This window comes from Triturus cristatus, chromosome 9, assembly GCF_964204655.1.
Source record: "Triturus cristatus chromosome 9, aTriCri1.1, whole genome shotgun sequence".
In the NCBI taxonomy this organism is placed as follows: domain Eukaryota; kingdom Metazoa; phylum Chordata; class Amphibia; order Caudata; family Salamandridae; genus Triturus; species Triturus cristatus.
In genome coordinates, this window is record NC_140592.1 from 676,596,142 (window position 1) to 676,732,489 (window position 136,348).

At 45.1% G+C, this 136,348-nt stretch overlaps 1 protein-coding gene across 5 annotated transcripts; it reads right to left on the bottom strand.

Moving 5' to 3' along the window:
* Nucleotides 1-17,833: 17,833 nt before the first annotated feature.
* CDC42EP2 (CDC42 effector protein 2) lies at nt 17,834-117,831 on the bottom strand. 5 transcript variants are annotated; one of them, XM_085625749.1, is made up of 2 exons: nt 117,707-117,831; nt 17,834-19,404 (listed from the first exon to the last, which is right to left on the bottom strand). In XM_085625749.1, the coding sequence occupies exon 2, from the start codon at nt 18,967-18,969 to the stop codon at nt 18,205-18,207; it is 765 nt and encodes a 254-aa protein (XP_085481875.1). In that variant the 5' UTR covers nt 18,970-19,404; nt 117,707-117,831; the 3' UTR covers nt 17,834-18,204. The 5 variants fall into 5 exon arrangements, with proteins under 5 accessions (XP_085481875.1, XP_085481879.1, XP_085481876.1 ...); XM_085625753.1 differs by lacking the exon at nt 117,707-117,831 and adding an exon at nt 106,504-106,595; XM_085625750.1 differs by lacking the exon at nt 117,707-117,831 and adding an exon at nt 80,942-81,080.
* Between the last annotated feature and the right edge of the window lie 18,517 nt (nt 117,832-136,348).

The following is a 136,348-nucleotide window of genomic DNA, read 5'->3' on the forward strand; positions in this document are numbered from 1 at the left end:
CTTTTACCAGATTGTTCTACATATTCCATGTTACATGTGCAATGATTGTAGATAACCCTTTTCATTCTATTTTTCTCAAACCCCATAAGGCTGGTACAGAGAAAAATGTTGCATACAGCTAACCTGCTCAGTGAGGGCATCATTATGATGCCAAACTGTCTGACCGCCGGCCGTTATTGCAATGGTCGAGAGATTGCCCGATGAGCATGCAGCGCTCTGACCGCTTTATTTGAATATGACCACCAGGCTGGCAGTTGGAAAGTCAGCAGTCCCACTACGGCGGACGGCGGCATGGCTCAACCATTTACAAGGGATGTAGCAGATGCCGCGGCGGCGCAGCACCTTCTTCACGTTCGTGCACCGTGTGCCATGCACCATGTTATGCGTGGCACACGGTGCATGGAGGTGAAGGGGGCACTACATCTTTCCCCAGGGCCACTTTTCAGTGGCCCACTATGGATGGGTGCCCTGTTTGGGGCACCCATATACCTTTCCGACAACCTTTCCATGGTGGGATTCCTGCCATGAAAAGGCTGTCGGTAAGGGATATTGTACTCCCTATGATGGTGCCTGCCTTGGCATGGTCGCCAAGCTAAGACGCTGTTCCGACCGCTGCCTGTCGCGATCTCTGATCTTGGGGGAGGTGCCGGTCTTGTGTCAGACAGCTGTGGGTTCGACCGCCAGCATCTTAATGTGGCGGTCAAACTGAAGGGATGTCGGTGGTCGGACCACCACTGGCAGCCTGTCGATGATCCGACCGCTCAACATCCTAATCAAACCCTAAGTCTTGTTGCTATAAGAATTAGAGGAGTAAAGGAAGGTGGTGTGAGAGGAGAGATCCACCAGGAAGGTATGTATTGCTGTCATCCCTATTTGTGCGTAAGGATGAGATGGTGATGTTTTACTTATTGTAGTGGAGGACGGGACTTGCAGGCATGTCCTATATTAGAGTCCTCCATGATGCCATCTATTTGCTCCACTGTGTTGGACTGTATTAGAGACTTCTAGGAAGTTCATTATACATGACCGATCACTTCACAAGTTAACTGGTTGTTGTTGTTATTAGGCGACAGTGTTTTGCTGGACTGAGTGTTTTATGATAATTTAAGTTCTGTAATAGTTTCCTAGCAGCTATGGTAACAGTCAATCATGCTAGAGAGACTTTATCAGGACTGAAAAGAAAGTATGTTACTAGCTGGACTATACTGCTTACTATCAGTTTTGGTAGACTGTTGTCACGAGGACTTATAATTAAACCTTATTACCATAAGATATCTGGCTAGTAGTTGATTGTGCTCTTTGGTAGCTTTGGAACACCTACGCAGACATCACTGTTCTAGTTGCAGATGTAATTTTATTTGATGTCAAATGTTCTGTGTCATCAATCATCTTAGAAATAGCTGTGTTTTCAATTACTAAAAGAATTTAAGATTTACTTGAGTTTTATATAGCGCTGGCTAAACCCGGAGGTATCAGAGCGCTTTACATGAGGAGAGTTACATAGGTTACAAGTTACACATTGTTACAGAAGGAACGTCAATTACAAGTTACATCTGTTGGTTCAAGGCGTGTAGAGGGGAAGGGGGTAATGTAAAAGGGCGACAGGGAGGGAGATTAAGCAGAGAATTGGCACAAGGAAAAACAGAGCAAGTAGATGGAGAGAGATTCAAGGGAAAGAGGAAAGGAATGGGGGAGGCAAGCAAAGAATGAAGGAGGAAAGGGGTGGTGGGGTAGAAGACACAGCGAGGAGACGAGGAAGTAACTGTGTCTGATGTCCGGCTGGGTGGGAGATGGCTCCCCTCGGTAAAGGGATCAATCCCGGTCTTCCATTTAGTGTGATTCCCTTGACGTGGTGGACTATCTGAGAGGGGTCGCTGAGACTCCAGGGCATAGATGCTGGATCCCTTCCCCAACAAGGGGAGAGGGGTGCTTTGATCACAGGCACACTCAGAAGACTGAAGGAGGGAAGAGGTTGGGGGAGGGGGTAGAAGACCCCGCGTGAGTAAAGTGTCCGACGTCCGGCAGGGTAGGAGATGGTTTAGAGTGGTAAGGGGATCAATCCCAGACCTCCACTATGTGAGACTCCCTTGTCACTGTGACTCTCTCAGAAGGGTCTCTGAGACTCCAGGGCAAAAATGCTGGATCCATCCCCAACAAGGGGAGTAGGATTTATTTGGACAAGGGCATACTAGAGGGGGCCATAATAGGGAGTCGGGCTGGTAGGGTTGCACAGGTTACAAATTACACATTATCACAGAAGGCAAGTCAATTACGAGTTACATCCATTTGTTCAAGGCATGTAGAAGGGTATGGGGATAGTGTAAAAGGGCAACGGGGAGGGAGATTGAGCGGAGCATAGGCACGAGGGTAAAAAAAGCAGGGAGGGGGAAAGAGATTCGGGGGAGAGAGGGAAGGAATAGGGGAGGCAAGCAAAGAATGAAGGAGGGAAGAGGTGGGTGGCTAGACCCAGAGGTATCAGAGTGATTTACATAAGGATCCACACGATAACAATATTACATCAGTTACAAGTTGCATCAGTTACAAGAAAACATTTCAAGAGCGTCAGAAGACGAAATAAATGGAGCTTAGAAGGATAAGGGTGTGGGGTAAAGGTATAGGAGAGAGAAAGGATGGAGATAGGATGGGTGGAGAGACGAAGGAGTGTCTGCTCAAAGTTCGGTTGGGTAGGTGACGGCCGAGGGGGAAGTCCACAGCCCATCTCCTCTATAGTTATCAGGTAATTCCACCGGGCATCAGTCAAGAGGCTAGGTCTCAAAGAGAAAACACTAGGAGAACAGAGAGGAGGGATAAATGGAGCATAAAGGAGAAAGTGGTTGGAGCAAAGGGGGAGGAGAGAGAGTACAACGGAGAGACGAAGTAAGGTCTGCCCAATGTCCGGCTGGGTAGGTCACGGCCGAAGGGGTATTGAAGATGATATTGGAGATCTACAATTTTGCACTGTGAATGAAGTTCCATCGATAGAGATTTTCTTGTAAGGAGGCAAGATGAGTCGGGTTTCCAATCTTGAATTGGCTCACCTATCCTGGAACACAGTTGGAGTATCACTTGTAATTTTGGTGGGCCTTACCCCTATGAGGCTCTGGGGATGATTCAGAGTATCTTGAAAGAATGTCTATTGGCAGCCAGTGTAGTTCCTGCAGCTCTGACATCATGCGCTTCCTGGGGCCGAGGTTAGTGTATAGTAGTCTCACTGGGGTGTTTTGAATTCTTTGCCATTTACGTAGAAGAAAGCAGTGGGCAACTAGAGATAAGCCATTAGTGTAGCCCACCCTCAAAATGACAAGTGTGAGAATGGTCTGTAGTTTTAGCTGGTTTTTCAAGTGGGGGACGATGCATCTTGACATCTGCATTCTGTATAAGTGCTCCTTGTGTATTCATTAACAAGTGAGGTTAGGGTCCATGCACAGTCCAAGGGCTTCTGCTTCCCTAGATGTTGCCGGTGGAGCTTCTATTTTTTTGGCCCATATGGTAGTGCGCTGGAGGTCATTGTATTGTCCACAAGCAGTGATCTCAGTTTTGTAGAACTTGAACTTAAGATGGTAGATCATGCCTTAGTTGGTGGCACGGAGGCACTCATCAGGTACAGATTTGCTAATGTCCATTGGGTGCTTTAGTTTTAGGATGACTTATTTGTCTGCATCACTGTAATATGAGATTAAAAGTAGTGACTAGGTCGGGTAAGAGGGAGTGGAGAGAAGTAAAGATTGAACAGGAGTAGAGAAATGATTGAGCCTTGTGAGACACCACAGGTGAGGTGGCAGAGGTAAATTTACATGTATGCCCACCTCTTCACGGCTCCTTCAGAGTGTCTGAGGGTGTACAGTGGCAAAAGTACCTGCTAGGTTTAAAAGTTGTAATGATGCCTTTCTTTTTGTGTCCATGGTTAGTTCTAGATCATCCTAGAGGGCTATTAAATGCTGTCTCTGTTCCTGACTGGCCTGAACCTGGAATGTTGTTCCAGAAGTAGATTACTTTATTCAACAAAAGTGGATAGTGGTGAGAAAACCACTCTATTACGTTTCCCAGAAAAAGACCACTGAAAAGCGGTCTGTAGTTAGCTTGGTTTGATGGGTCAAGGTTTTTTTTTTTTTTAGAACTGATCTGATGTAGTTGGTCTGGTCTGAAAAGTGTCCAATTTAGGGAATTCTTCAAAATATTTCTGACCATGGGCCTAGCACATGTATTTAGTAGAATGCTTTTAGATATTTTAGCTGGGGCGTTTTTTGCTGGAGATCCAGTTTCATTAGATTGCTAAATGCAGTTTTGGATAAATGAAGGATAGAAGATGCTGGTTGTACTCAACTATAGTCCAGTTGCTGCTGACCCTTGCATGTTACATGTTTGTAGTATTGTTTCTGAATTAATTTTCCAGTTTCTTTATTTTTTAGAAGAGCTGATCGAAAATTGCATCGCAGAAACCTTATGAGTGTAGTATGACAAAGAAGGTGCATTCTAGGTTGCGTCTTTCTTCTCAAATCCTGAATAATTCTTTTGAGGGCCATTTTGTGTTGGCTATACACATTAAGTAATAACATCTCTTTGTAGATTAAAGTACTGGATTGTACGCCCTCTTTGTGGGGGCACAGGAGGCTTTTATCGATCGTGTTTGACTTTCCTCATTTACGCTGTAGCATTCCAAGCTCTATCTTCAATTCCTTCATCTTTTTAATGATTCGTGAGGTCAAAAACAACTACCAGTCCGTCACTCGTCATCCTGCTGCAGTTACGGCACATGATTCCATATTCAGGTTGACAAGGTGTCTTCGCTAAGGAGCCACTGATGGTTTTATAGAAGCAGAGGCAGGTTTTGGCATGGGTAGGTGGATGATTTGCATCTACAAAACATGCTTGTTAGTTGGAAGATGGTGGGTGAGAGGGTGGTTCTGGGTGATTGGAAATGTTGTGGGGGTTGAGATTGGCCAGGGCAGTGTGCATTGGAAGGACAAGATTTGTGAGGAAGGCAGAAGGGTCACGAGGAGGATGTTCTGATAATGTGGCCATGTGTGCTTGCTTTATGATCCTCAAGACGCTCAAAGACATCAGAAGTATGCGTCTAAGTGTCTAATAAGCCCTGACATCTTATGGTAGGCCTGCTTTTCTGCACAGCATGGCCAAAACAACAAAACATTTATCCCTCGAAAAGGCCTTAGCGATGTTATGTAATGACAGATGATCCTTTTTTTAATACAAAGGTGCAATTTTTACCGGTTTACATTTTTTAATACTTTAAATTGCATTTTGATTATTTTGTATACGAATATTTACGTATATGCTCCCTCCACTAGCCTCTTCACTTAGACTTCAGAAATGGACATTACAATTATGCAAGACCCTATTTCTGGACTTCTTGAAAGCTCACTTAGGACACCCGCTTTTAATCAGACTGGTGGAGTAACATTCACGTGACAATAAGGGTGCTCAATGCGAGGAACAATCCATCTTAGACAGACTGTGTTTCCTTTCATTTGAAAGTAAAAAGCACATTTTCTAGGCTCCTCTTAAAGCTGCCTCTGGGCTGAGATCATCTGCAAGAAGGAGATTCAACTTCTAATGTTTAGAATTTTGAAAATATTTTTTTATAAATGTATTCAGTGCATGTTCACCAAAGCATCTTGGCACTAGGAACAGCCAAATAAGCAAAAAAGACAGAAGACAACACATTAAAGACCATGAGACCAGAAAGACATCAAAACATCTAACAAAGACATAGAGGGGATGTGTCCCTGCCTAAGTTTGAGCAGATAGATAAGAGTGTACTGTCTTCTTAAATGGAGTGAAATTTTGGATTGTCCAGTTATCCAGTGGCAGCTCTTTCCAGACTCTGGGACCCTGTGATTGAAAGAACCTTCCTCCAGCATGGGCTTTTTTTTTTTTTTTTTACTGACCGGAACATGCGTGGAGGGTCCTCACTGGACAGTATAAGTTACCAGCTGGGATAGAAAAAAAAAGGTTACATTTTATACCACACCCTATAGACAGGATAAGCTGTATTTAAGACAGCTGGACACCAGGGCCCGTTTTATGTAATGGGTGCATTGTCACTGCCTATGCCACGGTGCACTCCATTGCAATCAATAAGCTGTCCCAAGGGCAGCAGTGAACTCGTGCTTGTCCTGGGTTCAGCGCATTAGTGAAAGATGGATGGAAGCAGGGTCATTATAGTAGTCACTGTCTTTTTAGGTCCCGCCTGACCCAACGCATGCACTGGTCTGGCGAGACTTATTGAGAGGGCTCCAAAAAGTGCTACCAGGCCAGCCTAGAGCTACAGTACATGTGTACTTTCACTTTCACGGCCGCTGTGATGTTTGATCGCGATCACTTTCGCGGCCGCACGGCCGCTTGGCATAGCCAATACGTCTCGCTTTTGGGACCTTATAAGTATTTAGTTATGCAACTGTTGCATGGCTAAACACTTATAAGGTCCCAAAGGCGAGACCTATTGGCTATGCCAATGCTTGTTTGTGCATGCAGTACCCACCTGCACTTCAAAGGCAAACAGACATCCCCTAGCAAGCGGGTGCAGGAAGTTACTGCACCGCTCCTGCAAGGTGATTTCTGGAGGGGGGCGGGGGTCCATAGGAACCGCTTTCCCGCCTCCAGAGGCCTGCTCTCAGGGGACACACTGATAGTGCGTCACTATATGATGGGCGTGGGTGCAGTGGCAAAGAAGAGCATAAAGTGTGCAACATAAAGTGCGCCAGCTCAGGGAGATATCAGTACTGCATCACATCTTCATAGATATAGCGCTATTCTGCGCTCATCCCATCCATGTAACGCAAGTAAAGTTGCAGCGTTGCATTGCATACTTTATCTGTAAATTAGGGCCCAGATTTTCAAAGCTTTTATGTCTGGTTTGTGTTAATTTTTTACTGAGACTCAAAGCAAAATCCTGTATGGAATTTACGAACCAACGCAAATGGTGATTTGCGTTGGTTTGCAGCAAACAGTAAGGCAACGCAGCACAGTGTGCTGCTTTGCGTTACTTTTTGCGATGAAAGCATTCCATGGGTGGTGTGTGGGCTTTCCCTTGCATCTACCAAAGCATTTTGACACAAATCCACATATACAAAGACTTTTAGGCATGGTTTCCCCCAAAATCCTGCAAGTCCCTAAGGCTGGCTTTAACAAGGAGGAATACCTTAATTTCTCCTCCTTATTTTCTCTTTGCATGTGTGCTGCATTCCGCAGCAGACATACATAGAGGAAATAGCCTTGCAGCAGTCTTGGTGCAGGAAGGGACACCTTCCTGCACAAAAACTGTGCAATCCACAATGGAGACACCCTTGCACTATGGCACAAGGGAGCCTGAATTGGCACATGGTTGCACAAAGTGGCCCAGCGCAGGGAGAGACCAGAACTGCACCATTTCAATATAGATATGACCCAGTACTGCTCTCCTGTTCCTACCATGCAGCAGCTTTGCTTGCTGCTCTGCATTCCATGAACACTTAGCAAATCTGGGCCTGGGCCTTTGTTTTTTATGTTTAATTGATTCAAAACAAGAGGTTGTATAGATATTTTATTGAAATGTAGTTAAGTGTGAACTGTGACCTGGAAGAGCAATTTCAAGTATTAGGCTCTGTCATGAGCGCAGTGTTTTTTTGTTTTTTTTGCAGAGTTTTATATAGCGCGAACTTGACCCGAATCCAAACAGGTATCAGAGCGCTTTACATAGCACCAGTTACGTTACAGTCAGACTGACTGTTACAGTTGTAGTTGGCCATTATTCCACAGTTTTGACCTGTAATGACCTGAAATTTCGTAGGAAAGTAAAGATGTGCTTCATTCCTAAACTCTATTTTAGGTGGAAAAGTTAGACAAGTGACAGAGGTTTTGCATACAATTCCGCCCTGGCCCCGGTCCCCAGATGTCACATTAGTAGCGGCATTCCCAGGACGGCCGCCTCAACTGGGAAGAGGAGTTGGTCTAACGGCTAGGGCGCTCGACCTCGGAACCTGGGTTCGAGTCTCGGTAATGACGCTGAACATCCTGTGATTCTGGGCAAATCACTTAATCTCCCCGCGCCTAACAAAAAATGAATGTGAGTCCTCATGTAACGTAACTGGTGCTATGTAAAGCGCTCTGATACCCGATTGGATTTGGGTCAAGTTTGCGCTGTCATAAGCAAACCTTGTTCCATGCATAGCCCATTTAAAGCTCATTTCAAGTCAGAAAAGTTAGAGGAACTCTGCATAAGGGATTATAATAATCCCCACATTTGTAAAGCGCGAACAATTACCCGTAAGGGTCTCTGGGGGCCGTCGGGAAGATTAAACAAGCTATTGCCCAGAGTCACATGGTGCTGGGCTAATCTGCCACCAGCGCTGGGGATCCCCAGATTCCAGAGGCAGTCGCGGTGCCACACCTCTTCCCTTAATGAGCTCCTCAATGCAAAAGACTGATTTGATTTCCCCCCCCAGTAATTAATCTAATAAATCCAAATTGATAATGATAGGAAGCCCCAGTGGCCAAAAGGGGGTGCATGGGCTCCAGCGCTTCCATTCACATCGAAGCATCCAAAATTGACAATGACTTACTGTGTCATAAACGTAATACAGAAATCTTTGCTAGGACTCGGATTTTCGACAGCTAATCAAGGATGCGACTACCACAGATCTTCATCTACCGAACGGGTGGGCAATCATAGACAGCACATTGACAACTATGAGTCCAGTGGCCATGATGCACGCTGACACACTGGATTCACAAATATCGATATTACAATCTCTGACAAATAATGTTTAAAAAAAAAAGTATCTACTAGACTATTTAAATTATCTCATAATGAAAGCTCAGCTGCAGGTGGACAAGCCCCCTGATCTTTGCTACTGCTCTTTACTCCTAGAAAAACATCTCAGCCCCCCTAGGAATCATGTTGGATTTACTTACAGAGGACAAAGCAAGCAATAAGAACAATAAATCAAGAGCTATTTCATGAAGTCTTCCCATATTGACGCAGTACCACTCGCCATACATCAAGATTCTGTGCCGCAATTGGCTTATGAGGAAAAGGAGGCGGGCTTGGCTCTAGATGATGTTGTCCCAATTAGTCCGTGTGAAGTTAGTTTAGTACACACTGCTATTCTAAAATCTTCCAACCTCGCACAATTGGATTCCTCTCCAATTAAGCTCTCAAAGAAGAACAGAAAACGTTTGAAAAAAGAACATAAAGTACAGGCAAAACTCTATCCCATATCTCAAAACTCCTCACAGGAATCCAAGGAAAAAACTGTAATCCCATGAGGTATCGAGACAACATCCTATCCAGTGATCCTCAGCTGTCTTTGGAAGCCTGTCAAACCCCTTCTCGCATTAGTCCAACAAGTGCAATAGTAATCACTGGAAAGACCACTGTGGTCAGCTCCTGTGCCCCTAGTGCCCTAAAATAAAGGATGACCACTAGGCTCAGACTATGGATATCTTGATTTAGCCAACTGAACGAGCTACAAAAGCTGAATCCAACATCAAGATTGTTCCCTCAGCTACTCATACCCAACAAAGTCCTCAGGAGAGAGACAGCATCTCCCCGTTGGTTGGCTCCTATGCCACTAGTGCCCTAAAAGAAACAAAGAGCACAGGGGTCCCGACGGAGGTAATTTTAGCTCAACCAACTGAACTTGTTACAAAAGTAGAAGCTAACATCAACACTATATCCCTAGCCTCCCATATACATGATGAGGAGATTTTTTTCCCAATAAAGTACTACGGAGAGAGACAATATGCCCCTGGCCGTCTATCACAGCCTTCCATCCTATTTAGGGTGTGGGGCTCAAAACATCCAAAATCAAGGTCTCTTGGAAAACTACTCACTGGTAATAGCTATATGACCTCACTCAACGATTACAGATTTGAAGAACATTCCTAACAGGCTGGAAACCCGCACTGGGATGGTTGGACAGGTCAGACATTTTCCCCTGGAATCCCACTGCCGACACATATATACCTTTGTACGCAACAATCGCTGCTGCTCCTACAAATTCAGCAGGATTGAACCCAAGGTCAGGCATCCCTTTGGCAGACCATCCAAAAGCCTTGCCTGAGTCAGAATTGGACCAACTGAATGCCAAGAGTATGGAGAAGATTCTCATATTCCACTCAGAATATATCTCGCGTGGCCAGGAAGACATTCTGAATAGGAGCAATCTACTTAAATTGCTGTCAGCCCTACCTGAGTTAGGGTCGCTCGAATGTAAAGATCTGACCTATATTATGTTGCACAGTGGCAAAAAAAGACAGTTTAAATGAAGCCGCAAAAGTATGATTCATAGACAAGAAGATAGTCAGGGGGTGGAGTCCCACTCAAAGATTTTGGCAGAATGGGGAATAACTATATGTAAACCTTTGAAACCAAAATATCCTTGGTTGCTGGCAAGAAACCAATTTCATTACCAGCGAGACTCTGTACTCTACGGTTCCAAAGGATCTCAATATCTTCGATCTGTAGTAGAGACGATCAGAATTTCAATGGAACAAGCTAGCTGCCTAAAGAGTCTGTTGGGTGACGAAGAGCTCCCGCTGAAGTCCATCTAAGCTAAGAGAGACTCCAAGAAACACTAATCTCCATGGCTCCAATACACAAACGTTTAATCCCGATCTCCAAATGTGTTTGTGGAATATGCGTGGTTTAAATTCCCTCCTGAATGACAACAACGCAATGGATGAAATCTGCAGAAAGGATATCATTTGCTATGGCAGCTGACGACCATGGTCTAGCAGGATCATAATTATTTTTTTTCACCGGCTGAACCATCCACTAAAGGGGGACGTCCATCAGGAGGCGTTTCAATTCTAGTCCATAAAGACCTGTAGACGGAAGTATGAGTTCTTGCTAGTGAGACTGGGGCCTTCATTTTTGTGATGTTAACAGTAACATCTGCACACGGAAGAAAGATGCCAGCACTTATCATTGGATACATCTACATAAATTCTAAACAGCTAAAAAAGAAAATAGCTCCTAGAGACATTTTAAAATAATTAAAGGTCTAAGACAACAGAATCTTGCAGAAATGTGGGTCCTAGCTGGCGACTTTAATATGTTCCTTCTCGTAATTCTAACACAACCCCCTTTGCAAAAGGAAGAGTATAATGTGTGAGGCATCCTGGTGATCGTTCTGGGACCCTTAAAGAAGGAGAAGGCTGGGCAGAAATTGTTCTCCTCTTTGAATGCCTAGGACTTTAAAACACTAAATGGAAGCGGGACTAAGGATCAACTATCCTCTTGCACATATACAAGCGCATTTGCTTCTCTAATAGATTATATCTGGATCTCTACCCATCACTTCACGTGGGCAAGTAACTTCCAAATTCTCTACCCTCATTTGCAAATTAGCCGGATTCACTTAAAAAGCTACCTGACAGATTCACTAGCAAGGCCCAACAAGCATTGGCATAGCCAATAGGTCTCGCCTATTGGGACCTTATAGGTGTTTAGCCATGCAACAGTTGCATAACTAAATACTTATAAGGTCCCAAAAGCGAGACCTATTGGCTATGTCAAGCGGCCGTGCGGCCGCGAAAGTGAAAGTAATCGCGGTAAAGCGGGCGCGCGCACCCGCACACATGCACTGTAGCTCTAGGCTGGCCTGGTAGCACTTTTTGGAGCCCTCTCAATAAGTCTCGCCAGACCAACGCATGCGCTGGGTCAGGCGAGACCTAAAAAGAAGTAAGCAATAAGACCCACATGGGATCATGCAACTATGCGCTGAGAGCCCGTAAACGAGAATTAAACAAACTGCGGAGGTCAGCAATTAAAAGCAGCAACACTTCCTCACAATTCTCTGAAATCCAGAAGGCTAGGAAGGCCTATGGATCCAAAGTCTGGGAAATCTCTCGGGCCAATGTAGAATTGCCATGGAATGAACTACGTGAGGCCTTGAAAACTGAAAATCTTGAAACATTTTGGAACCTCGTCAAGACAAGATCAAGCTGAAATACTCAAAAACAATTGCCTGCGGTGTTGCCCGCCAAGTGGTCGGACTATATTTTCAACCTGTATAACACTGGCAAAAAAGATTGAGGTCTGGACGATTCATCAGAAGAATTAGTCGTCCATAGCAACAAAATCTGCTGCACTGGGGTAAATTATTGTCGTGGCAATCAAATGTGTACTGGCCGCTTTCTGAGCTGCTGGAGCCCCGGGACCGAATGGCTTGCCTGTGAGAAAATTTAAATCTGCCATATAGGCATCCCTGCTTAACCCAGTCTTTAAAAACTGCGTATGGGGAAAATGTATTGCAAGACAGCAGGAGATGTGCTATACTCACTCCAATTCATAAAAAAGGCACATGTGATAATCCATCTAACTTACAACTCATTTCCCTACTTGATGTGGGAGGAAAAGGCTTTGCAAAGATTTGAATAAAGAGTTAGAGGAATGGTTCAACACTAAGGCCCTAATACCCATCAGTCAATTGGGCTTTAGGCGCCGGCATGGCACAGAGGATAATCTGATCATCTTCTCTTCTTTAATCAAATCTGCTAACATCAAAAAGGCCCTCCACTCTATGTCGCATCGATCGATTTTAAAACCACCATTGACAAAGTGGACAGAGGGAGACTTTGGCAGAAGTTGTGTAACTGAGTTATCGCGGAAAATCTTTTAAGAGCCATTAGAAGTCTATAGACGGGAACCTGGGTAAAGGTATTAGTTACATTTAATAGAGTCACAACCCATTAAATTTAGACTACCTTAGGAGTAAAACAAGGTTGTATCCTTGCTCCACTGTTGTTCAATCTTTACTTGGCGGACATAAACAAAGCTGACGTATGCATGGGCTTTTCCACCCAAATTTGCCGGCTCCAACATACAGTGCCTTGGGTGCACTGATGGTACTTTACTATTCGATCACACCGCAGTAGGGCTACATCGATCTCTGGTGGCCCTCACCCTGTATTGTGCTGAAATTATATACTAGAAGTTAATTATGCTGAAAAAAATATCATGGCTTGTGGAGTCAGAAACAAACGTGCTGTCAAATTCAGTTTCTTGGTGAACAAGGTGGTTCTGGAACAAGTGACGAGCCTTAAATATCTCAGCATCTACTTTAACCAGCGTAGTTCCCATGTAACACATCTATCCAGTCTATCTGCTCTGTCAATAACAATGAGCTTTAAAAAAAACTGGCCTACAAGATGAGCAGTCCTGATTTAACGTAATCAACGTCAAATTCATGCCAACGCTCACTTATGGCTCAGTGATTTTTAAAGATCACATCTCTTCTTGGCTGGACAAAGCGCAAACAAGATGTTTTAGACGTCTATTCAATCTTCCGGACGCTGCACCATCTTCACAGATACAACTGGAATATGGTCTGTATAAACAATCTAATATGTTGAAGGCCCGGTTTTTGGGATACTACATGAAGCTAATAGCTGCACCCCAGGGTCACTGAAAGAAATCATAGGGCGAGATATCCATGACAAAAAATGAATATGGGAACCCTACCTGAGGGAGGCAATGGAAGGTCCTGATGCGCTGCATATCCTTAAACACAATTTAACCCTGAAGCGTACTGCAACATTGTTGGTTAAAACGGCGAAGATAGAATCTGGAACAGAGGACAAACAAAAGCTGTCCTCGAAAAGCTCACACCAGTGTATGAGAGACTCAGTATTGAGATCCAGGCGGGAAAAGATCAGTTTAGCCAGCCCCGTGAAGTTGGCCATTAAAAATGATCTCTTGGGACTGAGATGTAGTTTAATTACCCTAAAAGGCCACAAATGTGGCCGTTTAACCAGATCAGCGGAACACAACTGTCACATATTAATTGCAAGAAGGAAAGTCTGACCCACGTGATATGCACATTCCCAGCCCTAAAGAATTTAAGATCCTATTGGTTGAAATCGTTGTCATGCAAACTCAGCATAAGAAAACGCAACACGGCCATTGCCGAGTGCCCGAGTGATGTGGATGTGCAGCTTTCAGTAAGATGTGTGGAATTCCTTAAAGAAGCAGTGCAGCTACTGAATCTACCACGCGGAGAGCCATTAAGCTGGGGAACTTTTAGACCCTTCTTTATTACCTTGAAGTTTAACACAACTCTGACAAGTAGGTGAGGCCGTGATGGGTCTACCTGTGGTTCATGCAGACCCATTCTAGTTGACCTCTTTTTGGTCTCCGGTTCTTCACTTCTAAAAATTGACACTCAGAGCATAGCTAAAATGGACTTTCCCATGATGCTGCAGCAGGACTTTATTTCATTTACATCAAACTTTATCTTCAGTTTCAATACAAGGCGGCAGTGAGGCTCGCTATATTTTATTGCATCGGTCACTTTTCTAGGTTCAGTTGGCTTAGGGTGGCTTTGGATTGCCAATCCTGAATATAAAAAATATCTGACCAGTAGAGCACAGCCACAATGAACTTTGCCAAGCTGGTTGCAGTGGTAATGTACTCAATAGAAGGTCAAAATTGCACTTTAGTTACCAGATGCGCCGCAAAGATGCCTGCCGCTTCTTACAACATGACACACTTTACCAACAACAATCATTTCATTGATCATTTCTCTTCTACAGAAGCCATGAGCATACAAGTCATTTGCTGGCCAAAAATGACTTTCTTTGGCCCTGGAAGTCGAGTAAACCTCTTGTGTAGGGATTTAGTTGCGGTCTCCACTTCGATTCACTGGATTTCCCAAATGCATGATGGTTACCTCTGAGGATAGCACTGAATCTGTTAGAGCTCCAGAAGATGTTTTTAACCTTTTTTATCTCCCTGGCCCATTGTAGGTCATTCCACCTGACTTTCATTGACCTCAACACAGCACTCATCCCCTATCAACCCTGGACTTGAAGGGTGCCCTAACCACTTTGTTCTATAACATTGAACCCTGCACTTTGGAGGATTATGCTTGTAATTGAGTTCATTACGTTGCTGTATTATTGGCTGGTTGATCATGCTGTTATAGGATGCTAAATGTAGGAACTGAATAAGTTAGATTATGTTTTTGCACTGTTTTATTGTTTTTAAGAAGAATGTTGTTTTTATATTGTGATGTTTTAAATAACTTGAAACAACATTTTTTTTAAATCTATCATCTCACAGGTCACGGTTCACACTAAATTACATATCTACGTCAGTAGATAATAATCAGTATGTGACAGTTTTGACCTGTAATCCCATGAAATTTCATAAGAATCTAAAGATGAGTTTTCCTACTAAACTCTATTTCAGGTGGAAAAGTTAGCCTTTGGGGACAAGTCTCCCTGGTCTCGCGAATGGCCTTAAACGTTCGGTCCTCCTCCTATGCAAGCCAATTAACCATGCAATCTTGGAGTCATCTTCAAACACCAACTGACTTTTTGCACTATATACGAGCAAGCAAACTTCCAACTAAATGTTTTTTCCTTATCAAAACTATCCACAAATTACTCCCTCTACTTCCGTTCATTTGCAGAAGGACCATCATCCACCCACATACTTCTTCGCCTAGACTACTGTTATGCCATTTTCAGTGGCCCTCTGGAAAATGATTTAACAAAACTCCAACATAATTAAAACGTGGCAGGCATGCTTGTCCTTTGGCTTAAGCATCGTGACAGGATATCCCTTGATCTTAAATCCGTACGCTGGTCATCTAGTCACAAAATATGTATTTTCAGGCACTTTGTATGAGCCATAAAGCTATCTATACATCCACTCCCATTTACGTGGCTTTTCTGTTTCCGAGATACACTCGTGCTAGGAACCTACGATCCAGCACGGCGAACTTCCTTCAGAATCCACGGATTTGAAAAGCCAAAGTAGAAGATTTTCAATACTAACATCTAGCGCATGGAAGAATCTATCCACTAAACTATGCAATAATCCATACCAAGATACCTTCTCTAAACAGCTATAAACACTAGGTTTCAACTAGGCAGCTTACTGAAGGATACTAGTAGAGCACCAGGGCACCCTACTCCCGGGTAAACGTCCACATATAAAAAAGAAATAGGTTAGAATAGAATATTTGGCATCGGAAATGGGTTAAACTGCAGTTCATTTTCTAAAACGCCAAGAGACCTGGTAGGGTGAATGGTGTGCTTTGTAAATAGCCTAATACCACTATACTAATATTAATAATATCAGAACGAAGAAGTAACTGACAAGTTACCGGTATAATCCCTTGATTCTCCTCAATTAAGACCAAAATGTGTGATCCAAGGGAGAATATTTACTGGCATAATGTGGACTGAATATAAATTTCATTATGTTAAATATGCTGGATTCTGGGACCAACAGGGTCACTTCACTGTGTATTTCACTGTGCAGGCTATTATTTCAATCTATCTTTTTTCATCAAGGTTTTTACCTAAAATATATGACCCAGATGGCTCCCCCTCATTTTTTATGTCTCGCCTGACCCAGCGCATGTGCTGGCCTGGCGAGACATTTAGTAGGTGGGTTTCGAAAGTGCTACCCACATTTTTGGGCTGGCTACATGCGTCAGTGCACGATGGCATGCACGCGCACAGCTGCTCCCCGCATTCCCCCCTCCCTTCTCGCCCAGCCATCTGCCTTTCCTGCGCCAGCCTTCAGTACCATGCACCCTCCCCCCGCTGCTTTAGCGCGTCATCGCGATCGCTTTCAGAGTGATCGCAATCGCGATGACTTTCGCCTGGCCTCTCCCCTCTGCAGCGTCGGTGTGTATATTATTGGCTTCTTGTGATTGCACATACAAAATCACTGTTTGTCGTAAAAATCCAGGTGCGTTTTTAACACAATTCTGGACAGCATCTTCTGAAATACTCAGCAAAGCACGGCGAGAGAAATTGCATGAGCCGTTATGAGATGTTGGTTTGCTTTCACGGTGTGTTGTTCCCCTGTCTCTCTCACTCTATCACCCTCTCTGTCTTTCTCTCAACCCATCTGTCTTCCGTGCTTCTGTTTTTCTCTGGGCCCCTTTATTTCCCTGAGCCTGTTTCCCTCCCCGATACCAAATCTGAAATAGCACCCAAGGCCGATTACCAAAGTAGGATTGAATCCATTTGGTAAATTGCTTTTAGAACATGAGTGACCAATAATTAAAACTACATTTCTATGGATTCCATTGAAACATATCCATAAAAGGCACCCTCATAGCCTGTTCAAGGGTCTGTAATGTAACTACATTTAAAAAGACAAGCATTGGCATAGCCAATAGGTCTTGCCTTTGGGACCTTATAAGTGTTTAGCCATGCAACAGTTGATGTTGTTGCACCAAGGATATTGTGCTGCATAACTAAATACTTATAAGGTCTCAAAAGCGAGACCTATTGGCTATGCCAATGCTTGTTCTATCCAGTTGCATGTATGTCACCTGCAATGCCTGTTGTGTGCTGTGGAGGTTCATTATTTTTTCCAGTATTCATTTTTTGAAAACTACCAAAGAATTAAAATAAAAGGCAGCTGACCTGTTACACCCATTGTGGTAGTTCTACGGCATCAACATGTACACCTCCAAGCCTCACTATGCATCGACCGAGTTGGTTCATTACGGAACAGCACTTTTGGTGATATACCCTCTGGTTGGGGGGAATGTAGTAACACAACACACCAAGGTAACTGGGCAATTAAATAAGAAGATGTTCAGTGAAGGTCATAAAAGAGGAAACTGTAGGCATAAACAACTAACCGGTAATAAGGCAGGCTTAGGCGACACTCCCTTTGAGGCAAAATATGCAATGCGAATAAGACTCCTGAAGAGAGGGATTTTTATTCTCTGTGGAAGTTGGCGGTCAAAGGCTCCATTGAGTTTGGTCTCATTCAGGTTTCTTTTATTTCAAAAAGTCAGGTGTCCCTGGCATGGATGGATCCTCATCCCTTTCCAGCCAATCCCCAAAATAATCAGACTTTCTTGTATCTCCAAACCTGCTTTTATTGACTCTAATGGACTGGCTGAGATAGATTCTTGTACACAAAGGGGCAAAAAAAACGTTTTATGAAACCAACAAAAACATCAAAATGATGGTAGAAAAATGACTGTATATGTTTTTCTTAAACACCCTTATGAACCTGGTTGTTCCATTCTTGCCCCATGAACATACTAAACAAGAAGGAAGAATTTCCACTGCAAAGGCATTTTATATGAGACATTGGGGAAAATTAGAATTTGTTGTGTCCAAAGTAGCTTTCTAAATCATACTAGGCACTGTATTTTACCCTGAAAACATTTCGGCACAGTTGCGGATTTTTGATGTCTCTCAGACTGCAGCATTCAACATCTACGTGAAGATTTCCCGCCTGCTAGGCTCATGCAAAGGTGCAGGGAGGGCATTAGCATGATGTTTGTCCATTACTTGGAGCACATCATCCATAATGGAAGGCCCAAGGTCGACATGTAGGGAAAGCATTGACCCCGCATGAGACAGGAAGTTCTCTTCGCCTGCCGCCTCTGCTGAGAACCCGTTGCGAGGAGCAGGCCCTGGTTTGAGCCCTGAAGATGAGCTCGGAGACCTCTGCTCAGTTCTACTGTTATTTGAAGGCGATGGAAGCCCTCCTGTGGTCTTGTGGTGTGCGGTGTTGTCTTTATGGTCTTGAATGCAGGCAGAGGGTGATTGAACTCTGTCCTCCAAATGAAGCCGCGGGGGTTTCGGAGGTGGGACCTGGGTGGAAGGAAGCATGACAGCCTGCGGGCCTTCAATGACAGGCAAAGAGATGGCGTTTTTCAGGAGAGGGGACGAGTTTTCCGCCAGCCTCTGCTCATGGCCAGCCACCGTAGCAGTCCGTGAAAACTCAAATGGCAACTCATACTGACTGCTTCTCTGCGCCCCACGGTTCCCCTGCGTCCGTGGCAGCAAATGAAACTTTCCTTGCAGGAAGGAGATGTCGCCGAACATGTCGTTCTCTCCCCCACTTCCAATATGGATGGTGTGCCGGAAGTCCCCCAGAGGAGGGCTGATCATGTCAGAGGACAGGATGTCCCGCAGCTTTTCTTTCTTGCCTTTGCGGCTCCCCCGCTTGAGGTAGATTGGAGCTTTGGTTGACATTGCCGTATTTAGAAACCTAATTTACTTTTATTTCTCTACGTCAGCATTCACTCCTCAGAATTATTTCAAGCAGATGTATCAAATTTATACTTAATTTCACTCTTCTGGCTGAGTCATTAAACAAAACAAATGTCAACGTTTTGCACAGTGTCAGGGCGAACAGTCTGTTTCTGATCTTTCTAACAAATAAGAATCAAGCTTTCCTGGAATTAACTCCACAGACTTTTTCCGAGGAGTACAGTCCTGTAGTTTGCAAAACTGGATGGAAACAAACGAGCTGGGAAAGATGCTTTTGGCAGTGTGGGACCACATCGAAGTACAAAGCTTCAGAACCACATATCTTCCCTGTCTTCTTGTAGCTCTTGCAGATGAAACTGCTTCCCAGGGAATAGATTATGGTTTGATGGTATTTCCGCTTCCTGGGCGTGTTCCAGTCTAGAAATAAACGAATAAGAGAGTCAGCAATGGCTTCCTTTTCTGGCACTGTCTTCAGGGACATCACTGGGAACAGTTAGGATACATACTGAGATTGGATTCACATAGCATTAATTATTACCACTACACCAACAAAATGAATTTAATAATATCAAAACATTTAGTAGTGTCCACCTGTGCATTTTAAATACTTTTTGACTCCTGCAACTCCATTTTGGGACAATTCGTCCATCCCCTGGCTTCACTGTGCATCGTAAGGTGTCCACCTCACTCGTGTCATTATGGATAAAGAGGCTTATTTCCGAGCCCCTTGCAACACTTTTGCGCCACCGTTGCGTCAGTTGTCGTGATGCAGCGGCAGCGTAAATATTGTGCCATGTTGCGCTATATTTACAAAGTGACACATCTAGGGAGATGTGTCACTTTGTAAACCCCTGCGCCACATTATACCTGCATCAGGTATGCAGGGTGGGCGTTCCCCAGTAAGAAAGCCTTGTAGAAGTGGCACAGTGAAATCTATTAGATTTCACTATGACACTTCTAAGATGCCACTGCATCTAAACCTTACACTTGCCTCATAGCAGGCGTAAGGTTGACGCAGTGCAATAGAAATAGGCCTCCCCATGCATTGTTGGAGTTGCATCATGCTTACGACACAACTCCAGCAATGCGTGAGTTTTGCACTGACAGATACGTCAGGATTTCTGACGCATCTGCCAATCTTTGCGACATGGAGCGCCGAACAGTAAATATGCCACATCCATGGTTTCGCAAGGAGGGCCCAGTGAAAAGTGTTGCATTGCTATTTTACTGCAGCGATGCAACACTTTTCATAAATGAGCCCCAAGGTTTCTAGTCTTGGGCTTTCTTATGGCCGCCAAATGCATTCTGGAGTTGTAGTCCTACTTTGCTTTCACTGAGTTTATTATATTAACACATGTGATACCGATGATTTATGGATTTAAAGTCCAGGACTGAAAACAATATCTGTGGTGACATGGGGCAAGATAGGAACCTAATCCTTGGTGATCCAATCTTTAAAACCCAGAACACAGCACACACTGTTCACTTGCTCCCACCCCCAAACAATCACTCACATATACCCACCCTCTCTGAGTGACCCTCCGTATTTAGTCTTCATATCCAACTTGCCCTCTCTTACTGTACTACTGCCTTAAATGTTTCAACCTCTGGTCACCCAGCTTACCTTATTAACCCCTGTCCCTTCCCTCCTACCACCTACTAGTTTACATGATAAACTGTAAAACAGCCTGACTGCCTTTCTACTAATCCTCCATTTAAAAAAAGCATTGGCAAAGCGTACTGTACAATGTGCAGCGTCAGGAGACAAAGCTAAATGTTTTTTCACAATGCTGTGTAATATTGGTAAAAAAAATAGAAAAAAGTCACAATGGTGCGCCCAGTCGTGTCACTCTGCTGGTTTGTGCATGCATTATAATACTGGTGCATGCCACTGGAATGATGCAGGTGCTATTTTCTTTGTTTTTTCTTTATCAATCGAAAAATGCGGACACCACTTGAACCTGGAAATAAATAAATTAATATTGCTTTCCCTGAGAGTACACATTTTTCTAAAAAAAAGGATTGCAAGGGTGGGGGGAGCAGGTGGAGGTGGGAGGAAACCATGCACAAGGGAGAGACCAACACGGGGAGGGAGGCCAACGTGGGGAAGAAGCATGTGTTTGAATGGGAGGGTGAGGGAGAAGACTGATAAGGGGGTGGGGGAGAAGCACTTGATAGAGCAAGCAGCACACAGATTGACTGCAACATGGGATGGGGGTAGAATCACACAAGGGTAAGAACAACGCTGAGCCCTGGAGGTGGGGAGAAGTACATGGAACGAGGAACAGAGAGCACAGTGGGCATTTGAAGGAACACAGGTGTAAAAGAGCTGGAAAACACATGCACTCTCATGGAATGCTCCTATAAAAAGACAAAAGTAGTTTCCTAAAAGTGAGAAATGGAAAGACAAATGTCAGCCAAATCAAGAGGATATTCCCCACTGGAGGGACAAACAAAAATCAAGATTGATAAGACAAGCCACTGAATAAGAAGCAGGGAAATGAGAGTTACTGTAAAGCCAACCAATGGCAAGCAATGGGCAGGTTTTAAGCTTACTGTAGGTTTTTGGAAAGCACATAATAGGTATTATTCAACAAGGCAGCAATGCTATCTTGAAGGCTCAACCTAAAAACAGAGGCACACACACAGTAGTAGGGGAGATGACTTTGACATCTCGGTCATCACACCGCGATGCCATTACAACGCGGGCATTACAACAACCATGTTGTTACCGCGCAAAGCCATTACTACGCAAGACATTACATCGACTTGCAGTAGATGGCGCGCTAACATTAGGAATAGTATTGTTTACTATTCCAACACCTTCCCTACTGTTACCTAGGCTGGAGTTGGAATAGTAAATTATACATTTCTAATGTCAGCGCGCCATCTACTGCAAATCGATGTAATGACTTGCGTAGGAATGGCATTGCATGGTAACAACGCGGTCGTTGTAACGGCCGCGTTGTATTGACACACGTTGTGATGACTCACATTGTAACGAGTCATATTGAGTAGGTGTGCAGGTCCATCAAGGAAATGTAGTTGCCTCACCACGCAAGAGCCCAAGTCCAGCCTTCTTCTTCAATTCACTACCTATAGTAGCACTACAGACCATACTTAGACCCTGGACATACCCTGGGACTATTACGATTCCTACATTTAGTTTAAACAAAATATATTTCACTCTGCGGAGACTTACCAATTTATCATATTTTTAATTTCGTCTACTGCCCATGGGACATGTCTAGCTAGCCTCTGGTTTTCAAACAAATTCACAAATATATACATACATATAAAGGGTTTTGGTCACACCTCTCCATCTATTGGTCCGTTAAAGTGGTACTGTATCTGAATATTGAGCTACAAAAATATCATAGCTAAAATATTGACAGGGTAAGTATATAAAGAGGAGTATGGGTATACTATTGTAAATTAAACATATATGTAAGTTAAAGATATATACCTTCAAAGTAAGTAAATATGGAGTTGAGAACAGTAAATCTATATTCACACAGATGTGTGTGTGTAGCCTTGTTGATATTTTGGTTGTAGATATTTTTTCTACAATGATTCTGCTACCACCATGCTATTCTTGAACTCGATATTCTGACATACAACTGTTTAAGTGTCATCAACTGTTTGCATCCTCCCACCACAGCATGTGAAAAAGGGTCAGACCACTTCACTGTCCATGACAGCATTTTTTATTTTTACTTGTAAACAAATGCTCATCAGCCTGAAAAGTAGTCCACTTCAGTGCCAACACTAGTAAGACAAGCTCTGCTTTCATTTCATGATTTATTATTTTTGTGCCGGTCATTCTTTTGATAACGTGCATGCCACCGCCAGACAATGAAACTTTAAAAAAAATCATTACTTTTAAACATGTTATGTTTATTGCGTATGTTTGCAGAAAAAAAATCAATTAAAAAAACCTTACTTGTTTGCCAAGATCAACCCTAGTAGCTTTGTCAATGTTTAATAATTCTTTTTAAAAAGGAGTAAGAGAAAAAAATGGAAGCAGGCAGGCCAAAATCAAATTTGTTAAGCAAAGATCCCCAAGTGTTATAATAAATAGGTGTTACTAGTTCTCAGTTATTGAATGGTACTCAATTTTCCGCCTTCGGAAGGATGGAAGGCAGAGTTGACTATACATGTATTTAAACAAGTGACTTGCGAACACTGATGTCAACGGTTCTCATTTAGCACACCAGACAAATTGCTGGCTTTACCATTTCTTCTGTCTTTGTGAGTTAAAAGATGCTTTTTGAAACACATTTTTTGTTTCATTTAACACCTTCTTTTGTCTCGGTTGTCAAAGAAAGTGGCAATGGCCTTGACTTTTGCCTTTAGTTTGCTTCTTCGGTCTTCATGCTCCCTCTTTCTGTTAAATCTCTTTTCACATGGTGACAATAAGCCAAGAAAAGTGGAACAAGATCGCTCCTTAGTTTGTCTTCCTAACAATCACACTGTGGTCAAGTACATTATTTGTCAGGAAATCCCAAAAAAAGAGGATGAAGGATAAGAACAGCAAAGTACTAACTGGATACACAGAGTCGAGAAATATACTCAGAAGCCCCCAATACAATAGGCAGAATTTCACCCAAAGTAATAACTCTGAGTAGAATTCTGCAACCCACAATTCTGAGTGTATGGAACCTCCAGAACAGATGAGCAAGTTACTTAACTTCTGTATCGCTCTACTGGTGGATACTACATCTAACTGCTGATTCCACATTTGTAGAATATCCTTACGTGCAAGTCTGGATATGGAAAAAATTTCAGCAAAGCCCCTGTACGCGGGTAGGTGGCGTCATACAGTTGTGTCAACCAGGCTCCACCCCGAAAGTGACGACTGGAGCCGCTTATAAGCTCCCCCAAGCGGGCTGACTCCAGTTTCTTTCTTGACAGAGTCAGCGCCCTGTGACATGTAGCTCAATTATCTGTGTCAGGGTGCAGATCTCTCATTTGGGACCTTTTTAGATGGAAGAGAGTCCATTCTGTAGAACAGAGAGACAATAAGGCGGCGAGGAATCTGCAGTTAAGAGTATCCACCAGAAAGAAGGTTAGTATCTTGTTCTTCTGTTACATACTTCTAACTGCAGATTCCTCACCGGTATAATAGATACCAAAGCAGTACCTCCCGCGGTGGTGGGTCTGCGGAATGACTCAGACCAAAAAGTCCTTCGGGCCAAGAATTGTCTAAAGCGGCCTTCCGTTGGACCGTTCCTGTTGAGGCAATAATGTTTTGTGAGCATGTGCGCTGATGCCCACATTGCAGCCTGATAAATATCCATTGCACTCCACATGCCAGGGTAGTAGTACCATCCTTGGCCCTTGTGAAATGAGTCCTCAATCCTTCTGGAGCCTGCTACTTGGCCAAAGTGTAGCCGATTGAATTTCATAGGACTACCCACCTGGTTAACGTCCTCTTCTGCACTGCCTTGCCTTTCTTTGCCGCAGAAACCCCAGAAAGAGCTGGTCGCCACACAACTGATGTGAAAAGCCAGCGCTCTTCTAATATTCAAATGATGGGGCCTCTCGTCCTTTTTTCAGCAGTGAGGCAGAGCAAAGAACGATAGAAGTGTGATGGGCAGTGTGACATGGAAAGGAGTCACAACCTTTGGTAGAAACGCTGCTCTAGTCCTCATTACCAGCTTGTCCGGAAAGATGGGGCGTAGGGCCGCTGGGCAGACAGCCGAGGTTAACCTAATGACAAAGACTGTCTTCAGAGTCTGGACACATAGAGGAAAGCTGTGTGGCAGCTCAAAATGTATGCACATAAGAAAAGTGAGAACCAAACTAATGTCCCACTATGGTATTGAAAGGTTTTAGGAGGAAATGTGGATTAAACCTTTGGAAAATCGCCTCACAACAGGTGACTTGAACAAGGGCAGTTGGTCTGATAAACCCAAAAGGCCAGACAGATAACCCTTAGCCGTTCCTACTGCAACTCTTTGCTGGGCCAAAGATAAAATAGTTAATAATACATCCAAAAGTGGGGCCTGAAGTGGGTCTGTATTACGGGAGCCACACCAAGCCACCTAGTTGTTCCACTGCCCAGCGTAAAAAAGACTTTGTAGAAGGACGCCTGGCTGCAAGGATGACATCTGCTACTTCAGGATGAAGATCAAATGCAGTCATCTGCCAATGGTCAATCTTCACAAATGGAGGTGTAGATTGACTACGCCTGGGTGCATGACACTGCCTTGTTGCTGAGACAGAAGAGCCTCCCGAAGTGGCAGACTGATTGGAAGACAGATGCTCATGCCCAGAATTTCAGGATACCAAACTCTCCTGGCCCAGTCGAGTCACTAGGAGACTTGGGTCCAGTTGTTCCTGATCTTGGTCAGAATTCAGGGTAGGAGAGGTTGCAGCTGAAAGGCAAACAGAAGTCCAAGCTCCACTCAAGGAGAAATACGTCTCCAATAAAAAGCCTTCTTGGGAACTCCAGTGCAAAAGTGTCGACGTTGCAATGTCTCTTGCAGTGGCAAAGAGATCGAGCCAGGATTCTCCACATCGCTGGAAGATGCCCTGCTCCACCTCAGGGTGTAACTGCTAATCCTGTACACTATGCCTCATCGGCTGAGTTTGTCCACCCTGGTCTTTAGCAGTCCTGCAAGGTGGTGCACGGTCAGGGAAATGCCCTAACGATCTAGCCAGTTTCAGAGGCACCAGGCCTCTTGGCACAGCGCCCAGTACCCCATTCCACCATGCTTGTTGCAATACCACACAGCAGTGGTGTTGTTCATGAGGGCCTGAACCAGCCTCCCCATGAAGGATGGCAGAAAGGCTTTCAATGCCAAGTAGGCTGATGTGGAGACAGATCTCTGGCGCAGACCAGAGTCCTCCAATCTCCACCTCTTTCATATAACCTCCCCAAACCAATAGCAATGCATCTATCAGCACTCTGGGTGGGGAAGGGAGGGAGGTCTTCAGCTGGTACAATGGCAGTTGAGCAGTCACCACTGCAGATCTTTTGCAGTCTCCTCCAAAACCTGAATGGAATCTGACAGGTTCCCTTGGTGCTGGGCCAACTGAGACATCAGATTCCACTGCAGGACCTGCATTTGCCACCTGCCATGATAGGCAAGCAGGATGCAGAAGGCCAATAGTCCAAGAAGCTTCAGAGCCATCCTCATTGAGACTCAGTACCAAGGCTGAAACATCTGGATCATACTCCAAATGTCCTGGACTCAAATCCGAAGAGAAGGCCGGGTAAGGCACTGTATCCAAGTTGCCTCTGATGAAAGGAAGCCTCTGCGAAGGAGTCAGGTGTGACTTTAGCACCTTGCTAGTGAATCCCAACAAAACCAGGAGGTTCACGGTCGTCATGAGCTGGTCCAGAACTGACTGTGGCAAGTCTGTCTTCAACAGCCAGCCATTGAGGTAGGGGGAGACTGGTACACACAGCTACGAAGGTATGCTGTGACCAGCGCCATTACAACAGAAGTGCTGATGCCAAAAGGCAGTACAGCATCCTTAAATGGCTCGCTGCTTATCTTGAGCCATAAGTAGCATGTGTGGGACTGTAGGAAAGGAGCATGGAAATAGGTGCCCTGCAGGTCTAGTGCAAACAATCCAGTCTCCGGGATCCAGCGCAGATATAATCTGAGTCAACGTGAGCATGTTGAATTTGTCCCTCCATAGAAATAAATTGAGAGGTCAAAGATCTCAAATAGGACGAGGGCATTTTTTCGGCAAAAGGAAATAACAGGAGTAACACCCAGACACGATTTCTAAGTAGGGACTCTCTGTATGGCTCCTTTTACCCAGAAAGCCTTAACTTCCTTTGGCCAAATTGATAAGTGGTCTTCTGAAGGCTGCTCTGGTGCAGCTGAAGAGGGGGCGGGACAAAAATGAATGCAGGGTTCCGTCCTGTTTAAATGTCTGCAGGACCCACTTGAAGGATGCTAGGGCCTGCCACCAGTGGAGAAAATGACTGATTCTGCCTCCCACACGGCTATTGTGCCCCGCTTTGGGAAAATTAAGCAGCCTGGAGCCTGCCGCCGGAGGGGTTGGGTACTGGGAGGTTTGCCGTCCATGCAGGCTTGTATGCTGCCTGACAGATCATTTACCCTGACCCCAAAAGAACTGGAGTGCCTGCTACTGGGGTGGAGTCCCTAGGGCAGAGTCGGCCTACTTGCCAAAACAGCAATACCCATCAAAAGGGATATCTATGACCATCACCCAAAATACCCATAAGTCTCATCCATGCAAGGAACCAGAGCACCACTCTAGTTCGACTGTTCTGCTTAAGCAGTCGTCATGCCCCGGCCCAACCGTATGACATATATGGCTGTGCCCTGGCCATCCTGAATGGTGTATGTCAAGTTGGTGAGGAACTCTCCGGGACTGCTGGCAGGATCTCTGCGACGAGTCTCTAATAAGCACACAGCGGGCGCTGACTGTCTGAAGAGCATGGCTAGTTGTAGAGAACCTTTGTTTCCTGAATGCCTCCAGTCTCTTCAACTCCCTATCTGGAGGGGTCATAGGAAAACTGTTTGAATTGATACTGTTAGTGGAAACCATCAGACTCTCCAGCATAGGGTGGTGCATCTAAAAAGCAGTGTTGCCAGGAGCGGGTTCTGTGGAGTCGCGCTACCTGACTATTTACACATAGAAAGAAACAAGGCTTAACCCAGGTACTTATGAGGGTGTCATTCAGGGCTTTGAGTACATTGTTTTTTACTTCAATAGACGGCCAGTCCAGAACTTTGGTTGTCTGACCGATGACCACTGCAAATGAGGTTGTCTCTTCTGTTGTGGGACCAGGAGTGGAACCCAGCCCCATGTCAGGAGAAGTGTCCAGTCCACTGGCCTCTTGTAGTTCCAGATAGAAATTGATGTAATCATATTGTTGAAGAAATTCATCCCCATCATCTCCATAATCTAGCTGACTTTTGTCAGAATCCAATCTGAAAAGTTTCTGGAGCTCTAGAGGTCAGCTTCTAGGCAAAGGTGAAATGTTGACTGAGTCAGTGAACAGGGGTTGGGTGTGGCAAAACTATTCCAGGACGCGACCTCAGCCAAGATCAAGATGGGGTCAGTTCAGAGTCAGACAGGACAATAGGACCACTATTCTCCTCCAAAGTTGGAGATGTTAGGGGGGTAGTTAAGCAGGATAGAGATGATTAGAGGTTGATAGGGGTTAAGAGGTTAGAATGTAAGGGGGTCCGTTGATTTAGGGTGCACGGGCCAGAGGATATGTTTTTTTTTTAATTAGGATGTAATGTTCACCATTGGGGTTAGATGGAGGGTCACATGTTATGATTTAGAGTTCGTTGTTGAGAAGGGTGATATGTTTAGGGGGATGGGATTTGGTTTGATAGGCACTTTTAGTAGAAACTGGATGGGAAAAAATAAGTATGGGAAGTCAGGCAAACAACATCTTGATATCACGGGGGTTGTAAATGCAATGTGACTAACACATGTATTTTTAACTTGTAGATACTTCTGATGAAGGTTTTTTTCAAACCGAAATACATTGAGTAAGATGTGCATCGAACTGAGTGGAGGATGTGAAAACTCGGAATAAGTTCATGTATAGGGCTGGATGGGCAATACATAGAATATTAATACGCTACAAGTAAACTAACGAATTTTACATCTTTTGACGTGATGAAAAATAAGGAGAAATGTTGGAAATGGAGAAAATAGAATGGAGAAAAAACTGATTACTTTTGGTGGATGTGTACTACTTTAAGGTACCAATGTGTATACGGATGTGCAACCTGATTGTGACCCACTAAACGTTGGCCACTACTTTCAAATGAATTATGCTCAGGTGCGTAGGAATGGCGCACTATTTCAGGTGCTGCACGCTAAATGGGAATAAAATGAAAGGAAACACGAACTACACAAGAAGAAACAGGGTGTGCTTTAGGATACCTTTGTCTTGTCGATGTGACAGTGTTGACATGAGGGTTAAGCATGGATTGTGGTGCTCGATGTGGAGTCAGCTCCAGGTTTGGATCTGAACACGAAGTGGGTTCAAGAGGCACTAGCGTTTGCTGAGGGTGGTTACACCAATGGTAACTCAGCCGGAGGTCTTCAACCTTACTTGGGGCTGGAAGGCATGCCAGATGGAGTCAACAGGAGGTCAAAGATTTGCAACATGTCTTCCTTGAATACCTTAATCTGTTGTAGCATTGCCAACAGTTCGGAAATTTGTGATAACCCTTTGGGATTAGTTGTGAAATTGGCTCCGTGGCGGGTGGACTGGGAACGAGACTTGACATCCTTGTGACTTCTCAGAAAGATAGTGGCAAGGCTGGAAGGAGGCCCCCTTGGACTTCTTATACTTTTTAGGATCTACTCGTAGACTTGGACAACTTAGAAGACTGGAGCGGCCATGATAATGGGAACAGGCCAGCGCTCTAGACTTTGAAACTGGACTTTCACAACTTCCTACAGTGTTCGGCTACGTACATCTTGGCTTTAGGTCTCAAATCACCTATGGGTGCCTATGGGCACGTTCTCAACATTACTTGTTGTCGTGGCCCACATCCAAACACCAGAAACATGCCTCATGGGCATCTGTCAAAGACATCTGCTTGTAACAGTCCCTATTAAGTTTAAACCCTGTAGTCTTAGGAGAGGAAAGATTCCCTTGCACACTGAAAAGAATTTGCCAGAAAAAAAAACTTGTCAAGTGGTGAGAAAAAGATTGGAGTTGGCTTCGCATCCGAGTTCAGAGGTATGGAAAGAAAGGAACTGACATCAGCACGCTTGGATAGTGCTTATATGCAGCTCCAGTTGTTACTTCCGGGGCAGAGCAGGGTTGATTTTGAGCTACCAGTGCACAGGGACTATTCTATAAAATCTTCCAGATCCAGCCTGGAAACCTGGGAATGTTCTACATGTAAGGAATGTGCGATTAGAGGCATCCATCAGAAAATTAGTGCCTGTAGATAGCAGACTTATCTTTGTTGCTGTAGGGGCGACGGCTATGGAAGGCTACACAGAAGAAGCAAACAATGCTTCTACAGGAAAGAAAAAAACTCAGAGCAGGAAAAAATGTCAGCAGCTTTCTCCCCAGAATTGGGTAAACTACCCAGAAAAAGACTAGGTATCCTGGGGCCTATGCAGTTTTTGCAGATTCTGGGGGAAAAGCTTGTGATCTCTGGAATTTGTTGCAGAAATATCAATGGCATATTCATAATGAGGGCCTAAAGGGGATTCAGAAAAAAAAAACCTTCTCTGTGAGGGACGTAGATCCAAAACAACCAAAGTGCTGGAAGAGTGAGATGCATTCTTTATCTCCATCTGACATTTTTGAGAGCCATTCCAACACGACACCGCCGGAGTCTATTCGAGAGACAGCACCATCAATGAGGCCGTTTCAGATTGACATTTTGCCACAGATAAGCAGAGTTTTTAAAAATAACTATTTCTATTTTTAAAGTTTTCCAGGACCACTAAACAAAGAGATACAATTTTAGCGGTTATACATAATAATGCAGCTGCCATGATCAAACATTACATTTTCACTAAAGGACATTTGCATGTGGCGGATACTACAGTACTGTCACGAACCTGAATTAGGAATCGTCATGAGATATAAAATTATAATGCTTGTGTGCTTATTATCAGAAGGTGCCACTGAGCTCAATCAAGCCTAGATTGTTGTCTGGCTTCTTGTGGCTTCGTGGCTTTAAATCAAGGTCCTTAAATAGAAGTGTAATCTTCCTGTAGTACCAAGCCACTGTATGGGGTAGCCAACTCAAATGTATTGCGCACAGCCCCATACCCACCTATGTGAATCCTAGTTCCCTGTCCCATTACTAGTAAAACTGGGAATGGGTCAAAATGCTACACCTCCCCAGCTGAGGCATAACAAAAAAGAAATATGTTTATTTCTCCTCATTACTTCCTTTTTCTATGTGTGCTGCAGAACGGAATATACCTCTCAGGATTGTTCTTGTGCAGGAAGGTGTCCCTTCCCGCACAAAAACAATCCTGCTTACAACACAGGCACCGTTGTCACATGGTGCAAGGGTGCCTGCGTTGGCGCTAGGCAACACATTGCGTGCCTCGCTGGGAAAAGCCAGGAATGTTCCAAATAATGTTAAGTACGGCTCATGCCTGCCCTTGCCAGGATCACGCAGTGCAGCAAGGTGACTTTTGTTGTTGTTGCCGCTTTATATAGCGTGAACTCGCCTCTAAGGCATCAGAGTGCTTTACATGAGCACCAGTTTCATTACAGACGGGCACTAGGCACAGGGAGATTAAGTGATGTGCCCAGAATCACAGGCTGCTTGAGCCTCCCACAAGACTGTATACCTGGTTCCCCAGCTTCAAAGTCGGCCGCTCTAGCCGTTTAGCCACATCGTCTCTTGCAGCGCTGCGTGATTTCTTAATAAATATGCCCCTTGGTGCATATGCCCCATTGGTGGATTTTTGCGATAGCACAGAATGCCTTAAGTTCACGACGATCGACGCCATGCCGGAAGGAAGAATGGACCGCACACCAAGTCTAAATGCTGCAGTTGTAACTATTACAAACACGTTCATCCAGCAGATGGTGCTGTTCCATCGTTTTACAGATCCTAGCTGAACTCTTGCATTTCACTGCCTAATGCGTCCTAAGAAGGCCGATGAATCAGAAAAAAAGTGTCACACCACTGTAAATAATATGTGCTTAATGACAAACAACAAAGTCTATCACCTATATAAGGGACATTAGCTAGTTAGGTCACGGGGAGCACAAAGAAAGAAAAGCAGGCTTTGGCAAAACTAATAGATCTGGCATTGTCATGCGTGTAATTGTTTTTATTTTGTTTATTTTCAGTATGTTCAATATAAAAGATAACAATTGTCAAACGAATAGATAAAGGAGTGGCCAAATAGTCAGACACACAAGCCCTGACGCTGAACTGCATTTTTTTTCAAATAAGTCAATATTCCTGTGCCATAACTTGATTGATGTCGGATTTCTCCAATTCTCATCATGGACTGGGTTTTGATAATGCACAGCTCATTTGAAACAGAGAAAGTCGTTTACACAACAATTTAGGGGCTGATGACAGACCCTTATAGGAAAGATGTTATTGAAAAAGCCAGCTCCACCACCATTCTCTGCTAATAGCCTGCTTTAAATGGAGGAGTGGTGGAACTAAGCAGAACAAAGGAAGGGTAGTTGGTATCTGACCAGCATGTCTCCATACAAAGAAAACACATGCATGTCAAGGGCAATAAGGAGGTCTTGAATGAATTAGGCACAGCCCCCAACAGATCAGGCATGAACTAAAATACACTCGAATAAGGTATTCTATTGTGGGGACTAGACCCGTGTTCCATGGTACAAATTTCCAGTTTGGAGAAGGGTGCCACAAAATCAGGAGGCACTGGGTAGGCCTTTGAAAGGTTTAGAACAAGTTGTACAGTATCTGAAACGTAAGCTCCAACATTAGTAATAGTGCAAGAAATGTACCAAACATGGATATCGCATGAAAGGATAACTGTAGACCCATTCATCCAACTAATGCCCAACCACCCCCTCTAAAATTTCGATGCATAACATGCCAACTAAGTCAAACTTCCTTTCCCATAATGTTACAGATTGATATCAGATTCCTCTAATTATAACATTCGGCCATTAAAGTCCCTCTCCTCTCAAACCTCATGTCACTGACATGGGTAAACAGGGCCAGTAATGTGTAATCTTATTCAACCATACTTTTCTTCTCATCCAACATTATTCCACATTCAGGCATTCCAGATCTTCCACAGCAACTACGTCACTTGCTTACTTGCAGGACATCTTTTCACTTCTTATCACTACTCTGCTTGTTGGGTCTTCTCTGCTCTACACACACAGGCATAGTGTTCTTTCTTTGCACACAACACAATTCCACAGATTACCAAAATGTCCACACTTAAATCATCTGAGTCTGTTGTCATTAACAGTTTGTTTCAACACCCCCACTTAATTACCAGTTTTTCTTAATGTATCTCACCATATTGACTTCATTTACAGCCCCATCACCTCTCATCTCTTCCACACGTGTAAAGCATACTTAAGTATTGCAAAAGCTTAATTTAAGTTGATTTTAGGTAATACTTTTTTAATATTTTAGATTATTAGTGCATCATACCAGATGATCTTGAATGAGAGAATCACTGAATTCTCCAAAATCCAGGAGAAGAAGAGGCCAATATTTCCCTTTAGCCCTTCCTTGAAAGTAATTTAATTTTCAGCTCTATTTATTGTTAAACCTCGGTTCTTTTTTTTAATATTGCTCCATGGGTAAAAAAAAAAGACTGTGCAAGTTTTATTCTTCCCTAGGAACCCTGCCTTCATAACATGCCCCACCTCAGAGGTCTGGCGAACGTGTTTCAAAGTTAAGTTTCCGACTGGATATTACAAACTGATTTTTAAAAAATACCATCATGATGAAGATAGCTCAACGGGTCTCACTGTAAGGGTGACTAAACTGTTGAGTCTTTAGCAGTGGTGGCTGGTAGATAATGGTGGCGGGGCAGGGGTAGGTGGGAGAATTAGAAAAAAAAGAATACTTACCTGCTGGTCGCCGGTTGACAGCCTCGGCTTCTCCTCCAACACGGGAACCAGGAAGTACACAGGCTGCCACACCCCCCTAGCTAATCACAACGCTGCGTTACAGCAGCATTGTGATTAGTCTGAGCACCGTGGTTCGGCCCTCAGAGAGTAAGTGGGAGGCTGTGCATTTTCTCCACCCAGGCTGTGCAATACAGCCGGTGGAGAACATGCAAAGTGTGCATGATGGTTTAACCGGCCCAAAGCAGCTGGCCAAACCGTCATGCGCACTTAAGGTGCAGCAACCACTCCTCCTCCCTCTGGCTCACCGGAGCCCAGCCTCAGCCTGCCCTAACCTAACCTGACTGCAGTGCAACTGCAAGCTCAATACTAAAAAAAAAATTATAATAATGTTCCATTATTATCATTTTATTTTTCCTTTGCACTGCTCTTAAGAAGTGGGGCGAGGTTCCTCCGCCTTAGCAGAGGAGCCGCCGCTGGTCTTTAGAGTCTGTGATTGTGATCCCAAGCACTCCTGAATAAGCTTCAAATAAGCTGCATGTTACTGCACAGTCTATGACTCAAACATTCATCACATGTAGGACTACTGCTTCGCATTCATCTGTAGGTCAGTGAGCCCGGAGGACTACATTTATTGCACCTTTTCACATAGACACATTGGATTCAACATACTAAGAACAAGACGTGCAGGACACCATGGTGTATTTAAAAGTTTAAAAAACTGTTCCCATTTTGCACACAGAGAAATAACCTTTTCGCGAATTACACAACATTGTCTGCCAATTACAACAAACAATATTAAGTTCCGAATATCCCCGTTGGGCTGCCAAAAGTTAAGAGGAGAAAGGAAAAACCGGTTTGGTTGCTTTGGTTTGCCTGAACCAATGCATTGTACCACGCTAAGGCGTTGGACCTGGCATCGGAGCTCTGCTATGTAAATATTTCAAACAAGCTTTGGCAGTGTCAAAAGATCTGGCTTGCAAATGAAAGTGTCTCTTCTGTCTTTGATGGATTTACACACTCAGTAAGTCATAATACATGCACTCTGACACTGATCCTTGTAGTGATACATTCAGAATCCCTCCACTGTCTCATTCTTGCATTCGCCCACTTACAAAACCACAATAAAACACACAAAAAATCCACATGCACGAGATAAATTAGAAGAGAAAAGGAAAATGAAGACATGCTGCTGCCTAAACATGGCGGGCATATGCCTGCAAAAACGAATAAAATAAAGTAGTGCCACAATGGTACACTTTGGATAGGGCAACTGACATTATGCAATTCTGTGGTCACAGTGCTTTCCACATAATTATACATTTGCTGAATTTGCCACATAATCCATCATATGCTGCAAAATCTGCTTATTTTAACAAAAAAAGTTTTCTAGCTCAAACAGATTAAGTGCTACTGAAATGTTGGCTACTCATGTTGCCAGATAGTAAAAGGCCCTTTTTAAAGGTTAACTGGTCTTTCAGTTGCTTATTACTGTACTTGGATGTTAAACTGGTATTAATGAGATGAAACTTTTGTCCAGACAGTGATGATGAATGACAAAATGATGATGTAAAACAATCACAAAATGTACTGCATGAAGTTGCATAATTCGCCTTTTCTTGACGCATAATTTAGTCAACCCTGCCACATAATGTGGCCCTCCCCTCCCACACAATTCGAGTGGCCCTGTTTATGGCAATGCCATTCAAAGATGGTCATCTGCTTTACAGACAGTGGCCCCCAGAGGAAACATCGCACTGCAGATGAAACGAGTGGCAATAATGCAGCCTATTAGTAAATTCTCATAAGCTATTGTATGCGTATTAAAATGAAAATAAAAATGGAAGGTAAGAAATAAAAGGGGAACTATAAAAGGAGAACATAGAAAAACAAAGTTTGACATAGGAAGTGCATTTTTGGATAAACAAAAGAACAGCAGCATTGACATGGCACTCATTGCATTCAATGACCACATTAGGAACATCCTAGACCACAGAGAAATGGCAGCCCTCATCCTGCTCGACCTGTCAGCAGCCTTTGGATAGTCACCCACAAAACCCTTATCAGAAGACAGCAAAACATAAGTATCCAAGGACCACACTCCAATGGATCTGCTCCTTCCTCGCAGGAAGCACCCAAAGAGTCAGAATGTTACTTTTCACATCAGAGACTGATCTGCGGTGTCACCCAGGGATCCCTCAACACCACCCTGTTCAGCAAGTACATGACCATACCTGCCACCAACATCCAGTCCCAAGGCATCCCTATCATCTCTTATGCTGACAAAACCAAACTCATCCTCTCCCTGATAGACAAGACAACCACCTCCAGAACCAACTTTACAAATTGCATGACCATGGTAGCAGACTTGATGGGAACAATTGCCTTTCCTGAAGCTCAACTCTGATAAACAGAAATGCTGATCTTTGGAAACAAGACCTCCCTATGAGACTCCACCTGGTGGCCATCAAAGCTAGGACCAGCACCAACATTTACCGACCATGCAAGAAACCTTGGGATCGTCCTAGATACCTAACACGTCATTACAGCACAAGCCAAATGCAGTGAGCTCCTTGTCCCTCCACATCTTATGCATGCTATGCAAAATCTTCATATGACTACCACTAAAATCAGACAGACTGTCACCAAACACTTACCACAAGTAGGCTTGACTATGGCAACACCCTCTACGTGGAATCTCCAAGCAACTGCTTTGGGGAGAGGAGTTGGCCTAACAGCTAGGGCGGTCGACCTCAAATCTGGGGAACTGGGTTTGAGTCTCGGCAATGAAGCTGAACATCCTGGGATTCTGGGCAAATCACTTGATCTCCCCATGCCTAACAAAAATGAATGTGTCCTCATGTAACACAACTGGTGCTATGTAAAGCGCTCTGATACCCGATATCTTCGGGTCAAGTTTGCGCTATATAAAACTCCGTAAAAGAAAATGTTGCAAAGACTCCAAACCATCCGGACCTCTGCTAGACTCATACTTGACCTCTGTCTCCACAACCACATCACACCACAACTCAAGGAGTTCCGCTGGTTCCCAATCAACAAACACAGCCAATTCAAACTCCATACACACACATACAAAGCCCTACACAACATTGGACCAAAATACCTTAACATCCTCTTACACTTTCACCAGCCAACCAGACACCTACACTCTACCTCACTCTCACACCCCCCGCATTCACAAAAAACACAGAGGAAGGTACTTATTCTCCTACATCGCACCCAAAACCTAGAACGACCTCCCCAGCACATCACAGCCTCCTCCTCACTTCTTGAGTTCCACAAGAAGCTGAAGGCATAGCTCTTCGAATACCTCCACAGGAACTATACGCCCACTTACCTGTTCTAGCACCTGGATGCCCTTATGGGAGGTTTGCTGCACTTTACAAATCAACATAACACACAATAAAAGAACAATGTTGATGAAAAATTCTAAAAAAGAAAGTTTTGTGCTTATCCGTCAAGCAGTGCCAAAGGAAACGGGTATGTCCCACAATGTTGATTTGCCATGTTAATTCCCATAGGAAATTCTGCTCTCTGATACAAAACAAAAAAGCTCACAAACGTGCTCTATGTGGTTTGGTGTAAATCCATTTAGCAGTTAGAGAAATGAGCATTTAAAGATGTGCTTGGGGTTAAAAAGTTAGGCACTCTGGACAGCTGGTCGATTTTAGGGACTTCCCCAGGTCCTTTCGAACTGACAGAACTAACTGGCTAGCCACAACTCTAAACTGAATGTTGCAGCTGCCACTACAGGACCAGGGCACTTGAGCCCTGTGTCCTGAAGTAGTATTTAAAAAGAGTTTAAACTGGCCTCCACGTTTACAGATCTGGGTAGGGCCTTGCTGGATCTCCCGGGAGGTATGCTAGTGGTGGGGGGGGGATTTCAATGCTGTCGGCTCTGGGCTGCTGGATAGGTACCCGCCCAGAGACACTGGGGGGGCTCAGAAGTGGCTCCCAGACTTACTAGACACACTCGGCCTGATAGATTGCTGGAGGCTCCGGCACCCCACACAGCGTCAATACACCTTCCACTCCGGGGCGCATGGTAGCCTCTCTAGGATTGACTACCTGCTCACTTTGGCTGCGCACGCCCCACTGGTGTCTGAGGTCAGGCACATGGCGCGTGGCATATCGGACCATTCGCCAGTGTGGGTCAGGCTGGATATAAGCCGCGAGGGAGGGGGAAGGGTGGCTCCTATTAACCCCTGGTACTTTCGAGATTCCAAGATGCGCAGCGCACTGGTGAAGACTGTGGATAATTTCTTCAAGGACAATCAGGGGTCCGTGGACTCGGCTGTGTCGTTGTGGGAAGCATTTAAGACCGTGCTGCGAGGGGAGGCCCTCTCACTTGTAGTGGCGGCCAAGCGGCGGAGAGATGGCGAGGTTATGCAAGTGGAGGAGGAGATCGGGGCTTTGGAGGGAGCGTTAGAGGAGGAGGTAACAGCGGCCTCACTGCATGAGCTGAGCTTGAAGCAAGCCGAGTATAAGGACCTTGTGACAAATGCCGCTAAGACCCTCAGTAGGGAACAGCAGGACCGCCTGTATGATGTTGGTGACAAGGCCGGGAAGCTCCTAGCTTGGCTGGATAAAAAAGAAAGGGTTAATAGAGTAGTGCCGGAGTTGACGGGAGAGGGGGGAGAGGTGATTGTGGACCCTGAGGGGATTGTACAGTCTTTCTCGGACTATTTCCGTAAGGTTTATGCCTCAGTGTCTGATAGGCCGCCCGAGGACTCGCGTGACCTCTTGAGGGATATCGCTCTGCCCTGTCTTTCTGATGTAGATAGAGATGATCTTGATGGAGACATAACGGTTGATGAGGTGGCGGGAGCTATTCGCGCGCTGAACCCGGGCAAGGCCTCGGGCCCGAATGGCTTGCCGATTGACCTGTATAAGCTGTTCCCGGATAGGGTGGCCCCTCACCTGCGCGCCATGTTCGTGGAGGCGCGGGGGAGTGGGACCCTCCCGTTGGAGCAGAGGCTGGCGACAATTGTTGTGATACACAAAGATGGTAAACCCCGAGATAAGTGTGCCTCATATAGGCCCATCTCACTCCTCAACGCCGAGCCGAAGATTCTGGCTAAAATCCTGGCGGGCCGATTGGTCAGGGTACTTGGAGACTTGATTCACCCGGATCAATCCGGTTTTATTCCGCATCGCAACACCGCGTTAAACCTTCGGCGCCTTCATGGTGTGATCGCCAGGGCTGGCACGCTGCGAGAACCGGCTATTGTGGCGTCTCTTGATGCCACGATGGCCTTTGATACGGTGGAATGGGCGTATTTGTGGGCTGTGCTAGCCAAGTTCGGCTTTGGCCCTGGTTTTGTGAGTTGGGTGAGGTTGCTGTATGAGGGACCCCTGGCGAGTGTGGTGGTAAATGGCCGGGCATCGACTCCGTTCCGGCTTGGGAGGGGGACTCGGCAGGGTTTCCCCCTGTCGCCTCTGCTGTTCGCCCTTGCCCTTCAACCGCTGGCGGCGTGGATACACTGGCACCCGGACATACGTGGCCTTCGCTGGTCGCCCGAACATGAGGACCGTATTTCGCTATATGCTGACGACATCCTGTTGTATCTTGCTTCGCCCAAGAATTCATTCATAGTGGTTTGTGACGTTCTTACATCTTTCGGTAGGAACTCGGGTCTCGTCATCAACTGGAGTAAATCGTATTTATACGTCCTGAGTGGTGAGGTTCCACCGGTCCCACGAACTTGTTCGATCCAGATTGCTCAGCAGGGCTTCATGTATCTGGGGATCTTTATCTCCATGGACCCCGCTTTGCGGTATGAGAGAAACCTGCTCCCCCCCCTGGCGCGCCTGCGGCGGGATGTTGAGGGCTGGCGGAAGTTGCCGCTCTCCCTCGTCGGGCGCGCTGCCTTGTTCAAAATGATGTCCCTTCCTCGGTTCCTCTACGCATTGCAGAATACTCTGGATTGGGTGCCGGCCAGGTACTTTCGGGAGGTCGAAAGCCTCCAACGAACGTTGTTGTGGGATGGGAGGCCGCGGATAGCGATTGCTAAATTGACGCTTCCATGGTATGACGGGGGTATCGCTCTTCCAGACATCCGACGCTATTACTGGGCCACCCAGTTGTCTGCGATTAACCATGGTCTTTATGGCCCGGTTCTCAGCCCTGGTTATGCCATGGACAGATGGTTGCTGCGCGCTGGGAACTATTTTAGGGCATTGTATTCGCGGTCCCTCGACTCGTCCCTCACGGGGCCCACTGGGGTGGTGGTGCGTGTATGGAAGATGGCGACTGACTCTCTGGGCTGGAAGGATAGGCTCACCCTAGCTACCCCGTTGTTTGAATCTGAACGGTTGGGTAGGCTTTGGCATACGAAAGGGTTTGATAAATGGGACTTGATCGGCATCTCCAGGGTTGGAGATGTGCTGATTAAGGGGAGGGTGAAGTCCTTTGAAGAGTTGCAGAAGGAGTATGAGTTGGGGGCATCCGAGTTTTTCCGATATGCTCAGGTGCGTCATGCCCTGCGGTCAGTCCTTGTGGAGGGTGAGAGGGTGCCTGAGTCCTCTCCTTTGGAGGACCGGATCCTTGATGGCCATATGCCAGAGAGCACGATCTCGCTCATCTACAAGAAACTGATAAATGTTCGGGCTGATATGCTTCTGGGGCTGCGGGACCAGTGGACCAGGGACGGACTCGAGTTGGATGATGAGGACTGGCAGTCTGCTGTTTCCTCTCCTAAGGAGGTTGCGATCCCGTCGCGTCTGAGGCTGGTGCAGCTCAAGATATTGCATCGAGTGTATGTGACGGGGCCGCGACTGGTTCATATGGGATTCTCTGAGGAAGGTCTATGTAGGAGGGGATGTGGTATGGTGGGTACTTTCCTCCATATCATTTGGGAATGTGGTGTCATCACGGACTTTTGGAGGCGAGTTCATGCGGTGATGGGGGAGGTGACGGGCATTGCTATGCAGCCGGAAGCGCGGTGTTGTCTCCTGAATGTCTGGGGGCCCACTGATCATGATGAGGCGCAGACCCAGTGGGTGACTCTGGGTAACATGGTTGCTAAGAGGGACATCGCGCGCTTGTGGGGTTCCGCGGGGCCCCCCACGTTAACCGCGTGGAAAGAAAATATGGACTGGAGTATGCTCAGGGAGAAGACAGTCTATTGCGCTAGAGGCCGCCCTCGGAAGTGGCATGCCATCTGGGGGCGGAGGAATCAATACAGGGGGGGAATATGTCTTGCCCCATAACTGGATCCCCCCGAGGAACAGCTTTCTTCCTGATCTTCTTTCCAGCTTAGTATGCAGATGTGATGGTTAATTGACTTCTTGGGCCTCTGCTTTCCCCCCGTTTTCCTCTTTTCACAGTACTGTAACTGTTAGACGATTGGGGTCCGGCTCCCCCCTGAGGGGCTAACATCGTGGGTATTCAGTGTTGTTGCCTTGCTGGGGTTTGTTGTGTGTTTGTAATTATTTAAAAATGGAACCTTTTCACTGCTCCTTCAATGCACTGTGGACGCTTCTTTGTCCTCTCCTACCGAAGCTGCCGAACCTCCGGGTTGTCGGCTGAATAGCTGTGTCCAGATTCTTGAAGAAATAAAGGTTTAAAAAAAAAAAAAAAAAAAAAAGAGTTTAAGGGGCAAGGCAGCACACACTTTCCCCCAGGCCTTCTGGGAGGGGGGGGGGGGCATAGGGGACCTCCACTGGCCAACATTTTTCAAAAGTAAAAAAGTGTTCATGGTGTAGCTACTGCAATACTCAAATAGGACCCAGCTTGGTCCACCCACAAGGCCCCGCAGTACTCCAGTGGGAGCAGCTGCTCAAAGCTCAACCCCAAGTGAAAGTTTCACCAGGAAACCGCTGTGCCATTGTGTTTAAGTATATACAAAGGGACCTCATTATTCCTTAGTAATCCTTATGGCACAAGTGAAAGAACAATGCGTTTCGACTCCAAATGGGGTCTTCTTCACTGGGCCATTGGGGTTATGAAAGACTAAATATTATTTTGCACCTGCATAAACTATGAAACACAGTAACCATAGTAAAAGCCTCTCGTTGAGAGATGGCTGGTTCGATACACACACACACAGGCACACACACACACCCACACACAGGCACACACACATTCAATAAGGAAAAACAGAGGTTAAACCTTTTGTTATAGTTAGGACAAATGTATTTGATTATTTCTATAGAAACCAAACTTAAGTACCCAAACAATAAAAATTCTAAAATGATAGTCTAGTGTCATTGAGTGGAGTGTTGTTAAGTGTAATTTTGTAGAGTAGAGTGGAGGAGAGTGTCGTACAGTGTAGTGACGTACAGTGGAGTAGTGCAGAGTGGTATTGTGTACACTGGAGTAGAGTGGTGTAGAGTGTAATAGCATAGAGTGGATTCTCGTAATGTGAAGTGATGTATAGTGGAGTTTGGTACAGTGCAGTGGTGTAGAATGGACTGGTGTACGGTGGAGTGGCTTAGCGTGGAGTGTAGTAAAGTGGAGTGGCGTACAGTGGAATAGCGTTGAGTGGAGTGGCATAAATTTGAGAGGTGTAGAGTGGAGAAGTGTAGGGTGGAGTAGCACAGAGTGACTTAGAGTAGAGTGGAGTGGTGAGCAGTGATATAGTTGAGAATAGAGTGGAGTGGTGCAGAGTGGAGTGCTGTATAGTGGAACAGTGTAAGTGTAGTGGCGTACACTGGAGAGATGTAGAGTGGAATAGCATAGAGTGGAGTTACAAACAGTAAAATAGCGTAGAGTGTAGTGTGATAGAGTGAAGTGTGGTGGAGTGGGGTAGAGTGTACTAGTGTACAGTGGAGTAGATTAGAGTGAACTGGCATAAAATGGAGTGGAATAGCCTGGAGTACAGTGACTTAGAGTGGTGCACAGTTGAATTGAGTGGAGTGAGGTACAGTATAGAGGTGTTCAGTGGAATAGTGTAGAGTGGAGTGGCATAAATTAAAGTGGTGTAGATTGGAATAGCATACAGTGGAGTGGCATAGAGTGGAGTGATGTAGAGTGGAACAATGCTGATTGAAGTGGCATACAGTGTAGTGCCATAAAGTGGAGTGTATTACAGTGGAATACCGTAGAGAGGAGTAGAGTAGAGTGGAGTAGCGGATAGTGGTGTTGCGTTCACTCAAGTGGCGTAGAGTAGAGTGGTGTGGTGTGGAGTAGCGTACAATGTAGGGGTGTAGATTGGAGTAGTGTACAATGGAATAGCATATAGTGGAGGGGTGAAGAGTGGAGCGGCGGAAGACTGGCGCGGCGAAGAGTGGAGCGGCATACAGTGGAGTGGCATAGACTGGAGTGGCATAGAGTGCAATAGCATACAGTGGAGTGGTGTAGAGTGGAGTGGCCTAGAGTGATATGGCTTGGTCAGAGTGGTGCTTCCACCAAGCCATAGCAAACTGCAATGTCCCGGGGGTGGACACACCGGGACACAGCTGGTGGCGGTCACCAGGGCCATGTAAGGCTCCACGAGGAGGGGGTGGGGGGAGGGGGGAGGGGGTCACGCGGCACCCCTCCTTCCTTTGTGAGTTAAGCCCCGGGGAGGTAGTGGTCCCCAGGGCCGGGGGTCCGCAATGGACCCCCTCCATTATTGCATTTGTGCCCCAGGGGGTGGCGGTCCCTGGGGCTGCAGGAGTGGTGGGCACCCCCCCCCACATTCCAAGTAAGTGCCCCCAGGAGGTGGAAGACCCTGTGTCAGCAGGGAAGGCTGTAGAGCCTGCCCCGCATTTTATTTAACAACAATATATGTGCCCCGCGGAGGTGGTGGTCCTCAGAGCTGCCCGCATTCCAATTAAGTGCCCCGGGGAGGTGGTGGTTCCTGGGCCAGCGGGGTGGCCGTAAGCGCATCATACATACACCATCACTTGAGGCATGACCCAATACTTTATCTCATAAGCAAATACTCTTGCCAACGACCACATCTCCCATCAGAATGCACACATCAAGCTCTTCCACATTAAGCTACACTCTTTAATTACAGATATGCTCTCTATAAACGCCTTGTTCCACTACTCACACTCAAATATCCCCTTGCCACACCCTCACCCACAATATTATCCCCACACTCTTTCATAATGGTTAGGCAAAAGGTCCAAGTACAAAGCTCTCGTATCCCAGAAACCATTCATCAGGGCATAAATATGAATGAGGAGGCAACTCCTACCACCTTACTGGGCCGGAGACAATAAAGATGTGGCCTAACGGCTAGAGCAGTCGACCTCGAAGCTGGGGAACCGGTTTAGAGTCTCGGCAGGGCCGCTCAACATCCTGTGATTCTGGGCAAATCACTTAATCTCCCAGTGTCTAACAAAAAAATGAATGTGTCTGTCTGTAACGCAACTGGTGCTCATGTAAAGCGCTCTGATACCTTTGGGTCTAGTACGCGCTATATAAAACTCCCCCCCCCCCAAAAAAAAGAATGACTTGTGTACCTACTCTACTTGGGTTCGGTACTGGAGTCCCACCCAAAATATTCTTAAGGCGAACCACAACTGTAGTGGATTAAGATATAGGGGGCTGATCAGTAAGGGATCCTGAAGCTAGGGATACTTTGAGTCAGTCAACCTTAACAGAAGGAACCAGACAACACATGAGCAGAAAAAAAATAAAGCAAAGGACGATGGAAATCAAAAAGTCTGCACTTACCAGAACCTAAGCCATTAAGTTTGCCCTAGACTACAGCCAGTGAAAAATAATATTCTGTCTAGGTACAAGGAGCTCAAAAGAATCCACCAGCTGGCTCTACATCCTCCAAATGCTCACCCCAAAGCAACATCCAAGACAAGTTCAGGCACAATCATCGCACTTACGCTCCTTAAATCACCTCTCGAAACAAGACAGACCTGGTCTGTAGAGAAGTACAGTGTCACTCGTAAGATGTCCGTGAAGATCCTAGCATGTGAAGGGTAACACACCACAGCTAACCAGGTTCAAGCACAAGGTCACAAAAAAAAACATCTCTGTGACTCACCACACACAAAAACTAAAATATCACAATCATACTGGATGCGTCTGTTAAGATGCGTGTGCCATTTTCTTTGTAGCACCGCCGTGGACATAACTGAGACCCTTGACCCTGTCACTAGGCAGGTCGCCCCCCTAGCCACCGCATGACCCTTCATGAGCTGTGCGCTGTAGCTGCGGTCTGACCGCTGTTGTTCCTGCTTTGTACTTGTGCCGTGTCAGCCGTTTCACCCCTCGTTCCCCTTTGCTTTTTGTGTCCCGCATCTGTCTTCCCTCCGTTCCCCCTTTGCTTTCTGTATCCCGTTACTGTTTTCCCCCGCTCCCCTCTGCTTTCTGTGCCCCCCCGGTCCCCGCCTCGACCTCTGCTTCCCGCCGCTGCTCCCTGCGGCCCCGCCCCCCCGCCGTTCCCATTCGCCACCCCGCTCCCGCCTCCCAGGTGCTCCTCCCTCCCACGCCCACTTATATGGAGGCCGCGCAGCGGCCGCGCAGCGTCCGCGCGCAGCGGGTGCGCCGCTCACGCGCCCAAGGCAAGCCCGTCTGCGCCCGTCCGCGACCAGACCGCGCCCTGCGCCAGGACCCCTGGTCCCCGTCGAAGCCAGCCCACACAACGGACCTACGACGCCGCAACCCCGTCTGCTACCAGGCTGCCCCGAAACGCACCCACGGACCCTTCGCCTGCCAAGCCTGCAACTTCACCTGCCTCCGGACCTGCACCACACCCACCAAGCAGATGCACACTAGCCGCAACCACCTCAAGTGCATCCTGCTCAACGCCCGCTCCATCCACAGACAAGCCGTCGAGCTCTGGAACCTCCTCGACACAGCATCGCCAGACGTCGCCTTCCTCACAGAGACCTGGCTGAACGCCTCCTCAGCGCCCGACATCGCCACAGCCATCCCGGACGGATACAAGATCTCCCGGAGGGACCGCGTTAACCGGACTGGAGGAGGCATCGCCATCATACACAAGAACACCATCCGCATCACGACCAACTCCGACGACACCTTCACCGCTGCCGAACACCTTCACTTCCAGATACACACCGACCCCAAGACGACTCTCAGAGACACCCTCATCTACAGACCCCCGGGACCACGCACACAATTCAGCGAAGACATCGCCGACTTCGTCAGCCCGCACGCCCTCCCCTCTGCTGACTACATCCTCCTAGGGGACCTCAACTTCCACCTGGAGAACAACAAGAACCTCAACACCCCCACCCTGCTGGACAACCTCGCCAACCTCGGACTCAAGCAACTGGTGAACACCCCCACCCACTACGCCGGCCACACGCTTGACCCCGTCTTCTCATCCAGCAAACACATCTCCTTCAGCCACTCTACCGGACTTCATTGGACCGACCACAGCTGCGTCCACTTCAGCTTCAGGAAAACCACGACTCACCACCGCCCGATACAGGCTCCTCGCCGGAACTGGAGCAAGGTCACCGCCGAACAGCTCACCACCTCCCTCAGCCGGAACCTTCCCGCCAGCACAACGGACCCTAACGAAGCAGCCAGCAACCTCACACAGTGGCTGACCGCCTGCGCCGACGACCTCGCTCCACTGAAGAACCCTCCCAGCAGACCCGGCAGCAAGAAAGCCCCCTGGTTCACCGACAAACTCAAGGACTCCAAGATGAACTGCCGCACACTCGAGAAAGCCTGGCGCCATGACCAGACCACAGACAACATGACCGCCCTCAAGCTCGCCACCCGCAGGCACCACCAGCTGATCCGCACCACCAAGAAGACAGCATACAAAGAAAGACTGGACAACAACGCCCACAACAGCAAGGAACTATTCAGCATCGTCAAAGAGCTCTCCAACCCCAACGCCGGAAACAACGACATCACCCCTTCACAAGACCTCTGCAACTCACTCGCCTCGTTCTTCCATCGCAAGATCGCCGACATACACAACAGCTTCGGCGCACAAACCGCGCACCCAACCGCCGAACCAATGCCCCCCACCACAACACTCCGCGCCTGGACCCCAGTCAGCACCGAAGACACCACCCGCACGATGAACACCATCCACTCCGGATCACCTGCCGACCCCTGCCCCCACCACGTCTTCAACAAGGCCGACTCCATCATCGCACCCCAACTACAGGACATCATCAACACCTCCTTCCACACCGCCACCTTCCCGGAGAGCTGGAAGCACGCCGAGCTCAGCGCCCTCCTGAAGAAACCAACAGCGGACCCCACCGACCTCAAGAATTTCCGCCCCATCTCGCTCCTCCCTTTTCCTGCCAAAGTCATCGAGAAGACCGTCAACAGACAGCTCGCCGCCTTCCTCGAAACGAACGGATCCCTCGACCCCTCGCAATCCGGCTTTCGAGCCAACCACAGCACCGAGACCGCACTGATCGCAGCCACCGATGACATCAGATCCCTGCTTGACAACGGGGAAACAGCGGCCCTCATCCTCCTGGACCTCTCGGCAGCGTTCAACACTGTCTGCCACCGCACCCTAGTACAGTGCCTCAACAACATCGGGATCCAAGAGAAGGCACTGGAGTGGATCATTTCGTTCCTCGCCGGAAGAACTCAGAGAGTCCGCCTGCCCCCATTCAGATCCGAGGCCTCCGAAGTCATCTGCGGCGTCCCACAAGGATCATCCCTCAGCCCAACCCTCTTCAACGTCTACATGAGCCCCCTCGCAGCCATCGCACGCCAACACAACCTCAACATCATCTCCTACGCCGACGACACCCAGCTGATCCTATCCCTCACCAATGACCCCGCCACCGCCAGAACCAACCTCCAGGAAGGGATGAAAGACGTCGCCAATTGGATGAAGAACAGCCGTCTGAAACTGAACTCAGACAAGACGGAAGTCCTCATTCTGGGATCGTCGCCCTCCGCCTGGGATGACTCCTGGTGGCCCCCTGCCCTGGGCGCCACTCCCAAGCCAACGGACCACGCACGCAACCTGGGCTTCATACTGGACTCCTCCCTCTCAATGACCAGACAAGTCAACGCCATCTCATCATCATGCTTCAACACCCTACGCATGCTCCGTAAGATCTTCCGATGGATCCCCACCGAAACCAGGAAGTCGGTCACGCAGGCACTCGTCACTAGCCGACTGGACTACGGGAACACCCTCTACGCCGGAACCACAGCCAAACTTCAGAAAAGACTCCAACGCATCCCGAACGCCTCTGCACGACTCGTCCTGGACATCCCCCGACACAGCCACATCTCCAGCCACCTGAGAGACCTGCACTGGCTACCCGTCAGCAAGAGGATCACGTTCAGACTCCTCACCCACGCACACAAGGCTCTCCACGACCTGGGCCCCAAGTACCTCAACAACCGCCTGACCTTCTACACGCCCACCCGCCAGCTACGGTCGACCAGCCTCGCCCTCGCCGCCGTACCACGCATCCGCAGAGCCACCACCAGAGGAAGATCCTTCTCCTACCTGGCAGCCAAGACCTGGAACTCCCTCCCCATCCACCTTCAGCTGACCAAGGACCATCTCTCCTTCAGGAAGCAACTCAAGACCTGGCTTTTCGAGCAGTAATGAACCCCTCCCCCCCCCCACCCCCCCCCCCCCCAGCGCCTTGAGACCCTCCGGGTGAGTAGCGCGCTTTATAAATGCTTGATTGATTGATTGATTGAAAACCTACTTCCTAAGAGTACCTTTTTTTTCATAGTAAATGTTATTGTTTTTTTTTTGCAACAACAGAGCCGGAGTGGCCCACATACATGTATAAGACTTTGCAGGATAAGACCCCATAAAAAATCAAAACACAAAAATATGCATAGTCTATCCCAAAGCTTTAAGTGGGATGAAAAACTGGGGGGTTCTCAAAGAGGCGTGGCCGATATAATTAAGGGCGTGGCTTAAAAACACAATGAGCCAAAAATCTCTGCTTAGCATAGTGTGCCGCATGACTGGTATATGGCTGCTGCTGTCATTGCATCCAGATATATAAAGCAGGTAATATTACACCTAGAACAAGCCAGGACTGTTGGCTTTGTCAATGGTTGTTAGTTGCACATGATAAATAAGCAACAACTACGGCTTCTTTGTGTTTAACATTGAAAATGCTTCAGTTCTGACATGATGGGACTATGACACAACTATGACGAGTCTCTTTGAAGTTACTTCAATGGTAGTGAGGGGTGGTACTGCTGCAGAGTTCAGATATTTTTTCACCCTGATGGTAAGGGCAAAAAAGGAGAGCCCGATAGAGACCCGTCTCGGCACCAGCTTTTTAGAACTGCTGGTGACGGGCATCAGCAGGACCCAGCCCACTTAAAGCCCTGGTGTATCCCTAGTCACCCCTCTCCCACCATAGATCATTGACAGTAATTCAAGTAGATTGCTCCTAGGAGTACCCTTCGCAAAACACCCCAAAACAAGGGACTAAGGGGCACATGCATCAAGCCTTTTCCCGTTTGCAAGCAGGCCGATTCACAGAATCGGGCCAGTTTGTGAATGGAAAAAGGCCTTTTCCTATGCATGTAGGTTTTAGTGGGCCTGGTCTCACCGGTGCTGAGCACCAGCAGTTTTTTAAAGGAGGCCTCGAAACGGGTCCTTATCGGCCTCCGTTTTGTGCCCTGGCACAGGCGGTCTGTTTTTTTCTGGACTGTAGTGACAGCAGGCACATCGATGTGTGCGTGCTCACACTGCTCACTTCTCACTAGTGGAGAAGTTACAGCATGACGTCATGCCAGGTGAGCGTTGTAGGGGAAGGGAAATCCTTTAAAGAGAGTCATTTTCTCTCTGGATTTCCCTTCTCTTTTTGAAACTCAGGAGCTGCAACATTGTTGTGGTGTCACCAGGGCTTTAAGTGAAAGCTTTTTCAATATTATATACATACAACAAGCCATATTGTTGCTTATTTATCTTATGCAACTAACAACCATTGACATAGCCTATAGTCCTGACTTGTTATAGGTATGATGTTACTTGTTGTATCATATATCTGGATGCAATGACAGAAACAGCAAAATGCAAGTCGGCGGCACACTATGCTAAGCACAGATTTTTAGCTTAAGTGTTTTAAGCCAGGCCCTTAATTACATTGGCCACGCCCCTTTGAGAGACCCCCCCCCCCCCGTTTTTTTATCCCACTTAATGCCCTGGGTTTTGGCATTCGTAATTTAGGTAATCGCAATTTTTTGTGATTACCTAAATGGCAAATGCATTTAGGGAATCACAATTTGCAATTCCCTAATGCTGATGCATGTAGCCTTTTCCAAATGTGAACTGTGCATTTAGGAAACGCTAATTACTATCAATTTCAAGTTGATGGTAAAATGTGCATGCTTAGAAAAATGCACAGAAATGCATTTTACAATGTGCCATGTAGAGCATGTGTGTGCTTTACATGTGCACACTTTCCTTTTTTTGTGGGGTGCTTCTGGGGTGCCTTAGGCTCTCGGGCACCCTTGGATGTGCATTTGCTATTTGCGATTACCAATTTGGTGATCGCAATTAGCGAATGCAATACTATTCATGCCCATAGGAATGAATGGAGTCACATTACCTAATAGCAATTCACAATTTCCGAATTGCTATTAGGTAATGTTAAGGAATACCACATTTGTTTGTGATTCATACATGCATAGCATTTTGCGATTCCCAAATAGCGAATCGGTAAAATTCGCTATTTGGGAATCGTAAAATGCGGGCTGGATTCCTATGCCCCTAATTTCTGTTCCCTAAAGTGCGAAGAGGCGGAGTAACTGGAAACCATGCATGCGCAGATTTTGGGAAGCTTCACCCCCTGTCGGTTTACTGACAGGAAACATTTTATTGTAGCACACGATGGACTTGCACGTGAATCACACGCCCATCCCGAGGCCGGGACTTTGTGCCATTAGAGAGGGAGTTGCAGCACGTGAGAGCGTGAAATGCGACCGTGAGACAACTTGAGAGGGACGGCATGAGACGGAGAGCGCATGGGTAAGTACATAAAACGTAAAAACGAATACTTACAAACCTCATACATGCCGCACTCCATTCAGGCCCTTTTCACACACAACAAGAGCAAAGTAAACCATTATAAAAGCAACGCCTCCTCCAAAAAAACAAAGCTGAGGTTTAGAAACTTGTTTTAAAATTCAACAGAATAAGCCTTGCGAAAGCGCCAGCACACGAGTCAACACGAGTGAAGATAAATGAGGCTGGGAAAGGCAGAGAGGTCTTCTTACACACACACCCTGACGTGATAAGAGTCACTCCATCACATTCCGCGCACACCCTCGCTGCCTGGACTTGTGCCAGGAGCGCATTCCTTTCTGGTGAACAAGGGTCATCAAATGAGCTCAGATGACTGGATCAAAGACAAGACAGGCTCGGAGGGAAGAGGAGCGGGAACAGATAACCATGTAGTAACTCTGCAGTAGGCACTTTAACAGATAGGAGCGGAGCTCATGTTCGGCCGAAAAGCTCAGAGAAACCTCTTTCAAACGGCCCTAAACGCATGCGAAATGTTGATCCTACTTTTTGCAAATGCATTCTGCCCTGTTAACGTTTGGAGGGTTCGAAAAACGTTTCATTCGGGCCAGCTAGTTTTTATCTAAAATGCTACGCTTTGTTTTTTTTACAAAACGTATATTCTTTTGTATATTTACATTTGGAGCCCACATGCAACATTTTAGTTAGAAAGGCAAGTAAGGTGCAGGACAACATATAATGATGTTGATGCAATGGTTTTACCCATTGCGACATATTATCTCGTTTTTGTTTTTTAGCTTTTTTTATAATGAGTTATCACGATGCAGTGCTCACAAAAAGACTGACATAAAAGTGCTTTAGTGGGTGAAAAACATAAAAGCATGCTTTTAAAAAAAAAAAAAAAAAGCAAAATACTAAGCTCCTTATGTTAGTTTTATATAATTAAATAAGGAGTTAGGTGGGTCTAAAAACACTAGTAACGCTTGGAGGCATTTACATTTTTTTTTTTTTTTTAAGATTAGAAGTTTGTAACGCGCCTGGTTACTCCAACGGAGTGTCCCGTGCTAAGAATTCTTCCTCCATGTCAGTAAGCAAGACTCCATCAGCCGCCTCACCGCTAACCGACCTGGGATATCCTAAAAAAAACATGTTTTAACCCCTTCAGTGCCCCGCCCTTTCCCCCTCCTGTGCCGGGCGTTACATTAGCGGGCGGGGTCCATGACGAGATAGTCTCGTTATGGGCACAGCGCAACCGTGCTCCATGACGAGACTATCTCGTCATGGGCATAGAAGAGGTTAACTTCCTACGGAACAGCACTTCTGAGGGCTGCCTCCTGAGATCCAGGGGCAGCTGGTTCCACATTTTTGCTGCAAGAAAGCCAAAAGATCTTTACTTCTCGAATGCTTCCTTGGGAAGATCTGCCAAGGGCAGGAGGCGTGAAACACACACTGACTCAACTACTACAGAATGCGCACGTACTGATCGTTATCCAGTGAAATCTGAGACGCAACGAACTTGCTATGAAAATGAGGGGTCTGAACTCTACGTTATACAGAGAAACAAGCATAGGCAAAGCCAATCAGTCTTGCATTTTTATTTATTTTATGCGTTTTTATATAGTGCGGACTTTACCCGAAGGTGTCAGGCAACTTCACAATAGGAACAGTAATGATACATGAGGAGAAAATTACAAGTGAGCATGTTACAAAAGCAAACGTTACGTTACATGAGGCAATAGTGACAATTGGGCATGTATCAAGAGCAAACAAAATACAAGAGGTAGCAAACGATACGTTAAAAAAGGAAAAGTGACATGTGTGCATGTTACAAACGCGTACAAAGTACAAGTAGAGGTAAAATACTGCAATAAATGGCAGACACTCAAAACACAAGAACAAACGTTACGTTACATGAGGCAATGGTGGCAATTGTGCATGTATCAAAAGCAAACAAAATACAAGAGGTAGCAAACGATACGTTACAAGAGGAAAAGTGACGTGGGCATGTTACAAAAGAGTACAAAATACAAGTAGAAGTATAATACTGCAATAAATGGCAGACAAGCCTTTTGGCTTTGCCGATGTTAGTTTTGTTTCGTCATTGCTTTTATAAAAACATTTTGTTGGGGGAGCTGCTGGCTTCCTCCAATATATATATATTAAAAAGCGTGTAAAAACAGAAATATTTTTTAGCCTCTAAAAGCAGACATTGCGAAAGAAGCCTCTGGCTTCCTGGAAACTACTTTGTGTGTGGATGTTTTTCTTGTGAAAGAGCAGAATGCCCTCACCTACAGAGAAGTCAGCCAATGGCTGAAGGGGACTGACTCGCTGCCCCATGTTGTATGCTGTAGTGGGCAGAAGACAAACACCAATGCCACAACAACAGACTAATAGGTGAAAAAGGATGGCTGAAAACCCCTTTAAATATATTTATTACAGATATACTTTTTTTGTAAAATACGAAGATCCAAGCTAACACCAGACCTAAAAAGCTACTATGGATTTCTAAAGTGCAGCCTTGACTGTAGGCCTACCTGCCGGTATCCATGTTATTTGCAGCCATCAGCTGCTTCATGTACAAGAAAAGCCATCTGCTTGCATAGGAAGTCCTCCAATACAAAGGGCAAACATTACAGGAAGAAAAGAAACACCACAAACCTCTTGCCAATATATATGCTTCTTAGTCTGACGACTACAGAACGTCCTACATCAATGATGTAAAGGTCTCAAACCACCAATAAAGTAGAAAACCTTGTCCAATGAAAGTGTCATTCTACACGTTCAATTTACCATACACCACGTGCGCTCATATATAAACCTGGAACAGAGGGAGGTCCAGACCATGTCTGATGGCAGGAACGCCCTTCCATCGTTCATGCCCAGGAGCTTCTAAGCACCCATGGGTCACTGATCACAGGCTGCCCCCTTAGTGCAACACCCCATCAGACAAGCTCTTCAATACTGTAAATAGACATAAAATGAAATTCCAAAGCTATGCAGGCTGGTGAAAACACACTTGCCCAGCAAGCAGGTGTGGCAGTAACGTCTTCTAGCAATGTGTGGGAATAATATTTTCAAACAACAATCTCTAATTGAGCATGCAAAGGTGTGGAGCGACGCCTGGGATAATGTATGTGTGGGAAGACACGCCTCCCTGTTTGAAAGTATGCAACCACCTAAGTGCCCTCTAAGTCGCTGACGTGACTGGTAACTCTTGACCATCATTCGTTGCACTTTTACTGCGCACAAGGGAACACCTGGTCCGGTAATACCTCACCGTCTTCCTCACATCTGTGACTGGAGAAAACAGGCTCTACAACATATAGAACCCTGATGAAATCTACACACCAGTGGCTCGATGAGGCCTGGTGTCTAGCTGTCAGGCGCCTGGGCCACCAGAGTGTTTGGTCCTTCCTGTCAGGCGGGGAGACAATGAATTACCATAGTTATAGACTCAACTTTCAAGGGTAGTGTTAGATCCCTGCCAGAGAGAGAGAGTATTTGGAAATAGAATGTGAGGGAAAATACTCTGCACAGCGCTATCAATTGTGGCGCTCGATGTGTGGGGAGACGCGATTGTACTCGAATCCCTATGTTCATGCCCGTGACTTACTTCGTCAAGAGTCTTGCCCCGCCTGCACACCTGTTTGGCTTCAGTCCCCGGCTTGAGCACCATTGAGTGGATAACCGGGGGATTTTATACTTCCGCATATCGCGACAAGATGTTTGTTGATGTTCCAAGGCGCATAGTGTGTGACGTCAGAGCGTCTTGTACGTAAGTGGAGGATCATGGGAATTGTAGTGTTCACCGCAGAACGCGTCAGAGTGGTTGAAGAAATTCATAAACAAAAGGAATGGCTATGGGCATCACCAATTGAGTGGGTCATCACCCTTATACATCTGGCCCTCACAGAAAACTTCTTTAGATTTGAGGACCAACTATATCTTCAGGTACACGGTACTTCAATGGGCAGCACATTCGCTCCAAGCTTGGTCTGTCTGTATGTGGGTTTCTTTGAAGATCAACATATATGGACACCCAACCCATTCACCATTAATATATGCAAATGGTATAGATATAGTGATGACGTTTTGATGATTTGGAAGGGAGACATGACTAGTCTTAATGATTTCAATATATGGATCAACAATCTAAATCCACATCTTCATTTTACTATGAACATGCACAAAGAGAAAATCTCCTTCTTGGACGTTACCTTTATAGTCAAAGGAGGTACCCTTAAAAGCTCTCTCTACACAAAGCCCACAGATAAAAACAGCCTACTAAGATTTGATAGCGCACACCCACGCTCCCTAAGAGAAAACCTACCAGTAGGCCAATTCTTGAGGGTGCGTAGAAATTCCTCCAGACATACAAAAAAGAAGCAGCTACTCTTACCACCAAACTAAAACAAAAGAAATAGCCTATTAGGATCATAGAGAGAGCTAATAAAAGAGCACGCTATACACCAAGAGAGGCCCTTTTAGAAACACATGTAAAAAAACAGCCTGATCAGTTGATATGTGTTACCACATACAATTCATCATCTAATGACCTGAAAAAGATAATAAACAAAAAATGGTCTAACAAACTATCCTTCGAGAAACCAATGTTCTCATTAAAAAAAAACACAAGTTTGAGAGATGCACTAGTGCACACTGATACATTCACACCCAGAACCACCAATCAAATGACACTCTGGAGAACTCCATCTGTCACGGGACATTATCCCCGCGGGTCTTGTGTAGCATGCCCATTCACAGAACACACTAAGACGTTAGAACTAGGCCTACACTCTCCGTAGGAACAAAGATCACATACAAATTGCAACTCTGAATCGGTGGTCTACCTGATCAAATGCCCATGCAACATGATGTATATTGGGATGACGAGCCGTAAAATAAAAGTTCGCATTAGCGAACATTGAAGCACAATAAGACGTGCGGTAGTAGCAACTAGACTCACAGCACATTACAAAGAGAAAAATCACAAGGACACAGAAATCAAATGGACAGTAATAGAGAAGGTCAAAAACACTGGTAACCTTCAGCGCAAACTCCTTGAACGAGAACAACGGTGGGTATATCGTTTGAAAATCCACGAGAGGGGCCTCAATGATTGTATACCCTGGAGTCAACTCAACAGATAATCTATCCATTTGTGCATGTCTTCACCTGACTAGGTCTTCTAATGACATCTAGTCTTAGGATGGTAGATATTAACACCTCTGTAGGGAACAAAATGTGTAACTGCTGGTATTACACTGCTCCTGATATTGTCCCCCAATGAATATAGTCCTTCAATATACTATCGATACGTACTCTTGTGTACTTATAAAGATTATTATATACCCGCTTTTACTCAAACGTCATGTACACCAGATACGTCCCCTACATACTTTATCCTCACCTATTAACAACGTTATAATCAACCGTGTAAGCCGAGTTACCATTTGTCACGGTATGTTTCAACATCCACTCTCTTAGGATGTCAGAGGGTTCTTGCTACTGAGTAGAAGTGCAGTGATCTCCCGCACTTAGCACGAGTATTGATTACAATTTTACATCCATCTATAGTCTCAAGAGATGAGCAATGTTATCTCAGTAATATAACTTTTCCTGTATCTGATTATTCTTTGCATCCAATATAATACTTCAGGAACGCACACGAATCGACGCTGGGACTTCGCGACATGTATCTGCTAGTAACAGCGTCATGTGTCGATGTGAACTACCGCGTACTGCGGTGAACACTACAATTCCCATGATCCTCCACTAACGTGTAACAACGTCCTGTATCGATGTGAAATAACGCGTTCTGCGGTGAACACTACAATTCCCATGATCCTCCACTTACGTAAAGGACGCTCTGACGTCACACACTATGCGCCTTGGAACATCAACAAACATCTTGCCGCGATATGCGAAGTATAAAATCCCCCGGTTATCCACTCAATGGTGCTCAAGCCGGGGGCCGCAGCCAAACAGGTGTGCAGGCGGGGCAGGACTCTTGACAAAGTAAGTCGTGCGCACGAACATAGGGATTCGAGTCGATCGCATCTCCCCGCACATCGAGCGCCACAATTGATAGCGCTGTGCAGAGTATTTTCCCTCACATTCAATTTCCAAATCCTCTATCTCTCTTTTTTCCTTCCCCCCCCCCCCCCGGGGCTAGAACAATAGGGTTTGACTATAGAGCTACCCCAATTAGCCTTATGGTCCCCTGAGACACGGATACTCACCAAAAGTTGGGTAAGAACATGGATTTTTGTATTGTGGGCATATCTCAACTAAATGTGATAACGATAATCGTACATGGTTTTAGCAATTATTTTTCTTCACGGATACGGCATGAGTGATGAATGAGAGCGAACTACAGAGAATTTTACTTTGATATTATGCACCAACTGGCATGAACCAATTGTCAGTATGCGAGCAAAATCGCCACCACACGATATATCTGTCACGTAGTAATTTTATGTACAAATACGGATACGAGTGGCACATGTTTGGAAAGAGTAGAAAACCACTATGTCATAGACACATTTGGCACATGTGGTCTCGGTCTTTTTCCGAAGCACGAATATGGGACACAACATTTTGGAATTACCACCATGTTTTTATACAAGTGTATGTTGTGTGTTTTGTTTTCTGTTCCTTTTCCAGATGGAGTACTACGGATGATAGATTAATAATCAGTCACTCACACGAGGAGCAGCTACTCTGCCCTTGATTCACGGACAGGATAGGGAATTCCCCCTCTTGCCCCCTAGGGAGGCCTTCTTTGCCCTGAAGAAAGTCCTGGACCTTTACGGCCACGTATGGACTGAAGCATGTTGGCACTAGGGTCTTAGGACCATAATACTTCCAACAAGACCCATTTTAAAAGTAATTTTATTTAACCCAGACAGACCCAACAATAAAGGGATACTGGGGATCTGCCTGAGGTTTTTTAATCTTTCAGCCCCCCTGGTCTTCTACTTCTTCAAAGAGCTCCCAACCCTGTGGTTGAGCCCACCCTGACTTATAGGCGTCAGGGTGACGAGATGATGAAGCATGACACCACTAGGGTGTGTGAGGGTAACTAAACAACAAGGAAGTACTTCCTTGCTCACCCTTCGGTGAAGTAAAATACAGCACACCCCTAGGCGGGCAGAAACCATTATCTCATTGGTTCTTGCATCAGACTTCCTTCCTGGAGTAAACACATCATATGCCTGCTCCAGGCCTCCAAACACTTGGCTTGCCTCTAGCCGAGCATGCAAGGCACCGCCTACAGATCTCAAACACTAACAACACTTCTATACATACCTGCAAGGAAGTAATGCTACACTGATGAAGATTTTACTTTGCCTATCACCGGCAAGTCTAATCACTGCTCCCACTGTCCCGATTAACCCTTGGTTGTATTATGGAAGCTCATTTAGACTGTAAGCGGCCTGATCACAAACTCAGGTGATTCGCAATTAGACTAAAATGTTATTGCTCCGGTCCCATACATCCTCTTCTGTTTTTCTGTTAAAATAGCTGCACTGCCCATGAACTAGGGCCAGAAGCACATTTATAGCCCTATGTATGGAGCACTGCTCCAGTCATGAAGTTCTACAAAAAAATGCAAACTCAAGAGATATTCCACTCTCGTTTTTGTGGTAACCAACCACATCCTTCTCCGGGTCTTTCTGCTCTGTAAGGTCTGGAGTGGCGGCTGAGCATTGTTTAGCTTAACGCCAAAGAAATATAATGCTCAGTCCTTGCCAGGTTTGGTGGCTCAGTGGACTAATGCGTCTACTGTAGAGGGGCCTCATGGTCACAGGTTCAAATTCTGGCGGGTCCACTCAGCCTATCATCCTTCTGAGGCAGAAAAATTGAGTACCATTGAATAGGGGTAACAATACACATCTGTTATTCGGCGCCAAGAGGCCTTCCTGGGTGAACGTGCGCTTTATACATACACATGTTATGTTATGTTGTCGCTGGAGTCCACATCTGAAAACATGGTTGCTTCAGTGCTACTAACTCTGATCTCGTTCTAGCCCAGTCTGACGGTTCTGCCGTATGCAGCACCAAACAATATTGCAAGTGATAGCTGCACTCTGTAAGTAATATAACAAAACAGATAAATATCACTGGGCCCTATGATAAGACCATACGGGGGACAGACATAAAAGCCAGCCAAAATAAGCTCCTAGGACTGTGCTTTTAGAGAACACCATGACCAAACTAGAAATCGGCCATCAGTTGGACGCACTTACTTTGGAAGTGAGATACAAGAGAATCTTTTCTCATAGCCATCAAAACTTAATGATTACACTTACTGTAGACAAGTCATAAGTACACCACAGCTGTGATGGTTTAAGGGAAAGAGATGGTCCTGCGGTGACATGGACTGGGAAATTTGGACTAGGGAATTCGAGCATCTCAACTGCAACGTTGACACCAGGGCTGAGAGGACGGCATAATCCTCTGATATGACTGCATCTCAAAATAACATTATTGGTCGGGAGACTCGGAGGCCCAGAAGCAATACAGGGAGTACTTCCTCTAAAAAAACAGATGGAGAAGAAACTGAAGATAACATTGTATGTTTTCTGGTTGAGGTTTCCTCTCCCCCTCTCGCTCCCTACCAGAAAAGCAGCAGGGACTCCTACATTACAAGCATTTGTAGAGCGCATCGCTACTCCTGGCTGCCTCCAGGCTCAAAGCATTAGGAGTGCGTGATGTTCTTCAAAAATAAAAGTTATATAATAGAATCCAGTCAGTCATTTGGGAAAAGTCATATTGTTAGTCCTTTATCAAATACAAATACATTCTGTGGCCCTCAGACTCACCAGAAAGCAGAATATATGATCTGTTTGTTACCCCTCTGGATTTCCTTTACTCCGGCCACACTTGGGGTATTAGCATTGCCCGGTAATCTTAGCGGCATGCAGTGGGCCAATACAGTTTGTAGGAACGGAGAATCGTGGCTGTTGGAGTCCTAAGTGTACCCTTCAAAGTACCTTGAAGTCTACATATTGCGTGACATGGAGCCAATGCGATGATTGCAATGTTGTTGTAATATATATATGCCAGGTCAGCCACTGAGTGGTGCTGCTGTATCGGTCAATCTTCACAACAAGTCGAGCCGGTACTGCTGGAGGTCAACAAAAATTCTGTTGGTAAAATCCAAACGCAACTGCTCATGGGCAGTCACTACACTTACTCTTTGCTGATAAGCCATCACTTTTTTGTTTTTCAAAGTGAGAAGCTCTAAGTGGGAAGGGTGCGGCCCGACACGGGCCCCTTGCTTTCTGGTGAGGAGTCTCAAACATGCTGAAGCCAGCCTTGGTTGCATGTGGAGGAGGCAAGGCCAGGCAGCTCAGGCTGGAAGGTTCTAACTGGCGCAAGACCAAGTCTCCTTTGCATTTGGCTGTGCTATGTCTAGAGTGGTGTCGTGGTAAAAAACACAATGGACTAGAATGTAGTCCAGAGTAAATACCAGTGAATTAAATTAATTTGGGCATTGGAGGTGTCGTAAATGCTCTGTATTAGGAACCAATTATCCACGGTTCTAAAGCGAGCGAAAATCTGCATACATGATCCATTTTTGGCATTCAGTAATCTTGTTCTATTCTGAGTTACGCTGGTGCCCGAATTTTCCTTGAGCAACCATAAACGTTTTAAGCGGCTGTGTGGTGTGTAGGGAAACATCGCGAGCGGGGACAGAGGCCCGGATGTGCGAATAATTCGGCCACGCGTGATGGTCCCCTGCCCACTGAACTGTAAACATGGAAGTGCGTAGACTTTAAATCTGCAACTAACCATACAAAGTTCTAAAAAGAAAACAGCCCTGCCCTAGTTACCAACGGTTGGGAAACCGCGAAGGTGCACCCCTCGGCACGTGGGGCAAAGGGTGGGCCGCGGCCCCGGGGCTATGCAGGTGAGTGAGCGCGTGCCCAGAGCAGACACAGCTGCTACCCATTACGGGAATTGATATCTGCAGCTGGCAAGCGCGGAGGGAAGGACCCCATGTCATTTAGATGGCTATTCTCAGAAGGCGCAGATTCTGAAAAAGCGAGAGAGCCAGGCTTGCTTCAAAACTAAAAATACTAAGAAATATTTTGAACAAAAAACAGCAGAGGGATACGATCCGAAAAGAACAAGCGGTTACAGCACACGCGTGCTTATTTCAAACAAACATAGAACAAGCATTTGCAATTCAATAGGTCTCGCATTTACACAACTTTAAGCTATTGGCATTGTAAATGACAGTGCCTTTTATTTCTGTTTTAAAAACCAAAACATAAAAGGAGTTGTCATTTATAATGCCAATAGCTGAAAGTTGCGTAAATGCAAGACCTATTGCATTGTACAACAAGCATTTCTATTTAACCATTAAGGTGAAATCTGACTCCGTGGCAACCAGCAGCTGTGAGCAGATGCCTTCTTCCGGTACTGACGGCTATGCAGTGCTGCATGATACCGCATAATTTTGCTTTTTGTTGCCACATAATTTATCCAACCTTGCTGTATAATTTGGACTATTCCTCTTCTCCTCCCTCTTAATACCAGGTGCTCTGTATATGGGAGACCTATGGGCCTCTGTTTACATTCTGCGAGTAGAGCATAATTTTAGGTCAATCCGCAGATGGGCTACCGTAGAGTTCTGGATTGCATTACCCAGTATTGTACAGTGTTGTGTGATTTTGTACGGAGTTCTGCAGTGCACATCTTGGTCAGACCACACCCAGGAACGTGTGCAGGCCGCACACACAGATTTATTATAACGTACCTATAATTTGGACTGCATTTGTCAAGATAACATTAAAGTTGGGAGACAGTTCGCATGTTTAAGGCTGCTGTTGCCATTTTCACCTTTGTGTAGATCCACCAAGAGAAGTCACATTTAAAGGGGTGTCAGAAAGTCAGAAAAGTGCTCATTTACTAATTAATACCAGTAACACAGGTTGGCAAAATCGCGAGAAATTTTTTAAACGTTGTTGTTTTTTTGTAATTATAACTATCAATCTATCAAGATAACTCTAAAGTTTAACAGTTTGAAGGTGGCCCAACATTTTATTGTAACACCAATCCCACTAACTACATTTACTCCAAAACAAGTGAGAGGAAAGGGTAAGATGACAAAGAGAAGGAGGAGACTAGAGGAAGGGAGAACACATGGATGATGGAAGGGCGGGGAGGAGAGTACAGTCTCTCGGGACCAAAAGTAAACGGAGGGGAATGAAGGTGGGGTAAGAATGGAATGACTGAGTGAAAGTAGGAGGGGAAAGGACGGAGGGATGGATGGTGAATGAAAGAGTGTAGACGGGGTAGGCATAATGCATTAGGGAGAAGGAGAAAGTGAATTAAGGCGCTATATGGATGCGTATGACAGTGAAGTGTAAAAGAGACAAATGGAATAGCGGAGAAAGGAGGAGAGAGGAAATAGCAAAGGAAGGAAGAGATGGGGAATAGGAAGAGGTGTGAGAATGGAGTGGCAGAGTTAAGGGCGAGTCAAAAGTGGAAAGCATCGTGAGTCAGATAAGGAGACATTCTACACTTTGAAAAAATCATCGTTTTGTGAGAAAGAACCACGTTGGCACAGGTGGCAGCTGTGTACAGTTGTGACAAGAGTATGACACACAAGAGGTCTAAACACTCCTGTGCGTCTGGAGCGGGTGCAGTACCCGGAAATGTCTCAGGCTTTGCCGGCACTTATATGCCCCAGTTGTAAGTGCAAAGATAGCCCAAAGGCCAACAAATAAAATATATCGAGGGCTGGAATGTGGTCGCATCCCCCTCCCCTGAGCCACGCCGTTATCTGGAGGCCAGGCTGCAGTGGCGTGAACAGACATTAGAAGCCTGACTGGCTGGGGTAGTCGTGTGAAAATACTGAGCGGTGGTCCCAAAAAAATGCCATTTCCCTCGGCATAAAAATGCACGGGGAAAAGGACGGGATTGAACCGCTAATAAATGCAGGGTGGCATCCAAACACAATCCATGTGTTTGTGTCACCCTGCTGCAGAGAATTCCCACATACACCGACAGCTTTAATTCCTGCCATGAAATCGCCACGGCCGCTTCAAGCACTGCTGGAAAGGGGAAAGCTGCGCGCACATGTTAATGCGCACTATTTACTTTAATTCCTCCCAAGAAAAATCGCCATGGCCACTTCAAGTGCTGCTGGAAGCGGCCGTGGCGATTTCATGGCAGGAATTAAAGCTGTCGGTGTATGTGGGCATTCTCTGCAGCAGGGTGACACAAACACATGGATTGTGTTTCGATGCCACCCTGCATGTTAATGCGCAGTATAAAATAAACAAGACTCGCTTGTAAATTACAGACTAGACTTCATCACCGAGCATCTGTTTTGGAGTATTGTACCCCATCCCCCGCACTATTTTAGGAGCGCCGATAGATGAGCAGTTGTGGCGAAGTAACACGCGCGCGGCTGGGCACCATTGATCCAGCGAGAGCAGATGAGCGGCCGCCGGCAGGAGGAGGCCTTTGACTTGGTTTGTTTTATTATGCATCAAAGGCGGGATTGCGATTTTGTGGACTTTTTGTCCCAGCTGCTTAGGTGCTTTGAGAGCATCGGAATAACAAGACAAGCCCGGCGGAGCGTGGCGCTCGCGCTTGGCGGGGGAGCGCATTCCAGGCGGGGGAACGGACCCTTAGAAGTGCGATGCCAAACGGATTGCATGGCGTCACGATGCGCGTGATTGTGCGCGTGCTCGCCATGCAATCCGCTTTTCGGAGCACTTTTGGGAGCCCCTTACAATAGTCTCGCGTTGCGATCGCTTACGCGATAGCAAGGCGAAACCTAAAAATGACGTGCGCCTGATCACAGGCGCGAAAGGACACGTTTAGGCCCGGATTGCGGTTGGCCGGCCAAAGGTGCAATATTTATCACATCCGATATATTCCTAACTGGGCATTGAGCGGGTGTGATAAAGTCTACCCGTTTACGATTACTGCCTGAAATATGGGGCATACACACAATTTAATAATGTTGCGGCTTTGCCAAGTTATTTCCTGGGCATTTCTCAGTCTGTAAATGTCAGTAGGTTTCACCTACCGAAATCTACCAGGGGGAAATGCAGGCTGTGCGGGACTTACTGCACAATTTGTATTTAAAATATGTGTACTAAAAGAAGTCATCGCACACAGTATAGTTAATGGGGCCGACAGAAATCGGGGCATTGGAGCAAAGGCGCACGAGCAGGGACAGCACAGGCAAATAAATATACAGCAAAAGCAGTAACACACGCCGATCAATTGAACCACTGTGTGCCTGTCTCTCAAAGCATCAAGTAAGGCTTACGTGCACTTCATTAAAAAAATAAAGAAACAAGCATTTACAATGCAATGGTCTCGGCATTGGTAAAGTTAGAGCTATTGGCATTGCTCATGACATTATTTTTGTTTATGTTTTTAAAACATGTAAAGAAACGGCATTGTCATGAGCAATGACAATAGCTCTAACTTTAACAATGCCGAGACCGTTGCATTGTAAATGCTTGTTGTGCCTTGTTATCGCGGAGCTCGGACACACATACGGATCTGGCATCTCGCGCATTTTGTAATTATTCAGTAACATACCATCACCAATCGCATAAGACGCTAGGTAAAACAAGCGTTGGTTGCTAATTTATCACCTCACATCTCAGTGCCAATCTCTTAAGATCTGGGGGCAGCAGTCACAGCTATGCGGCAAACGGAGCACCGGCCCTGGGGCACTGATTGCAGGAAGGGTCGTGACTTAAAAAAAAAATGCTTGTGCTAAGCTTCTTTCGGGTTCTCCGCCCCTCGCTCCATGGCACTCAGATGAGAACTGTGCCTCCGCATAAACCCTCCCCTCCCCGCTCTATCTATGTGGGGCCGCACTTCCAGCTCTGCGCACAAGCTATAACTATAACAAAATAATGTAGGAGCCATTACTGGCTGTGGATTAATCTGCACTTATAGGCAGAGCAGAGGAATGCACTTTCAAGCATTATGACCTAATCACAAGCCTTGCTAATGTTTTTGTTCTTTTTACAGACTAACGTAGATAATTTCTCCACAGCTTTTATTCATTTTTATACTTCACACGCAAACTGCAAACATCGAAATGGTACACAGAAGGCTAGTGAAAACTCGGAGGCTCGGAATTGTAATAATTATCCAGCCATCCCCTTCAAGTACACCACTACCATCGTAGCAACAGACAGTCAAGTCAGGGTGAGCACTGAGCTGAGGAAAGAAGCACAGAAAATTAACCCCTTTGCAGGCCAGACGTGGTGAGGAACCAGTTTTGTTTTTTGGGAGCCTTCCCCGGCAAGAAACTGCTGGTTACTCAGATCGAGGGCTGCGGCTCGCCTCAGTAATTGCAGCGCGGCTCCAAGCCCCTCGGGCCGCTGATCCGGGCCAACGCTCTCAGGACGGGCTAAGCCGAGGCTTCAGGCCTCTGTGTCCGACGGAAGCTGGGGCCACTGACCTGGCCGTCATCCTAAGGCTGAGCCGACGCTGATTGGACAGGAGAAGGGCCCCGGCCTTAGGTAGGGCCCCAGGGGACTGCGCAGCGCACCGAAGCCGTCAGCGGCCTGGAGATGATGTCATTGGCTGAGCCAGGCAGCGCAGGGCAAGCGTCCGAGAACGGCAATGCGCGTGCACGCGCACTGACATGCAGGCTGCGCACGCTCATATGTAAAGCACACATGCATGCACAGGTGCAAACTCCAGGAACCATGCGCAAACACCAGCAGGTCCAAAGGACGACCCGACAGACACACTCATGCGTACAGGCAAACATACCTACCTCGCCCATACACACAGACAAATAGACACACAAACATATGCTAAGAGGCGCCTGCAGACAGACCAACAGACACATGCACTCATGGAGACAGGCCATCAGGCTCCTACAGACAGGGCAACAGACATATAGCCACATGCACTCATGCAGACAGGCCAACAGACATACAGACACATGAACTCGTGCACACAGGCCATCAGGCTTCTACAGACAGACCAACAGACATACAAACCCGTGCACTCATGCACACAGGGCAACAGGTTCATTCAGACATACAGACACATGCACACATGGGTACAAGCCCATACACAAAGACGAACAAAGGTTACATGCACATCAACATGCAGACACCCATGTACCCGGCCACACACACAAGAAATAGATACATCCAGACGCACATTTAACCACAGACAAGAAATACCAGCAGATACGAAAGACAGAGGGACAGACAGACACAGAGGGATGAACAGATGGACAATGTATGTCATGCTCAGTGGTAGGATCAAGCAGACGTTATGCCCGCCACCTGCCAACACTGAATCTTCCATCACACGGCACTCGACGAAGCTCGTTAAACCCTCGGAATAAACTCACTTTATTTGGTGATGGAATAAGTCGTTCCATGAGCCCATTCACTCCTTGGCCTCTTTGAAATGATTACCTGTAGTTTACAAGGCAGTGTACTCTGCATGGCCTCTTTGGTACACCCATGCAGATGTAGTGCGCAATCTCACTACTTACAGCGCTCTAACCCTGTGAGAAGGAGCTGTGAGTACTCACTACTGTTTAACCATTCCTACGATTTATTTTAACCAGCTACTTTGTTAGGACTTAGTAACAATGGTCAATGTAAACAAATTCTTTAATTTATTTAAAGAGAGTTATTAAAACATCGTGCTTGGTATATATGGTCTGACCTGGCAACTTTAGGCCCACTGCAGTCCTGGAGTTTGCAATAATTTTACAAGATGCATTCGTGACCGAAAACGTGCATTGTATTCACGCCGGTTGAATGTTGCATACCTTCGTGTTCCTGATTTGAAAAAATACAGACTTGGTTCTCATTAGCAGTTTGCATCAGAGAAAATAAACAAGCAAGCATTTTAATTACCAGTGTTTACACTTCTTGGCAGTAGTAAAGGGCCCTTGGTAGCATGTTGTTGTAATGGAGCATGAGACACATACGACCCTCTGGACCACCTTACATTGCTCCTTTCCGTCTGGCACTGATAGCCGCAAGTTACTGCAGTCCCTCACCAGAGCCCAGGGCTCGTGCTCCTCACCTGGCGCCAAGCGCCCTGGGCAGCCCCTCACTTGGCACACTGGGGCAGAACCCTCTGCCCTCGCCAGGCTCTTTGAACGGCGCGCTCTTCGGAGCCTTGGAGAGGCAGCCCTCCCCCCAGGTGTCCAAGAGCAGAGCTCAGGGCCCTTCCCCAGGCCCTCAGTAGTAAACCCCTCACCAGGCCCTGAAAAGAGGCACCCCTCTCATCTATCCTTGACTCCTATGAGCAGCTCCACTGACCTGGCCCCTGGAGCAGGGGCCCCTAGGCCCCGCCACGCAGTGGCGCAGTCAGTAAGTGTGCCATGGACTCTACAAGAACCCTCCCCTCCCCCCAACAGTTTCAGTAGGGAAACCGAGTTACAACTGTGGCACTGAGGCCCTTTATATCCATCTCCCCGGTGCGCCTTCACCTGCTGCACAACGAATAGCTGTTTCCCCTCTCGCAGGGGCTTCTGGGGCGACCCCTCCCGTAACTCTAGCGAGGCCCTTTCGAGCTGTTTCCCTCGGCCATCGGCCCGGTCAAGGCCTTTGGAGCGGTTCCCCTCACACCTGCTCTTCACCCCCTGGAACGATACCAATATACCATGGCAGAAATATGTAATTTTGAAAGAGGCCCCGCACACGTGACGTGAGACAATAGGCAGCCACGCACGGACACGGTATCACAGTAGTGTGTGCCAGTGGCAAAAATGCCGTTCCTTCAATCTCTTACCTCGTAGCAGTCTATCGAAACAGAAATAAGACAAGGAGGAAGCTGCGAGCTGCAATGGATACAAAAAACGAGGAGAGCGAGACATGGGGAAATGGATACCGCTGGAAATAAACGATTCTGGATCGGCAGCGCGCACAGCGTTCGGTAATCTCAGCAGCAGAGGGATGAGGCACGTGGAGGGGCCGGGATGTTTTTTCATCGCAGGGATGAGGCACGTGGAGGGGCCGGGATGTTTTTTCATCGCAGTCTGTAAAGAGGGAGAAAACAAGGAGATCAGGTGAGGGAGCAACGCCGGGACACCACCGCCTTTCTCCGAGGCACAGCAGAAAATGCCTCGGAGAAAGGGAGTGTCCTTTTCGGATTGGGGGGCGTGTTTTGCTGTTGTCTCCTCCCTGAGACTTCTCGCAAAAAACACGCCCCCCGATCCGAAAAGGACGGGGCAGGATTAGAGTGACGGGACCTCTTCTCCAATGGCTGGCCAGCATTTACTAGGCCAGCCAATGGAGAACAGGGAAGAAGAGGGGCGGGTTCAAGTCCCTCTTCACCCAAGTCATTATGTCTCGCGAGCGAGACTGCGCAAGCGCAGCCATCGCTAGCCGAGACCTAAAAAGTGCAGGCACTTAGTACCGAACTGGACCTGCCCATTTAAAGCACTGCCCTAGACCCCATAAATGGCACCATCTGAGCACTGTGCCATGCCCCGTGGCTCTAGGATGGTTATGCTGCTGCAAGCTCAGCCTCTGGCTGATGCCTCCATGAGACAGGTCAGGAGCTAGCAGCCGGGCACTGAGACCACAGAGCACCTGAAGCTTGGAACAGCGCCGCGAAGCCGGCCACGAGTCCGTACAACTGGGCCTTTGCATCGTCTAGTGGCCCCTCCCCCCACATCAGCGTTCTGAGGCGCTCCCTTAGGGGATCCCAAAGCTCCCATCCATTGTGCGGCGCCGACAGGACTAATAGAAGCGTCGATGGAGAGGGGAAAGCCTCACGCACACCCCATTAGTTCCCGACTGCCAATAATCTGCAGCCGAGGGCTGATCGATGGAGTGAATGGTGGTTTGTCAGGGGAGGATCGATCAGTGGCGCGTGGACATCACCCCCTCATGACAGAACCCACACTCTGCTGGGAGAGCCTCCCTCAGTTCCCGGGTCACGAAACCGGGGCATTACAGGGTTCGGGGATCGCCCCGTGCTATAACAGTGGCATGCAGTAGGGTGCACGAGAAAAAAATAAAAAATAGTGCTTTTAGTGCCACCCTGAGGCGGGCATTAGCGTCAATGAAATATGTCGTTATTTCTAAGTGCCGCCCTGGTCAACACAGCATTTCTCTCAAGCGGCCTTTACACTGAGCTGAACATCACCCTGTATTTAAACATGCGTGTCCCTCCTCAGGGTGCTAGATAAGCAGAATTGCAGCCCAAAAGAGTAGTGTATTGCTGTGACTCACCTTACTGTTTTGCTTTTTTCGCTAATGGAAAATAAATTAGGAAATAACAGTTCTGGTGACTTGTGGTGTCTCACAATTTCTTAGAATGCTAAGTCGGTTGTGAAACAGACATCCGGTCACTCACAGCAACGAGTCGCTCTTTTCAAGAAAGTTCAGCGAGCTGTGGCTGTATAAATCCGATACTTTGGAATGCAAATAATGCTACGCAAGCTCGTACAAAAAATGGCCGGCGAGTCACCAATATTCCCTGGATGCGAAGTACACTGGCACAGTGGCACATTACAGACTCGGAAACCCACTGAAATGCTTCGTTCCTTTCCGAAACACTGGGCAGCCTAGGCCACAGCAGACCCGTGACTGTTTTCCGGCATGATATGCTGCCATGTTTCAGAGCTCACCGCCGCCTTCCACCCCCCAGTCTGTGACATGCCACATACGGCATAGTTTGCCGATGACCCCGAGCCATGGTCAGATCGACGCGTGCTTAAGATGCGGAATAGACTTATTTCTAAAGGAAGTGTACACCCCAAGTAGAGAAATAAAGGCGAGCTCTGTGCAAATGCAAAGATGTCTTGTAGGGTTACTTACATTTTCACCGCCTTTCCCCTCGCCCCGGTCGCTGGATTCCAGCTTGCTGACGCAATCTCCCCAGTATACTCTGACCCGTTCGAAGACCTCGCTGCAGGTCCCAGGACAATCAATGCACTATATATAGACCGCGGCTGGAGGGAGGAGTCGCTAAAAGCCAGGAACATGCATTCACAACAGGTGAGTGGCAGCAACCGACATCTCTCAATTCATACAGTAATGTTGACAGGATCTGATCCAACAAAGCGTGAGTAGCGCACGGAGAACAAAGGGGAAAACATCTCGCGCTACTACGGGCCGGGATGTTTTTTCATCGCAGTCTGTAAAGAGGGAGAAAACAAGGAGATCAGGTGAGGGAGCAACGCCGGGACACCACCGCCTTTCTCCGAGGCACAGCAGAAAATGCCTCGGAGAAAGGGAGTGTCCTTTTCGGATTGGGGGGCGTGTTTTGCTGTTGTCTCCTCCCTGAGACTTCTCGCAAAAAACACGCCCCCCGATCCGAAAAGGACGGGGCTTCAACGGAGTGACTGGACCTCTTCTCCAGTGGCTGGCCAGCATTTAAGAGGCCAGCCAATGGAGAACAGGAGAGAAGAGGGGTGGGTGCAAGCCCCTCTTCTCAAAGTCACTCCAACTCATTAAATCTCGGAGCGAGACTGCGCAAGCGCAGCCTTTCGCAGCCGAGACCTAAAAATGTGCAGGAACAGCAAAGCCGCGAATGCAGGCCTGGGGCACAAAGACAGCCAAGTGGATAAACACGCACACCCAGGGGAAGTGTGCACAAAGAACAATCACAGCAGCATAAATACACACATACTTCTGAATTAGGACACACCCTTGTTCAGGAAAAACACACAGGTGCAGGAACAGCAAACATAAGGTAGGGCGAGAAATGACGTTTATGCAGGAAAATCACACATGCAGCAGCTCAAACGCACTAGTCACTCACAAAAGCAAACAGTAGGCACTTACTGTCCCCAATAAAAGCTCTTCTAAGTTAGTATTTAAAACGTCAATATATCAATGTTATATGGACTCCGCATAGCTAGAGTGTATTACTGTACATGCCATTCCTCTACCAGCTCGACCCAACCTAGGTTACACCCACAGAGTATGCCCACTGAGCTCTCAATGCTGTACAGCTGTAAATTAAGTCCATGCCCACTAACTGCTTAATCCTACAAGACCCCCTTTGACACCTACCTGCAGCCAAATTCCGAACGCGCTCTGCTTACTAAAGCCTCAAAACTGAACAGACGCGGTCACTAGCAGCTCTGCCAACCAACAGCTTTACCCCGAACACTCACCTTTACTGACACTACAGTCCTGCGCAGACTACTCAGTGGGGATTAAGGAACATTCCAGGTTGTTGACTCCTTTCTAGATACTATTCCTTGTCCTTGTAAAATGCCATTCACCTTCCTTTCCAAATGGGTTACTAAGGGACAAACGAAAGTTTACTCAGCAAACAGGCCACAACTCACAAAGTGACAAGGACTGGACTGACAGAATTATGCTGCTTTAGTACGAGATAAGCAGCAGGAAAAATGTTTGAAATCCTAGGACGGTTAATGACGTGTTCCATGAACACTGAATGTGATTGGCACTGCAACAATTGGTCCACAAACTGAATAAATTAAACTAATTACAGAAAATTTGTGAAAGACTAAAGGAATATGGAGAGCTGTGAAGGAAAACTGTAACATTCCGCCATGGTCCAATGTGACCATCAAGCTCCTACTGATACATTGTCCCACAAAGCTACTATACAGACAACGTCGATCGCAACAGAGACTAAGCGCGTCTTGTTTCTCTTTGTCGCACATTACCCTGTGTATTGGTTCTTTAGAAAATCAAAATCATAATCAAAATGCTATGCCACTGCTGTAATCTAGATTTCCAAGCAGAATTATAGTATTTTGGTATAAGATCACACATGGGGATGTTATTAAGGAAACAATCTGAAAGTGGACAATTTCCATGGCAAAGAAGTCTGCTTCTAAAGGTCCAATAATGGCTCAAAGGCAAGCACAGTACACACACTTCTAGCAGACATTTTGTTTTGTGGTAGTCGGCAAGGCTGCGGTATGGCCGCAGTGCACATCTTCAAAAACCATGTAGCCTATCTAGTCTATATGGAGACCTGGGCTGACTGATGATGTCAGATTGCAACCGAACTGCTCTAGCTCAGTCCCACTCTCCTTTGTGGGGGGTGAATTATGTTTGCCCTACACCCCCCACCCTCCCCCCTATACCTTTCTAACTTTTCCCTATTTAGTAAAAACAAATCCCAGTTTGTACATTTCTAACTTGCAATGTCGGTGGATAGATTGGATGAGTGTGGCTGCACCCTTAGCTTTCTCCTTCAGACAATTGACGTTGCCGCTTCCTAAAGGTAACTGTAGTGTTTTCGTCTTCATTTCCCTGTCATACAGAGGCACCGATAAAATCTGCACATCAATTCTCTAGGTGAGATTCTATGGGTTTCATGTAGGGTGGTGTCCATTTTGAACAGCCCAAAAGTAAACCCCATCAACAGAATATTTTTTCACCCATTTGAAACTGTACCATTTCCCCAGTTAGAGTGAAAGACATCTTTTATGTGGATCAGAGCGCGCAGTCTTGCAGGAATTAATGTTTCGACAGCATTTCAGAGAAAGCCCGGGGACACTAGCACAAGGAGGCGAGGCTACCTGACTACATAAAAGAGCTGTAAATAATTTAGTCACTTCGGAAAATGTGGATCACACCTGGAAACAAGCAATTTCTAATAATACCAAAAGGGGCTGGTGATTGCTGCCTGAAGTTAGAAAATACCGACTTTAAAGTCGAGAAGAAACAATAAATTGGTAGACGAGGATGGAAAGGAGTTCACCAATTGGACATTTTTTAGAGACATACAATGAGGATGTGCACATTTTTTAGAGACATACAATGAGGATGTGATCACACTCTATGTGTTTGTACACGTCTGGTTTTAAATGTAGGCAGTCTGTTCTGTCTCAGGAGAAGGCAGAATAGGACATCTCATGTAAAGTATGAATCTGGTGCGCAAGCTTCAAAGACCGTCAAAATAAATGGTCAATTGGGCTGAAAGAGGAAGTCCTGTGGAATAGGCCCTTAGCCAATGCAGCCCTTGTAGTTGATGTCCTTGAACCTAGGCAGTGCTTAATTTGAGCCGGTTCAAGTGCTCAGCATCAGCACTTAATTGTCAACACCAGCACTTACGACAGCCTGCCACAAGGTTTAATGTCTTATTAGACAGGAACGCCATATTCGAGTCCTATCTTCTGTGGTACAAATGAGATTACATTTATGATATGTGAGGCTCACAGGAATGCTCTCACCCTTTTTTTAAGAAGGATTGGCTATGTCTCCCCCCAAAAAATTCGGTACTTTTCACCAGAGCTTGAAGTGACACTGATTAAAAGAGAAGAAGGCTTATGTGTAATGTCTAAGCACAATGTGTCTTCTTCCAGCTGCATTATGTAATGATGAAAAACAAATGTATAACCCCATTTAAAATTAGATGTAAAACCAATCATACTATTGTTTAACTAAGTGGTGTGATTAAAAAACACATCTTCCGGTTCTATGTGAATATAATGCATTAAAAAAACACATTGTGTGGTTCATACCCCTTTTCACACTGAAATTCAAAACTATCTTGCAATCTTCTCTACTTTTTCATCTCATTGCTGTATTCCATGAACAAGAGGTACACCTCCCCCCAACCACCCTGTATGCCATCTTTCATGCAACCCCTCTTGACCACAGTCTCCTTTTGGCATAATATAACAGAGGTTCCTAGAAATGGAGGCCGGCACCTTTTTTCTTGACATTTATTTATTTATAAAGTTATATAGCACGAACAAGATCCCGAGGGATAACAGAGCGCTTTACAATAGGATGGAAGAGAGGAAATGAATGCAATAACGAGCATCAATTGGGAAAAAGAAAATAACACAATAAACAGGTGTAAGTGATCAACGAAGGGGGGTAATAATATGCAGTAATGCAATATCAAACTTCAATTGGGAAAAAGAAGATAGTACAATAACCAAATGTAAGCAAACAAGGAAGGGGGTTAATAAAATGCAGTAATGGGGGCAATATCAAATGGAAGTACAATGGTAATAGGAACAAAGTCAAAACTCAAGTGGGCCTAGTTCTCTTAAGGTAAGAATTTACTCATTAGGAATCTTTTGGCTTCCAATTTGAACGCGGTCGTCGAGGAGAGTCTGTGTACTTCCGGTGGAAGAGCGTTCCATATCTTTGGGGCAGCTCGGGGGAAGGCACGGTTACAAGTTCTCTTTTTGCTAAGGATGAGTGGTTTCTAGAGGAAAGTAGTGCCACTTCTAGATGCTCTCCCCCCAGAGGATAGTTCAAGTTTTTGCGCCAGGTACCTGGGAGTATTGAAGTGAAGGACTTTGTGCACCAGAACTGCAATTTTTAACTGAATTTGTGCTTCAAAGGGGTACCCAATTGAGAGATTTTAGTACTGGGGATATGTGCTAATTTCTTTTGGAGCCAGTGACCAGTCTAGCCGCGGTGTTCAGTGAGGCCCTTACGGGAGCCAAGGCGCATTTGGGAAGGCCACAGAGGGTAGCACTGCCATAGTCTAGTCTCAGCAGGACAAGCGCTTGGACCACCTGCTTGAAATCATTTTGTGGTAGGAAAGGTTTGATATTTCTAAGAGTCCTCATCAAGTGGTTGGCTCCCTTACATACATTGTTGATATGACTTTTCATATTCAGGTGCTTGTCCACGGTGACTCCAAGAGATTTGGCTGAGTCTATGATGATCGAAGTGCAGTTGAAAGCGGTGAGGTGAGTCAGCCAGAGATTTAGGTTGGGGATGGGGTTCGGTGGGGAGATGAGCAGGAATTCCGTTTTGGAGGTGTTGAGCAGGAGATAGTTCTTGGTTAACCAATTTTGTGTGGACGTTAGGATAGTGTTGAGTGAGATGATGTTTTCCGGGGATGAGATTTTAAAATAGAGTTGTGTATCATCAGCATACATGTGGAAGAGAATGTTCGTGGAATTTAGAGAGTTAGCTAGAGGTTCGAAGAAAAGGTTGAAGAGGATAGGAGAAAGGGCGGACCCTTGGGGGACCCCCATAATTACTGGAGAGGGCTGGGAAAGAGAGTGATTTGCCTTGACTCTTTGTGATCTGTGATGAAGGAAGGATGAGAACCATTGCAGCACCAGGTCCGAGAAGCCCATTCTGTTTTGAAAGATTGATAGCAGATTGTCATGATTGACCGTGTCGAATGCTGCGGAAAGGTCAAGGAGGATCAGGAGACAGGAATCGTTTTGGTCAAGCATTTTCAGAATGTCATCCATAACGTGTGTGAGGGCCGATTCGGTGCTATGCCCCTTCCGAAAACCGGATTGATGCTGGTCTAAGAGTTGGTAATTCTCTATGTGAGCACAGAGTTGGGATAGTACACATTTTTCTAGGAGTTTCGCTAGGGTGGGGATGTTGGAAAGGGGGCGGAAGTTGTTGGGATCAGATTTGTCAGTGTTTTTTTTTTGTATAGGTGATACATGGGCTGCTTTTAGGCAATCAGGGATCATGCTCTGTGATAAGGAGGCGTTAACAATCCTGGTCCAGGTGGGGATGAGTGCATTCTTAATCTCTTTGAAGATGGCCGGAGGCAGCGGGTCACGGAAGTGGGTTGAAGGATTGATTGTCTGAAGAATTATGTGGATGTCTTTTTCACTGAATTGGGTAAAGGTGCCCCATGACGCATTATTCTTGGTGTTCTTGAAGGTAGAGTTGCATTTTTCAAAGTAATCAAGGGGTAAGGTGGCACTAGTGGGAGGTAACATTGTCTTCTTAGAGGCGAGGTCAGTGGAGATGAGTCTTGACTTCTCCGTGAAGAAAGCATCAAATTCTTCGCAGGAGGGTTGGTTGCTACCCGGGTCCAAGAGGTTTGGACCTGTGACTGATTGTTGTTTGACCAATTCCAAAAGTTTCTTGGGGCATTTTGCCGCTTGGTCTAGTTGTAAAAACAACAGTTGATGGACAGAATGGAGAACAATGTCATACATTCACCCAAGTACAGAGATCTGGGCCAAAATCCATCCGTTTTTTGCTCACCATGCCATTCCAGTTTGAACCTAGCCATATGTAAATCAGTCTGGACCCTGTGCCCCATGGGAACAGTCCAGCCCGAACTGCCAAGCCAGGTCATTGACTGGAAACAAGCATCCTAGGACCGGTTTCGGGCTTTCAGCTCTCATCAGCCAGGATAGCTAGTTGTAGTCTGAAATAGTCAGCCTTAGCTCTCTTGATTTGTTTATTGTAGAGGCTCCTGGTGTCTCTAAGGAGTTTTAGCTGGTCCGGTCGAGGGTTTGGATCGCCAGGAGCGTTCGGCTGCCCTAAGGTTGCGGTGTTCCAAGTTTAGGTTTTCATCAAACCACGGTTTGGAAATTTTTGATGAGGCATTTTTGAGTTGGAGTGGGGCAATGTCATCCATGATGTTGGTGATGGTTGAATTGTAGGCGTCAGTGAGTGATTGCACCTCGACCAATTCAGCTTGGGAGGAGAGGGCAGATCTACAGTGGGCAACTAGATTGTCATGGTTTATTGATCCGAGGTCCCTTTTCCACATCTTTGATTTCGGTGGTTGAGCCTTCTTCATCACCACCTCCCTATTAATATAAAAGAGGATGCTGAGGTGGTCAGACCAATCACACAGGATTATCGAGTCTAAGGTGATGGTCTGTTCTTTTGAGATGATGAGGTCAAGAGTTGCTCCTTTAATGTGAGTTGGTTGGTGCATTACCCTCTCAATGTACTATTGGTCTTTTATTTATATATTGTTTGCTTGTGCAAACCTTTCTATATCCATTTTTCTTCTTGTTTTTTGTTGCTTTTTTGGTCTTGCCTGAGACAGCACATATGCTATCGCTTGTGAGACAATTTGTTAGCTTACAGGGGACTTAGAGCCCGCCAGCTGCTTACCATTGGTTGGCTTCATCGTCACATTCACTTTCTTGCTTCTCCTTGGTCAGCTCGTGCCGACCACATGTTTATCCCTCCCCTGGAGCTTGTCCCAAGTACTGCTTCCTTTTTTCAGAGCATTTTTACATGGCTCCCACTTTCGGAGGTACTTTTTTTTCTTTTAGTTGCTTGCCCCATCATTGCTGCTTGCCACGCCTCCCTCCTGCGTTGTTGCTGTGTCCCATTCCCTTCCCACATTGCGGTGCTTCCCTAACCCTTAACACCCCTCTCCCTCATTGCTTTGCATGCCATGTCCCTCCCACACCCCTCCCGTGTTGTGTTTCCTGCACCGTCCCCTCCACCCTCTTCCTGCATTCTGTTGTTTGGAATTTTCTCAATTTAGACTGTAAATGACACCTTAGATGAACCGCCTTCTGAAAAAATCAAGTCCTCAGAAATAAAAACCTGAGGCTTGATTTTAGCTCCGGCATATCTTCTCTATGCCCAGCAGCAGGAGTTTTCAGTGCAGTAAGGTTGGGAGAACCGATCAGCAAGGGCAGGTTCCACAGTGTGGCTGCAGATTCCAGCATAGAATTGTGCACTCTTCCTTTCAACCCTGTACTCTTGCCGCTCCTGGGGTACCTAAGCTCTGTAAATATGAAGACATACATGGTGGGGGAATCGGGGAAGCGCTCGGACATGGGCACTTGTTCAACAAGGATTTTGCCGCTGCTGATATGCCTCTGATCATGGAGTTCTACAGTGCAGGTACGCCACCGACTTAATTCTATCAGTGATGCAGTTTAACTTGTGTAGATTGTTACAGAAAGATTGCCATCAGAAAAGTGGTATATAAATCAGTTAAGTCAATGAGTGCAAGATGGGTGAACTTTACTACCTCTGAAAATAATCCTCAAATCCCACAATAAACAGTACTCCAAATGCATAAGTATCCCCCCTATAGGTAAACATGGCACGTTGAGTCATGCCCTGTTCTCACAATAATGAACAGGGTAAGTAGTTATTTGTGCTTATGCAACTCTACATTCCTTGGACTATTTACAATGTGTCGCTTGCCCCACCCACCAGAAAAAAAGCACAGGCCGTGTCCCAGCACTTTTGTTTTTCCTATCATTCAGCCATGCAGCAGTGCCTCTGTACAGCATAACTAAAAGACACAACACCAACCTTCTCCAAATCATGACACTGATGAGGCCCTTTCTCCTTTAACTCGCTCTACCATTTCCTTATGCCTGCACTCTGAGCGCATCTTACCACCCCCACCCCCTATCCATGGTTCCCCCCTCCCCCTTTAGAAATTTGGTTAGACTGTTGGTTTTACATCTTTGGCTATCACTAGCATGATCTCACTACCCCTCGTGGATGTCCCATCTGCCACGCTGGTTTCCAGATGAACTCTCTGCAAACACGCATACCATGACTCTCCCTATTCAGGGTCCTTATAAGTCATACCTACCTCACACTGCATGGCTTCTTCACTACAGCACCTGAGAGACTCCTGTCACTACTCATAACCTCGCTCTCTCAGTCACTATAGGGTACCGTCAATAATGTACAAGTTCATCAATGTATTGTGATGACTATTGTTATTTGGAAAAACTTTCCTTTCAATAAACAGATTTGAAATAAAAGACACTGACAAAGCCAATTGCATAGGCAAGATCTATTGGTTTTGCCAATGCATACGTGCCAAAATAACTGATTCAGACAGGAGACTTCTGAATATTTCATATAAAAAAGGGCTTTATTTTAGCTGTCTCCTGCATGAAACTGCCTTTGCTTCAATAGAAGTCAATGGGAAAATCAATTTCCCTAAATTTCTTTTTTGAAATCTCCCACTTATCTGTTTGAAAATGTTGGCATATAAGCCAGTGCTTGTTGTGCTTCCACCTGTGTTCATTTCCATCCTCCAGCTACAGCCTCAGACCTGCCAACTCACACGGTGCCACCATGTGTCACTCTCTATGGTCTTCCTTCACACAGCCACCTGGTGAGGACACTTATCACAAGTTGGCAGGGAAAACAAACTGGAAACCATTGTACAGAGTGTATTTCCAGCTAGTCTTTGAGGGGCTTTAACAACTGATGACGCTTTTTTAGGTCTTGCGTGTAGCGTTGCAGCTCAACGCGCTGCACGCTCTGCGAGAACTCTAGTGAGCTAGAAGATTTGAGAAGGGGACTTGAATCCCTGCCCCTCAATTTCATTGGCCGGCATCACTGTTTATGCAAAACGGTGAACGCTGATTGGAACAGAGGCTTTTTGGTTGCAGCCCTTTGGCTTTTTTGTCCCGCCCATCCGGACTCGATTGCCTGCTTCATGGCTGTCGTGAAGTAATTCCTTATCTTTATAGGGGCCATCTGTGGTTCTGTAATAGAGGCTTGTTTACTCGCACGGAGCAAGGCAGCAGCGTGTTCATTTTTGCATAGCGCTTTCACTTTCACCTAAAGTGAAAGCGCGATGGTAAAATAAACACGCTGCTGTGTGCGTAATGGCAACAGCTTGTCTTTCTCCCCAGCAGTTTAAAATACGCGTGCATGTCCATCCGTGCTTTTTGGGGACTGTAGTTCATTTGGAAGTTTCATAAGAAGTTTATAGGTGTAAATATGAATCGTTAAACTTTCGGTCAATGATCAACAATAGAAAAAGTTATCAAAGAGAAGTTCCCTGCTAGCAGCCTTCTCAGCAGCCGCTAAAGTGTATGCCCAAACCTTCAAAAATGCTTAGGAAAACTACAAGCCCCACAATACAAAGCGCCTGGCTTTCTGTTGGAGGAGCAATGCCATATCGTAGAAGATTAGAATCAAAATACAGAGCAACATGGAAGAGATCTTCCGCGGGGAGGAGAGCACACAAGGAGAACAATGCACCGTGCCCGAATACGAAGTCCAGGATGTAAGTAGCAAAACCTTCCACGTGGGATCTCTGGGTACGCTGTGGCGAGAGGTGCTGCTACTCCGGGACATCGCCTTGCAGGAAGAGGAGGAAGTCGAGGTGGAGGAAGAAGATCTCGCAGTGGTAGAAGAGCTGGGATGCAACACGGAGATTGGAGCGGAACTGCGCGTTGTGTGCAGATAAGGTTGCTTCGCTGATAGAAGAAATTCTTACAGAGTAACCGGAACTGCGGACATGGAACAATATACGTCTCAGGGCGCAACACTTCCGCCAGTCGGCTACATCGCTGTGGTACTTGGATCACAGAATACACCACTCTGAAGTCTGGCATCAGACTGTGATGTCACTTCACAAGCCTGACCTCAGACAGTGACACCACTGCAGCATCCCAACATCAAAAGCAGTGAAGTCACTGTCTGAGGTCAGGCTTGTGGAGTGATGTCACAGTCTGATGCCAGACTTCAGAGTGGTGTATTCTGTGATCCAATTACCACAGCGATGTCCGCTTCATTTGAACTCTGGAGTTAAGCTAATCTCCCGGAGTTCACCCTGGGCCTGGCCTCCTCCAGAGAGGTGTCAGCCTGACGTCAGGAGTCCTTCAGTGTGACATCACGGTCCGACGTCAGGTCAGTCTGAGAGTGACATCACTATATAGCATGCTGTTGGATTTATGTCAGAGTGAGGATCACGGTCGGGTTCGGGCTCCCGGAGCAATCCCAGGTCAGAGGCTTATGTTGGATTCCTGGAGTGGTGTCACAGCCTGAAATCAGGTTGCTGCAGTGAAGCCACTGATGTCACATTATGACGTCAGTGTTATGGAGAGATGTTAATATCGTCTGTTTTCAGGGTCTGAAGAGATGTCAGGATTCTTCCAGAGTGACAGGTTCTGGTGTCAGGTTTGCCGAACAATTTTTGACTTGTTGGAGTGAAATTGCTTGTGTGACAGTATGACGTCAAACTCCTGGAGTGACGTTATAATCTGATGTGACGATCCTAGAATGATATCCCAGTTTGATCTCAGGCATCTCTGGCCTGATTTTAGTCTGCTGAGGGAATATTCACTGTGACAACACTCTAGGGGCCTGAGGTGAGAAAATTACAGGCGCCAAATGGTTCTTATTGTAAATTACAGGAAATATGGAAAACAATTCAATGTTATATTTTTTTAAAAAAACAAAAGCCTCGCAGAACAGAAATAAATGGAAATGAAGAGCAAAAGAAGAAAAGAACAAGCATTTGCAATGCAACAGGTCTCTCATTTACGCGACTTTGAGCTATTGGCATTGTAAATGACAATGCCTTTTATTTATGTTTTGGTTTTTGAAGCATAAATAAAAGGCATTGTCATTTACAATGCCAATAGCTCGAACTTGCGGAAATGCGAGACCTATTGCATTGCAAATGCTTGTTTTGGTTGAGGGGAGGTCAGAGGGGGCATAAGTGCCTCTTATGTAGCTCTCGCACGAGGCCACGCCCCTCAAGGCCACACCCCCACTCATACAGTGTTATATTGCTTTGTTAGCAGTTCTGCTGACTTCATTTGGCAGGAGAAAGAATAGTTTTTATTTCTGCTGCCTAATTACAGCCGTATTCGCGCCAAAAATAGAATATTGAAAACGAAAACCCATGAGGCTTTTTCGTTTCAATGCATTCGCTCTATGCATTCATGTTCTAATGTTTTAACTCATTATGCACAGCGCTGACACACTTTAGCGAGCACATATCACGTACTACGAAAGCCAACAAACGTTTCAAGAGATGTCTTCGTCTCCCACACCCTGAAAAAGCTTCCAGAGTTCAGGACGCAGAACCCTCAAATAGCAGCCTTGCCCAAAGCTAAAATAGTTGAGTAATTGTATAGCCTCCACCCCCTGAGATCACTTACCCTGCAACCACTAGCCTTGGCTTCTCCCGAGCAGGCAGCAACAGGACCCCTGCAGTGTTCCCCTGTCATGGGCGTGGCGTTTATTTCCTGCCTCGCGGTTCACGTCCACTGAGCTGCCTGTCACATTCTAAAAATATTCCTGCAGCCTGGACTCGAGCACACGGGCGCATCTCTGTCTGTCAATACCATCGGCCCGCCCGCTGCACTGAGCATATTTTGGTTGCCCAGTGACCACAAAACAAGGAAATGAATTATAAAAAGTTGCAGCGCCCTTATTAGGGAGTCAACGAGGTTTACAGGCAAGCTACAGAGTTATAAGAGCATGTTGTTGACTGAGGAAGGTTATGTGGTAAGAATACGTAAAATGTGCTTATAATCAGTGGCGTAACGATAATTGAGGGCCCCCCCTGCAAGGTATGTGGAGGGGCCTCCTCCGGACTCTATCAGGAGCTCCCCGGCCGAAGAGCCGTGCTGAGGGGGTCCCCTGGAGCTTGGGGGCCCCCCCGCACTGCGGGGGATGCGGGGGCCTGTGTTACTCCCCTGCTTATAATTTGGAATGAAAGCAGGGTGCGTCCGCAACCTCGAGTAAGCAGCGCACTCGAAGGGGACCCACAATGTAAACTCTCCTCCATTTGAGCGGAGGAGTGTCGCCCCACAAGCCCCAGAGCTGAAAAATAAAACGGTAAGAACGTTTATTTATTACCGTTGTATTTTTCAGCAACTCGCCCTGAACTAAGTTTCAGGATGGGTCGGGGTCAGCGCTGCCGAGTGGCAGCAGCAGGGGGCTGTGTGCTTTAAAAGGCACATGTCTCTTTGGCCGGCCGTCTTGGGACAGCCAGCTAGACATGCGCATTTTAAAGTTCTCTAACCTAGCTGTTTTAGACAGCTGGGTTAAGGAAAGCGCAGGCCTTTAGTGCTCTTAGGAGCGCTGGGAGGGCACGCTCTATCTAATCCTGGCGCTGCTTTCATGCTGTGAAAGCAGCGTCAGGATTGGGTGGTGCTGTTTCCTGCATCGGGAGCTTCCTGGAAGACACGGAAGGGAGGAGGACGTCACGCTTCGAAGGTAAGTGAATTCTTCTTCTTTTTTTGTATTGCCCCACCACCCTCGGTACAAGCCAGCTGCACTACTTTTGTTGCATGTTTTTGCCTGCCAAAAAGCAACTTTGCCGAGTCTAAAACAGGGTAACAAAAAAAAAGCTTGACTGCAACATATTGGCAGCGCTTTAAATGGACAGGTACTCTCCGATACCAAGTACCTGCACTTTTTTAATTTGAAAGGGAGGGTACCTGCAATTCTCACCACTGCTTCAATACATTTAGTGGGAGAGTACCGCCACTTCTCAGGAGCCAAGGTACTCTTAATAGTGAGTACTAGCACCTTTGTTAATAACTTCGGAGGACACTTTTCTAAGTCACTGAGTTGGGGGGGGGGGGGTCAAACTGTCTCGTAGTCTAGCAGACAGCAGGGGTGTCGATGAGCTACATGATTTGATGTGCACATTGGAAATTTCTGAATATGCTCTTGCACTGAGGCTTGAAGGGGACCCAGTGCGGCTCGCACTCAGCAAACAGTCAATGGAATCAAGTAACCAACGCACTATTCCGCACTATCAGCAAAACATTGAATATCACAGCAAAAGGTGACACAAGTGGTGCCTATGTCACAATTAAGACGAGAAAAAACACAGGCTACCATTATATAGCTATGGGGCGAATGGGCCTGGCAGTCCCCTACCGTTGTCATTATCTACATATGCGCTTCCTCTCCTGTGGAACATCAGGCGACCTTTTCACAGACAGTCTGTAAAACACGCACCTAGTCCTATTTTGTACCGCTCACACCAACAGGTGTTTGTTCAGAAAGTAATACAACCCATATGCATGTTTGGAGATTGTCCAGATACCATCCAGGAAGGATCCTTTAACCTCACACCTTCTCAGAGTGCTAACAAAAGGGAGGCGCTTTTATACAGCATCACTGAAACCCTACTCTCTCACCAAACTAAACAAATTCAGCTCAGTGACTTCAATCTGGGCGAATACTAAGCAGACAATTTATTGAAGGTAAAAACTCATAGGCCAACGACAGAAAATAAGGTGGATCAGGTCTCCAGGTAAATCCTCTTCTGTATAGGGATATAAGATGAGGAGGCAGTGCTGCGGATTCTGTGGCACAAGATAAAAGCCCTATTTCTCATCAGAGGCTAGCAGTCCCCAGTTCTAGTCACTAAAGGGAATTAAGGACTCACCCATCCGAAAATTATCCTACCAATGAAACCTTAAGTGCAGGGAGCAATCAGATCCTGTATTGTATTGTGCAATTGCCACTCAGCCTGATGTCTGAAAATACATCTCTGAAACAGTCACGTCTTAGGTAACGTACAGCACTCTGGGCCAAATATACTAAGAGTCCAAAAGCAAAAAGCAGTCCTAAAATGTGCATTGACTTTATGCGACTTGATTCAGATTTTGCACATAGACCGAATTACTAAAATATAAATTCACAAAATAAGGAATTAAGAGCCCGATTTAGATCTTTGTGGACAGGTTACTCCGTTACAAGGGTGATGGATATCCGGTCCACCGTAATATAAATTCCATAGGATATAATTAGGGCTCCCGGTTTTATGGTATATATTGTTTTAACATTTCCGTCTGTATTTATCCATATTTATTTTTGGGCCATTTTATCTGTATTTATCCATAGTTATTTTGTATTTTTCAGATAAATAAAGTTGCAAAACTGTACATTTCCATATTTATTTAACCCATAGACATGCAGTCATAATTTGATGTCTGTCGTGTTTTAGCTACTTAAGCGGCAAAATATTACATAATAGTACATCCACTGGTAAATATGAGCATTTTACAACAAATGTAGATTGACATAGGCTGTTATTTAAAGAAATCTCACCCTGTTTTTTAATTTCCCATGCTGTCCATCTGCTCAGCTGTTGGGCTATATTTCATGAAAGACAGCACGGAAAGTCTCTTAAAAGAAGCCCAATTTTCTGTATTTATCCACATTTAAATAATAAATGCAGACAGAAAACACATTGTTTTCTGCCTGTATTTATCTGTAAAAATCCGTAAAAACGAATTTCTGGGAGCCTTATATATAATCATAGAATGTATATTTCAGTAGTGACGGAGTAACCCGTCCACCAAGATCTTAATCAGGCCCTAAGTCAGGGGCGTAACACAGGCCCCCGCGGTGCATAAACCTCACTGTGAAGCACCCTTCTCAGAACGGAAAATTTAGATAATGTAATGTTAGGGTCAGAACTGCAGAATGTGGAACTATGGAAATAGGTTTGATTCCCAGCGTCACCTCAACATCCTGTGATTCTGGGTAAATGTCTTACTTGCGCAAGACCTAAAGTAAAAATGAATTTGATCTTATGTAAAGTAACTGGTGCTCATATAATTGCGCCCTTTGGCCAAGTTTACGCTATATAAAACTACAATGAAAAACATAACCTTCAGTTTGCTCATTTTTTAAGAATCTGCAACGGCTGAAACGTAATAATGAGAGAGGATTCTTTATTCAATAATAAAAAAGTCTGTATTCCTTCTTAACATGGCTTCTCTTCCTTTGTTTATTTACGGATCATTAAAGAAGCTTTAGACCACATTTTAAAACTGCTTTTACCTTATGTTTACTGTTCAAACTTTAAAGTACATATCGATCAGGAGAGAAAATACCAGCTCTAGGTGTTTTCCTTCATTTTTGTACTGGCAGGGGCATTAAAATACAGGTAATGCTGACTAAAATAAACGGCCAGGTGGCAAACATAGCATATCAGGAGTTGTGGCCTTTGGGCCACTTTATTTCACTTCGCCCGCCCTGCCAAAATGTAGTGCTTCTAGTTTTCATCAATGTTTCTGGCTCTATGAGCTTTAAAGTACATAATTTATCAAACATTTCTCTAAAAATGAGACTAGCCAAATACTGTTTCCTGAACGGGCGCGATCCAGGGTTGTGGGCCACTTTTTGGGGGATTGTGATCCCAATCCGACCCTGCCAGTGACAGAATATCTCTCTTTCCCAATCTGTGAGCTAGGAAATTAAGGCATGGCGAGTAATGTCTAAGACATAAATCCTTGTACATTTTTTATTGGGGGGCTAAAGGTATGGTATGGGGGTGTGTTCCGGAGGGCTGCACTGGTACTAGCAGCGTCTGATGAGCTTAAAAAGAAATGTGCAGTGGAGACTATGAGCCACAAAGCACAGCTCTGGGGTTTTCATCCACACCACAGCCCCCTAAATAAGGCCACTAATTGCTTTAAGAGATTAAGAGATATAGATCAGAGCAGATATTCAGTTAATTAAGTGGGATTAGGGTGCCATAAAGACATGTTAGTATCAATCTCTTTACCACCTGTTGTAAAGAAGCCTTGAGGACTTGCTCTTGCTACCCTTGGTGAGTATAAAGGTAGTTTCTTGGGTATATATATATAGGACTGGTACACCAAACAGCAGTAATCGCCACAGGTGCTGCCAAGTATGCATCTACTGCTCTGCGACTCAGAGAAAAGGCCTCAATCTCTTAATGACTCACAAAAAATGTTAAATCAGTGAGTGCTATAAAATAAAAAAATAAAATTACTGCGGTGGACCGACACATTTCTCCCATCTCCAAAGCTATATGCGGTTCAGTGTTAAGGTGCATTTAATTTCTGAAGTCACAATGTATTTTCTTTTTAACAGACAGAAATCAATTCCAGAACTCGTCATTAACTTAGCTGAACTACTGCAAAAAGTTTAGGGCAGTCTCTCTCTCTCCCTTTCCCTAATTCTGGACTGCGTCTCTGAAGATATCTGCATTCCTCATTGGCATTTCTACAGTTTAGCATGTTCCTAAATAGCCTTCAGGTAGGACTCTGTGTTGGGTGGGGTACTTTAGGTGCTGCATGCTCCTTCATCACATTTATCTAGCAAATATATGCTGGCCCCTCAAAGACACCTCTGTGCAGATCTTATTCACCCCGGAAGTACATCATAGCAGGGAAGCCCGAGGTTTCATAGCCCATCCCCCAAAGCCTATCTCCTCCTGATTGCTATCGGGCAGCCAGGTGAACAGCAGCAAAGGGGTTCTGTTCAGCAAGCGGGTATATAAAGAAGGCTGTAGGGCCCTAGCGCCCCTGCCAGCCGTACTTTGAGCATCCATTGTAAAATAAATGTAGAAAATGAAGAAGGCCCACTCATGTCAATGCAAACATTAGCAGAAAGTCATGTACAGATGTACGTATTAAGGGAGAAATACAGGCCTAATCCAGCAAATAGACCCAGGACCCGGGGAAGGGCAGTAGACACAAGCTTCATTAGAATAGAAAAATATAATTAGACACAGCAAAAATGTGAAGTTACAAGCATGCATTGTGAGAACATGTCTCTGAGAAAATATGTAGATAAAGCAAAACAGAAGCACAGGACACATGGGAGCTTAGGCCTTGTAGAGCAGTACACATGAACGGGAGTAGAGCATTGTGAAGTGACCTGGTTCCATAGGTTGATGTGACACAGCTACACATTGCTAGGTTTCAAACAGACAAGCCAAGGACAACCGGTAGTACAAGCAGGAGTGTAGAAGCATAACGCCCTAAGTAGTTTTTGCAGGTAGGCAATCAGACCTTTAGGCATCAATAGATTAATAGTCTACCCATACTGTAGGAAATTGGGTTACTGATTGAGGACCGGAAAACCCCACTAAAGCAGCAACCACAATTCTTGTAAGGATGAAACACAAGTAAACCCCAAGTTAGGGTCTAGTAGCTTGGCACAAAAGCACTCAGGCTTTACTTGGAGACTATGTGTAAAGTATTTGTGGAGCACTTCAAACAGTAATAAAATGAAAACACAAACACAAGGGAAATCCCACACCCACTTAGAAAAACAGAGTAAAATGTAATAAATTATTTTAGACCAAAATGACAAAAATCCAATTAGTAGAACTGGAGATATGCAATTTCAAAGAGTTCGGTAAAAACAGTACTTAAAAGCACAATGCACCAACTGTGGTTATCTGGTTGCGCTGAACCGGGACAAAGTCACAGCTTAGGCAGACCCCGGTGGAGCGTGGGCCGGCTACAGGGACCCAGTTAGGCACGCTGAACTAAGTACCTTAAATCTTGGTGCACGGTCTAGGCAGCGTTGCTTTCTTGAGGATTTGCGCAGTCCAGCATCAGATATTAGGGACTGCAGGGGCCGCAATGCCAGGTCATACCCAAAAAACACTTCACACTCTTAAACTTGGAGTTCAATGATTTTATAATAGAACTTAGCCTTAGGCTTCGTTACTGTCTTTGGTCACAGAACTCCTCAATGACTTGCAGTATCCTTATAATGTAAGGCATGGGGTACTTTATGCCTTATAACACATGGTCACACCATTTTACTTCAGGTGACATTATTTCAGATTGATATATTTTACACTGTCAAAAAATCACTCCGGATGCTTTTAATTCGCTGACCTGCCACCTAAACACCATCTATCCCCGACTCCTCACAACCCTAAACGCCATCAATCTCTGTCCCCTAAAATCCCCCACCTGAACTACACCAATTCCTGAATCCTAAAAGCTCTTTCTACCCTTAAACTCCACCCATCCCAGAAACCTAAAAAACCCTCACTACATCTAAACTTCACCCACCCTCAACCCCAAACTACACCCATTCTTGATCCCTAGAAGCCGTTTCTAACCCTACACTCCACCCACCCCTGACACGTAAAACCCCACAGTGCCCCTAAACTCCACTCATTCGTGAACCCTAAAAAACAATTTTCTACACCTAAATCCCACACATCTCTAGCACTTTAAAACTGCTCAACACACCCAAACTCCACCCACCGCTGAACCCAGAAAAACCCTTTCCGCCCTTAACCACCACCACCCATGACTCCTTAAAACCATCTCGGTGGTGAGAGCAACCCAGTAATTACCTTCGACATCAGACGTTTGGAGTAAGTGTGATGACTGAGTGATGAATCCTTGGGTTCCCCAGATTACGCAAGTTTTCATTTTTACCCGGAGCATTGATGTTCAGAGTACAGTGATGTAAGAGTAATTAGCTTACACATTTAATGTTCTTTCACAAATATTTAGTGTTTACTAGTCAATCCCATAGGATTATATAGAGAACAGTAGAATTGATGGTATATTACCTCCTAGTAGGGTCTTTTGTCTTTTGACTGACCAGACACTTTAGGTCCGGAAGAAGGCAGCTGACCTTGTTAGGCATATATAGGATGGCCGAAACATGTTGACCATAAAACGATGACAGGGTTACTAATTTCCCCGCTTTCATCCCCCTGTTTATGTTTTTAACCCTATCAGGGCATCCACTGATAAAATGAATATATTAGGATAGCTCCAAGTAATTTAAACTTCTTTTCTTATCACCTCTGATTGATGTGGAGTATATGCTCCACTCTTAAAGTACATTCTAAAATAACTTGCTCCCACACTCTATGTGGTAGAGCCGACCATGGTCTCATTTGGGTCCAGGGTGTGGGAAGCCCAATGATGAAGCATGCCCCACCTCAATGTGGGTGAGGGCTCTGCTTTTCCCCAGAGAGAGCTCTGTGTGGACTAACGGCTCCAGTCGTGGTTTTCTGAGTGGTTTTCGGTTCGGCCCGCTTCCCGCCGCTTGCTGTAGCTTGCTGTGCCTTTGGCTTCCTTCCGCCCCCTCCAGCCCCCATTGCCATCCGGTGCGGCCCACGACGCCATCTGACGTCCGCCCCCGCCGTCTGCGTCCGAGCGGGGGGAGCGGTGGTGAAGTCTGCCGAGGACGTTGCGGACTGCTGGTGTGACCACGGTGTGGACTGCGGAGGCGGCGGTTTCGGCTCTGGTCAGCTTGCGGTTTGCGGCGTCTCCTTCTCGTGGAGAGGAGTGGCGCAGCGAGGTGCAGTGAGCCGCAGGCGGCGGCTTCTGCAATCAACTAGTTGGCTAGCCTGTAGCCCCCTGCCTGGCCCGCCAGTCTCTCTTGTCTTTTTGGGGCTCATCAGACTTTTGGCCCCCTCCCCGGTCCACAGTGCAGTCCACAGTGTGTCACTCAGGAGGACTTGCACTGGGGCTGAGGCCCTCTCTCCTTGCCGGACTGCTGCTTTGGTTTTGCAGTTTCAGTCTGCAGTTTGAGCAGAGCGCAGAAGGACTGTGGAGCTGTTGTGCGTGACCGGACCCGGACAAGAGTTAGCGGCCAGAGGAGCTGGGGCAGAGCGGAGATAAGTCGGGTTGAGCAGGAGTGACGGGTGTTTAGTCTTCTGTCCCCGCTCCCGCGGATCTTTTTAAGTCGGGTTGAGCGGGCCAGAGTGCGGTTGATAACTCTCATGCCTCAAAGCAGCTACAAAGCAGTGTCAATTTGAGTGAGTGGGTAAGAAATGGGAGTCCCTCACTGTTTGAGTAATTGAGCAATCTGTGCATGAACTTATGAACTCAGGACTGGAGGCCTAGAGGAGGATTGGAGGATTGGAGTGTGTGGAGGAACTCGTGCTAGTACGCGTGCCTGTACCAGTGCTTGTACCAGTGCCACTGCACTGTGCCTGTACCTGTACCTGTGCCAGTCCCCCGCGACAGGAATTGCTCCGGGTCCTATGCCCCGGGCTTGTGGCATAGAAGGTATATTTTTCAGGACCTTTCAGTAAAGATTGGTGAAGGCTTTTAAAGGACTAAACAGTTAAAGTCAACTGAGAGCCAGAGTGCATTGAATTCTTCACCTCCATTCCCTCAAGCAGCCCCACTCCATAAAGCAGCCTAGTAAGCAGTAAGATAATTTAATTATTTTGTAATACCATCTAGGTGTTTGCGCTCAAGCGTAAAAGCGAAAACAGCAGCAGGCTCAGAAAGTTGTTATCCGAGCCGGAGGAGTCCCCTTAAGCTCCAGAAAACTATTCGGCGCAGGAGAAATAGGGATCACCTTTCTCATCTGAAAACGTATCCATCGGTGATGTCAATGTTTACAAAAGGCGTCAGGAGCTCCAAGCGTGGGAAGGGGCTAAAGGAGGGAAAAAAAGAGGTCCAGGAAGATGAGGTGATGGACACTCATGCAACATCAGAGAACGAGGAGGGCGGTAATTTAGAAGTTAAGGCAGCTCTTTACCCTGCTGTAATCATTCAACAGAACAATAATGGTGGCAAACCTGTTCAGCCACCAGGTGAAATTGCTGCTTTACAAATAGGAGGGGTGGGTAGCGAAATGGAAATAGATCTGTCGGTGGGCAAAGTAGAAGGCCCCCGAATAAGAATGTGACAAGAAAGGGACTCACCCCATTATCTCCATCGGCAGGATTGGTATCCCTCTTTGACAATTCTCAAGTCCATTCAAGAAGTATGAATAAATTTGAGCCTGGTTTCTTGCCGACCAAATTGAGTGAACTGTCATTAAAAGTGCCACAGTGTATAGAATGTAGCTTTAGCTCTAGGCAGGTGAAAATGGAGGATTACACTCTACCGGATATTGCTAAGCAAATGGAAAAGAATGAAGAACTAACGGCACAGTTGAAAAAGACCAGACGCCTTGGAGATGGATCCAGAACTGTTTCAGGTTTTAATAGCTGGTCAACCACATATGCCTGCTCTGTATAGTAGTACACCTACTAGTTCATCCCATGCTGCTGATTTATTAGAACTTTCTGTTGAAAGGATATCAGGAGTATTAATGGATAAGGGGGTAGAGAACATTATGAATTCATTTGAGAATGTGCGGATGGGGGGAACTTTGGAGATTTTTTACGCATTTGAGAAAATTCTCTCCGCAATGTTATCTTTGCTAGAAAAAAGCACAATAAATACTGATCATATATTGGAAGTCCTCTTGCCCATACTTATAGGGGTCCATGAACTTAATCAGATCAAGCAAGCCATAAAGAATTTGGAAAAGGTTCCTGAAGTACCCAGTCATGTATGTCAAACATGTAACAGGATGCCAAAAAGTGGTACTAAATTTGTGGACGGGGAAACGAAAGAAATGAATGTGGGATCTAAAAGTGTCTTGCTTAGAGGTAGTCCAATTGTAAGTTTACCCCCAGTTAAACTCCATGAGAGTGCACAGCTTACAAGCCAAGGGGAAAAATTTTATTTAAAAGTATCCCCAGTAACTCCCCCATTACGGGTTTACTCTTTTTTAAAAAAAAAGTAATGCAAATAACCCAAGCCTACAGTTAACTGAAGAATTAGCAAATACCTCAGATAGTGTATCCTTAGGGGAGGTCCCAGTATTGACTGAATGCAACTTCAGAATTGGTCGAAGGGGTAAGAAGAAGACTAGGAACCGACGCACCCCTAAACGAAAACAGAAAAAATTGCGGTTCCTTCCAGTAAGTGAGGAAGTAAATAGTACAAAATCTCCTCCTAGTAGAAAGGACACAGGGACTTTGGTGCAATTCATATTGAATACGGGTCAAAAGACTGGGCAAGAAAATGATAATCAGTCGATCTGTTCGAACCCGGTGTTGATCGCCCCACAGTGTCAAGAGGGCCAGGAAGAAAGCGGGATAAAATATGAGATAAGGAGAGACCCCATATTAGGAAATGTAACGGAAAATTAATATGAACCGGTAATCGACCAATATGTAGCTTCAGGAGGTGCCGCACTCCATCCCGGTGGGCAGGATACTGTCCCAGCAAGGTTTGATTCCAGCCAGGGGTCAGTTGGGGTGGGGGACCTGTTTACAATTTGTAACAGTAAAGGGGGCAAGTTAGAGAGAGACTCAGTTTTAGGGCAGCCTGTATTAGACCAATAAGGAATACTGGACCAGGAGTCGGGCAAGTGAGCAGGACCTTAATTTTTGTCTCTCTGTTTGAAACTGAACCAATGTTATTGAATAGAAGTGCCCTTCTACAGATGTTAACAGAAATAAAGGATTTGGGATTAATAACCAGTAAAGATATTGAGACGGTCTACTTAGACTGGAGGAGCGCTCCCCCAAGCACTAGAGCTACATTTTCATCAGGAGTAGTGTTAGCACTGGTTATAGCTAATGCAGACTGCTTTAGGAAAAGAGGTAAAGATGTGTTCCCTAGTGTACCCCCATGCCGAGTTCCATCAGAAAGCTTAGGAACGATTCATCAGATGCAAGGGTATGGGTTCTCTAATAATAGGGGTGTAAATATCCCCATAAACCTTAAAGATATTGAAATAACAGTAGGAAGAAACCCAGGAGATAGAGAAATTAATTTTTTAGCACCTGAAGTCCGATGGCCCACTAGTCCCAATGGGGAGGATGAGGTAGCAAAGTGGAGTTGGATCGCAGGTACCCTGAATGGGTCAAAAACATCGACCATAAAGCCCATAGTGCGGGGCTAGCCAATTGGGAAACATCCTATCCTGGAATGTGGCGGGGGTAGGAAAATCGTGTTATAAGCTTAAATCATTATTAGAATTAGACCCCAAAATGATTTGCCTCCAGGAAACGTGGATGGGGGAGGAGTTTCAGTTTGAGAATTTTTATGTGTACTGTAGTACAGCAAAAAAATCAGTAAAGGGGCATGCAAGTGGAGGTTTAGCTATTTTACTTAGCTGTGACATAGTATGGGATCCTGTGATCTATAAGCATCCATCAAAAAGCTGTATTGGAGCAAAGTTGAGGCTAGGTGAAGATAACCTGGGGCTAGCGATATTTCTTTTACTGGTAAATGTGTATAGTCCCCCAGGGAGAGCGTCCAACGTATTGGTCGACTCTATCTGTATTTTTGTGCAAGGGTTAAGTAATAATGAAGAATGCTCACGTATAATAATGGTGGATGAATTTAACGCCAAATTATCCAATAGTGCAGTTATGTCTTTTTCTAGCCCTGAACTGGAGGAGGTATGGGCTATCCCAGATTCTGTACTCTAAGGTCAGATAAACGAGGCCGGTTACTTTTGCAAAATTTTAGAAGCTTAGACATTGTAACATTAAACTGTAGATTCCCGGAGGATTCCCCCGCAGCTTATACTTTCCGGGGGGCACATGGTCCCTCTTTAATTGATTATATGGCAGTTTTGCTTCAATTATTTAACGTATGTACACAATTTAAGGTATCTGGCACAAATATGAGTGACCATAATATTTTAGTTGTAAAAATGGACATAGAAATTGAGAAGCCTGAACTTTGGAATCAGAGGGATGAAAAGGTCTCTTATAATCGTAATAATGGGCGTATTTGCTGGTCAAATAATATGCTTCCAAATTTTAAGAGGTTTTTTGAAAATACCGCCTTCATTCCCAGTCAAGAAACACCGGTTCAGAGGTTTGAGAGAGTCTTGGCTACAATTAGAACTTTCGGAAGAAAGAAGCAAGTTTTTAGTTCTATTCCATTAGTAATAATACCATGGGAAATTAAAAAAACTGAATGGGGAAATTAATGGTTTAATTAGAGACCAATTTAGGGTGCCCACGACACAAAGGCAGAGAGAAATAAGTAGGCTGAAACAGGTATGGAAAAGGAAAATAACATCGGACCGAAGACAAAAAATGGGTTAGACTCCGAGAGGTGCCTCTGTCCGGGGATACTAGGAAGTATTCGGCACTGATTGCAAAATTCTGTGATGGGAGAGAGAAGTCAAAACCTATTTTAATCCCTGAAGCAGAATGGTCCATGTACATTTCCCAGCTCTATGCTTTAAATCTCATAGTGGGACAGAACCAAGAGGTTAGTACTACTCCAACTACGGGGGGCGATTATGATGCACCATCATGCATGGAGATTGAGGGTTACATTAAAGGGGCAAGATATTCCAGCACAATGGGCCCAGATGATGTACCAGTAGCCATAATAAAACAGGATTGTGAAGAATGGGCAACATTTTTGCATCTGTTGTTTGTCCATTGTCATACCTATGGTGATATTCCACAATCCTGGAAGGGAAGTATACTATTTCCGCTATACAAAAAGGGTCAAAAAAATTCCCCGGCCAGTTTTAGACAAATTTCACTCCTGGACGCAACCGGGAAACTGTTTGCAAAGCGTATTCTTACTCATCTGCAAGAGTGGGCATTTGGAAATAATTATAAACCTTTGGAACAAACAGGATTTCGTAAGAATAATGGCACACTGGATAATATCTCCATTCTGCAAACTTTCACTGAAAAATATCCAGTAAGTCGGGGTGTGCCGTTATACTCGGCTTTTATAGATTTCTCCACAGCATTCGACAGGGTAGATCGGGGGAAGCTGTGGAGGAAATTGGTCACTATGGGGATACCAGGGAATCTTTTAAGATTAATAATTGCTCTTCACTCTTCTACCTGGACTAAGGTATTATTGGGGGGAACACAAGGTCTTTCGAAGAAAATAGTAACAAACAATGGATTGAAGCAGGGGTACCTTCTGGCCCCTTTACTCTTTTCCATCTACATTAATGATGTGCCAAGAAGAATGGGGCTTAGTAAAGGGGATCCCCCTAAATTAGGAAACTTAAAAGAGTTGAGTTGTCTGCTATATGCAGATGATGCAATAATAATGGATTTAACTCCAATCGGACTGCAAAGACGACTTACTGAGCTAATTAGGTACACAGAAGAGTATTATCTAAAAATAAATATTTTAAAAAGCAATTTTATGATTTTTAGTTACCACGGATGTAAGGTCAGAAAAAAATGTAATCTGGTTCCTGGGAAAAGAAAAATTGGAAGTAGTAAAATGTTATTCATACTTAGAAAAATATTTACAAATAGGTGCTCAACTAATAGACATATGGACCATTGCAAAGGCAAAGCGATTTCACAAGCCTTTGGAATTAATCGTCTGTACACACACTGTGGGAAAAGACATTTCTCTCATATTATTTCGGTCTATAAAATAAAGATCCCACCAACCTTGAGCTATGCCAGTGAAACAATAGATGCACAAGAGTGGGCCAAATTTGAGAAAGTGGAAGGACAAATCTGGCGCCAAATATGTAATTTGAATCCCGCGGCACCGATTGCAGCACTTAGGCTCGAATTTGGTCTTCTTTCCACATATGTACTATCAATGGCCACGTGCCTAAGATGGTGCAATGCACTGATAAATAGCTCTGAAAATTTGCTATGGGTAGCACTGTACAGAGAAATATTTGTAAATATGAAGGAAAAACATGCTATTTTTAGGAATAATTTAAAAGCATTATCAATGTTTGGTTTAGATATGGATGGGGTGGTGGTTCTTTGCAAAAGGGCTTTCAAAATTATAATTAAGAAAACAATCTACGGGGTTTCTCATGAAAGAGATATTAAAATGTGTTCGGAGAATAGAAACATTGATTGTATTGTGAGGAGCAGTATTGTCAAAAATCCCCAACCATATGTTTTATGGAATCTTAAACATGGAGTGCGAAGGGTGATTCTGCTACTGAGATTAAATTTACTCCCCTATGAATTGTAACAGGAACTTGGGAGGGTATTCCTAGACATGAAAGGTATTGTCACTTATGTAATTCCTGTATACAAGATTTGAATAATGTTTTATTTGTTTGTTCCGCATTACAATCAATACGTCGTAGATTAGATATTTAAGGAATTGTTTTTTAAAGTATAACATCGCTACAGCAGAAGAGGCCCAAAATTGTCTGCTGTCCCCCCCCCCATCTGAACTGATGTGTTTTAAATTTTTTTGCTTTTTTAAACAATTTTTAAACATATATTAAGGTCGTAAAGATCTCCTTAATACATATGTACAGAGCACTTGCACTTTTTCTTGACCTTTCGGTCTTATTATGTTTACAATTAAGCATGTGCACTTTTACAAACCTTTCCTTCTCCTACTTACTTGTTAGTAAAGATCTTCTTAATATGTATGTATAAAGAACTTGCACTTTTGCTTGACCTTCCGGTCTTTATGACCAATTTATTATGTTTACAATTAAGCATGTGCACTTTTTCAAACCTTTTCCGTTGCTAGTTACTCATCTTTAGGATCCCAAGCACTTTACTAAATTTGTTCTGCTGCTAAATCATCATGCATTAGACGATTTTTGCCCGATTTCCTAGGTTTAGAATGAAGCATGGGCACTATTATAAACTTTTTTTTTTCTCCTTTAGTTACTTATCCTCTAGGATCTCAAGCACCTTACTAAATCCTTGTTTTACTGCTAAATTATTGTGTACTTTATACTACAAAAGAAAAGAAAAAGAAGGCAAGTTTACGGTATTTAACTACTTTGCATCATTATTATGCTGCTGGTTATACAGTACAGTTTAGTGAACAGATAAATTATCTTTTTACATGGTTATTTCGTCCATGATTTAGTACTGGATATCGAATTTTAATTTTTTGTATTTTATAATAAGTTTTAATACTGAATGTTTTAGGATAGTATTAGATTAGAAATTCGTATAAATCCGTAAGAATTCATGTATGAAAATCTCATTACTTAAGGTCCACCCCTTCTTGCACTGGAAAAACCCCCAAGGCCGACTGTTACTGTTATGTACATCCGTGTTTTTAGTTGAAATGGCAATATGAATTTACATTGGTAATTTTTGTGGAATGAAATGTGTTTTTAAGATGTATTTTTATGTGGAATTCTGCAGTATTCTAAATCATAATAAATAAAATTGAATACAGGACTAACGGCTTTATTTGAGATAGTTGCAGAACCCTTTTGATATGTGTTCTTCCTCACACCCCTAAACCCTACCCAACCCTGAACCTTAAAAACACTTTACACCTTTAAACTCCACTCATCCTTGAACCTTAAAAACCCCTCAACTCCAACTATTTATGACATTTAAAGAAACCCACACCACCACCCACCATCAGGGATGAGAGGAACCATAAATTCCTCCCATCCCTGAACCTTAAAACCCCATTTTTGTGCTTGAACTCCTCATCACTCCAAACATTACCCATCCCTAAAAACAAAAACCCTCACTACTCCTAAACTCCACCCAAGTTTAATGTATTGTTTGTAATTTTTCAATAAAATTATCTTCCCTTTATATTGTTTCCTTAAGTTTCGAATTATTTGTATTTCCTTAAATCTGGCTTTCCTTTAAATTGATTTTCCATTATTTGATTTCCTACAATGTAGTTTCCCAGTTTTCACTTTTAAATTAATTTACTTACATCATTACCTTATGCTATATATATATTACATGGGACCATGCAAATCTTGTATGAAAACCTATATCACTAATTTCTTTATTAAAGGTGACTTATGACACTGCTAGTGGCCTGTATTGAAGAGATTAGGTAGCAGCTCAACTGCAATCTACTAGAGGTGAGTTCTGACGTCACAATGCCTGCTACCAGCAGCCAAGATGAAAGGCAGGATCTGGAGCATAACTAAAACTTCTGTTTACAAAAAAAACCAAATAAACATGTGGCTTTTCTTTTCTGTTTTTCTCGATGAACAGTGCTAAGCAGAAATTAGTTATTTACTGCAAAATGTTAGGGTTGTTTTTCCATTCCTTAGGTATAGGTTATTATAGGACAGACAGGCTCCCTCTGTATGTTTCTACACATTTCGAGCTACAGCAATTTTTAAAAAAACAATTCTGACTTGTAATAAACCGATTCTAATATATTTTTTGCAACAAAGTTCTCACTGCTTTTTGGTGTGTTTAATTTTGCATTTGAGATTCTACTTGTGCTTAATATGTTTGCAAATATGCTCTCACCTTTATATGAAACAGCAGCACACCCAGGATTTAAGTATTTTTTCTGGGAAAGGGATGTTGTGACCATGTAGTATAAGGAATAAAGTACATGTCATACATTATAAGTATATTTCACGTCACTGTGGACTTCCATGACCTCATCAAGGAACTCTGCCTTCTGCATTGTTCCTTTGTATGGTCTCTCCTTGGTACCTTGCAATGTACGGCTAGACGTACTTGAGCCCAAATATATTAACCCAGTCACATCACGAGGAAATCATAGACTTTTCACAGTTATCACCGAATTACCAATTGACACAACTGCAATGCTGAATAGATTTAGTAAAACCCCAGGCATAGCTTGTAAAATACAAAAATAGTAGGTAAACTTTGGATGCCTTTTGCTCTAGATGACATGCTACTAAGTTACAGCCAGGTTTCAGTCACTGGAAATACTTAATGTGTCACATCATAGGCTGCCATGTATACTATTACTCTGGTGTCCGAGGAAAGCTTGCAAATATGAGGCCATATGCAATTTAATCTTTATAGACAAGGCATAAACGGGCCACCATCATGCTCCTCCATACGTGTGAATAAAGTGGCACAGCTTACTGATATTAACAACCCCTATTGCTTCCTCACCTTCAAACTTGCTAACCTACTTTATTATAATCATCAAACATAATACTAAGATATTTATATGAATTTATCAATTCCAACGCCAGGCCATTCACTGAAAAACAGGTAACAACTTCAGTGATACCAAAGACATTACTTGTGTTTTATGTTAATGCTGAGGTACAGGATGGTCTGAAAGATATATTTAACAAGCCTTGCTCTACAGAAACTAGGTTACTGTTATTATTATTTTATTCACTAATACTCAGTTCACAAGGACATATGGGTTGCTCTTGTGTTTTTGAAATATAAATATTAAAATTTTAATAACACAAGTTTCTGTGTATACTGCTTGAACGAAAACAAATAAAGACAGAAGAAGGCTTAAGCAAAAAAATGGGTGGCCCGTCATGCGGTCAGTATAGCTGTAGACGTTTGCTTTAAAGTCAAAAAGAAGGTTTCTTTCAAGGTCCCTCTACTAAATATTTAGCTCCAAATTCATTCATAGGTCAACGCCCTAAAAGTTCTTTCATATTAAGCCCAAATCCAGTTTTAAGATATGGCTACATCTTGAGAGAGGCAAGAGTCCTTCGTGCTCACATGCTATCCTAACTCCACAGTTTCAGATCCGCTCTGGTATTCCTTTTTGGGCCCAGCATGGACATTCGATTTGATCTGGATAAAAGGCCAGTGACCACAATGGCTATGGCAAGCACACTATGGTGGGCAAAATTGAAGATCCCCAATCACTTGGTCAAAATACTTTAGATGTCAGCCACTTGAGTTACTCCATGTGAAGGGAATTCATCATTTAGCTCTAATCTAATTTTGATCATCATGAAGGTGTGAGGTTGATGCCAATCCTCCTAAGGAAACACAAGGAGATTACGGGTAGGCCCAGACCTGGGTCCCGTGCTCTCCATGCCACTGGACTCATGCTATCCTGGCCGATGAGGGGTGAAACCACTAAACCGGTCCTTGGATGCTTGTTTCCAGTCCAGGGAGAACCTGGCTTGGCAGTTCAGGCTGGACTGTTCCCTTTGGGCGCAGGGGCAAGACTGACTTGCATATGGCTGGGTTCAGACCGGAATTTTATGGGGAGCAAAAAAACGATGGATTTAGGCCCAGATCTCTATACTGGGGTGAATGTATGACAATGTTCTGCATTCTGTCCATCAATTTTTATTTTTGCAATCCGGTAAGGAGGCTACAGAGACCCACCCAGCATGTGGTGGAGGGATATAGTCAGGAGATCCCTTTGTATTCTTCCATTTTTTTATTTAGGCCTTTGGCATGGCTAACGGATACATCACACAAATAATTATTGGGAAAGGAAGGCATGTAATTGTGTACCCTCCTCCATACTTGCAAGAATGTGAAAAACAAAAAAGCAGCCTTATTAGTAGCTCTATTTTAACCCTGTGAGTTTACCATGCAGCACCCCCACCATCTAAAAACTTTGCGTGTTCTATGCATTTGTCACCTGTGCTGCAGTGTGCACTAGGTCAAAAACTTGTACAACTTTTGATCTGCAAAGAACTGGTGACAAGAGATTTTCAATGGTCTAAAACTAGAGTTAGACTATTATTCTCTCAATAGCCGAATATTATGGACATGTCCACTGGAATTATGTGAATCTGCATCCTGAGAGCATGGATTTGTTGCATGTGCCACATAATTGATGTAAAATCTTTGGCCAGACAGGGTAAATGTGTACAAAAAGTGACAAAATAATGAAGTAATACTATCTCAAAATGTGCAGCATTACGCTGCATTACTTGCCTTTTCCTATCACAACATTTAGTGATCTGTAGCACACAATTTGGTCCTCCCCTATCCCATAATTCCAGTGACCTTGATTATGGGAAACAATATTTGCTAACATTTCAGTGTTTTCATGTTCTTCTGCTCCTTTTCAAACTGTTCTAGAAGGAGTTTCTACTGGCTCAACCCTTTTTGACAAATACAGGCAACCATCTGGATAACATTGCAGAGTATGCTACAGCCAAGAAGTTGACCACTTTATTTAGAGAACAGATATTACACGAACCACTGCCAAGAGGCAAAACAGATTCTTGAATGGCTATCGTTTTCGAAGTGCTAATTTGGACAGCTGCACAGCAGTGGCATCCCCAAATGGCCACCCACCCAGATCCCAAGAATTGAGTACACTCGTTTGTCTGCAAGAGTAAAGCCTGCAACTTAATGACTTCTTTTGCTTAAAAGCAGAGCCTTCATTAACTCCCTTTATGTTACACAATTTTTTTTTTAACAAACTTTATTGTAGTTTTATTACGACATGACAGTAAGCACAGCAATGACTAATGCGAGGTGGGCCGTGCCTAAATAAGTCACGTTCTCTAGAGCTCCTGTCAAGGCCTCCCGAACAAATTCTGTTGCATCGATATCCCTCTACCATCCACATCATAAGACAGGGTCGTTCCTTAAACCCCCCATGCTGAGATCTCATCCTGCACATACAATATCAAAGGCACCTGGAAGGAGCATCACTCCCTCTACCCCTATTCCCCCCCTTGGTCCTGCAAACCCGCACATCGTCAGCAGTGTCAGGTTAGGCACGGCCTATAGTCCCATCCGGAGGATCCAGTTCAAAAGTGTCCTACGAGGCCTCGCTGCAAGCCTCCGCAATAGATAAGTTAGCAAAACCCTTTATGTTACACAATGTGAAACCTTTAGCTCTTAAGACTATAGAACGTTCCCTACCAGTCCCTTTAAAACTCAGTTGTTCCCAGGTGACCCGTCACTTCTGGCAGCTGTCGCCATTCTCTTGGACCCGGTGACCCTTCATTTTTTTGTTTGTTCGCCATCGCAATACACTACAGGTAGTCTCTCCTTCATCCTAAAACATTTGGTCCAAGTCCAATGCATATGCCTCTCCTATTGGTGGCTTACAAGAGCTGAGCCTTTGAGAAGCCAGTACATTTCAGAAAGCAGGGCTTTATTAACTGTTAATCAAACAGGTATATAAAGTGGCCATGTACTATCCTTTTTCAATCCAAATAACAAACACATGTCCACCGATCAAATTAAATTCATATCTGCCTATGCTAATTCACCACTAATCCTTTTTGGGTTCCCGAGTAGCATGCTACTGGCCGAAAAGCGCTTGAACACCCCATCAGGGTAACAAACGCTATATAAATGCAATTACAATTACTTCATTTGACATCATTCATTCTGGGTGGCCAGACACTTCTAGTAACCGATCTTCTGTGCTTCATGCGCCTTCCACGTCCGATATACTCTTTTTGTTTGTAGAGATCCACTTCCAGAAAGTTCCTAGCCTTACATCAAGCCCTTCTAGGCATCACTGCCTACAGCACCTTCTATTCTCCTCGTGTCTTGGTGGTCTCGACTTGCCATATGGCAGTATTCTTAGTTGCCCGACCTTGCAGTTGGCCTCTTGGCTGCCATGAATCGACTTGTAAAATGCAGTTGTGGCCCACAGATAAAATAGCAGCATGTTATATTCTTATAATGAATGCAGGGCGGGCTTTAGGGCGGTGCGACTGATGCAGCCGCGCTGGGTGCTGACCTGGAGGGGGGCACTAACCTCGGGGGGGGGGGGCGCTGGGATTAGGACTAAGGTACGATTTAAAAGCACCTGCTGCAAAGTTCCTTGTGCCTCCAGCTTTCAGGCAGCAATAAAAATGTCATGATCACTCTTGTGATTAATGTTCCTGCTAAAGGAGAGAGTTATTTTGTCTTGTGGCAGTTTTGACTTGCCATAAAGTAGCACAGAGGGTTAATATGCCTGCTGCAAAGAACAGATCTGTATTTTATGTGGATAGCTGAGTGGAATGGTGAAGCCAGCCTTTACCAGTGCTTTAAAACAAATTAAATGTCTGTGAGAGAGGGGCTATGGTGAGACAAGGGGCTATGGCGAGATATGGGGCACTTTTGCGTGGGTGGTAGCGAGGGAATCCGAGGTGTAGGTCATATGGATGGCGGGGACGACAAAAGAGATTGTTGCACCAGGCGCCACCAGCGCTAAAGCTGGCCCTGAATGAATGAGTGATATGTTATCTCAATTTTTCTTTCCTCATTTCATCTGTGTTGGAGGCAGATATTCTGGGCCCTGGAGACGGTGAGGATTTAAACAGCAAGCCCTGCTATATTCCACACACTACGGTTGTGTCCACATCTAGCGGGGCTCTGGAACGAGGTCCAAGCAGACAAAGCAAAAATGTATGGAAACAACTCAAGCAACCAATCAGAGACATTCTGGGCATACCCCCAGAAGGGACATACCCAGTGCACCCAAAGATTGGGAAAATAATTTCACACCTGCTCCTCCACTGCCAAACAGGTTATCCTGTCACTATGGATTGTGACCACTCTGCCTTCCTTCAACTCCTAGGTCAGAAGGTTGTGGTCTCTACCGGACCACGAGAAGTTTTTTTTTTTTAAATGGCGGAAACCAGTTTTAATGTATTGGAAGGAAGATAACAGGGGCTCCACTTGCTCAAACAGTGAATGGGCTTTTGGGCCTCATGGACAAAGAGTGTGTCTTACTCTTTGAGGCAACTAATCACTGCGTCACTGAGAGGTGGACCAACTGCGGGGCTCATTCTTGATTCAAGAAGCCATGGACTTTGGGGTACAGGGATAAACAGGAGGTGCAATGGCAGCGTTTGCTTTTTTCACTAGGTTGGTATGCCCATCTCAATTTTACAAAGATAAAAGATAAAATATGATTGAACCCTAAACCACAAGCTCCGCCGTGCAGGATAAAGTGGATGTCTCTCGCCTACGCTGAATATTGGGATATGGGTTGCTCCTTACTCTCCCATAAAGCCAAGCTGTCCTCACGCCTTACAAAGCTCAGGGTCGTCTCTCCACAGCATCCCCATCGGGCTCTGACTGCCCAATTTCTCATGTGCTGCCAGACCTCGGGACAGTGATGAGTTACCAAACAGCATCATTTCATGGGCTAGGACATGTTTCCAGTCCTTAATAACTGTATTTAGTGTCGTTCGATGCGACCGATCGGTTGAAGCGAACCAAGACTGCAACACTCACAACGCATTTGTTTCCTAAACAAAAGCCCAAGACAGGACACCATGTACCTACTGATATGAAAACACCTGCGTGCTGTACTACAGGGACAACTTTAAAAACAAGAGTAGAGCAGAGCACAGCGGGACATAATGTACGTTGATACAGTGCACAGATGCCCAACATTCATCGGAGCCAGACGTGGCCCAATGCCCTTGGTGACAACGCTGATCACCCAGTCTTGGCAGCTGGGCGGGTACACCACTGTTAATGAGAATTTTTAGAGGTCACAGGTAAAATGTTGCAAACCTCACTATCACTCTACTGTAGGTCACGGGAAATACTGCTTGTGAGGACAGAGTGGAACTAGGACCCCAAGGTCCATGGTCTCCAGGTGTGGATGGAGAATCCATGATGACTGTGAAACGTAGGCACTCTGTCATGGACATCGACTCACTTCTGGGGGTAATGCAGTATAATGAAATAAATAATTTATTGGATCGTATAAAATAAAACAAGGACTTGGTGCGGAAAAATTAAAAATACAAGACTACTGGATTGCACATAAACAACCCTGAAATCCCAAGTTGCAGTTATATGAAATCACTCATAGAGAGAATTTTCACTTAATTACCATTCAAAACATTGTATGCATGTTAAAGACAAACATGACAAATGGAAGTGCTGTTTGTAAAAGAGAAAGGCAGCCTATAAAAAAAAATTAGCGCATGTTTAAAAACGCCGTCTTAGATGTAAAGACGACCCTTACAATTTTTTAATGGGGGGGGGGGATAATTTCCATTACCTGCTTCATGGCGCTGGATAATAAGATGGCCATCAAAGCTATTTCAAGGGGGTAAGAGGGAGAACAAGATGACGTCAGATTCTAAGCATTGTTCTATCCTGGGTGGAGTGGGTGAGATCAGGCAAAAGGGAGTAAATTGGCTTTCCCTATTCTTTCTTTCCAATATTGCTATTACAGCAGTGACCCATCTACCTGAGTGTGTTGGGGCATATGTACACAAAGGCAAGAAATCTCAATGCCTTGCAAGATTTACCTCTCAGTGGCGCTAAAGTCTAACGGCCTAAGGGGGATAGAGCTCACGGTGTGCGCTCCATGATAAATATGTTTCTAGGTCATAGGGTTTCATAAATAATGCAGTCCTGCAGACTTCTCTGAACAGTCACAAAATACAGCTTTGCCCCGCTAAAAAAATGCCAGAGAGACAGAAGAATAAAATGGTAATAAAGTTAACTTATTACCATTTTATTTTCCGAAACCCCATTCCGAGCCGAGTGTAAGGACAGGGGCAGGACTTTGCACTGCTGTCAGTCGGGCAGCAGCAGAAAGCAGTGATGGGCAGGGCACTTTAAGTTTAAAGTGCACATGTCTCTTTGGCTGGCAGTCTTGCGACGGCCAGCCAGACCTGCACAGTTTAAACCTCTCTAACCCAGCTGTCTAACTCCAGTGCCCTCGGGAGCGGTAAGAGAGGCCGCTCCCTCCAATCCTGGCACTGCTCTCATACAGCATGAGAGCAGCACCACTATTGGTTACTGCAGTTTCCAGGAACCTGCCTGTCTGGCTGGTGAACACCCGAGCGAGGAGGAGGGCGTTGCAACAAGATGGTAAGTGCTATTTTTTTTTTTTGTCCCCCTGGCCTCACCACCCTCCTTACAAGCCAGCCGCCACTGTCAGAGGCCAAGCATAACACTCAACCTACAATAACAGAGATGACTTTAGGGTTATTTCATCAGGTCCGAAAGAAAGATCAGATTACACTGAAAAGGAGGGCATCTATGTGTGCTCTCCTCCAAAGAATACCATGGCCTACTCTTAGTGTTATCCTTCAAGAGGTACATGGGAAGGGCACCTACACATAGCCCTCACCGGACTCTATCTCAGCAGCTTGAGGGGAGAATCAAAATAAAATCCTGCATGAGCAGCCACTTTTACCTAAGTTAATATGCTACTTGCTCCTCTTAAAAAGCACTGCAATGCCAATCTACTGGGAGATTCCAAGCACCCCTGAAGGAAAAACATATTCCAGAAAAGGTAATTTCAGTTCTTTACAAGGTTATTCCTCAGATAAGTAGAGCAGGGCCTTGAGATCAAATCAACGGCGTCCCTGAATCCGTTCAGGGACCGGTGGAATCCTAACAGTAGGCCTGGCGCGCCTGGCGACTGCGCCGCCTTGAACAGGCGGTGATGTTGGATGGTAAAATCATGTTCAATAAATTAGTTATGAAATACAAAAGACACATACTGCAATAGATGCCCAGATATTCTGGCTTTGCCAGATGCGTCTCATCCAGTTGGTTCTGCGGTTACATAGATTGAACATAAATAACCCTAACCAGCATTTACATGGAGCGGCCCCATTGACTTCTTTTTCAATATCATCAGTTATCTTGTGTGCTGAATATATACAAGAGGAGTCGAGGCGCTACGGGTGTAATGATATGAAACGGGCACAATTGTACCCAGGAAGCGCAGAGCAAAAGCCTTCAAGTGTTTGGAAACGTGGTGGGGGGTGTTCCCGCGTCATTTCAATTTAACCCATGAAACCACACTCAATGCCCGCAAAGTGGGCACAATCAAGGGGCCAACTGTTCCAACACACGAAAAAAACACAAGTTCATTCCCGTGTTTTCACATGCAGATGAGCCCTTCCGAGCCGTGGCCTGCGGGCCGGCACCTTCAGATGGGGGGGTCAGGGAGGGCGCTCCAGTGAAAGGCTGCTCCCTGCCTGGCCCCCCATTCTTCCCACAAAACGCCCCTTTCCCAAACAAATCTTCCTTGATGCCTCGAACTACCGCCAAAGTTATGTAACCGATGGCGAGGACTCAAAAAGGGGGCCTTGGGCAGCCCTGCCTGTCAGCAGCTGTAGCATTAAAGAGTAAAGCTCTTGCCAAGAGGTTCACATTTCACGTTTGTTAATTATGAAAATGTCAAACCGCAGCGCTTCGAAGCCTCACCGTGAGCGAGGGCCCAGAAGTTAACTCACTTATCTGTTGGGTACCGTAATTGAGACTGCATTGGGATATATAGCTCGTCGTGCCCCGGAGAGGCACCGAGGCGTGTTATCAGACGTGTAGCGAGCTACACAGTGCAAAATGCTGACTAGAGTACACAAAAAAGCCGATTGTAACTGCACGAAAACAGCTGCCCTCAAACGGTGCCCGTGTGCCAACAGAAAAGCAGTTTTTTTAATTTTATTTTTTAAGCAAAACCAGAATTGTTTCTGTTTATATGTAACAGTTAAACCCAGCCTGTTCTATCGGGTCTCGTTTTCAAAGCTACCAAGTTTGGCAAAGAAACGAACTGGCCACAGATAAAGAAACTGTTTTGCTCAGACTCACACATTTTGTTCTGCCAACTTATCTCGTGCCCCCTTAAAGCATCACCCTCATCCGGGTCTTCTCTCTTCCTGGCATCCTAGCAGGTATCACCCCCACAGCCGAGAAGGAGGAGTTATACAAAATGCTTTTTTTCTATTCTTCAAAACGCTATTAACAGTGTGATGACCTCGCATTTCGGCCTGCACTCTGTTAACTGCATACATGTTGATTCGCGACAAACGGACGCGCCTTCCAAGCCAGAGTTCTGGGTGGATCCCGGGACTAAGGGTCAGGCAAGAGAAAAACAAGCAGGCCTGGAGCCTGGAGCGTTCCCCTGAGGCGCCTCTGAGAGGCGAGTCTTAAAGGGGAACCCTTTCTTCCATTTTCACTCCGTTAAAAGCTGGCTTTTTAGGTCTCGCCTGACCCAGCGCATGCGCTGGTCTGGCGAGACTTATTGAGAGGGCTCCAAAAAGTGCTACCAGGCCAGCCTAGAGCTACAGTGCATGTACACGGGGGCGCGCGCCGCGCTTTACCGCGATTACTTTGATGTTTGATCGCGATCACTTTCGCGGCCGTATGGCCGTTTGGCATAGCCAATAGGTCTCGCTTTTGGGACCTTATAAGTATTTAGTTATGCAACTGTTGCATGGCTAAACACTTATAAGGTCCCAAAGGCGAGACCTATTGGCTACGCCAATGCTTGTTACATCTGCCAGTCAACTGTTTAGAAGTAAACGTTGTAAAACGCACCCAACAAAGACCACTGATGCAATCCTGTGGGGCGCGGGTCAGAGACGAGACCTTACCCCATAGTATTATTCTATGCATTCAACGACGCAGCTCACGGACCAATTTATTTATAATGCAGACCAAGGCAATGTCAGACACGCTGAAGGTGAATCGTGGTCTTTTCAGATGTTCGTTGTATGTAACTGAGTTGCATTTAGGCACAAGGAGGCCGATTCGCACAGAAAAATCCCAGAAAGGACATACTTTATGCTGAACAGCTTAAACAACGTGAAAAAAGCAATACAAGCTGCAAGTTGGTATTCTCAGTCCCCTACTCATAACGATGAAACAGAAACTTCAAGTCCCAGAACCCTATGCACAGCTGGTAAAAAAAAAAGCCATATATCACACATGACTTGTGTACCACAGGCAGCTATGGCTCCTTGGACATGAGTCTTTCATGTTAGGCCTGCGTCTGCTATTTCATTGGCTTGATAATATGCTGCAGAGAATTCCAAAAGAAACCCAGGTTGACACCAGAACATGGGCTTCTATGGGAATTCTCAAGGGCCTGCGTCTGCTATTTTAACGGATCCAAATTCTCTCAAGGCAAGACACTGGTTAAGTGCAGCAAACCAAAGGATACTGGTTAACAGGTCACTCTGTCAACTGGTCTAGGCCCCGAATGCCCCATCCCTTTGTTAGTTATCAGCTGCGTTGACAGGGCAGGAGGAGTCCAGCTAGTCACCCCCACCTCCATTCTGGCTAAACTAGCATCCCGTCTATACATTGCGCCACTGCCAACAGGCCCGATTCAGGTGGGAGACTCCCGGGTTGTGAAGCCAAAAATGGTTTTATTTTGGCTGTCTCCCGCCCGGAATTGCTTTTCTTTCAATAGATGTCAATGGAAGAAATACTGTATCCCGATTCTTTTTTTTTTAACTCCCACTTTATCTTTCTAAAATGTTGGCATGCATGCGCCAGGTTCCCCACTAATCCAGGCAGATAGTGAACCCTGACTTTTTTCACTTCTCATCCGGTACATTCAACTTGTTCAGCTCACAAATGTGTTTAGCTGGATGGCAGCTGCTTTTCAACCAGGCTTGATGCAAGGCAGCTCAGCTTGATTACACACCCAGCAGTGACCTGCATGCACAACGTCATAAGTCTGAAATCTGGCAATGCAGCTTGTCTTAGGAAAATTAGTACGGCACCCAAGTAAACGATAAAAAAGAAAGGCACTCAAAACAAAGTTATATCTACATTTAGCGGGGTGTAATTACGTTAACTCTTCTAGTAGTGCATACTGGTCTGTATGTAACTGTTCCCCAGGTCCTTGCAACAACGGTTACACAATAGCAAACAAATATACAAATGCCACTATTTGTCTTTGTCAAGTGCAAGGAACTTTGGAGCAACACACTTTTAGTCGATTCATTGTGAAATGAACCTCTGTACTGCAGCTTGAAAGGAAACCAAAGGCTTGGAGCTGGGGGGGAGGGAGGGGGGGCAGGAGTGTGCATGAGTGACCATACCACAGGAGGGTGCATGAGTGACCGCACCAGAGCATTTGAAAGTTATCAGAAAGCTCGGAATGTTTTGAGTGCAAAAATCCCGGAGAACCACAGTCTTCAGTGGCCTACCTATCTCTGTTTTTTTAAATCCACACTGGCACAATCTACAAGGATAGTTGTGCCAGGTGCAAGTTTTCATACTTATTCCTGAAAAGTCATGTGAGGAAGGAGTCACGCCAGAAATGGGAATCAGATCTCCTGTGCAAATGCACATTTTTTTGTTGTTTTTCTACTCCACATGAAAAATAGTCTTGACCCATGCGGAAACCTCTTGTCTTACACCCCTTCAAAGTCTGGGGATGTTTAATTCCTTTTCTACCCAGAAAGGGCACTTAGGCCACTATTGTGCTGGATAAAACATTCAATCATTTCCAGGCTATAAACAGGAATTCTAGGAGTCTGTGAATGCCCCCAGCACATGTGTTTGAGGGCATTCCCAAACTTCCAAGGATAACTATGCCATGGGACACCCACATTCCCACCCAATGAGTTGGATTTATGGGAGCAGAGACCTCTGACCTTGTCACGGAGTCGAATTTTCTAACGCCTGCCGGGAATCCCTTTGTGAATTCCTGGCAGTCGTTCGTAAACTTACTTTTAAGTCCTTTTCCACATTTGTGTATAGGCCCTATGGATGTAAATGTATCTTATATGGATATGCTGAAAATCTGAAATGAATCTGTGGCCTACAATGAACAAAAGCTGCTAAACAGGCACTGCTCGAACAGGTACACCGAGTGACCATCATGGACAAAGGCCTTGGTGCCTTCTAGTCACCTAACATAACATGTGATGCCTCTGCCTGTGCACGGTCAGCAGCCACTCTCTGTGCAGGCCATTCCACCAACACGGTCATGTTTAACAGGCAAATAACCAGGCTACGCTGGGAAGTGAATGCTAGAAATCAACAGGGCCTTGATAGAGAAAATCTGAGGACCAGTGACTAGCAAAGCTGATGTGATCTCAGCCAATGACAGCTTGAAGGATAAACTTTGAATGTTTCTCAACCAACGCCATATGGACCAACATAGAGGCTGGTGCCCAGGGGCTTCCTCTTGTTTTTGGACCACTGCATTTAAACTTTAACTGCACCATTCACCTATTTTTATAAAGCGCTCTAACATCCTCTTGGATCACGTGCTCACTATAGAAAAATGTACATAAATAAATGCATGCATTGGCGCATATCAATAGGAGTTACTTGTCTGCCTCGTAGCTTAGATAATGTGACTAGCCTTCGAATTTTTTTTTAGACTTTTGCTAGGTTAGTTAAGAAACAGGGATTAAAGAAACCATAAATGAGACAACTAATAATGGTTAACCAAATCAAACTACAACTCTTCCTAGTTGAAAGGTTAGTAGAAGAGAAATGTTCGCTTTTACTGCGCCATACTTGAGATAGCTCGAAGGCAGGGTGGTGACTGGGAGTGTGTGACAAGCACTCTGTGGGAAAGAAATCTGTTGAAAGGATATAACAGGATCACAGGCGTAAAGTTTGAAGGGTAACTTCAGTAAGCACACACCGCCAACTCTGCTTCTCCGATGTCCAAAGCAGGTCACTTGTAGCCATCTAATGAAAAGCAAACATTGGCAAAGCCAAAAGGTCTGGGGTTGGCTTCCAGCCTTTTGAATCTGTCAGTGTCTTTTTTTTGGGGTTGTCATGGTTTTTGTAAAAAAAAATATATTTTGGGGGGAGCTGCTCGGCCCCACTGCCGATATAAAAAAAATAATTGGTTAACGGCAAAATATTATTTTTGCTTTCAAAAAGCACATGTTGCCATAATAGCCCATGGCCCTGAAGGAAACTACTTTGTGTGTGGATATGCTGCTCGTGAAGCGCAGAATACCAATACTCACAGGTAAATGATGTATGCTGTAGCGTGTGAAAGGAAAATGTGAATGACACAACAGATCAATAGATGAAGAGGGCTGGCTGAAAGCTCCTAGAAGCAGGACCACTGGAAGTATGAAGCAGGGGAAGACCAAATTATGTGGCAGGGTAGACTAAATTATGTAGTAAGAAAAAGCAAATTATGCGGCATAATGTGAAACATTTTTTGATAGTATTACTTGTCATTTTTACAAATTGTAATGCTGTTTGGGCAAAGATCTCACCTCATTAGTACCAGTTTAACAACCAAAAACATACATGAGCAACTGAAAGATGAACACTTAACTGTTGCAAAGTGTATTCCAACACACGTGAACACATATCACCACATTTTTTTAAACTTTTGATCCATTTGAACAAGAAACACATTTTTTGTTGTTCAAATCTGCAGATTATACAGCAGATGATGGATTATGTGGAAAATGTGGCAAATCCTTAATTATGTAAAAAAAGATGTGGCCGCAAAATTGCATGATTCCAATGTCCCTGCATACAAGTATATCACTATATGACTGTAGCAATTCAAAAGGTCTTGGCTACTGTCATAACTAAACAAACAACAAATACAGAATGCCACCCTAATCTGCCCCACCCCATCACAATCACATTTGGCAGGACATAACCCCACAGGGTCATTCAATTTTCTTTTATCCCACAGTAAACTAGAAATTCAGACCTTTAGCGAAAATATAATCCAGATATAGTTGTGCCACAGTTAACAATTAGATTAGGCTACAAGAGCAACTATTAGACCCATGGGAACCTGGGTATACAATAAAATCATGCAACAAACGTTTGTATGGGTATCTTATTTGGAGGAATATTATCGGTCAATCTGGACAAACAAACCTCATGAATATTTACGAGTGCCAGACCCAATTGGTTCTGGCAAATTAATGAAATAAAACAATAATAACAGCACAATGAACATCACTTTTAAGAGGAAAGATAATCTCTCCTCACTCAACATCCTGTGATTCTGGGCAAATTACTTGATCTACCACATGAATGTGTCTGTCTGTAATGCAACTGGTGCTCATGTAAGGTGCTCTGATACTTAGTACCTTCGGTCGAGTTTGCGATATATAAACCCCCCCCCAAAAAAAATATATAGTAGTGAAACCAGAAGCATCCAGTAATAAGCATTTGCAATGCAATGGGTCTCGCATTTACGCAAGTTTAAGCTATTGGCATTGTAAAATGACAATGCCTTTTATTTATGTTTTAAAAACGAAAACAAAAATAAAAGGCATTGGTATTTGCAATGTCAATAGCTCAAAACTCGCGTAAATGCGAGACCTATTGCATTGCAAATGCTTGTTAGATTAGTGAGTAGAAACGCTCCCTTTCGGCCCGCGAGGCAAATTAATTAAATAAACAAGCACAGTCGCTAAAGTGAATGCGGACCGCGCTGCAAATTAAAAAAAAAATTGTGCTTACCGACTTATAAAAGAGATCGTGTAATGCCCACAAGTAAAAGATCCCATCCTCATGGGAGGTAACAAATGGCGACAGGGCGGTAACAAGGAGGGACTAACAAGCCTCATTATCAATCGGAAGCCAGCATTTACCAAGGACAATGACACCAGCCAATCAAAAATATGGGCGGAGAGAGGCGAGGCTTCCATAGCATCCTCGACTACTGCATGCCTCGCCGCTAGGCTAGACCTGAAAATGACCGGCCTGCCCCAAAACACAAACAAGCATTGGCATAGCCAATAGGTCTCACCTTTGGGTCCTTATAAGTGTACAGCCAGTGCTCTCGGCTTTGCCAATGTTTTTTAACTGTGTTATAGAGCATTGTGGCTGCTGTGCAGCATGTTGAAAAGTTATTTAAGTATTTTTGTTACCTTGTATATAGCCAAGAAGATATTATGTACAACTGAATGACCCAATTAAAAAAAGAATGAACATAAAAAATGTCTTGTAATTTTTTTGTCGTTGCAATGCTAGCGACTTCTTCCTTTCTTGGTTGTTCTAAAGTTGAGCTGGTGCTTAGTGATGTTGAGGTGGTGTTGAGTGATGCTATTGTGGTGCTTAGTGACGCTGTCGTGGTTGTGGGGCATGGTGAGGTGGTGGTTTTGCGGTGGTGCTGAGTTCTGTTTAACTGGTGTTGTTTTGAGGAGATGCTTGTTTGATTCTGTAGGTGATGTTGCGCTGTAGGGTATCTTTTTTAAGAGATTGTATAAATTACGTAATACATCATTTAAGCACCGCAAGGCAAGCTCAAAAGAAAGCACTGCTGGATGTTTTCCAGCTTTGTCTATGTTGTGTAATGTGTGGGAAGGGTGGGAATAATGTTGACCTAAAAAGAATGTCTATTGCTTAATGAATATGTAATAATTTACCTGTGTTATGATGATCAGCTGTGCGCTGCACAGGGTTTGGGAAGCTGGGAGGGTCTCTGCACATAGAGCGCCAATGGCCGTGTCGGCGGTTTGCAAACAACCTAAAAACATGCAGCCCAGGGATTTCTGACCTGCAAGGCATACAGTCAACCACATGAAGCTAAAAATAGAATGGGCCAGGCTCCCACTACCAACACATGCATTGGTGGAATCGATTACGTAATTAAAAACAAAACAGTAAAAAACTGCACGTGAGAGACTTTGTAAAGTTGCTATAGAACTGATTTCTTAAAAAATAGTAATATAAACAATACCACAATGAAAGTACAACTTTCAAACTATACATCCGAAAGTTCGAGGTAACGAACAGGGCAGAGGTGCCCCTCTGCCCGGGGTGCCCTGTTAGTAGTAGTTACCTTGTTCGTGACGGTGGGACCCTGCTCCTTCAGGCCACACTCCCCCGGGAGGTGCTGTAGGAAGAGCGGCAGGAGAAGCAGCAGCATAGAGGCCCAGTTGCTCCTGGGGCAGAGAGAACCCATTACTGCGGGAGCCCGAGGAAGCGGCGGACACCAGCACCTCCGAACGAAGGCTACAGGACGAAGAGGAGGCGGTGAACATCTGAGAGCAGCACCCCACGCATGCTCTCGAATTGTACAAAGGACAGCTTCCCACGTCCCGCGAGTGGTATGTGATGTGCGTGCACTGTAAAGGTGCCTGCGAGTGGTGCGCGCGTGCTGCAAGGAAGAAAAAAACAAGGAATGCAGCTGCCACCCTGCGCGCCGCTGCTCGCTCCCGCAAGCAAAACGCTGTGGGAGTGAACCTTTGCTAAAGAGGTGGGACATGCGCACGCCTTTAGCCATTTTCAGGCTACGATAACGAAATGACACAGGCAACAACCAACCCAATGCGTGGGGTAAGTCAAACCCAGAAAGAAGTTTAGAGTGCTTACAAGAAGCCTCGCAGAGCAGCGCATGCGCGCTGTCTCAGGCTCGGCCTAAAAAAAGTTTACCTAAAAGTGCGACGAGACCCGAGTGTCAAAGCTGCAACATCAATAATATACATGAAAATAACAAATGCTTGAGATTTTTGTTTAGTAATAGACAACTTCCGAGAAAGTTTTGATAGATCTTGTGGAAAAACAGACACAAACAACTGTTTGTCAGTTAAAATGATCGGTCAATGGCGTTTCAACCCCATAAACGGCAAACAGGTCTCATCTGGACTTAAAATTGCATGGACATCCTGAATGCCAGACGGTATGGACGTGACATGCAAAAGGTGTGTATGGTCACCATTGAAAAAAGTGAAGGGTATAGTACCTTACTCGCTGTAGGACATAGGGGTAGGTGATGAAGTCCAGCCCCGAGCATGAGCTGTCGTTGGCTCCTGGTGCCAGTATTAGGGGCAGAATAAAGGAAACGAATAGAGCCATCATCCAATGTGCTAAAGGGGATGGAGCATGAGGAAGAAAATCCTTCCTTATGAAAGTGTTGTTACACAAAAAAGGGGATAGCCATCAGACGGATCACCGCTACCTGCGTGAGGAAGTATCCTCACTCCCCCACTATTCTTTTGCCCTGGATACTTCAGGCAGTGTCAGCAAGCCGCCCAGGCATTTCCTGGTTTTGTTTAACAACACTTTCATAAGGAATGAGCCAACGACAGCTCCTGCTCGGGCTGTAATTTACCATCTACTCCTATGTCCTACAGAGAGGAAGGTACTATACCCCTCACTATTTTCAATGGTGAGCACACACCTTTTGCATGTCACGCCCATACCTTCTGTCATTCAGGATGCCCATGCAATTCTGAGTCCTGATGACACCCCTTTTCCCTTTCGGGGGTCGAAAAGTTATCGTCTGATCACTGTAACAGACACACAGTTGTTTGTGTCTATTTTTCTACAAGACCTATACAAACATGTGGGAAGGTGTCTGTTACTAAAGAAAAGCCTCACACATGTGTTGTTTTCATGTATATTATTCATGGTGCAGCTTTGACATTGAGGGACACATAGCACTTTTTCCGTTTTATTAATTATTTTTGTGTTTTGGGGGAAGTCCCATTCTTATTACTGGATGCTTGTGGTTTCACTGCTATATATATATATATATATATATAAACGAATTTGCTATTAAAAGTGGTGTTCGTTGTGCTTTTATTATTGTTTTGTTTCGTTAAATATGCCAGAACCAATTGGGTCTGGCACGTATTGTGAATGTTCTTGAGAGTTGTTTGCCCAAATTGACCGTTAACATTCTTTCAAATAAGATGCCTATACGGACCATTGTTACATGAGATCATTGTATACCCAGGTTTCCATGGGTCTAAGGTTTGCCTAATCTAATTGTTTACTGTGGCTCAACTATATACGACCCATTGTTGCACGATATTACAGTTAACAATTAGGCCGCTTGATAACTCTTCTAACTCCCTCCCCCTGGGGATTTGGGAGTTTTTTTAGGCTCCTCTTATCCACATGGTCTTTCCTTACAGGCAGGGCCGCTGGAATGATGCCGCATTGGAGGATAATGTGGTATTATACAGTATGGCTTACAAAATGATGTGGTAAGAAAAAACGAATTATGTGACACAATCTGTAGCAGTATTAATTTGTTATTTTTTTCATTCCCACGACTGTTAATCTTCCCTGGTCAAAGTTGTATCTCATTAGTGCCAATATAACACCTGAATAGAAAAATAGCAACTGAAAGGCGGCTGGTTAAGCTGTGTTAGGGAGCAGCCACTACCCGGAAATGTGTGTTGCACGTTTTGTTTAATAACGTTTGCAGTAGGAATATTTTTCTTGCGAAGTCTGCAATGAGGAGTGGCAAGCAATGCACATCCATGATCATGCAGGAAACAAAGGGGCCGAGAATTGCATAATCCCAGTGGCTGTGCTTATAGACAGCAACTGCAATCTGCCAGTACCTTTCCCTAGCAGAACCCAACACGCAGGTGCCCCACCCTATTGTGACCCATCTTAATTGTATCTGCCCCCAGTTATCCGAACGATGACCACGCCCCTCCTGGAACACGCTCCAATTCCTCGGGAGACAACACAATTCACTCCTTTTCTCCCTTCACCTTGGTAGTCCCATGGCCCAATAATGTCTTCACTCCGTCTACGAAGGGCCCTCCTCGGCACACAAGAAGTTGTCTGAGGGGCCTGTCTGGGGTGAGCGGGCTGGAGGGGATCCCGGACGTCCAGGATCACAGCAGTGTCACCAACCAATCACGAGCCACCCCAACCAAACTAGAACCTTCTTCAGCACATCGCTGGCGTACCCCAGCACCAAAACAAGCCCGCACCAACTGGCCACTGGTAATTTCGGAGCCCATTCACAGCACAGCAAGGCACCACAGCGGTTACCATCACCGTGCAGCAGCCCTCCATACCGCCTACTATACAGTATACTCATATATGCTATAAATAAGAAACATGGGGCCCAATCATTTTTTATATAGAACAAGTGTACTAAGGCCATATAGTCCACCATTTACTGCTACAGTACCACGGTCACATTCTTTGTTACTGCCAGAATACCACCACGGTAATGTGAAACACACTACTTTATTTTATTTAATGCGATTTTATATAGCGCGAACATTACCCAAAGGCGTCAGAGCGCTTTACAAAAGAACCAATTGCGTTACATAAGGACTTTGGATTACATGAGTTACATAGGATATACAAACAGAAAAAATTGCAAATGTACAGGTTGTAAAGGCACTCAAGGAAGAGATACAAACAGAAGAGAAAATAATTTTTTTTGCAAATGTACAAGTTGTAAAGTCACACAAGGAAGAGATACAAACAGATAAACTCTAAAATCACATAGGAGTGGTAGTAAGTACAAAGGTCTACTACATATACTAGCGATTAGAGTTCTAAATATACAAATAGTAAAATCACTCAGGATTACATTTTAACAGCGATTACGCTTGGACAATTATATATTACATATTTACATATATATATATTTATAAGTTACAGAAGCATAGCTCAGGCATAGGAAAAAAAGCAGGCAAGGGGAGAGAAATTCAGGGGAGAGAGGAAAGGACTAGGGGAGATAGAAAGAGAGTGAGGGAGGGAAGAGGTAGGGGAGGGGGTTATGAGAGATCGGATTAGTTAATAGACTCTACTTAATAGACCGCACATTACAACTATTGTTTTATTATGTGTAGCTAACTCTGTGCTCCGGTGTCAGTTAGATATTACATGGTACATGAAAAAAACTGTGTAGCATATAACCTTTATGCACATTGCGAGGCAGTGATGCGCTATTTATTTCGGTTGGAGAGGGAAGGGAGGGCTTTCATGACGACCCACTCAAGGCACTACCTTTCGTGAGGCACAGCGCCTCCACTCACTATATAATGGCAAAAAATTGCATATTGCAGTTAGCATTCCAAAAATACACCCATACAATCTGTTACGGTACTGCACATTAAGGTTTGTGTATACAACACATGTATTTGATACCTTGCACATAGCACAATATGTAACACGAGCGGTACATGAGAACTTGTTCCAACTAACGATACTCTGAACATTAGCCGCAGGCTATAAACAGGCATGACATAACACACACGACGGCAGATAAAATCAAGCGACACACATTTAAACGGATCTGTTAACCACTACCACATGTAAGGTACAGAATCCGCGCCCCACTCACCTGTCCCAGAAATACGCAACTCGCACAACTCCAGAAAAGTATGCGCTCAAGCCTCAGCTGCAGTGCCGTGCCCCTGCTCAGTGACACACCCCTCACCGCCGTAAAACCACGCCCCTCGCTGCCCTCCCTCTGTGGTCATGCCCACAGTAAGGCGGGGCGAACAGACGTCACCACTTTGGGTGGCGCGCGTGTTGTCGCGATTGTACCGGATTGGCGCTAACACTGCGGTTACACCGACATGCAAAAGGGGGCCCTCGTTGCCAGGGAACACCCCGTTCTTAGGCCCCCCGCCATGTTTTGATTATGAGATAAAGCTGTACACAGGCGTCCAACCCTGTTTGCGCTGAAAGGGCTTCTGCGCCCCTTCGTGTTTCTTAGCCAGTGCTGCTGACGCTTCCACGACACACAGTTTTCTTATCTGATATGTACAGGACTGCGTGGAGACGGGGCCCCAATGACAACCCTACTTCACAGCTCATTCAGAGGCCGAAGCGAATGAAAATATGGTAACTGTGACCCTGAGTTCTATGGGGCAAGGTCGTTGAGTTTCACAGCCAGGGCCAGAGACCAGCCTGAAAAGAACAAAATATTCTGCACCTTTGTTTTTGGTATAACCTCCACACTTAAAATGAAAAATAAATGCAACTTAAAGTAATCAGTGAAAAATGCATTCTTTATGTTACGAAAGTTCAGTTGGTTCATGGAATCTTTGCAGACGTCTGTGTGTGTGTAACCGGACAGGTACAGAACTGAATTCTGCACTAAGCACAGTGATATAGTGACCTCTATAGTGCTAAAAGGTCCCAGCCTGGGAGTCAATGTAGAACTGTGAATATGCACGTTGTTTTAAAACGAAATGTTATTATTATATCTTAGTGTATAAGATTAGAAAAAGCAAGCACTGAAATATATATATTTAGTATTAACCAATCAGACTGCACCCAGTGCACACCTTTTTAGATGGAAGCCTTGTCTGGTTGCAAACAACATCTTGTGGACATTTGGGAAAGTTCCCTGGGAAAGCATTCCACCCATTGCCACCAATGGCTTTGTGGATTGTACCTCACATTTGCATGCAAAGTCAGAGGTCACTTGTCAGTCTCTGTATTCCAGGGAGCTTGGTGTTTACTTTTCTTTCTCTGACTTCAAAGTGAGAGGATTTATGTCACAATCATGCTGGCTACTTGGGGTGTGATGTACAATGTAATTTTTTCTAGCACAAAACCAAATTTAAATGAACTGTGTACATATTTCAGAAAAAGGAAAGCACAAATGAAGCACATTTTTGGGTAATTCTGAATTATGGTGGAAACAAATATTTTAATATGATCAAAACAAGTCAATACACTAGGTGATGACATTTCCACACATTATTGTTTGTGTGCTGTATCCTTTTATCAGTAAAACTATATGTCTGAGCAAATGTAATGGTGATTTCAATTGAAAATGTTTTGTCTGTTATGGCCGTGTGCTACCACACCATGGCTATTCCACTTTACCCCACTCCATTCTACTCTACACCACTCCACGACATTGCATTTGATTCTGCACCACTCTACACTACGCCACTCCACAGTGCATCACTGCATTATGCTCTGCATGACTCCACACTACGTCACTGCACTCTACTCTGCACCACTCCCCTCTATGACGCTTCTCTCAACGCCTATCTACTCTACTCTATGCCAATGCACTCTACCCCATAGTACTCTACTCTGCACCAATGTACTCTACGACACTGTACTCTATGCGACTGCACTCTATGCCACTTCGTTCTACTCTGAAACAATGTACTCTGCACCACTTTGTTCCACTGTGCACAATTCAACTCTACGCCACTGCAATCTACCCTGTGCCACTGCATTCTACACCACTCTACACCGTGGCACTCTACGCCAATGCACTATACACCACTTTACTCAAAATAAATATATTCTACGCCACTGCACTCTACGCCAATCTGGCCGGAAGTAGCAGAGGTCCCTTAAAACCCTGGCGGTTTTGCGCAGAGTTAAGCAGTATACCCATGCCACTTTCCTCTCACCCCTTCCCTTCCATCCCTCTCTCCTCTCCTCACCCAACCCCGGATCCCTCTCTAACTTTGCAGGCCATTTTCTTTCACCCCTTTTTACAACTTCTGAACTCTCCCCATTCAACCTCTCACTTCACCCTTAATCACCTCTTGCCATTCTGGCTTTTCACTGCTCTCATCTGTAACAGTCTCTCGCATTTATCTCATGGCCTCTCTGGCCCCGTCACCTCCTGTGCCCAGGGCTGGACTGACCGTAGCGGGCACCGGGCATTTCTCCAGTGGGCCGCCAGGGTGGGGGCCGGTTTTGTTACAGGGCCGTTTTTGCAGCATAGCAGCAGTATCGGCCCTGTAACAAAAACAGCCGAAACCGGCCGTAGCAAACAGCTCGGCCGCATCCCCCAGCCCCCTGGGGGACCAGCCGAGCACTTTGCCAGGGCCGGTTTCGGTTCCCAGTCCGGCCCTGCCTGTGCCCCCTCAGCACTTCTCATTCACCTCAAGTCTCTCCATTCAAATTTTTGTCTATTTGTACCTTACACCTTTCCAGTCCCCCCATTCATCTTTCACATCTCCCCTTTGTTCTTCCACACCTTCTTGAACCAATGTCCCTCTCCCCTGTTACTTCAGCACCAGTGCCTAATTTGAGCAGGTGGTTTCCGGTGCTCCGCACTGGCACCTAATTGTGCACACTGGCACTATGACAGTCTTTCACATGTTGACGCTGTCTGTGTAATTTAGAGATGAGCAGAACTGCTGTTTATTAATTCAATATACATTAAAAACGATAAACTCCTGACACCCATGCCATTCTTATAGCTTTAGGGGCTTGAAATAGTCTGAATAGTCACACTTGTACAATTGTTATGGTTGGTAAGGCAATGGGTGGGTGGTTAAAGTTGCAGTGGCCTACTGTTGAGGGCCCATGCCACATGTTTTATTACAAATTAATCACTGCTCAGCACCCACCCCAGAACTCCCTCTCTTCCCCCATCACTGCTGTCCCTCACCAATGTCTCATCAAATTATCTTTTTAGGTCACAGATCATCTCTCAGCTATCTTCTCTCACAGTTTTACAGAAGCCCTCAACTTTGGCTCACACTCACTTCTTGCATGTCCACACTTCCCTTCGGCACTTCACATTTCTCCTCATCCCTGACCTCTTCAATCAAATTCTTTCACTCCCTTGCTGTCCTCTCTCATCACCAAACATACGGGTCGGACCCATATGCTCCTCTCGGCCTGTGCCACTCTGCCTATTGTTCCCTAATTCAGGAAGGCATGAATTGTCTGTCTCGCTGTTTTGGTGCAGGCCACGCAGTTATGGAACTTGCATTCTCCTTTGCTTCGCTCCACCAAGAATCTATTATACGTAAGGAAGATATAAAACCTGGCTCTATGCTCGGTAGGTTACCCCATTTGGCTGGTTCTCCTTCCCCTTCTGTGTGTTTCTCATTTTCCTTCAGGCTTCAGATGGTTATTAGCCCCGGACACCTTTTGGTAACTGTAGCACACTACAAATGTAAATAATAATGGGCAGAAGCAGGGAAGCCACTTGACCTGAACTTCAGCGGGGGCTAACACTCCCAGCCTGGGCTGGCCATAGCACTGGTTGCACAGGGTGCAACAGTCTTTTTTTGGTGCCCCTCCCGTTTCCTCCTTATCCATGAATTCCGTCACTACCATTCACCAACAATTCACCTCAACTCTCTAAAGCACCTTTCTGACAAACATATCATTTTTTAATAGTGCTACTCATAGTTTACTCACACTCAGTTCTGTTATCTGCATGGTATGTGTTCTTTGTGGCAGGCACATTAACCCTCTGCGCTGTGTGGGTGGCAGGAGTGCCCATGTGAGTGCACGGTGAGCAATGCAACAGTGTGAGAGTAGGGTAAGAGGAGTGATTGCAGGGTGAGTGAGGTGACCATATGAATTTGGGTGCGGATGTAAGTGCAGAGTGGGACGAATGAATGCATGGTTAGTGATGGGCTTATTTGACTGAGATTACAGATGGAGCAGTGAAGGGGACAGGTGAGTGAAGTGTCACATGAGGGCAGGGTGAGAAGTGGGCTCATGTGACTGCACGGTGAGGTACAGTGTGAACAGCGCAAGAGCATTGTGAGTGCAGGGTGAGCGGACGAATGGTGTGAGTCCATGGTGATCAGTGTGAGTGCATTGTGATCGCTGTGAGTGCAGGGTGAGTGTGAAAGTGAAGGGAGAGAATGAGGAGTGAGTTGTCTGATTGCAGGGTACATTCCCAGACACTTGAAGTAACTCAGCATGTTATTGACAGCGGCGTAGGGTTTAAGATGTAAGTTAAACTATTGCTATTATGGCATTAATCAGGGATCGAGGTTGGAGGACATAAATAATGTGCTGATCCTGCAACAAACTTCCAGTCCTATGGTTAGGGTTGCCAGCTCATTATTTTCATGTCCCAGATGGTACAAAAATAAGCGCTCACCCAAAGCTGTATTTTCATCACTTATCTGTGCATACTTAGAACTGCAAATATACATAGAAAGCACTTTTAATTGTGTTCTAGGGCTGCCTGAATGATCCATGACTGATAATTAAAGGGAACAAAGACAGAAAAGTCACATAACGAATTAATACATACTTTTTTATTTGTAACTTTATTTAGTGTCAAGAGGAGGTCTTTGGAGGCTCTTTAAACAACAAACGGCAGACATTTTTCTTTTGGCAACCCTACTTTATATTCCTTTTCATGAAATGCATTCTCACACTACAGCAGTAAATGTAAAATACAAATGTAAGGAATAGGCAGAGTGGGGGCCCAGGGGGTACTGGAACCAGAAAAAACATACATTTTCAATGCAATAGGTCTCGCATAACTGAATGTTTAATCTATTGGCGTTGCAAATAATAATAATATGCCAATAGCTCAAACTTCCATCATGCATTGTGGTACGATAAATGCAGATTGATAAATGGCTTGGTTGCAGTTTGAAAATTCTTGATCTGCGCATTTCAATGTACACAATATACAGAGGTTTTTAAAATGGAGCATAGAAGTAAACTTTGCAGATGAAAGCAAGCACTGCACGTTTATTTTGCAGGCTGAACAATGTTGGGCAAAAGAGCTGCTGACCTAGGAACCGGAGAACCAGGTTCGAGTCCTAGCTTATGCTCATCACCTAGTGATTTTGAGCAAATCACATAATCGCAACGTATGTTTAAAAAAAATATATATCTGACCTTGTGTAATGTAATTTGAATCTCAAGTAAATCGCTCCATTAGTACACTTTACATAAAAGTGCATAATAACATTGTGGGTGTATGAATCCAAAGAGATAGACAGCAGATCAGTGATCATATGCACCCTTCAGCTTTAAGAAAAATGCGATGACATCACTCAACGAGAACTCCCTACGCCACCAGGCTCAGCAGCGGCTGGCAACAGTACGAAGTGTGGCTTCTAATAGGCACTCGTCGGAAAAGTGTGGCAGAGCTTTGAGTTACAGGACCAATGGGATGAGCGGGGTTTGTCTCCATGTAGAAGCCCTGTGTTTTACTTAGCAAGCAGACGAGGTGGTAAAAACAAATTGGGCCGGAAAACGATTGAGTGTTCAAAGCTTTCCTAAACATGTACATCATTGTTGTCAACTAATGATTGTACTGATAGTACTCGTTCAAATGCAACCACTGAATTGAAAGCGCCCCCCCCCCCCCCCCAGTGCGAGGCTCTGTTTTTGCAGCGACTGTTGTGAAGTAAATCAAACTCTGGTTAACGCACGCTCTCTGTTCCCTAACTGTGCATGTGCTCGGCTTCAGGAGGAGCGTATCAGACCTGCAGCTGCATTCTTTTTTTTTTTTTTTGAATAACATTTTATTGATTTTGTCAGTTGCACATACAGGGTTATACTTGTAGCAGCAGCATCATATCAACACATTTCCAAATAACGTACAGTAATTTACATTCCTTGTTTTAACACTTCTTTGAGTTCTTTCCGCCGTATTGCCAAATCCGCCAGTGGGGATGTACACAAGGACCCTCTGTATCGATTCCATGCTTTCCATTTCTTTTCCCACTTCCTGGGGCACCCTCGAATTATGAAGACTTCCTTTTCAGCTATCATACATCTGTCTAACTCCTGTACCCATGTTCGTATGGATGGCACCTCTGTAGCCCCCCAGTGGCGTGCTATCTCCCGTTTGCTGCAGTTGCATTCTTACTGCTAACACACAGTGGAGATAGGAGATCAGCGTGGATGTTGCCACATCTCCCAACATTTGGCATTGTTTAAAATTAAGGGTGTGCGCTACTTACAGTTCGGCAAACTGCCCAGAAGAAAAGCAAGGCGCAGCCATCTATGTTGGACAAAAAGAAAACAAGCACGCGAGTGGTGCGTGCATGTGCGCGCGCGCCTCGCGCTAAAAGTAGAAAAAGAAAAAGGCACATGGCAAGGGATGCGCTTAATGAGCCATGACGAATGAGAGAGGAAAGCCAGATGGCGCCTCTGCACGTAACTGTGCGCGTAACCGCAAGCTTTAGGACACAACCAAAAGCGTGTGGGGAGCTTTTTAAAGCCCACTTACTAAAAGTCTCGCCAGAGCAGCGCATGTGCTAGCTCAGGCGAGACCTAAAAACTAAGCCTTGGTAACCAGTTTACAAAGGTATGTAAATATGCAAATGGTCTTTAAAGACCTGTGAAAAACTCCGGCGTGCTGGAGATAAGACTCCAGACACTGCCCAGCTGAGCCCACAGCAGCTCAAGCTGTACTGCAGCAACCAGTGCTGAGACACCTGACGGGGAAGGAGGGGGGCTGAAGCCCTTGTAGTCCTATGGGCTTGGGCAAAAGTGTGACTCGGAATGCGCGACCCCCTTTGTATCACTCCACGGCCCCCTCTGGGGGTCATGCCCCACAGTTTGAAGACTCATGCTCTAAAGCCTCTATGACTATGCACTCTAGGACAATGTACTCTATGCCACTGCACTCTACTGTGGAAATATGGATTTTTCTGGTCAGTTATGTCCCCTATCTTGGACCCCAACAGTTCCATGTGCATATCACAAGTACATATATGTTCCCTCCAGTTCCAGTCATGAAGACGCAAATACATGTGCGTCCACCGTCAACATGTCCTCTGTCAGATCCGCCATGAATAGGCCGGATATTCCATTCCTAAGTATGAAAAGCCACCGGCTTTATATGGTTCACTTATGCCATTTTACAGTCCAGGCAAGTAGGCCCTGATTCTGTCATCAAACTCTTCTTGCCTTCTGCCTCTGAAAGCTCCAGTCTGAGCCTGCATCTGTGACCATGAACTTTGTCTCATTCTCTGCGCGGCTCACGAAGCCTGACATCAGCCTATTCTCTGCCAAGAACTGTATTTCACCTTCGAATTATCTGCTTCCCCCTCAGCCGATGCATTCCTGCCTAGTAGTTTAGGTAAACATTCTTCCAGTTACCAAGCAAAAAGGCCCAACTTCTCTGTCTTCATGCAAGTGATTCATAGCCCTGTTACCATGGAATATTCCTACCCCCTCGCATTTAGTGTAGACACTTAGACGCTTGTACATGCACGCACAGTCAGTATAGCATAGATTCTGTCCGAGAGTCCTTCTTTTATGGATAACATAGTTCTTTAAACATAGGATGTTAGATATGATTTGGGATTAGGTTGACTTGACCCCCCAGACTTCTTGTCTCCACACGTAGAGCTAAATGTCAAGTCCCCTTCACCCCCTAGTTACACGTCAATTACACGTCAGACTGCTGCGCGCGCATCCATGCCAAGTATTATCTTATAGATCCACCTATACATGACATCACACCCAATTATGTTCCTTTTTTCGCCTTATTACACCCATTTCTGGTTACGCAGAACAATTCGTCATTTTCCTTATCAATTGTTACGCCTACTGCATTTACTTCATTGTCATGTATGTACTATAAAAGTCATTTCTTGTCAATAAAGTGTGTGCTTCACTTCCTGAACCTTCGTGGTGACGGAACATTGGGAGCAACCGATTATAATCGATTATTGGAATAAAGCCCATTCCGAACCTCTAATACCACGGATTCTGCCTCTCATTTTATCGAGCTATTTTACTATGTTCCTGTATCAAATTCAGTCCCGGTAAAGGAATTTTTATTTACCACATGATGGCGCCCGAACAGGGACACTTTCTCATCTCACGCGCCGGCGGTGCGTTGCAGGCCCGGTCTCCTGCCACAGCTGGACGGACAATAACGCGTACCAGCAGGATTTCCTGTATCTCCCTCCGGTCAAGCGGGGGCGACTGAGACTGCGATCAACACCCAGACGAGGCGGTGAGAAGTGCGAAGTATCCCGACCAGAGCCTAGCTGAGAGAGCAAGATCCGAGGTATACAGAGACCCACCAGTCCGAAGTCAAGCCCAGTGTCCGACGAGTCGAGTCGAGTCGAGTCCAGTCCGGTTCAAGTTCAAGTTACTGAGGCCTTCCGTTTCCGAAGCTACCCGGTGAGTACCATTGCTGGGGAGGCATTTCTGACGTGCACATAGGTTGTGCCGGTCAAGACGGGGTTGGGTACACAAATCCGGTCTGCACTGTTTTAGCAGTGTATCTGTACTGTTTAGCAGTATATCAAGTATTCCGAAGTATTCCGAAGTGTCTAGTTATTGTCTAGTTATTGTCGAGATTTAAGCTTGGTGATTAGTTATGCAGACGATCATCATTGTTGTTTCAGTTAAGGGTTTAATGTTTAATGTTTAAAGTGTTTAAGTATGTTCTGAATATCGTGGTATGAATGACTGTTCATTATCGTGTTTATTGTATTAAGTCTGTTCAAATTCAAGTATCAGGTCAAAATCAAGTATAAGGTCAGTTCTCAAGATGCCGCTCTTTTCGAAATTAAGACAGATCACTACCAGAAAAGGGGTTCTCGAAGAAGCCGTCCCTATTCCTCCTAGGGACACTCCAGGGCACTTTATGTATCACAAACATGGCTTAGACGCTATATTATTTCTTGATTTATGGGTAGACTATACCAAGGGATTACCAGAAAGTCAGAGGTGGCCCACAGCGGGGACCTGGGATGCAGAGTGCATCATGAAAGTCGAGGAAGAGTTATGGAAAAGGAAAGTCAGACAGTCACAGAAAGACGCCGTTGAATTATGGCGTAAAGAATCACATAGACGAACAGAAAAAGCACGTAGACAGGAAGAGAAGAGTAAAGAGAATTCCAATAAAGTTCGAGAGAATATATTAATTGAGGAAGGCATCCGAGTGAAATCAGAACAAGTAGACAGACAAAGAAATGCCCTTATGAATGGTATGTATCCCCTTCTGGCCGAAGGATTACCTAAGGCTACTCCAGAAACACCAAAAGACTTGCCAACCCCATTGTTCCCAATAAAGGTACATCCTAAGGGGCATCCTAGAACCGCAGAAGATGTTTTTCTTTCCTCATATTTAGATGACGCAGCTCCCGAGTATGCTAATTCCGCCCCACATAGACCGCATACCAGGGAGGTTCAACGCCAAGATCCAGTGCCCGTGTCCATACAGCAACAAATCGAGTCACAAGTTCCGGCAAGCACATCTGTTTCTGCATCTGTTCCTACAGGTACTTCTATAGCTGAGTCCACACCTATAGTTGCTGTGTCACGTTCGACGAATCCTTTCACACCCGACGCCCCAGACGGGGCCACGGGAGGTGCTACCAATATTTTTTCTACGCCACCTAGAATAAATAAACTTATTTTTCAAGAGTCAGCGCATTCACGTACACCCAAATTCGTAAGTGATCGTACGCTTAAGGAACTTCTTATAGATTGTAGATATGACCCGGTGCTCGGTAAGGAGGACGAAATGATCCTGGCATCATTACGTATCAGACGAGCCGCAGGGTATTTAGCGAAGCTACCAGGAATGACTGCGCATCTAGATAAAATATATCATTTTGTTCAAACAGGGCGAGATCCAGAATGTATTAACAGAGCTATGGAATACCAGAAAGTAGAGATACAGGGGGAACTGTTACGTTTCCTCATAAACTGTGTGATCAGAAATCAAGACCGACCGGGGGTAGATCCGGAAGCAATGAAAATTCTTACAAAATGGAGCCAGAATATATCAGAAGGGAGACACGATAAGCAAAATTGTATAATAGCCATGTGCCGAAAGATCCGTAAAGAAATAGAACGCCTACACGAGGAGAGATTAGAGACAGACGAGTTCGAACAAAACGAGGAAGAAGGGTCAGGACTGCCTGCAGGACAGTCGGACACCATAGCCTATGTAGGTAGAGGAAGATCTTGTAATAGGAATCAGACTAGATATCATACTGACTCAATACATCCGATATGTCCAGATAATAACAGGAATTTTCAAATACCTATAATTAATATAAGGTCTAACGAGCATTCGTTCCAAACCGCCGACAAACTACTCCGAGAACGAAGGGGTTATCATTTCCTCGATTCTATGGATGAACAAGATTTAGCCAGGGCAGCTGTCCATTGGGTGGACAGTCCCGGAAAATATAGTGATGATACAGTAGTACGCACATTTTTGAATCTTACCCCAGATGAACAAAGGTTAGCTGGGATTTATATGATTCAACAACTCATTATACTATATCGGAGTCAGCATTCGGACCCTGGTCCCTTGCCTGACATACTGACTGAATTACTTATGAATAAATGGAGAGGTCCAGGTACTGAATTAATTAAAGAAATTCTAGAATCAAGAAAGCAGTATATTCTTTTTGTATGTTCAGAACATGTTCCATTGTCCGTCAAGGAAAGAACTACGTATCACATAGATAGACAGAATCCCTTACGAGAAGTGCACCCAATAAAGGGTGAGGACAATCAGTTTAAACGCGTATTTGTATATACGCCCATATCGAAAATAGAATTGTTACAAATGAAGAAAGTGGTACCCAGTCATGACAAAGACCCAGCGGGTTTTCACCGAGAAATTAAAGACATGTTACTCATGGGAGAGTATACCTATCCCGACATTATGACAATATTAAAGGTATTGATGCCTGCTGGCATTTATGAAAAACTCAAGGAAAAAGAGTGGGAGGTAGGTGACCAAAAGATAGAATGGTCAGCATTAGAAGCAGAAGAAAGGGCCCGAGGTCCAGGTTCGGGGCTTGGGGACAAAACTAAAGCACTACCCGGTCTACTAGTACAGGTACTGCCACGTTTATTAACTACGAAAAAGGAAGATTGGGGTACAATTTCAGCCTGTAAACAGAAGCAAGATGAAGACACTAGCGATTACTATGCCCGATTCGAGAAATGTTTTGGTATAAATAGTGGCATAAAAGCAAGTAGCGAATCATACCCACATCTGTTTGTAACAAAATTAGTGGAAAATGCCCTGCCCCCAGTAAAGAATAGAGTATTAAAATTCGAGAGTACCTGGCAAGGTAACACTCCAACACAAATGTTACAAATGTTACAGTACCACCACAATAGAATTAGAGAGGAACAAGAACATGAACACAGACGCATGAAAGACACAAAAATGAAAATGCTAGTCTCCCAGACAGTTCCAGCTGAAGGACATAAAAAGGGTATGACACATTCCGATTCAGCAGGACCTGTAAAAGGGACATGCAACTATTGTAAAAAGCCAGGTCATTACGTACACGATTGTCCAGTGCTAAAACATAATATCGCCATAGGTAAAACACAGGAAAGATCACGGCCACTAAGACAAGATCAGAACGAACAAGGAGCTACGCAGCATGCCCAGGCCATGCCAGCCGCACAACAGCCAATACAGTTTGTGCCAGCTGCACCACCGTTGCCTGTTGCTGCCACACAGACAACAACACGACAAATGTATCAGACCGCACAGTATGAATATCCCGAGTATCAGCGTTACGCATGAACTAGCCTAGAGAGGGAAGTTGACTTACCCCTTATCGAGATTCCTGTAGATCAAGAAGGACCTTATGTACATAGTGAATTATTAGGTCAAGATAGAAAATTTTTACTCGATACAGGGGCAAGTCGAACAACTATAAAACGTAGTGAAGTTCCAGGGGCACCCCTCTCAGGCTCTCAGAATATTTCCCTTGGTTTTTCAGGAAAACCTATTGTTAATGAAGTATCACAGCCTCTTCCACTTACGATAGGACCTCTGACCCGAACTACAGATCTATTGCTTACTAAATCATGTCCAGAAAACTTGTTAGGAATAAAAACGTTGAAAGCCCTAGGAGCCATAATATGTTGTTCTCCGGAAGGAGTAAGGTTGTTTTTACGTGATTTTAAAGGTCACTATGTGTCTAGAGACATGGATCCCCGATTACAGATTTTACCTACACGTCTATGGGCACAAGGCCCTACTGATGTTGGATGCATGAATATTACACCATATCGAGTCACATTAAAGGCAGGAGTGGTGCTACCACGAATGCGACAATACAAGTTACCACCAGATGCTGTAGTGGCTTTACTACAAATCATTGACGAGCTCATTGCCCAAGGAGTAGTTGTGGAAACAGACTCCAATATATGTAATTCACCGATAATACCGATTCTTAAACGAACAGATCCGAAGGCCCCGCCAGTATATCGATTGGTTATTGATCTGCGCGAGTTAAACAAATGCATTGTGCCACAATTCCCTGTGGTCCCAGATATCTCGTCATTACTGACAGCTATTGATTCCGAAGCGACATTCTTCACTGTAATCGATCTCAAGAATGCCTTTTTCAGCGTCCCAATAGATCCGGAAAGCCAATATTTGTTCGGATTTAGTTTAAATGGACGTAGCTTTAAATTCTCACGCGCACCTCAAGGATTTACAGAAAGCCCCAGCATCTATAGCCAAGCACTGAAACGAGAACTTGACAGTATCCACATGCCAGTTAACACTGCTCTGCTTCAATACGTCGATGATCTGCTGATCACCGCCCGAAGCGAACCTGAATGTGAAAAAGCATCACTGACAGTTTTACAATTTCTAGCCGAAAAAGGGCACAAGGTGTCCCCTTCTAAGCTGCAATTCTGTGTCCAGCGAGTTGTTTATCTTGGACACTCGCTGGACAAGGAGGGAAGGCAGCTTACACCCGACCGCATTCAGTTGATAGCTAACATGTCAATACCCAAGATACAAAAGGAGGTGCGGGCTTTCATAGGCCTCACTTCATATTGTAGACAGTGGATCCCTCAGTATGCATTTCTAGCAAAACCACTCATTCAATTGACAACACAGGAGGCAGCCACACCGACTGTTCTCCCTTGGACTCAAGAACATACACAAGCTTTTGAAAGCCTAAAGAAAGCTTTATGTCAAGCACCTGTTTTAGCAACGCCATGTTACAGAAAACAGTTTACACTCTTTGTTACAGAACGCGAAGGTACTGCTTTGTCAGTACTCACACAGGATCAAGCAGGAGCACACAAACCATGTGCCTATTTCTCTAGTACATTAGATCCCGTAGCTCAGGCTTTGCCTGCATGTCTGAAATCAGTGGCAGCGACAGCTTTAGCAATCAGACAAAGCGATGCCATAGTGTTAGGACATCCATTGACAGTTCAAGTACCGCACGCAGTAGAGGTTCTTGTAAATAGAACGCAAACACAACACTTGACTATAGCGCGACTTACAGGATACGAGCTTACATTGTTTCAGCCACATATAGAAATCAGACGCTGTAACACATTGAATCCTGCCACACTTTTGCCAGTAACCGGAACAGACCCACTAGCCCATGACTGTATTGAAGTTATTACTGTAACGACAAAACCCAGACAAGACTTGACCGATGGTCCATTGTCAGATCCAGACTTGACATTTTATGTCGATGGTTCATGTATGAGAACAAGTACAGGAGAATTAGTGGCCGCTTATGCAGTCACAACAGATACTGAAGTCATTGAAACTAATCGTATAAATACTTTGTCAGCTCAAGCCGCAGAGCTCATCGCTCTGACACAAGCCTGTATTCAAGCCACGAATAAAAAAGTCAACATATACACTGATTCACGTTATGCATTCGGAGTTGTACATGACTTCGGCGTGCTGTGGCGAGAGAGAGGTTATTTAACTTCCCACGGTGCCCACATTCAGCACGGACCCCTCATTCATGCCTTATTAGATGCAATACATCTACCTACTGCAATATCAATTATGAAATGTAAAGCTCATACGAAAATTACTGATATCATTTCCCAAGGCAATGATCTAGCCGACAGAACGGCTAAACAGACTGCTCAAACTCAAACTCCCGACATGACAAAGACAATAGTCCCGATGCCGACACATTGTATGACAGTTAAAGATCCTACTCTTGACGTAATTGACATACAGACACATGCTACACCAGACGAAATAAAGAAATGGACTGAATTAGGAGGGATCCAAACGGACCAAGGATGGATGATGAAGGAAAAGTCTGTATGGTTCCTTCCTGATTCAATGGTCCAAGTTATAATTAACACTATACATAGTCCAGCACATCTAGGAGAAAAAGCTATGCTGGACAGCATTCAACACATTTGGTTCAATAAACATTTACGAGCAGCAGCAAAACAAAAGGTCCGTACCTGTATGATCTGTTGTCAGTTTAACCCAGGTAAAAGCATTCCCGTAGAACAGGGTGGATTTCATACCCCTAATCATCCTTTTGAAGTACTCCAGATGGATTATATCCAGATGGAACGATGTCGAGGATTCAAATATGTTCTCGTAGTTGTCTGTGCTCTTTCCCGTTGGACAGAGGCATACCCGGTTTCAGATTACACTGCCCCGACTACTGCCAAACAGTTGGTTCGAGAATTCTTCCCACGATACGGTTTACCACGTGTTGTCTACTCAGATAACGGCCAGCCGTTCTCATCCGAATTAATGAAACACGTTTCACTTCTGTTAGGTTATCAGTGGAAATTCCACTGTGTCCGACACCCCGAAGCAGCAGGTCTCGTAGAAAGACATAACCAGATACTGAAAATCAGAATGTCCAAAATATGCAGAGAAAAAGGTATCGACTGGGTAGTAGCGTTACCCGTTGCACTCTTTTACATGAGAATGGTAGCACACTCTCGAACAGGGCTATCCCCGTATGAGGTGATCTTCGGTAGACCACCGAATATGTGGGGGACGCCTATACCACGCAAAATAACTGATATTGACTGTAATATGCTGACAGATTACCTGGCTTCCTTGATGTCTGCACTACAATCTTCTCGTTCACAGGTAGCTGCAGCCTTTCCCGACAACACTGAGGTGAAACCCCATGACGTTGTTCCGGGTAATCTTGTCTTTGTGAGGAATTTCGACCGAAAGACTCAGCTGGAGCCCAGGTGGAAGACACCCAAGTTGGTTCTGTTGACCACAAGAACAGCCGTGAAGATCGAGGGCCGCAAGGGCTGGATTCATTCAAGCCACATCAAGAAATTTCATGGACTATCCTCGGATATAGACATTGTGCCCTGCACTCCCTCACAGACTGATACAAAACTCCCTTTTGTTGAACCGAACAAATCTGAAAATTACAAACTAAAGCTTAGGCCCACCAAGTCGAGCAATTTGATTGTTTAAGTCCTCTCCAAGGTGAAGCGGTTGAATTGTCTCTGACATGTATCCCTTGGACCTGAGTAGAGAAAATACCCGAAAAATGTTGAAACGACAGGCGTATTGTAAATCACTGCGTAGCCACTGCATAGTGACATTATTAATTTTGTTTTCCTTAAGTCTTTTAATAATTATTACCAGTATGTTGTTGCACATATATTACCCTATTGCCAGAAATGTTCACAATGTTATTGCAGAACATTCTTTTAGTGACTTACCCCCGCATGAATTGTCCTATAGACTTGCGCTGCGCAATAACACTTTCATCAGTATGTTACATCATTCCCATCAGACTAGTAATGCTACTAATTGTTGGGTGTGTGGCCGACTCCCTCCCTATCAGAATTATGAAGGAGTCCTGCCATTCTTTCCACACCCATTTACACACAATGGCTCCTGTGGAGCATGGTTCAGTTTAATCAATTCCATAGACTCAGACACAGCAGTTTACCAAGATCATTGGATATGGGGAAACCTGAACCTAGTTTTACTCAAAGTCTGCTACCCTGACAAGGAGGGTCGCCCCAAAAGAACAGGAACTGATCTAGAAAATGAAGTGTATGGATTAGGTAATTTTACACCTAATCTCATGATTCTAAATGTCGTATCCGAAGTTGAGCTAGTCTTACCCACCATGTCAGTATTCCCAGCAAAAGGTGAATTATGTGTAAGAAAGCTTGGTTCCATACATATGGGCCATAGTCAATGCACTACTACAGTAGAATTCAGTGATCAAGGAAAATCTTCATTTAGAGCTTCCCGCCACTCCTACTTTATATGTGGTCAGACTGCATATATGCGTCTACCTCTAGATTGGGATGGTACCTGCTACATAGCATTCCTTTTGCCACCTGTTTTCCTAGCACCTCCTGATTATTATAGAAATATTCATTTAGTACACAATAGAGAGCGGAGAGATCTCCCAATTGTCGATTATACTGAGACGGCATGGGACAAGTATGTAGATTTCAATAAAGGCATCTTTCCCTATATAGGTACAGTTACCAATAGTAAGCTGATACGTAGATTAACTAGAACCCTTGAAGCAGTAGTGAATGAAACTATTTCCGCCTTAGGCAATTTAACAGAAGAGCAGTCTGCTATGCGGATTGTTGTGCTTCAAAATCGTCTTGTCCTTGACGTCATCCTGGCTGATAGGGGCGGAGCCTGTAGGGTCATCGGATCAAGCTGCTGCGTATTCATACCAGAAAATTCGCCATCTGTATATAAAGCCATCATTCGCCTTCATAAGATTGTAAGCCAGATACACCAGAACCCAGGCACTTGGACTTGGTCCAGTTGGTTTTGGAATGCGGTATCAGCCTGGGGATGGAGAGTTTTATCCTTCCTAGGTATTGGCCTTCTCATACTATTCAGTTGCTGTCTATGTCTACAATGTGGACCAGCGATCTGTGGTCTGTGTGCCACATCGTGTATTCCACCACCAAGATTTCATTCGTCACGGAAGAAGAAAGAAGAACAAATGATGCTATATGAACAGATCAATGGATTAATGAAGATTGATATCTCTTAACGGGCAAGTAGGGGACAAGGAGGGAATGTGGAAATATGGATTTTTCTGGTCAGTTATGTCCCCTATCTTGGACCCCAACAGTTCCATGTGCATATCACAAGTACATATATGTTCCCTCCAGTTCCAGTCATGAAGACGCAAATACATGTGCGTCCACCGTCAACATGTCCTCTGTCAGATCCGCCATGAATAGGCCGGATATTCCATTCCTAAGTATGAAAAGCCACCGGCTTTATATGGTTCACTTATGCCATTTTACAGTCCAGGCAAGTAGGCCCTGATTCTGTCATCAAACTCTTCTTGCCTTCTGCCTCTGAAAGCTCCAGTCTGAGCCTGCATCTGTGACCATGAACTTTGTCTCATTCTCTGCGCGGCTCACGAAGCCTGACATCAGCCTATTCTCTGCCAAGAACTGTATTTCACCTTCGAATTATCTGCTTCCCCCTCAGCCGATGCATTCCTGCCTAGTAGTTTAGGTAAACATTCTTCCAGTTACCAAGCAAAAAGGCCCAACTTCTCTGTCTTCATGCAAGTGATTCATAGCCCTGTTACCATGGAATATTCCTACCCCCTCGCATTTAGTGTAGACACTTAGACGCTTGTACATGCACGCACAGTCAGTATAGCATAGATTCTGTCCGAGAGTCCTTCTTTTATGGATAACATAGTTCTTTAAACATAGGATGTTAGATATGATTTGGGATTAGGTTGACTTGACCCCCCAGACTTCTTGTCTCCACACGTAGAGCTAAATGTCAAGTCCCCTTCACCCCCTAGTTACACGTCAATTACACGTCAGACTGCTGCGCGCGCATCCATGCCAAGTATTATCTTATAGATCCACCTATACATGACATCACACCCAATTATGTTCCTTTTTTCGCCTTATTACACCCATTTCTGGTTACGCAGAACAATTCGTCATTTTCCTTATCAATTGTTAGGCCTACTGCATTTACTTCATTGTCATGTATGTACTATAAAAGTCATTTCTTGTCAATAAAGTGTGTGCTTCACTTCCTGAACCTTCGTGGTGACGGAACATTGGGAGCAACCGATTATAATCGATTATTGGAATAAAGCCCATTCCGAACCTCTAATACCACGGATTCTGCCTCTCATTTTATCGAGCTATTTTACTATGTTCCTGTATCAAATTCAGTCCCGGTAAAGGAATTTTTATTTACCACACTACAGCGCTGCACTCTGTGACACTCTACTCTGTAAGACTGCTTTCTCCACCACTGAACTCAATACCACGCTACTCTATGCCACGGCACTCTACGCCACTGCACTCTAAACCACTCCACTCTACATCATCTCACTGTTCTCTGAAACAATCTACTCTATGTCACTGCACTCTACGCTACTCTACTCTTCTCTACCCAACTCCACTGCAATCTACTCTGCACCCCTCAGTTCTATGTCACTGCAGTCTACACCAATGGATTACATCAGTTTACTCAAAGCCAATGCACTTTACGTCAATCTACTGTGCACTACTGCACTTTACTCACCTCACT

Coding starts and splice junctions, on each gene's coding strand:
- CDC42EP2 (XM_085625749.1), bottom strand. CDS start 18,969: ATGTCAACCAAAGCTCCAATCTACCTCAAGCGGGGGAGCCGCAAAGGC.